Source organism: Pezoporus occidentalis, unplaced genomic scaffold (assembly GCF_034315485.1).
Source record: "Pezoporus occidentalis ecotype Australia unplaced genomic scaffold, CSIRO_AGI_Poc_V1 ctg27, whole genome shotgun sequence".
NCBI lineage: Eukaryota > Metazoa > Chordata > Aves > Psittaciformes > Psittacidae > Pezoporus > Pezoporus occidentalis.
Window position 1 is genome coordinate 11,839,175 of NW_026914611.1, and position 144,179 is coordinate 11,983,353.

Consider the following 144,179-nt stretch of genomic DNA (forward strand, 5'->3'; position numbering starts at 1 on the left):
AGGAAGACACATTAAAAACAGTGTTTATGTAATTGTCTTGCCTCTCTCAACATTTTCTATAAAGCTAGTGGAGTGACCAGTGTCAACAAGCAACACTTTACAATCTATTTCTTACCAATTCAGAATGGTTTCTGCCACCCCTGGAGACCCTATTTGTGTCTGGTAAGAACACTTCAGTCTGACAGCTCCTGATTTTCAAACACAGAGGGGAAAAAGGCAGAACTAATGGATGTGAATGAGCTTAAAAGCTAGTGAACTTATCAATCATAAAAAACAGCTATATTTTTGGAAGCAAATAGAGGTTCTTTGGCAAACAGAAAAAAAAGTCAATAAGCATTTTTTGCAGACACATAACTATGATCAGGTTTTGGTCAGGCTATTTTGGTTTCATAGTACTCTTGTCAGCATTGGTTATTAAAATTCTTCAGGCACTGCATGAAGAAATGCATCACGTACAGTACTACAGGCAGGTCAAATTCATAGGTGCCAGTTTAGTTTTTGACTATGATAAAATGTTTTTTTTCATTCAATAGGAGGTTGTTTCAATAACAAATGAACAAAATTGAATGAAACTTTAGGATATGAACCAAAGAATCCAATTATATTTACACAGTTTTTGCACAGTTGGTCTATTATTGTTCAGCTAGGTGAGGGTTCATGAATGTGTTTGAAGGCTTGAATATTTTACATCATGATGAATCAGATACCATATTGCTTTATGTAAGCAATACTTTGACTGCTCTTTCCATAGGATTTAAATGAATGAAGTAAAAAGGGAACTCCAATCTACTACTGTAACAAATATTACCTGAGTTGTCTATTTTATTGTCTGGGACCTGATCTTACTCAGCTGTTACACACAAATATTAAAATAGGTTAGAGTTATGATGGCTTGGAGAATGAGATGAATTATTTTTAACCTCCCTGACCATGCTTAAGATAGCGAGAACATTCTCAAACCAGACTCAGAATAAACATTTTAAGATTCAGGAAAATAAAAGCTTTAAAACAAAAAGCTTAAAAAGTAAGATTTAATAAATGTCAAACTTTTACAGCTACAATTAGCTTAATTTTCAAAGGAAACAGTTTTGAACTATAAAACTTGACATTTTCAGTAAAAATGTCAAAATAAAGCATTCTGATTCAAAGCTTATTTCCCTAATGTTTGGAATTGACCGAAATAATGAAAAATAGTTTTGGCAAATCAGCATTGTCAGTGATAAATATATGAGGAAAAAATCTCAGAGTCCCTAATATTCAGTGATTTATTATCTCCACATGTTATAAAACACAGTTGGTAAGATCCTTTGTCTGTTTTTGTAAGGCTTGATTGTCATCTACAGGAAGCACTGTCCAGAGACTTCTGAGGGAAAACTGACTGCTCAGAGGCTTGTAATTTCTTTCTGTTTTGAAGTAATTTAACATTGGCAAATTCAGTGCAAGGTTTTAAATGTATATGGTAAGGATTATATATGCAAATTAATTAATTGGCAAATACTTGCCAGCATATTATGTTTATTGTCATTTACAAAACTTTTCTTCACCTCAGCTAAAGAAGGTTAGCTTCATCCCATTTTCAGAAACTAATTCAGCGTTATTTCCCTTCAGGCTGGAGTGAGTTTTACCAAGCAGGGTCCTGATTTACAGCCCTCTCCCACTATTTTTTACCTTTGGCTGTTAAAAGTGCTTTGAAGTGGATTGTTTGCTACTAGCTGAATGCAGTTTTAATCTTAACGCATCTCTTCATTTTCTATGTACATATTCCTTATGACTACCTTCATTCAGCACTGTAGGTACAACACTAGTTCTCTCTTAACACGCTCTTTAATTACAATATACAACCAACTCCAGAAAAAAGCTTCCCAGGTGAGTTAATATTCACATGAATGCAGAAGAAGGGAGCTGAGCATACCTAGGTGATTACCGAAGAAAGCAAACCTTTTCATCACTAGAAATGAGTGATTTCCTGGATGCTGCAGCTGAAAGTGATCAGTCCCTGACAAGACTTAGAGGAGGTAAATGCAGACATCAGGGCTGATATCTCGTAACTGTGAAGAAAAAGACAATGTGCATCCGGCTTGCACAGAGCTTCCCTGAATGGATAGCTTTTGTCTTCTCATCCTGCTGTAAACTTCTAATCTCTCTTAAAATCTTCCTGGGGGGTGGTAAAGGAGGAGGTGGGAGGCCCCAAATTCACAGCATGACTGTAATGACCTTGCTCTTGAATGATTTATCTTTGAAGCTCAAGTTGACTACATCCAACTGCTTTTCTCACCAATGGTTCCCTACTTCTGAATTCTGCTCTATAAGTCCTAGATATGTTCAGAGCAGCCAGAAGTGCTCTGCATGCTATTACTGTACTCTGTTGGTTTCTGTTTTTTCCCTCAGGGCAACCTGAAATGCTGCCACCTTCTACTCAAAGCCAGCGCTTTGAGTAAACTGTGTTACAGATGAACAACAGTGAAAGTAAGTCAGAAAAAGAAAACAAATTGAGAAAAAATATGAGTTTGTTTTTACAGGAGTAAAAAAAAAAAAAAAGGTAGATTAATAGCAGAATTGTTTCTGTTCTTTTGGTGGAAATGTTTCCTAAAACATTATAATTATACAGCTTATACTCTTCCTACTTTTACTCTAAAAGAATCCCAAGTTTTTGTTTCTTCCACACCTATTTTTCTCTTCCTCAGAATACCACTGGATGTACAGTCAAGCTTCTTCCTCCGCTCCTTGTTTTAAGTCAAACCCTCAAAGGATGGAGGAAAGCTGCTTCAATTCTAATGAATGAATGCTTCAGAGCAACAATAGTCCCATTGATACTATCGAGATGGCCTGCTGGGGAGAAAAGAGGGGGAGGGAGACAGACACATACACACACATGCATAGACACACAGATCTCTTTATAAGTAAGAGCAGTCACATACATTTTCAAAATATGCCCAGAAATCACTGAGCACATCGTGCTGTCTGGAAGGGATGGAATGCCAATTTCCTTATCAAATCAACTGGATTTTGTGGTGAAAGACTTACTGTTCTTGTTATCTATGGGTTACTGGTCAGTAAGTGATGGCAGGCCATCTCCAGAAATCACACCTGGCAAACTTTACCGTCAGGATTTTCAGTATACCCTCAGGCTTAATACTGACCTTTATTGTTGGACCCACTAACCTAAATGCATCTGCCAGGCAGCACTGCAAACATTACAAACTGAGGTTCAGATTAAGGAAAATGTTAGTCACTTTCACTTATTTGTGAGATCTAATTGAAGGATACAGTAATTAATGGCCACTAAGACAACACAGACCAGCTTTTGCTTTTAGATCTGGGTCTTATCATCTTTCCCACCATTAGCTGGACTTTAAGTGCATTTACTTTTATGTGATAGTTTCCCTAAACTATCAAACAACAATTCCTGGTTGCAAGAAACAGTGTCAAAAGTTTGTGGTCTATTTTTACCTCTGTAATTTTAAGGCCACATTTAACCCTCTGCTATGCCCAAACAAAAATACGCACCCAAAAATACATATTGAGACCCATTCAAAATGTTAGATGAATCAAGAAAGTCCTAAACTAAGTCTGAAAGTGTGTGGCCTAAGGGTGCTTTCTGTAAAGGATATTTTCAAGTTATAGCTTTCTTCCTTTAACATTTTTCTTTCTGTTTTACTTATTTTTTCCACAGGTACAAGCCTAATGAGTTGGTTTTGCCTTCCTTGAAGAGATAAATATATGGGGAAGTATTTTAAATTTGAATGAAATCTCTTGTATGTCAGTGTTGTATAAGTTTTGAAACAAGGTAAATAAAAGTGTTAAGCTTTGCAATTTTAATGAGAGTTCTGCCATTAAAACAGTAGAAACAACAAAACTAGAGATGACAAATTTGTCACACTACACCAGATGATAGTCTGCATGACATCTAGCGCTAAAATACAGCAATACATATATGTGTGTGTGTGTGTTTCAAAAGGCAACATTTTTCACCTGTGTGACCTACCATGTAGGTCACTGTTCCAGTGATTCTAGTTTAGTCATTTTCAGCATCAGGAATTTAAATTCTCTGCTTTGGGGTATTAACAAAAAGTATTTTTCTCTCTTATTTAGTGTTAACATATAAGTAAAAAAAAAAAAAAAATCTGACAACCAGTTAATTTTTTCTGGATTTCTAGCAAATGCATTTCCTGTCATTAATAGACATTTTTTCCCTGATGCAGGGAACAGGATCTGGTGCTCCCCCCCCAAGTTTTAAAGAAGATCTGTATAGCTAAAAAAATAATAGCATATTCTGTCACCAGGGGGGAGCCTGCATTAGAGACAATTCAGCTGCTCACAGCTAGGTCAAAAGCAGCTGGAAATGCAATGTATAATATAATTTAGGGGTTAGGAAGTAGAGTGGTGATTGATTGCTGAATTCAGATAAAGCTGGAAACTTTGCCCCCCTTTTCTCATTTTTGTAACCAAAACCAAGGAAATTTAATGCAAAAGGGTTACCTATATTAACTTAGTGCTGAGTTGGTTAACATACAGTACTAAAGCTCTTCTACTGATGGCAAGAATTGATGCACATATATTTTCCATAAAATATGAACGTATGAATACATGTATGAATGCATATTTTGTGATGCTAATGTAATAGAAAATGTTTATTTCCTGTAAATTTTAACCCTTTATAACCTGCATCTTTACAGACCTCTTGTGGTAACAATTGTATAACAGCTAACCAGGAAAAAAAAGAAAACAAACAAAAAAAAAAAAAACAGGAAAAAATATCAGATTGATATTTTCTCAGTCATTGAAATTTTAAATGTGTTCTTAGACAGCATGGAATTAAATCTGTAAAATCAGGATGTACACAAAGTATGATTTCGGAAATTGTATCGAACCCAAGCCAAAATGACATTTAGTACTTCACCAACTACTGATTTAGCATGCTACAGAACTTGATGTTTCATGTTCTTTTATTTTAAATGAGGGATTGGAGCAAAAAGGAAAAGAGAAATAGGGGAAAATCTATCACACACAAAAAAAAAAATGGCCTTTTTTCTGTTTGTCACATCCATGTTCTTTACAGATAGCGGTGTGGTGATATGAAGACTGGAAAATAAGAATAAAAATGTCAGGAAGAAACACTCCAAGTTGCAAATAAGTTTTGGCACAGTTAAATGAGAAAATCATGATGCATGGAAATCACTACACAGAATATGAATACCATGTGCTAAGTTACAGCATTAAACGCTTACAAAAACATGTGCCATTGCAAGATGATTCATAAATTCTTGGCTATATGATAATTATGTTGCTACTGAAAAAGATGACAGACTAATGTCAACTTAAGAGAAAAGTTACGTCAAAGCTTCCCTTTACTTAGAGACACTGAATATTTAAAAAAAAAAAAAACAAACCCCAACAACAAAACCCAAAAAGAACCCCCCAAAAACAACCCATCCCTCACTATCATATAGGCATTTACAGCACTTTCATATCATAGTGTTCTTTATGTCTTGTACTCCATTGACTCAGAGGCAGCAATTGCTCCTATGACAGACTCAATGATCCTTTGCTCTCCCAGGGTTTTGAGTTCTTTATACTGGACCTTTACCTTAAGTGGCAAGTTTCCATCTCTCTCCAGGTGGTGTTGCCAGCCATTCTCCAAACTTTGAGGCTCCCACAGTGCTTCTGGTAGTGGTCTTTTAATGTGCATGCACTCTCTTAACTATCACACTGAGACTATGTCTAGAGAAACAACAAGTGTTGACCATTAGAAGTGAATCTGCAGAGAGAGAAGTTGCTGCCAAAGACCTGATGACCACAGCATAGGTAATATGGAGCGTTTTTACTTCAGAGTAGCCCTTATCTGGTCCCAAGGGTCCAAATGCCCATCTGCAGCTTGAGTGCGCTAGATGAGCTCTGCAACACGCATTCCTCTTCTGTTCAGCCACAGTGGATCCAATTTCAACACTCCAAGACCACTCCATGACACAACTCCATGTAAGCATAGGCAAGCAGAAGAGTTACTTAAAAAATGTATACTTAGCAGAAACTAAAGTGTAAATAACATCTGAACCTGCTAGGGAACATAGATGCGCCAGGTTTACTTTGAAAGCTGCTACTGTTTTTTCTTTTTCTGAAAAAAAAAATAGTGTAATTTGTGCAAGTATATGAATACCTTCCCATTGACACACTAGCTCCAAAGGGAGAGAGTACTGGCTTTTCAACAAGCCAGCAATAAGGTTTTGGGCTATTTGTTTAAAGCTGGTACAAAAAGTTATCAGCAGTTAACAAAAACCCTCTTATTACAGATACAAGCTTCAAAGCTTTTCCACAAAACCAGTTGCTATTAAAGTATTTCAGGAAAAGTACCTATTGATCATAATTATTCAGTAACTACAATACAAAATGGTTCAGGCCACTGCACTGAAAAAGTCTTGGCCTCAGTATTTCACACTCAGAATAAATTTATCATCTTGTTGTTCTTGCCAGAAAGACTAATTAATATGAAATCTTTTTAATTTCTCTGGATAAAACTGGCATCTGAGAACCTAGTATGGCATCAGTGTGAGTTAAAATAAGTCTATAATAGAGATTAGTACCTCTTGTGTAATACTGTATGCATTGCATTTTGTTACATTTATTATACAAATTGAAATGAATAACAATATGCAGTTTGACATCCCATGAATATTTTTTAGTATTCTTCAGCAGTAGTTAATATGCTAACCAACTTCACTGAAAGGCATACAGATGTGGAAAGAGTCTATCTAGGGACTCTAATTATCACCTTGTCAAATTCAAATTATTATCTTGTGAGTTCATTTCCATAAAGTATCCCCTTTGCTGTTGGATGATTTAACATGTGTCTGTTTTTTCTTATCTTATTTGTATCTATCTGAAGGCTCTAAACCTTTCAAAGTAGGATAGTTGTCAGATCATGATGTTTACCATAACTGATTTTGTCAAATACATTTTTGCAAACACTGAATTTTGCCAAAGATGGGTCTGTAAAATGTGAAGAGGAATTGGCACATACCACCAATAATGTTACATAAATCAGACTAAGACTTCAGCTATTTCTAAACGGGATCAGCTTACAGTGAAGAATCAAAGAGCCTGGGGAATGATTTATCTGACAAAATTCTGGAGACAGTCATTCTTGTTTGGTAAATCATTTCAGGTTTTAAGAAGCCTGAAGTGATTCCAGCTGTAAGAAATGGGTGGACACAGATTTTTATGCTTGTCTGGATCACATGATAGTGAAAAAATATCCTATGAATATTAATAAATGTATTTCTTTAACCTATTCAAAGACAACATAATGACCATGAAAATAAAGGGAGACAGAAGAAAAACACCTTATTGCAAGCTTACATCCTGCACTACTGAAAGTTTATCATGTTTTTTTTTTACATGTCATAAAAAAATCAAATGAAGAATAAATTTAAGTATAATGCCTTTGATGTGGTAATACAAACATAAAATGGATCAATACTCCAAAGCTCTATTACAAAAAAAAACCCCACAAAACAAACTGTAAAAATGCTGTATCTTGACATAAAATCCATAGCCTGCATATGAAGTCAACTCAATCTGAGACAATGTGAACAATGACTTGGAAACAAAATATGTTACATTTTTTTTAATTTTAAATTTCTGAATTTCAATTTATTTGTGTGAGAAAGCTCATGAGCATTGTGTAATCTCAGCTCATAGAGTTAAAATAAAATTGATTTAAAACTTTAATAATAGTAAACAGAAAAAGAATGTTATGTTTTTAAAAAGTAAGAGCAATAACAGAAACGAGAATCTTAAAAAATCCAACTAACTTATTGTAAATATGTTCATCAATAGTTGGAAAATTTCAAAAACATGTATAGACACTTCTTGTGTGTTGTCTTGTTCAAGGGCTGTGCTACTCAGTGTTTTCATTTTGTCTTTCATCATTCTTTCTTACATCTGTGCTACATTGCAAACATCCATGATTTTAGCAGAATAACCTATATTCCTAAATACAGGCATAATATTGGATAAACATTATGTGAATAAAATGCAATGCTGCTCTTTCAAACTCAAGGCAAAAATAGTATCCAAAAAGACACTGAAATCTGTAAGAATTCTGGAAAATACTCTATAATCCTTAAACTACTTAGATTGATGCCTTCTCAATTTGTTGAAGGTATTCAATTGATCTTCCAACATGGCTGCTTTCAACGTTCTCTGGAGCTGTATCCCTTCTGAGCTCCTTACAAGCTTTATTAAGGTCCTTAGGGCTGAGTCCTTTGTAACCTCAAAAGTAGAGAAAAATAAATTTAAGTAGACGCCTACCTGATTATTGGAAAACAAACCATCATTGTTGACTGGGCAAGCCAATAAAAATTCTTCTCAATACCTTTTAGCATGTGATTTGGTGAATAAAATACCCCACAGTAGAAACATTAAGACACTATTACCGGTATTTATGTTTAGCATAACATCTACTAGCATAAATATATCTTTGAAAATACAGTTACAGTTTGGGGTTTAAAATTACCATATATAAATACATGTATACTCACGCACGTTCTGGAAAATGGTAATTGTTTACAAAAGAGGTGTTCTAGCTAATAGTTATAATCCATCTTCAAATGACAGTCCAAGATGTTTGATTTTCTTTTCAGGAAACTTTTCAGGAAAAGGAGTGAAATAGACACTTAGCTTTGGTAACTAGCAGAGGATGTAAAAAAGTACTTTACCCAAGGCAAATTTTACTTCTGTTTGACATTTATTCATCATGTTTTCCTTTTTATTCTCATTGGTCTTAGTGGATTTCCTCAATTTAGATTCAGAATTAGTTTTATCTGGAATTTAGAGAGACTACTTAAGATATGTACAGGTATAGGTTGGCTAAAATATATAAAACTGCTTCCATTGCATCTGTGTAAACTAAAAATGCAACTTAAGCAGTTTAGTTCTTGCATTCATTTCAGTAGAACAGATCAAGAACATATATCAGGAGGATAATAATGATTTATTATGTTTTTTAAGTAACAGGCTATGCTCCATGTTCCCAAAATTCTTTTTAATTATAATTAGTGAAGACTACAGTGAAAAGAGTTTGCATAGTTTTCAAAGAACTTGGTCATGCCAAGCAAAAACCTTAGTAACAAAAGTGATTATAAGAAAGTGCATTAGGGCAAAAAACTAGAAAGAAAAATTGAAATGTGACTGTGGCAATTGCACAGCTAATACTTGCATGGATAAAACTGCAGATTAAACTATAAGAAACTAAATATTAAAAGCTTAAGGTTAAATTATGGCTTTAACATTAATAAATCATTGGAATCATTGATGTTTCAGAGGCATAAAAGTGAATATGACTTGCAGTTAGTTCCCTACACTTGCCATCCACATCTTCTACTTTAGCACTAAAACAGAACCAAGGGAATATATTATTTCTCCTGGTCACATTTTCTCACTGCTACTGCCAAACTATTATTTTCTCTTATGGAGTAAAAAACTTTGGAGCAACCGACTTCAGCAACAGAACATGTCCTCTTACGGCACTGTGAAAACCATAACCTCTTCCCCAAGCACAGATTTCAACTGGCTTTGCTGAATTTTTTTGTAAGATAGCCATCCTTGTCAAATGTACAAGTGTTCATTCCCTAAAAATAGTTGCCCTGACATTCAACATAGTGTAATGGATACGGAGTAGCATGTTTAAAACAGTAGTTGAACACAGATCATTATCTTCAAAATATATACCATACTGAGGAATGCCTGTGAGCCAACAACGTAATACAGATGATGTGATCATACTGCAGTGAATACACCATAGCGGGAAATGCAGCCAGCCACATCACAATACCTGACAGACATATAAGTGTCTAATCAAAATGGATTTTGTAGCTTTGATCTCAAGGTGAAAGCCTATTTAAAATCAGGATATTCATGAATATAAGAGGATGAATACCTAAAATAGCTAACAATGCAGTCACCTGCTTATTTCATGCAAAAGTCACAGGAAAGTACTGTAAAAAATACTACTTATGTCAAATACTAGTACCAAAATTAATATGCCTTTAAAAATAAATATCATTCTAGTAATTCAGTACCCCATTTGTATCTTTAGTTTGAGGTACAAAGTAGCATTTAAAAATTCTTTACTGAATTAGTATTGTCAATGAACACAGTGGGTTACTGCCAAATGCCACAAAGACTACACTTTATAGACTCTACTTTGGGATTTTTGGAACCCGCTGGATAGGCAGTATTTCTTCATGTCTGCTGTATCCTTACTGAGATCAAACGAAAGGCACTCTAGAGAAAGGAAGCCAGGTTGTCTCGGCTTTGAATATAGTCATCATGATGCTAGAAAAAAAAGAGCATTAAATAAAATTAAATATAAATTACTTTCTTTTAGCCCAAATAGGTATTTAGTATAAACTACAATAACTTTTACAACAAATATAGTAAGAGAAATGTTACATAAATTAATGAACTGTAAATGCATGTATAAGTACACATTTTTGCAAAGCTATGGCAAATGGTATTTTTAGAAGATACACTAGAAACACAGATGTACAATACTTAATCTATACTTCAACTACCCATAAGGAAAAGTTTTGACCCCCATTTCCTTCTCTACTCAATATGAAAAGAGAACCATTGATTTCTGCCAACTGACAAGCAGTCAAGCATACAAAAGAAGTAGCAGACCAACCTATACAGTAATTCCTGCTAATTCTCTCCCCAGGCTTTGTTCTGTAAGGAAAACATTGATTTGAACATGTTTAAGTGGATTTTTCCAAAATGATACCTTTTAATAACTTTTTCCTCCATGGAATATTGGGAGAAGATACCAGGAAAAAACAAAACAAAACAAAAAACCCACAAAAAAACAAACAAACAAAAAAAAAAGAAACAAAACAAAAAAAAAAACAACATGAAGCTTCCTAAAAAAAAAAAAAAAAATAAAATCAAACCTCTTGTGTTTCTCAGAAGCAGTTCTACTCACTGATATTCTGTGGGTGTTTTGTTTGCTTGCTTCATATCATTTATGCTAAATTTGTTCAGTAAAATTGCCTAGTCTGGGTTTGTTGATAAGAAGATTGATTAAGTGCAATTGAAAACCTAATTTATTTTTGTCATTTAACAGCAATAGGACTCTATTTTTTCCCTTCGCTTAAAAAAATATAAAGAAATAAACAACAAACAAATTTTAAAAAATTATTTGCTAAAGAGGATAAGAAAAAACACACAAGGGAAAAATGAGGACTCTGGAGCTCTCATCATTATGTTGGAAAGAAGTGCTTAAGTTGAAGGAGTTCTGCCCTCAAATCATCTTCTTTGTAGACTTCTTAGTATTAATCAGATTGTGGATTGCACATTTGTAACTTCTCCCCTCAGTGTGAACACGCTGTAGGTGAAGTGACCCGGCTATTTCAGCAGTCTCTCCCCGTCTGCTCTCCCTGCCACTTACCAGCTGCAATATTCTACTCAAGTAAGGATTGAGGATGTAGTCTCTGCTAACTGGCTATTGCTAATGATTTGTTCTTCCTCAGAAACTCTGTAAAGAGAATTACTAACATAAATAAATGAAATCATGCTAGTCCTCAGGTGTGTGTTGTGGAAGAATCTAGCTATCCATATTAATTAACTTTACATCTGTCTCTTATAGATAGCTTTTGGATGTACATTTTTTATTAATGAGATTTTCCTCATTGCTTTCTGAAGAATTGGGAACCCTTCCCTCAGTTATAATACAATAAATATCCTGTATCTTTTCTGCAGAATGTCCACTAAGATCTCTTTTCTGTTAGCTAAAATTTGGTCATTGTGATAGTGAGATCTGTTGAGTTGGGGTTTCTTTTACTTACTTGTTTAGGGTTTTGCACGGTAAGGGATTGATAGGAGGAAAGAAGAGAGTAATTAATCAAGCAGTGCTAATTTTATGAACAGATTGTACCTAAAAAAAAGAAGTTTTAAAATAATTTTGCTAATGTTACCCTCCTTTGCTGTACAGAAGGAAGAAAAAGATGACAAAAGAGACATTGAACTCTTTAAACATCAATCTTATTCATTGTTAGTGGTTTTTCTAATTCATATAGCTAAATCTTACCTTTTTCTGAAAATATATACTTGGAGGCTTTTTATCTCTAAATTAATAAAATAAAAGTATATAAAAATTTGTGTTCCAAATTTGCTCTAAACATGCAAGACCAATCACCTTTCACTACATATCAGTGTACAATACAGCTATTTTTTTAAATGTAGCAAATAAAGACCACCATCAAGAAAATAACATCTTAAAAGATATTTTTAAGGTTTTTAATCTTAAAAGTCCTGGTACTTTAAACTTCAAGTGTATAAGCTACTAGCCAAGCAATATGTTTAGGTAACCGTTAATCTGTGACCAATGTCAAATGTTTTTAATTATCTAATTAGACAAGCTTAAGATAGCCTGCTGAGCAAAGACATATGATGTCAAAGACTTCTTTTGCCACTTCTGTTAGGCAGAATCAGAATTAGTAAAATCAATGGCAAATCAAGAAGTAAACCAAACCTCTTCCTCTACAGCAGATATCGATTTTTTTATGGTGGAATTAGGTTTTAATGTTAGAATGAACGGACATTTAAAAAAAAATACTAACAATGAACACTCCAAGCGCTGATAAAAGGTGCTGTCAGCAAAGTTTATAAACTCAGGCTACAATCAAATATATTTTTTTCTTTCTAATCAATAGTTTAGTGAAATAAATCAGATAAAGCTAAGAAAAAAACAACTTGAACGTCATGGAAGTTCTGCATTCAATACATATGACCAAACTAAAACACATTAGCATCCCTGTTACAGAAATACTGTGGTCTCTCCAAAAGACTGTGCTTCCCTACACTAAAGATACCCAGTGTAAAGTTCAGAAAGGTTTTTACTTACTTTGGCATCTTGAAGATGCAGGAGAACCTTAGGCACTCCTGGCTACTTGCACCCATTTTTTTGCTTATCAGCAATGTAAATTAAAGAAGACATATATTAATGAACAAGAAACTATGAAACAGTATTAGGAACCCTGTACTACTCTACTTGCTTCTCATGTATTTCCTTTGTCATATAAGTTACATCTACTCAGACATCAAAAAGCCTGTATTGAAGTTGCTATAGCAAATTCTAAGTTCTACACTGGCCACCTTTTTGCTTCGCTGATATAAGATGCAAATTTCTAAGTCGATGAGGTGTTTCGGTCATTGTTGTACACTGAGTGAGTGCCCTGAAAAAAGGTTAAACATTCTAACCTGTCAGCTTCTGGGTTTCAGTTCTGACCCTTCAGGGTGGTGGGTCAGCATGGTGGTGGGGCGAGTACCCAAGGCACACCAATCCCACTCAACAGCGTTTGCTGCATCAGTCAAGAGCACACCACAGCACACTGACAGTCCAAGCTGAAACTATCCCTCTCCTCCTCTCTCGATACTGGGTCTAAAACAAAAGAAAAAACAAAGAAAATAAAGGAAAAAAAAAAAGAGAAGGGGGAGGGGGAAAGGGGGAGTGCAGGAAAACTCTGTTTTACTGCTCATTCATTCCTCTGCATTCAATCACTCCAATGCAGTAACTAAGCCCCACGCTCCCCTTACATGCACAAAAGAAAAGCAATCCCTTTCAGATTGAGATCATGAGTTATTGATCTCATGCTGAACATTATGTTCGGTTCAGCAGCACTGTCAGCTCCCTCACACGGAAAGCTTATGTTTCCCACCAATTCTGTTGAATGACACTCAGCTTTTTGAAAATGAAGTGGCGTCCCTCAGGGATCGGTGTTGGGACCGGCCTTGTTTAACATCTTTGTCGCTGACATGGACAGTGGGATTGAGTGCACCCTCAGCAAGTTTGCCAGTGACACCAAGCTGTGTGGTTCAGTTGATACGCTGGAGAGAAGGAATGCCATCCAGAGGGACCTTGACACGCCTGTGAGGTGGGCTGATGCCAACCTCATGAAGTTTAACCACGCCAAGTGCAAGGTCCTACACCTGGGTCGGAGCAATCCCAGGCACAGCTACAGGTTGGGCAGAGAAGAGATTCAGAGCAGCCCTGTGGAGAAAGACTTGGGAGTGTTGGTCACTGAGAAAATGAACATGAGCTGGCAGTGTGTGCTTGCAGCCCAGAAAGCCAACCGTATCCTGGGCTGCATCAAAAGGAGCATGACCAGCAGGTCGAAGGAGGTGATCCTGCCCCGCTTCTCTGCTCTTGTGAGACCTCACCTGGAGTATTGTGTGCAGTTCTGGTGTCCTCAATATAAAAAGGACATGGAACTGTTGGAACAAGTCCAGAGGAGGGCCACGAGGATGAACAGGGCACTGCAGCACCTCCCGTATGAAGACAGGCTGAGGAAGTTGGGACTGTTCAGCCTGGAGAAGAGAAGGCTGCGTGCAGACCTCATAGCAGCCTTCCAGTATCTGAAGGGGGCTTATAGGGATGCTGGGGCGGGACTCTTCATTAGAGACCATAGTGACAGGACAAGGGGTAACGGGTTTAAACTTAAGCAGGGGAAGTTTAGATTGGATATAAGAAGGAAATTCTTTCGTTAGGGTGGTGAGGGACTGGAATGGGTTGCCCAGGGAGGTTGTGAATGCTCCATCCCTGGCAGTGTTCAAGACCAGGCTGGATGAGGCCTTGGGTGATATGATTTAGCGTATGGTGTCCCTGTCCACGGCAGGGGGTTTGGAACTAGATGATCTTAAGGTCCTTTCCAACCCTAATTATTCTATGATTCTATAAGTGTTGGGGGCTAGAGGTCAAGGGCAGAGACATCTCAGCTTTCATCCTGGGGCTTCATGACACATTCTGTGTCATGATGAAGGGTAAGCCTGCCAGGCAATAATTGTACAAGTTCTATGGATCTTGCTCACCAGACCAGGCAGGCAATTCATGGTTGCTTCACTTTCTAATTCAGACATTAGAAAACGAGCCATAAAGCCATCATTTGTTAATGTACATTAGATTTATTTTAGTCTTTCAAATTAATGAACAATTTTTTCTAACACTTTATAGTTCATTTATTTAACTTAATACCCTCATTTGCAAAAAACATGCAGATATTTGTTTTTAATCACTGAACAGATTAAAGTCAAAATTTAAATTAAAAATTTATTTCTTATAACTTATTTCACTCCCAAAAGTATCTACACCCTCCTTGACAGGTGCTATTGATTATGCATACCACAACCCCATGTGTAGACATTCTGTAGTCTATATACCTGCTTGACAGAAAGCAACAGGGATTTTTTAGTTAGTTATTATTAGCATAACCCAAACTCAAAACACTCAGTCTATATCAAGTCCGTATTAAGTTCTTGCTTGAAAACTTAAGAAATGTAGTATTTGGTCATTGTGTCTTTATGAGAGTTCCACATGCCAAAAGTCTAATTTTGGCGTGGGGATAATTTCCCCTAAATTACTCAGAGTAATCTTTTTTTTTTTTTTTTTTCCCACACAAATATTCTTTTCAGAGATCTTTTACTTAGTTGGGCAGGAGTATTGATCTGCTTGAGGGTAGGAAGGCTCTACAGAGGTATTTGGACAGGCTAGATCAATGAGCCAAGGCCAATTGTAAGAGATTCAACAAGGCTGAATTCCAGGTACTACAGGCTTAGAGAAGAGTGGCTGGAAAGCTGCCAGGTGGAAAAGGACCCGGGGATATTGGTCTACAGCTGCTGAATATGAGCTGGGCAGTGTGCCTAGGTGGCCGAGAAGGCTGATAGCATCTTGGCTAGTATCAGAAATCATATGTCCAGCAGGACTGGGGAAGTGATTGTCCCCTGTACTCAGCACTGGTGAGACCAGGCCTGTTTTCAGTTCTGGGCCACTCACTACAAGAGAGATATTGAGGTACTGGAGTGTGTTGAGAGAAGCACAACAAAGCTGATGAAGGGTCTGGAGCACAAGTCTGATGAGGAATGGCTGAAGGAACTGGGGTTATTTAGCCTTGTGAAAAGTAGGCTCAGGAGAGACTTTATCACTCTCTACAATTACCCAAAAGGAGTATGGAGCAAGGTAGGTGTTGGTCTCTTCTCCCAAGTAACAAGTGATAGTGAGAGGAAATGGCCTCAAGTTGCAACAGGGGAGGTTAGACTAGATATTAGGAAAATATTCTTCCCAAAAGGGCTGTCAAGCACTGAAACAGGCTGCACAGGGAAGTGGTTAAGTCACTATCCCTGGAGGTATTTAAAAGAATTGTAGATATAGTACTTTCAGATGTGGTGGACATGGCAATGCTAGGTTTATGGTTGGACTCAATGATCTTAAAGTTCTTTTCTAACCTAAACAATTCTATGAGTTTGTGATTAACTGAAAGAGGCGTTGGAAAAGAAGGAAGAGTTAGATGAATATAGACACTTCAGATTGTCTAAAATTAGTTCACAGAGAAACAAAGAAAAAAAACCCCAAAACACAACTATGAAAGTAGGAGTGCATATTTAACAGGATGCCAGAACTGAGACGTTTATGGAAACTCCCTTACAACCCCACTCTCTTTACTTCAACTCAAATTAATTTTGCCTGACTAATGAGTACTGTGATACTGTCATTCCACAATCACATTCATCTAGTCAGTCACACTCTCCTGAAACAAAACATCAGAAATGAGACATATAACTCAGACTTAAAAATCAAAAGTAGATCAATATGCTGACTAATGTTTGCTATAAATTTACTCCTATATTCTTCTCAAAGCACCTGGAATCATAACATGACTTTATTCATTAAAAAATAAATAAAAATCAATATTATGCTAATCATTTAATATTTTTCTATTGATATTGAAGTATTCACTCTTTTCATAGAATATTACTGATTTGCTATTTTCTTGATTTGCTTGGTCCTCTGATTTATACAATACTACTTTAGTCTACGATTGGATAACTAAAACTTTTTAAATGAAAAAATGAATTTTGAAAAATTCACCCTGATTAAATGTTTCCAGTATGAGTAAGGATAAGCATTTGAAATACAAGCAATTTGAAATTTTATAGGGAGACAAATAGGAAAAAAACAACAAATCAAAAAAACAGAGCAAATCAAATACTCTGATTTCACTAATGAATATTATAATAAAGATTTCTAATAATTGGTTTGATTTTTCTTTTTTCCTCAGCTGGATTTCTGTACAATTTCCATCTGATGAATCAAAGATAAATATAGAGAAATAAACTGTTCATGGTTTGACATGAAAATGCTTTTTCTATATAACAAATGTGAGCCTTTCTCAATTTTTAACCATTGCTACATTACATGTATGGAATTACTTGAAAGTAACTGTTCTAAGTGAAAGCTAGGATTTTTTTCTATTGATACCTTTTTATTCTCACACCAGTTTGTTGTGTTTTATTCAACTTATTTTTTCTAGTCTTTGTTTAAAGATTATTTCTAGTTATTTAAGAAAACAATCCTCCTTTTTCTTCTTACTTGGACCTTCAAGCTCTGATGTGACCAGTTAGGCATTAAAGTAACAGAACAATTACATTTGCATTGACTGTAAATGGCTATCCAAGGATTTTTAACCATCTTATCACCACCTCATGCTAAATACGTCTCAAATACCACAGATGCCTGTTCTGTTTTCTTTTACTGATTTTCTGAGAGGAAGATAGTTCAGGCAGAAGGAAAAAGCCAAATGCTGTATTGCACTCTGATTCAGTACTTAATATCCTGTAATCATGCAGAACAAGACACACGAGCCAGACCAATGCGTGAATTTGTAGTCTGATATATGGATATGTTAACATGTCACATATTAGCTTTAAAACTAACTCTCCTTACATGGGAACTCCGCTAGCATATGTTAATATTAGTAGCACTGGTAAGACTCAAGTAATGTTATGTTAACACTAGTAGTATTGATAACATTATTCACTATGTGCTCTCAATATAGCAGAAGTTACAATAAGAATTTTCTTGCCATTTTTTTTCGGCCAGCGTGCCAAAAATCTTAAAAGATATCTTAAATATAAACTTATCTGATTTATCTCTCCTATTTCTATTCTCATATCACAGCTTTTTGTATAATAATGATTTAATTGCTGTATTACATTTCAGTTTACACTTTTTTGGTACTCATTTTCAGCTATGGTTTATGCTGATTCAACTGATCTAGTGTCTTGATCATACTGTTTCTAGTAAATTGTTAAAGAATGTTTGAGAAAAGTCATATGTCATTAATTTATGTGCAATGTGTAAAAACTTTTATAGGGAAACGGGTCAAATTCCATCTAAGTTCAGTATAGATGCTAGGCTTTATTTTTTTTGAAATAACAATCAGCAAATGCTGGAAAGTCAGAGAAGATTTCAGTTTGTCTAGAATGGCTCCTAAATTCCATATGAAATCAATGAAAAGAAGTTATATCTACCTTCACTTTGTGCAGAAATATGCTTCCATTGAAAGACAGGAAATCAACAGAAGATGCTAAAAGCTGACATCCCACCTACTACACCTAACATTTTCATGTAATTCAATGTTTCTCACCTTATGAGCATCAGTGTGTCCACAGACTTTCTGATGACATGTGAGATTTCCATCTAGAGCATGGAATCTGGCAAAAAACCTAAGAATCTATTGTAGAAACTGATTCTGTAGCGGGAAGACTGTTCCCAAACAGGCAGAATATTAAATTCAATCTGAAATGCTGTGTAGTCTAAAAATAAATCTAAACTGAGTGGAAGAATTTTTTTTCTTAAAATCCCAAATTAAAAAACAGTATTAAAATTAAAAGAAGGTCATGCAAGTCATCGAGATTACACACTAAAGAGTGGGGTAGAATAATTTTTTGGAAGAGATTTTGTTTTTTTTCTCTCCCTTATGAGTCTGAGCATTTAAATCTGATCCAAACAAAAAATCAGGAAGCTTGATTAGCCACTTAGAATCACAGAATCAACATGGCCTTGAGCACTGCCAGGGATGGAGCATTCACAACCTCCCTGGGCAACCCATTCCAGTCCCTCACCACCCAAACAGGAAAGAATGTCCTCCTTATATCCAATCTAAACTTCCCCTGTTTAAGTTTGAACCCATTACCCCTTGTCCTATCACTACAGTCCCTAATGAAGAGTCCCTCCCCAGCATCCCTATAAGCCCCCTTCAGATACTGGAAGGCTGCTATGAGGTCTCCACGCAGCCTTCTCTTCTCCAGGCTGAACAGCTCCAACTTTCTCAGCCTGTCTTCATACGGGAGGTGCTCCAGTGCCCTGATCATCCTCGTGGCCCTTCTCTGGACTTGTTCCAACAGTTCCATGTCCTTTTTATGTTGAAGGCACCAGAACTGCACACAATACTCCAGGTGAGGTCTCACAAGAGCAGAGTAGAGGGGCAGGATCACCTCCTTCGACCTGCTGGTCATGCTCCTTCTGATGCAGCCCAGGATACGGTTGGCTTTCTGGGCTGTGAGCGCACTCTGCCGGCTCATGTTCATTTTCTCATTGACCAACACCCCTAAATGCTTCTCCACAGGGCTGCTCTGAATCACTTCTTTGCCCAACCTATAGCTGTGCCTAGGATTGCTCCAACCCAGGTGTAAGACCTTGCTCTTGGCATGGTTAAACTTCATGAGGTTGGCATCAGCCCACCTCACAGGCGTGTCAAGGTCCCTCTGGATGGCATTCCTTCCCTCCAGCGTATCAACTGAACCACACAGCTTGGTGTCATCAGCAAACTTGCTGAGGGTGCAGTCAATCCCACTGTCCATGTCACCAACAAAGATGCTGAACAAGATCACTACCAACACCGATCCCTGAGGGACACTACCCGTTACTGGTCTCCAGCTGGGCATTGGGTCATTGCGTGTGGCCATCCAGCCAGTTCTTTATCCACTGAGTGGTCTACCTATCAATTTAGAGACAAGGATGTTGTGTGCGACAGTGTCAAACGCTTTGCACAAGTCCAAGTAGATGACATCAGCTGCTCTACCCCTGACCATCAGTTCTGTAGCCCCATGACAGAAGGTCACAAAATTGGTCAGGCAGGATTTCCCCTTAGTGAAGCCATGCTGGCTGTCACCAAGGACCTTGTTATTTTTCATGTGCCTTAGCATGCCTTCCAGGAGAATCTGCTCCAAGATTTTGCCAGGCACAGAGGTGAGACTGACTGGTCTGTAATTCCCTGGGTCACCTTTTTCCCCTTCTTGAAAATGGGGGCTATATTTCCCTTTTTCCAGTCATCGGGAACTTCACCTGACTGACATGGTTTTTCAAATATGATGGCCAGTGGCTTAGCAATTTCATTTGCCAGCTCCTTCAGGATCCGCAGGTGGATTTCATCAGGTCCCATGGACTTGTGCATGTTCAGGTTCTTAAGATGGTCTCAAACCAGATCCTCTCCTACAGTGGGCACAAGGTCTTCATTCTCACAGTCCCTGTGTCTACCTTCCAAGACTTAGGTGGTGTGGTCAGAGCCTTTGCCAGTGAAGACTGAAGCAAAGAAGTCATTCAGAACCTCAGCCTTCTCCAAATCCTGTGTAGCCAGTTCTCCCGAGAGCTTCCAGAGGAGGCCTATGTTGTCCCTAGTCTGCTTTTTATTCTCTATGTACCTGTAGAATCGCTTTCTGTTATCTTTAACATCCCTAGCCAAGTTGCTTTCCTCTTAACCCTAAGTACGATTCCACCTGTGAAACGCGTTTTTTTTTTTTTTTATTTCTCCCCAATTCATGGTTTCAATTGCTTGTTCACAGTCTCTCACTGCTTTAATCTATATTTTTTTTTTTTTTTTTGTTTAAAGACAGTCTGTTTGAGTTGTCTCTCAGACCATGACCTCTTGTTTTGCAGCTAGTTACTATCTCTGCTGCTTGCTAGTACCAATTTGCTTCTGTTTCATTTAGGATCAGTCATCTGGACTCCTGATCTCTTACTATGCCCTCAATGGCAAACATCTTTCAGTAGCCTGTTAAGAGAAAAAACTCCAGACTTAAATGAAATGAAACTATAGCAGGTAACAAAACCATAATGCAAATCCCTTCATCTCTTTAGAGATGATTTAGGAATAGACAATGTTTTTTCAGAGATTGTCAGCTAATATATGAATAACAGATCAGTGAAGTGTCAAAGACAGAGTTCTTAAACTTCAAGAGACGAATTTCAGCTGAAAGTGAGAAGTGTCAAATATAACCCACCACCATAGCAGAGCTGCTGGCTGTAGGAATATGACATAAGCAAGAAATGGAATTTTAAATCTAATCTGTCACTACACTGGAATTGTAGAAAGTTCTTTCCACCTTAAAAAGTGAATGCATGAAAAGTACAATGAAATTGTAGGGAAATGCTTTCAAAACAAAGGACAGAATGTATTGAAATGCCTACTTTGTATGACAAGGACTACAATAAACTGCAGTTAAAGACTAAAATGATCATGTGTAAATAAAGAAAATAATGAATTATTGTAGGACATGGATTTTAGTGGCATAATTTTAATTATATGAATAAAACTCTATTATCTCCTATAGGCATTTTTTATGATTTATTGGCATGCTATTTTTAAAGAGTTAATAGAAAAGTAAATAAGAAAAAAAAGTAAAGAAGTAAATAAAGTAAATATTTTTTTTAATATTCTTGTCATAAACTTGAAATACACTTATTCAATGAAATAACAAGACTGACACATTATCCTTTATTTAACTAATATTACTAAGCAACAACACTTGAACATTGAGTAATAAGCTAAATATTTTTTTAAGGGGAATAACATAAATTTGTGAAAGACAATAACTTTTTGTTGACATAATTATAAAAAAAAATTAATTTTTTACTATGAATATTTCCTCAGTTCCAATAACAGTCCTGCCTTGTCAGAATTTGGCAAGAGGAAATTATGTAGACTAATAGGATTTGACATACCTCATTGAACTCCCAATCCTCCTACTTCTTCCCCTGTCATCAGGGTTAGTCTAGACCTTTCTAATCATTAGAAAATACAAGCTCTCCAGCTGCTGGAATGCCACCTGATATATTCTTTTATTATTATTTTCTGCAGTATTTGAACTGTCACTAAAAAAAGAACTGACACACATAAAAATATTTGTATCTCTACCATGCTACACTCAACCGAATGCACTCGGACAGCTTAACGAGTACTACACATTGTCTGCAGAGGAAAAACATTACCAGTTCAATTACACAATATTTTGTTTTAAAATTATGTTAGGTCTTTTATAAGCTTTTCAGATCTTTTGGTTTGAATCAGATATTTCTAGAAATCTAATCACAGTAAGATTTCCATACCTATTTGTGAGTAATTCTGTACTAGTAATTGTAGTTTCCAAGAATGTAACAGATAATATCACTAACAGTCTTATAGAATGTTCTGATATAACGAACAGTAATCCCCATCCAGTTCTCCCTTCTTCCCTATCTCCCTTTCACATATATATCCTCATTTAATGGGCATCTATAATTTTTTTATTGTATTTTGAAATTCCATAGAAATTCTGGAATCTATTCTTGGGTGGCTTTATGGTGGCTATTATGACTAGGGAAAAGAGACAGTTTATGTGAATGGAGAGGAAATGTGCTGCACCACTTACAATCAAGGTAACAGAATGAACCCTTAACCTTTTCTAATTTATTAATATAGATGTATCAAAAGACTTCAATCAGGACACTTATTCAGAATCTCCTATTCAAAGGTAAAGTTTAATTAAAAACTTTTTTTTCATTTTTATGTCATCCAATTTAAAAAAGCTGAAAAAATATGACTGGAACTTTTAAATGAGCATGCAAGCTCAGAAGTATTTGGAGAGTCCCTTTTCATGCTACTTCAGGTGCCAAGTTCCTATGTTTCCATATAAAAAGGAGAGCTGATTAGTAACCCTTGCCCAGTTTTTAGCTATTGCTAAAATCCCTTTCCTGTTATTCTCATGCCAAAACAGTGAGAGTGCCAACATAGAAATGCATTTCTGTGTAACTGACATATAGAAATGTTTCTGAAATCTATGTTAATTATTTCCACAGCTACCTCTTAGTTCACAAATTTGGTAAATGTAGAATATTTAAAAAATCAAGAAAATTAGTTGTGTCCTTTATGAGTTATATGCCATTCCTTTAAATGGCTTTTAAACTTAACTCATGCTCCTTTCAAACAATTCTTCCAACATTGTATGCTTTTCAGGTCAGTAGTTTTGAATTTTTCATAATTCTCTCTCAAGCTTTTAGAAACACATTTAGCCATGTCTGTTACCTCATTAGCCGCAGTGAGTTACCAAAAATATATGCCACTGATTTTTCTTTTTCCCCAAACATGCCACAGAACAATTTATCTGAGCCTGGTGCTTTATCATCCTTTAATCATTCTAATTTTGCAAACACTTTATATGATCTGATTCTCATAAAACTCTTGTTGTATTTCACTTTCACAGAAAATTTATTCCAGACTTTAGGTTATGGCCTACAGCTGCACTCATAAACATCAAGGCAAAGAATTCATTCATGCTAAATTACCTTCCAGAGATGTGCAGAGTTATTCATACCACTCAGAAGAACACCGAAATCCATATTTCTGCCAGGTTCCAGAAAAATAGAATATGCAAGTTCAAACTCCTTTGCCAATGTTTTGAAAGCATGGAAAACAGTCGAACTCCACACAGGGCTGCTGCTGAGAACACAGCTAACAGTTTTATTACTAATTGTCAATATTTAAATCTCTACCCAGATATACAAATTTTAACTGAAATACAAATAAAAGTGCTATAAATAAACTCAAGGAATTGTGGGAAAGTTAAAGCAGAAAACATCATGTCCTCATTGTAAGCATTTACTCTTCACCTTCAGTTTCTACTTTTTTTTTAGAAAAGATGCCTTCCAGTATCAATTGGAAATTCCCATACCAGTTCTTGTGTGCCATTTTTGTTTCGTTGGTTGGTGGTTTGTTTTTTTTTTCCTTCATACTCTTCATAACATTTTAACTTGAAGAAACAACTTTGAATTCATTATGTCCAACTCAGATGTATGGAAAAATTACTTCTTCCTGTTTCCAACTAAATACTGCTTCTAGATAAATGTAGAACATCATGATTTGCATTAAGTTCAAAATTTATAAGTAAACTATAATTTTTAAAAAGCGAATCTAATAGCTTTCCACAGTGTAATTCAGACCATTTAAATACATGCTTAGAACATGCTTTCCTTTGTTTAAGTGTAATAAGAAGCCCAGAAAAGTGCCTGTATAAAAATGAAAAATAAGAATTGTCAACTTGATTTTTATGCAATCTCCAAGTTATGAACAAGCAGAAAACAGAAATAAGTCCCAGAATGCAAAGTATATAAGAGAAAAAGCTTGAAAAAAAGCCCTGGCTGTTAACAAAAAAGCAACCCCAGTAACCTACTGGGAAGCCTTCATCACAAGTGTTACTGTCAGCTAGAAAATTAACATTAACTGCATTAGTTGTAAATTTGCCTCTAGTAACCAACAAGAACTTAATTCTGCAGAATGAGCATATTTTTGGATAACATTCATATTTTTGGATAACGTTCATAATTACTTCTATTATGACAGGGGACAATTTCTGTATACTATTATACTTTCGAATTTTTTTAAAAATTATAAGAAGCAGAAGAGTCTGGGGATGAAGTCACATGGTGTCCAATTTTAAAATAAAGTATCAAACATCACAGCAAATGTTTGGAATATATTCCTTGTGTTTATAGACCAATTAATGCTTTGGAAATGATAAAGTTGTGCATAAAAAAACTTATTATTAAAGGATTATGTGGGGCAAATATTTTCAAATTCAGTACTGTAATTTTCCATGTCTGAAGGTGAGGTTAAACTTGCTCAGCAGTATAGCCTGCTTATCCCATGCTGGTTTGGTATATTGTTCATTATTTCATTCTCTTCACTCACAAAGCATGAGCAGCAGTAGCAATATAAATCTGAATGTATGCCAGTAGAAGGTTCTCATTGCCGTTTCTGATCTTGTTCCCTGTGAGCAAGAAAAAAGTGTGCGTGGGATGGGGGAAAATCTTGGTTCTTACAAGGGATCTCTGATTCTTAAGCAATTCAGTGGTTTCAGTGCTTTTAGGGAACTTTCTTTGTGTTTGCTTCCCTAACATGAACTCCCATCTTTTTTAAAAAGCAGGTCTATAGTAATATCCCAAATCCATCTTCTTTCATGATCCTTAGGCCATCAGAGAGTCCCAAGAATACCTGCCTCCTGTCAACCATACACAGCAGTTTCATCTGCTGAAGACCTTCCATAAGCTGCAGTTCTGATACCTGACCTTCCTCTAATTATCAAGTACCTGAAATCTCTTCAGGTAAGATGGAATGTCTTTTGCCAAAGTAATTTTCTTGCACGGTTTGTAGGTATAGAGCAAAGTGTTAATTAAAATAACTTCAGTTTGCAAGTTTTAGGTAAATTTCCTGTACAGGACATGAAATAAATTTATTTCAATATACAGGTTCAATGCTACAAGATTTCCACAGAGAGTTCACCAGTGAAAAGAAAGACTGAAGGCAAAGTGTGTCTTAAAACACTTAAAGGAGAGAAATCTTGTCAGATAAATAACATCCCTTTAGCAACTATACAAAAAATTTTTGCACTGAAGCTAAATATCTGCACTCTGTTCAAACAAACCAAACAAAGAACAGCAATAACAAATTAAGCTGATTTTTGGTATGTATTTGTTTTGATTTTAGGCTTGTTTGGTGTTGGGTTGTTTGTTTTTTTATATATATACTGTTATTACTTTTGTTTCCTGTTTATTCAGAAATAAATGTGCCTTTTCTACTCCCTGTAGTAAATTAGGAACTAAAATTATCTGTCTAGCAAGTGGCAGAATCACCTCTTACCCCTGCTAGACATATCTCACCTTTCCCAAGATATTGCTTGAGATATTAGATGATGAAGTACTAGATGGGGTAGATCTAAATCTTGGCTTAATTGGCACAAGTGTTGCTTATACAGTCACACTGACATAAAAGAAAAAAAAAAAAAAAAGAAGGAAAAAAGGTAAAATTACCCAAAAGTAAAATGGGATGTTTGGGGTAACCAGGGAAAATATTTTTTATTTCTTTTGTTTATTGAGTTCTAAGCTGAAGCTTATATCCTGACATCTGTTGGCAGATATTCAGATAAAGTTCCACGGTTCACCAGGTGAGTTCTAATAAGTTATTTAATACATTATGCATTTAGCAAAAGAAATTAGCATCTACGTCAATATTTGTTATTTTCAGAGAGACAGATTTTTCTGAACTTTTGTAAGAAAAAAAGAGTAGATGACTTTCATTATTCCAGATCACCCAAGGAGGCAATGGACTAACTGTGGAGGCTGCTGATCAAGTAGGATAATAATTAAGAGACATGTTTAATATGCTCTATCTTGAAGGCAAAACAATCATACTTGAAAAATATTGTAAGACTCCATTCATGTGAAACAGAAAGAATTTTTACTGTTGGACTTGTAGCCATTTAGAAAATAATTTAATAGTCTCTGAGTTCCAAGAAGTTGGTGAAAAGGGAAAGAATGAACATTATTTTGTCAAAGCCTTCACTTCATAAATAGATTAAAAAAAAAAATCAAATAAACAAGAAGCTTTCTTTTGGTCTTTACTCTAAAACTAATATACCTTCATATATACATGAACAGAGATATGGTTCCCCAGCATCGGTAGAACTGTTCAGATCAGAACAAATTCCCTTCATGTAACCTGGTAAACTTTCAGTAATATTTTCTCTGTTAAGGTACACAATCCTGGTGCACAAGAATTTCAATAGTTTGCTTTGTGCATCACAGTTCATAGAACATCCCAGTACAAATCGTCAGGGAATCGGAATGTATCTCCAATGAAAAGGACACAATTTTAGATCTCATTTCTATCAGCAGCTCTTCAAGGACAACCGGAATAGTCCAAGCATACATCATGAACATTGCAATAGTATAGAGGTTATCCACCTCAAAGTAACATCTTCAAAAGCATCTAGTCATGACAATTGCTGATGATCCAGACACACATTTAGATTCAGGGGTGGAGATGGATAAGACAGCACTCTACAGGTTGCTGGTAATACTGAAGGCTCATACCAGCACTGCTCATTTCCAATCATGAGATACAGGTTCACTGCACCAAAGCAGGCTAATGCATGCTTGTGAGAGGAAAGCTTTTACTCCCAGGCTAGTCCAGTGCTGGACTTCTTGTTGTGCAGTACTTTCCTAGGAACAATATAAATTTTACAGGATCCTGTAAAAAACTGGGAGGTGCATTTCTAGACATTGAGAAAAGTTAAGGTAAAATTGTCTGGTGGTTGCCCCTGGAGGCTAGACACAGTATAGCAAATTAATTTCTAGTAGCAGTCTGTAGGGAGAATATGCAGAAAGGTGATACGAATATAACCTTTTGATTAAAAAAAAAAAAAAGTTTTTGTTTTGTTTTGTTTTCTTGTGACAAGGAGAACAGAAGAGACCGAATTATGAAAAAAATAATTTAGTAATAATTAAGACACCTTTTTTTTTTTTTTTTTTTTTTTTTCCAGAGCCATGGATAAGAGCTCAAAATATTTGTCATATCTGTTCAGGCTGAAAGGGTTGTTTGAATAAGTAGCAGATGTTTGACATAACAGTAAAGTGTCATCTTATAACACTGCTTATACTAGAAGATGAAAATGTCTGACAATCCATGACTACCTAACCAATATAATAAGCAGCTTTTAGAATACAGTACTTACTACTAATGTAATAAAATACATTTTGCAAAGGATATGCAAAACCTAAACCATAAAATTTCCTATAAAGAGATGCAGAAGAGAAACTCTTTGAAAAACACCTACTGTACAAATACCAGAAAACATGTTACTGGTTATTGATGGTTTAAATGCAAAGGTGCAATTATTTCCTTGTAATCTGTTGACTACTGAATTTGGGGGTGGGTTGTATGAACAGCATGTGACAACATTTCAGCTGAGGATCAGTCTCTATATAGGGAGACAAATGAAGTGATAGAAACAGAAACTTTTGTGATAATTAAAGATTATGTAACAATTTTGTTAAGCTTTCTAAAAATGTCTATACAAAAGTGGAATTAAAAAAGGGGAGTGGGGTTAAACATACTTCTAGACTGACCCAGATCTGTGTTTCTAAGTTTGTGATTTCTACAGTTTCTTGAAATATGAGGAGTCCAAATTAATATTTTTCTTCTCCCAAAAAAGGCAAAAAAACGCAACAACCAAAACCCTAAAAATAGTTATGAAACACAAATTCTTAAATATTCAATGATAAATTAAATTAGCAATACAAGATGTTTCAAACTGTATATAATCCAAGTATAATCTAAAATCTTCTGAAAAGAAAAAAATTAGGCCAAACAATATAAGTTTTTATGTTTTAAAATCTGTCAAATATTTAACAAAAAGAAATATTTCTATCAAGTTCGAATATGAAAAAATATTCTGCAGATGATTTTTTTTTTCGAGTCTTAATTGGCCACAAAACCTTGGAAATTTTTATCCATCATATAAGATGTCTCAATAGATATGCTTAATAAGTGACCGGTGTTGTTACTGACAATGATTCACACTGCCCAGTAGCATATCAAGTGTAAATACAAAGAATATGTAAAGACATTTAAATTCTGTGACTTTAGGTATAATGCTGCTTCTGTGAACATATGATCAAGGTTGAAATCTCACTGGAACATTTCTTTACACTATTTTTTAATATAGATCCAGACCAAACAGCATATATTCACATGGCTAGTCCTGTGGAGGTTTACAGGACCACCTGCAATTGCATGTGATTGCAGAATCAGGACTTATTCTTACGCTGTAAAAAAGAAGCCCAACACACAAACCAAAATAAAATCTGTCGAAATTTAAGTACACATTCAATCTGTCCTAGGATATAATAGTAAGGAAATATCTTAGGATATTTCCCAGTATAATTGGTATCTACCACATAAGTATGATGCACCTTTCTATTCTCATGATTCTCTTGCAATTGCGTCGCTAGCGACTTGATTCAGCTACTAGTATATGTTCTTTTTACAATCTGTGTCATTAGAATCAGATTTTGCATTTCTGTAGCCTAATCTATCGTGTTGTAATTCCCTACAAAATAGTGAAAAAATATCTTCAAAAAGTGTCTCAGAATAAATCTATTTTCATGAAAAAAACACTTAAATGAGAAAAACTATGCAAATTAAACTATTCTCAAGGCAGTCTTCATACTTTAATGAAAACTGAAAATGGTACAAAATTTCTTTAGTCCTATGACAAAGAAAGATGAAAATGAGAATAAAAAAAAAAAGCAAAACAAACCAAAACACACATAAAAAAGACAAATTATAAGACTTCAAGCCCCTGTTGGTTAGATTTTAACCTTTTCATTTTAATAGGCTTGAGGGTAGACTGAAACTGTGGTTTAGTGGGGGTATGGGGGTTTTGCTGGGCTTTTTTGTTAGAGGAAAATGGTGGTTGTGATGGTGAGAGTTGTATTTTTTAGAAATATATTTTTCTCCTCTCAAATTAGAATTTATCTGCCACAAAAGGTTTAGGTATCTTATAAGCATTATATTAATAAATGACTGACTCCAAGGGGGTCTAATGCATTCAGGTATCTTTCAATAAACAATACTTCATATGGAATGCCACTCTGGCATTATAAAATCAAATAGTTTGGCCATATTTGAGCTGCTAGAAGTCAATGGAATGTACCACAAATCTAAAGAATATGACAATGCTTTAGCAAACATGGATAATAAAGCTCAGTCTTTGGTGAGTCAAAGGCCAGTTTTCTTAATCAAACAAATATAGTATAGATTAATGCATTTGTGTAAGCCTTGAATATGGCACTGACCATGTCAAACTGATGATGTTTAAGGGCTTTGATAAACATCATTAGCTTTCAAGCACAGGAAAAGTGGTATTTTTAAACCAGGATTGAAAGAACCTAACTTTTTTCACATAACCTAAGAAAACTAGGAAGTTAGAAGTTACCTCTGCAGTCATAAAAAAAGGATGCTATAAGTATCTACACAATCCTTCTGTGACTTCACATGCAGGCAAAGCTGGTTATAACACACAAACGGGGTTTGGCTTATGGTGAGTGGAGCTTGCATCTTCTACTGTTGAGGGAATAGGAAAGGTAAAGATGACAATGTCTGTGCAAAGAGATATCTCAAAAAGAGTAAGGGTCATGAGGCTGTATTTTCTGGCTTCCGCCATTGCAAATGTAAGCCATAGGATATTGGGGCCAGGGGTAAGACAGGATATAGGTATTAAAATAATACTATCATTCACAGATATGATATCCCATTCAATTTTTATACATTATGATTCTCACAATTATTACTGTTCTGTCAGCAAAAACCCCCAAACCATGTGTTTCGATCTGCCATTGCAAAAATTCCAAGCCCCGTTTTAAGGAGCTGTGACCTTCTAAGTAATGAAAACCACAAAATACTATGAACACTGGCTTTACTGAAGGTCATATGGGCCATGTCTTTCCTTGATGGATGCTCAAAAATTAATAAACAACAAGCAATAAGGTTCAAAATTCCCCACAGGCATAAAATCTGTGAAAATAGTTCTTTCCCCCTCACTCCTTAGGGTTGCCCTAAAACTGGAGTAGTTTTACTACAGTGGGTTTTGTGTGAATACTTTAAATTTCAATTCATAGGAGCTGCCATTCTAGAAGTTTACTTGAAGACTTAAGATGAAACAAACGACGAAACTCTAAGCCAAGTCACCAAGTTTTGCCTGATTAGAGATCAATCCCTGTGAAAACACAGGCTTTTCATCCAAAACCATTCATTAGCCTGGAACATTTAAAACTCAGCCCATGTTTATAGAAAGGTTTGTGAACCTTGGAAGAAAAGAAATACTCTTTTTGTGTGTGCTTAATCAAAAGATTTTTGTGACAAAATTCCAAATAAGTCTCACCTATGGACCAGTTTATCAAAAAAATCTCTTAAGCTCTGCAGGTGCTCTGAATTTACATTTATTCTTTCCATTACTGACTTCTAGGAAAGCTGTAAGAAAACACTGGCAAAGGGAGCCCATATAAGACAAGCTATTAATATAATAAATATTATGATGATCACATTAACAGACCTGACAGTGGTGATGCGAACACAAAATGGACCTGTGAGATGCAACCCCTTCCAGAGACAGCATAACAGCTCATGCAGGTTAAAGTAGCCATGGAAGAGTGTTACTCCAAATTAAAATAGACAAATTTGCAGCTCAGTTCAGATCTACATATCTCTCTTGGTATCTAAGTCCCCTTTGAGATAAGACAGCTGGAAAAAATATTTACTTGAGCAAATTGTGGGTGTCTTTTAGTACATGTTAGAACTCCAGTAAGAATTTAAAGCACTCTGAAGAAGAGTTTCACAATTTTGTAAACCTCTTAGTCATGTTAGAACTGAGCTAGAGAAGTCTGAAAGTGAATTCTTGCTCCCTTGGTTTGTCTGTGATGCTGAACATTGTTTGTGAGTGTTAGGAAATGCCATTACATACAGGCAAAGTTTAGATTGGATATAAGGAAGAAGTTCTTTACTGTAAGGGTGGTGAGGTACTGGAATGGGTTGCCCAAGGAAGTTGTGAATGCTCCATCCCTGGCGGTGTCAAGGCCAGGTTGGACAGAGCCTTGGGTGACATGGTTTAGTGTGAGGTGTCCCTGCCCATGGCAGGGGGGTTGGAACTAGATGAACTTAAGGTCCTTTCTAACCCTAACTATTCTCTGATTCTCTGATTCTATGATTACTTTGCTACAAAGTGTATATGGGTCATTGTTGTCGTGGTTTAAACCCAGTCAGGCAACTCGTTCACTAGTTCCCTCCCCTTCTTGTCCTCCCCCTACTCCCAGAGGGATGGAGAGGAGAATTGAAAAGAATGCAACTCCCACGGGTTGAGATAAGAACAGTTTAGTAACTAAGGTATAACACAAATCACTACTGGTACCACCAATAATAATAATGATAAGGGAAATAACAAGGGAAGAGAATACATCACCTCACCACCAGCCAACCAGTAACTCACCCCCCCAGCCCAACCAAGCACCGACCGATACCCAGCCCAACCCTGCAATCTCCCAGCCCTTCCGGCTAACTCCCAGTTACCTCCTGGGCATGACGTGCTGTGGTATGGAATACCTCTTTGGTCAGTTTGGGTCAGGTGTCCTGTCTCTGCTTCCTCCCGGTTTCCCCTCCTCCCTGGCAGAGCATGAGGCTCACGAAGTCCTTGGCCAAAGCAAAACATCATTGTTATCAGCTCTGTTCCCAGGCCGAAAGTCAAAACACAGCACTGCACCAGCTACCAAGAAGGAGGAAAATGACTGCTACTGCTGAACCCAGGACAATTGTAATAATCTATTAAAAGTCCCAGCTAAGTGAAAATACTAAATTTATTTATAACAGATGTTTTTACTTACTTGTTGTTTAATCTGTGCCTGATGGAAGAAGTTATTGCTAATTTTTTGGATCACCTGCTGGAGATGGAAAAAAGCACCAGAATACGGTTGTACTACACCTAGGAAACTTAACATTTAACCTACTCTGTCACTGTAATAAAAATAATGTCACTAAAATAATGCTTTATATATTGAAGCACAAGAATACTGCATTTCTGATTGTCTGGTTTCACAACTCATTTCCAGATTTAAAGCAGGAGATGGGTGATTCCTTCCATACTCTTAGGTCTAGGATTCCTAACGAAAATAAAACACCAAACAACCCACAAAATGAAACAACCAACCAACCAACCAACCTAAAAAAAAAACAAACAACAAAAAAAACCCTGCAATAGTTATAATCCAGTTTTTAAACTTACACATACAAAATGTTTCATGTTTTTATGATTTAAATAAAACACTTGATGTCTAGTACAGTGATGAAAAAAAAAAACTTTTTCTGAAGTTTTTCTGATTCTTATAAAAGGTTAAGTTATCTCAACCAGGCTCTGCATTTGGTATTTTGATACAAATTAAATGTTTGGTCCTTGTTCTGGATTTATGATTCAGATGTCAGTGCAAAATGTGAAATCCTGAAATTGCTGAATTGAGGAGATCGGGGGAAGGGTTGTATTTATATGCATCCTTTGGGGAGAAAACCTTGAAAAAAAAACTTTAAAAAGGCTTTGATGGTGTAGATATATTATTTGAATTTTCAAATACAGCTTTGCAGAAATAAGGCATGGAAACTTCTTTTATATGACAGAAACAGAGATTCTCATTTTCCCTTGCTGTATTTAGAGGTCTTTCAGTAAATGAAAATCATCTACTTTTGTATCTAACTTCTGCAATTCAAAATGATTTTTTTTCCTCAAACAGGTTATTGATTTGGTGAGAAATGCAAGTTTGAATCAAAGTATTAGTCACCTTTGGCTGAATGTAGAGTATTGGTCAAAGCAAGAAATGCTTACTTTATAATTCAACATGTGCTTAATAAAATGAACCCAATATTTTCTGCCATTCAAAAATAATGTTGTATAGGAGGAGAGCCAGCCTTGACCTGAAAAACAGTTAATCTGTCAATACTGATTGTAACATGTTGTTTAAACTACTATCACCAACAACAAAAATACAGGGTGAACTGTTCTCTGAAAGTACCTATTTCTCTTTATGCTCTGAAGAGAGGATCTATGTGACTTAGAGAAGACATTTAACTCTTAAATGGCTCAAAGTGACAGGATAAATACCTGCTTGTCTGTCTAGGTTGTTGTTGAGAATGTATTGAATCTGTTTCTTTAAATATGCATTAATTCTCAAAATGGGTTCCTGTGGGAGATATTATTTTACTTTTTTTTTTTTTGTGGACATAATTAATTTGGAAAAGTCTTTAGTGAAAGGTTTTTTCCACAGTGTACTCTGACCCAAACGAAAAAGTAAATTTCTTTATTTACGAACTTCTATATAAAAATGGAAGGAAAGCAGATCGCGTACAGGCCACTCAGGAGTCCAAACTGTCATCTGGCTCTCCAGCCTCTGCCTACATACCTCTTACGCAATAAGTCTCTCTGTTTAATTGCTGTTGCTCAGGTTTCCAAATAAAGTTGTCACTGGCCATGGACCTCACTTAGGGACCTTTAAGCTCAGTTGTAAATTTTGAAAAGGTAGATGAAGTCAAAGAATCAACCTTGCAACAAGTATATGCTTAGGTAACCTAAACTAGGTATGTCACTAGATCTTCAAATTATGTATATAAGTGGAGATGTTAGATGAACTTAGACAACAGATCTATTTCCTTATCTACCATGCAAATATAATAAATTGATAAGGTTTCTATCAAAAGTGCTAGAGGATGATGTCATCTAAGAGAGTTCATAAGGGCTTCACCATGAAAACTGGTGATTAGGAGCAGTTCTGGTGAAGTAATGAAGATTGGAAATAGGTTTCTGAGGAGTCTGAGATAGTTGTTGAGATGAGATGATTTTTCTGCTGTGAATTGCAAAAGAAAGTAGGTAAAATTCTGCTCACAGTCTGTTTCCATAATGGTATTGATAGAATGACTTCCTTTTTATGCACATAGTGACCTGCAACAAGTAGCCCTGTTTTCTACTCCCCAGTTACTATAGGTGTATAATGTAAACATCTGATCACAAGTAGTGTGTTATTTTATACTAATGCTTTATAAATTGTCTCACATGATTGGTACTCAGAAAGCTTGTTACCTGCTTGATATAATTTTCGATAGTGATTCTGATATAAAATCTGTAGTGAATTGTAAACAAACAAACAAAGTGTAACGTTAGTGATTTTGCTTTTTTTATCCAAATTGTGTATTTTTTTCCTTCCTGATGTTCTAAGATGGGAAGAGGATTGGACATTGCAACAACGTAGCAGTAATTTTATCCCGTAATTGACAGCTAATTTCTCAACCTGATAAAATGATGCCTTGCTGAAATGCTGTTCAAATGAACCTTTGCAGATTTGATTTTTCTAGGAGACACCCATATTTTCTACCTGTTCTACTATATACAGCTACTTGTTAAAATATAACAAGATTAACCCTGAAGTAACAGCCAGGTGGTACAGGCTTAAATAAAATTAATCTCAAAGCTGTTAGCTAGAGGAAGGGAAGTCCTGAGTTTTCTCCTTTGGGAGGCTCAAACCATCTATTCTTAACTGTACATCAGGACAGCTTCATGTGAAAATCAGTACAGCTTCAGGTGAAAGATGAGAAGAGAAGACACTTATTTAGAAGTCTTTTAGAAGCCTTTCATGTAAGTGTATATTTTAAAGTAACTGAGCAAAATACTAATGTATAATCCAGGTGGGACTTCCTCCGTGTTTTTCTTCAGTAGCTATGATGTGATCTATTCAGCTACCTGCAATTGATTTCAGGAACTGAAATTTCAGAAACGGAATTCATAAGTGAAAAAAATTAATCTTTTTTCTATCTTCGAGGGTCTGTTTCAGAGGTTTAAACTCCAGAGAGTTAAGAATTAATTCTAGATTTAATGACTTTGCCCCGATGGTACATATGAATGGTGAGGTATGTGTTTGTTTTTCTGGAGACACTTAGAATATATCTTATCCTTACAAAGAGATAATAGCTACCAGGCTGGCATGCTCTCCACTGTAGAAATAGCTGAAAGAGAGATCTCAGGTCATTTCTGAAAGCAGTATGATGCTTTATACTTGATTCATAAAGTCTTGGTTATTAAATGTGTCGGTAAAGTCCTTAATGTATCATACAACTCACACCTTATTGCACTATGTTCAAGTGAAGGTGGATCACATATCTTTCTGTGCCATAGCTGGCTGAAATGCTCCCTCCTGCCACAACTCTTTCCATTCTCTGAATAAAGATCTTGGGAATCTAACGCAAGCACCAGAGACTAGTCTCAGATTCAGCAGTACCTCAGTTACTCATTTTAGAACCTAAGTGATAGGCATTCCAGTCATAAACTGGCCTTTGGTTATTTTCAAATGAATGGCTATTTTTACAAAGAAAAGCAGAAACTCCATAATGAAAAGTGTTTGGTTGTTTAGTGTGTATGTATATTTTATTGCCTAAAGTAACTACAGTTACATGTAACTAACATTTGCAGAACCAAACAGGGAACCATACAGTCTTGCAGCTTCAGCAGCCTAACACAATACGGCAACTTGTAGAGTGACAATTAGTGCAAATGGAGGGCTAACATTCTCTTGACCTTTAGGATAAAAAAAAAAGAGATGTATGAAAGCACAACAAAAGTCCATAGAAAGTACTCTAGGAATTTTTTATTAAAAGGAAAACCCCTTTTCTCATCTGTCCTCCAATCTATTCCTAATATTTTCCTTCCCAAAGAAAATATTACCTTTTTGCACTGCAGTTATAGCTACAATACAGAAGAGAGGTGACTGAATTTTAAGAGTGGAAAAATTAACCTGTGATTCTTGATAACTATCTATGTTATGCCCTGTTTTAGGTTACGTTTGGGCATCTCTACATAGACACTAAGTGAATCTGTAAGTAGGATATAGAAAAAAAAAGTTATAAAATTGTTATTCACTGACTAGCACCCACAGAAGATGGAATTACCAGAGAATTACCAGAGAATTGCCACAGAAATCTAGGAATTACCAGACTTTATGCTAAGCACTTGTGTGCTCACCACCCCAATGGATGAGGCATCCAAAGAGCCATGAGCCCTATGGCTGCCTCTGAAGATCCACAGTGTCAGAGAGCCACTTCAGGCCTCCAACTACAGCTCTATTGATGGCATCAACATCTCCTGGCTGAGATCTCATCACCCTGACCTCCCTTGGCTATGCGTGTGAGGTCTCACACCTTTCTATGCTGACATTTTCCCTCCTGAATCATTGATGATCCCACCTAGAGCAACCTCATCTCTAATTTTGGCCTTTCTCATCTCTTTACAACTTTCTTCATAGCCTTTTCTCAGCAATGTGAACACAGTTTATAAAATTGGTCCAGACCAGAGCTGGTTGTGGTGCTTTGGTACATGGGTAACTAAATCCCTAGAAGAAAGGGGAAGCTTTCAGCACTAGTTATAGGTGATAGCTACGATGAGGTGGTTAGTAAAAGGGAAAAGTTTTCCTCATCCACTCTAACTTACTTATCATAGGAAAACAGAGTAATTGTGGATGTCTGTTCTTAGGAGATATCCCTGGTCTTAGATTTGGAATGGAAAGAAACTTGTGCTTGTAGTCCTGTTTCAGGTTCCTCAGCTTGGACAGAATGCTCCTCTCTGGATCTTGTGCTTGATATTTCTTCTTGGCAAGATCTGTGTCTGGAGAAGAGCTTTTTGATTGCTCTTCAGAGGTGCATGCCTTTCCCTTTGTATTACTGAGGAATTTTGGATGCTTAATTCTAGATTGTGTTTTCAGAGGATTAGGAGCTACATTGTGGTGTCATAGAACAGTGGTCATCTAAATCTAAATAGGACCTAGTACTGTTTCCTCCAGATACTATTGTAAGCTTCAGGCCTCCCTGGTGAGTTAACAGAAGAGTTAGTGCAAAAACTCGCACAAATTTCCTATGAACTGTATACATTCAGCCACAAAGTTGCATTAATACAGTCTGTTCTTCAATTTTTCCAGTGAGTACCTTCTGAACTGTGTGACAATAGAGCTGTATTTTCAATAGGAGAAGGTGAGGGGTGCTCATACCCTACCATAGTGAAAAATCTTCAAACTAAACAGGGATTTTATAGCTCCTATCCAATCTAGCAAACTGTATGAAGTGTGAGTGTAATGTCAACATTTCTAATAACTGAATGCAATTCCTTTATCTGTTGCTGCAACCCTTTTGACACTAATTCTTGTTAGCCTGTTCTTGGCAATATATTGTTGAATCAGGCTGCAATGCGAAATAGCCAGGGCTGAAAATGAGGTCCAAGCATGCACCTAACATACTGGCTGTGGTATGTAGACCAGGTGCATTTTATATTAAAGGTCACGGTTACAGTCTGTCAGAGTATGCAGCATAACAATTTGCTAGAACTTCTTCACCCTCTAACACTAAATGAGACAGTTTTAAATTTTTACAAGTATAAAAGAAATAACCCCCAAGATTTTTTGTTTGGTTTGGATTTTTCTGGGGTTTCTTTTGGGTTTTATTTTGATTCCTTTTTTTTTGTTCTGTTTTTTGGTGTGTGTTTGTTTTTTTTTTTAGAGGAAGATTGCTTGCTTCTTTTTATTATTATTTTTGATAGCTTCTACTTTTTGGAGAAACAAAATAAAAGAAAAAGATAACATGATCAGATGAATAAGATTAATATAGTAATGCACTTAAGTAACTTCACTTAAGTAACTTCACTTAAGTAACTTCTACTTTAATTTCTGTAGATAATTGTAAAATAAATTGCTTTACAATATTTTCCATCATATAAGTTGTTGCACATTTTCCTTGTGGCATTTTACTGAACAGTAAAGGTTTAATACTTTACATGATTTTTTTTGTTTTTCATAGCTCAGTATTAGTGAATTTCTGTTATGTACTACTTTTTTCTTTATGGTTAATCAGCTGCAATTATGAGTTATATCCTTTATTTATACCTTAGAATTAACAAGTAGTTAAGCAGTTATTATATTAATAGTGTCCATATAATTGATTAAATATGATAGTTAGCAGAACGATACTTTATATTTTTCAAGCTTTTGGCAAAACAAAATTATACTGCTTTTCAAGCATGCTCATCAGAAATAAACTTATGAGATGTTAGTTCAGGCCTATTGTTCTGTACTGTCTTTTTAAAAAGACTTCATATTTTATTCTCAGAAGTAGCCTTTTCAGTAATTAGTTACTTTTAATGTCTTCATTTTCATTTAAATGCTCAACAATCAGGATAATTAGATTCAATTTGACATTGTCATATTATGTTAATGACAATTCTGCCACTTATCACTAGCATCCTGTAGGCACAATGTTACCAGAGGAAAATGACTCGTCCACTTTATCACTTTAACCAAAGACTTTAAATGGATATAAAACAGTAGGAACTCGCATATTCACAATAGAAATTTATACAATTGTCTCTGGTGTACTGGTACCTTTGTGTTTCAATTCAGTTTTTGAGTTCCTTCAGAATATATATAAAAGCTGACTTTGGCCAATTCATTTTGTTCATATGAATTTTTAGGCCACATCTATGTTTTAATTCTATTTCTATAACTGCATTTAATTCGGTTTAATCATTATTTACCTTTAAGTGTAAGTTGACATTTTTTTTCCTGTATTTTTTCAGTGTTAATGGTAAAAGAAGTCAAAACATGTTTTTATGAGGGTAGTATCTTGATCAACCAAAGGAATGTCCAAAGTCTCTTTAGATCAGCACAACATGTTAGATTCAGCACAACTGTCTACCGTTACAGGTAACTCACTCTCGGGAACTAGTATGTACTCATTGCCTTAAGGAATATGGAACAGTTGCTCTTCAGAGATGTATATTGCTTCGCTGGAAGTCAAAAATCTCAGCAGAACAAAATCTCATTTGTCCATTTACACTGACTTCCCTTATGGTGATACCATAGACAATAAAGAACCTTCAGGTTTTGCTTACAGCCATTTCAAGAAATCACAGCGAGCTGCCTCTGATGCTTGTCCCTGCGGTTTACATTCATAGGGATTGTTGTGATCTTATCACTTCAACTTATGATTTCTTCCATCAGCTTTTACCAGAGCCATTCACATTTATGGTAAGATTTGCGTTTTCTAGGAAGCAGGAACAAAACCCACAAATGATTCAAAACAATTTCTGTCTTGGAAATCCCAGATAGAAACTCATGTGCTTGTCACAGGGTATGCCATAAATACAATGTGTGGAGCATGCCAGCTTTGCTCTGTGTGTGCAGACCAACTGTATCATATATGCACAGCATACTGATGTTTCCCAGAGGCAGCAGACTCACTAACTGCAAAGTTAATCTGTACATGCATAGTGAACATGTCTGGAAATCTTGGACATCCCAGCTGGGTGCACAAATATCTCCAGTTCCCAGACAGAGAAAATTTCTCGGCAGAAAAAGGAGGACATGTCTGAGGAAATCCAGATGTATTCTGGCTCTAGTTAAGATTGAAATGAAAACTAAAAGATCCCAAACCTACCAGGGTCAGTGTTTAGCTACTTTGTCCTTCTTTGGGAAGAAAAAGAAAACTCACTGTATTTAAAAAACATTACCATAAATTGTCTTCCTTTTTCCTGACAACATTTTTCTGAGTGGTCTTGCACTTTTCTGTCTCTGCTATTTCCCAGTCACGCTGCTCTCTTATTCTGTGCCTTTTCAGAGTCTTTACCAACCATCTTTATCATAGTCTTTTTGAAATTATTTCAAGCTGCTCTTTTTTACCTATTATTTAAATGACTTGTTAAAAGAATTATTTTTACATTCTTTTGCTTAAATATTTTGCTAATTTCTTGTTCTGTTTCTTTCAGGAAATGTAAAGAAGGACTTTAAGATTATTTGAGAATTATTATTTAATCTATCATCTTTAAAGATATTGAAACGATTTGTCAGACTGAACTTGCTAATAAATTTGAAAAAAACTCCATTAACTTTGGTAGCTTTAATTTGGAGTTTTAACTGCTGCTGTTACAACATATGTAATATTTGTCTATTCTGCTCTACCCTCTCCCCAACTATGTCTGGCATAGTTTAACAGCAAACCAACAAAAATCACAGATTCCATACCACTTTAAGAGAATTAAAGGAGAGTATCTGGAACTTAGTTGTTTTGTTGTTGTTGCTGTTGGTGGGGTTGCTTTTTGTTTGTTTGTTTGGGTGTTTTTGTAGTTTTTTTTTTTATTTTTTTTATTTTTTAAGTAGAGACTTAGTGCTGTTTGACAGCTATACAAACATTAATAACCTTGACATTCTTGAGAACTGCTTGGCAATTACAAGGTTGTGCTATTTCTCACCTTGACCATTAAGCCTGCCACTTCGTAGTTCGCTGAATCTATTCAAAAGCAGAAATATTTCCTGCTTCTGAAGTTTACTGTGGCTCTGATGATCTACTGCTTTTTATTAGAGTTGCATGAACTTACTCCCAGTTCATTTTTTCATAGTGGGGTTATTTGTAAAAAAGATGAGGTTGTATTGATTTTGCACTTGATTCAAAACTCAATAATTTTTTAAGTCTGCTGTCTTTTTACTCCAAAATTTTACAAGCTTCATGTGTTTCTTTCCATCCACAAATAGAAACAGCCATAAACAGATGGAAAACCTTAAGTCAGCCGACTAGGTGATATCTGTCAACAGGTAAATCTTTACAGAGATCACATTGTACTTAAATCAGCACATTTCCTCAAGGAAACTATTCACTCTTTTCTCTCTTCTCTTACAGAGTTCCTGAAAAGATAGCCTAAGAAAGAGACAAACTCTTTTGTTCTGGTGCTCATTCTCTTGGCTCCATTGCTACTCTTGTGTATTGGCATTTGGAGATCACTGTCTCATTCTGTTTAGGAAAAGAACCTAGCATTACTGCTTCTGATTTCTTCCCAGTTATCTGTCAGATTTGACAGAGTGCAGCATCAGCATGATAAGTTTGAGAAACTGGCAAACATCTACATATTAAGCTCCTCTAAAACCTACAAGGACATGAAGAAAAAAGCAGCTCTCTTTTTGCCTTTATCCAGAAAACAGGAGATGTTTCACCACACCTAATGAAGATGTTAAAAATTACCTTCTATCCTCTTCTTCTTTATCCTTATTCCACAGCAGGATAAATAATCTTTTCCATCCATTCTTTGTGAATGTTAAGTGACCAAATTATTAATGTATGTATGCAAATTTAGTATGTATGAAAGTGTGTTGTATTTTTGAATGCATCCAGAGTCAGAAAACAAACATATATATGTACTGTGAGTATTTTCTTAGCAAATTTATATTATTCCTATAGCTATGATGCTTCCTGCCATCACAAAATGTTTTCAGATTTCCAACTTTGGATATTTTGATTCTAAGAAGAAGAGTTTTTCATTATTTAAATAGACGTTTTATTTTGGTTTAATTTTGTTGGCTTTTTTTTTTTCTTTTACTTTGACATCTTTGCACCTGCAATACTCAAATTGCTTATACAGATTTGTCTGTATGGTGCTATAAACCCATTTGTGTTAAAAAATATTAGACATATCAACTGAAGTTTCTCTTGCAAAGATCTCTTGACTTAGTCTATATCTTTCTATTCACATATAATATCGTTAAAGTCTACAGGGACACCTTAGTACATATTATGCAGATGACTCTGTTATTTATGGAATGGGATCTCTTATTCCCCAGGTGGTTATAAAACTGCAATCTCACTTTGACAAGAGACAAATTGGTGTAGAGAAAACAAATTATTCTGAAGTCTTTGGAAACCAAAGTGTTGTTGGAGCACAGTAATACAGTAATATGGCAACTAAATATAGGAGATGATGATTTAATCATTCAAGACCAGAAAAATTGGTTTGAATAATGCTTGCTGAGTTCAGCTCACCAACTTCTTAATTTTGTCCCTCAAAAAATTTAACTGCTGGACAGGAAAGTCTATCAGCTAACAGAGAGAAAGTGATATATTTCATTTGGTCTTACTTAAGCTTTCTGTTAAGAATGGCAACACTCTGCTGCAGTTAATGAGCTACTGTAATGAAAAAAGCAGGACTAGCATAGATTATCTGGATGAAGCAAAGGAAAGAGCCCAAAATTAATTACAAAGAATAAACACAAGCCTTAAAATAATTATTTGATGGACTGATAAACATTTCTTTACTGATATAATATCTGTTAAGCAACACTAATGAATCTATATAGTAACACTGTTTTTTTTTCTTTTACTGCTTTAAAACTATGTAACAGCTGTCACTGCTCAGAACTCTGAAATTCTGATGAATATATTGCAAAATTTTAAAAGAAGTCTTGACTATTTCTCATGAGAGAGACAGTGAGTAAAGGACTTTGATGAAAGTATGTCATGAATTATGTACTTTCTTCTCTAAAAATAACATGCTGCGACAACTGCACAATTTGGGGTAGTGATGGGGGTGATCTACACCACACATTTCCTTGAATATATTTTTTTTTAAAACAGTATTTCTTATTATAATTTAATGTGTATTTAGGGTGTTTCTCACTTGTAATTGCTTTTAACATTCTCTTTATTGCATCAAGGAATTTTGAAGTTTGTTGTTTGCTTTTTCATTCCTTTCACAAACACATTTCATATTATCTGTTCCAAACTGTCTTCCACCCTCAAAAATTCTACTTTCCTTCCCTTATTTCTCCTTTATCTATCTGGTCTGTTCTGTATTACAGCTTATCAATATTTGAAAACTCAAAATGCAGGTCTTCCTTTGACAGATTCAAATCCTATGTGCAGTAGCTAGTATGATTATGGAATAATTCAGGTTGAATTAATCAGGTAGGAAGGGACTTGAGAAAGTCTGTAGTCCAACCTCCTGCCCAAATCAGGGCTAACTATGGGATGAGACCAGGTTTTGTAAGGTTTTGCTCAACTGGGTTTTAAGAAGTTGGTCACAATGTTAGAGCCTGACCAGCTTCTGTGGACAACCTGTTCCCATTTCTTTACCATCCTCATTTTTCCTTATATCCAAACTTCTGTTATTTCAGTGTAATTTTGTCTCCTCTCATCATGCATTTTTGTGAAGAGCCTAACCCCATCTCTTGATGACCTCCCCATAGGCACTAGAGTGGCTGTGAGATGCCCTCAAAGCTATCTCTGACACAGGCTAGACAAGGCCTGCTCCCCCAGCCTTTCCTCATGGGGCTAGCACTCACTTCTGCCCCAGACTTGTTCTTCTCTGCTGGACTCACTGAAGTTTGTCCTGTCCTTCTAAAACTGGAAGGACACAGTACTCTAAGTGTGAGCTATTACTGTCTTCATGACAGGTGGCTTATGTCCAGCATCTTTCCCTAGAGCTCCTCCACAGTTTCTCCACGCCAGTCTGTAAGATTGCAAGAGGTTATTCCTTTTCAGGTGCAGAGTTTGTGTTTGTCCTTAAGTAAGAAATATGTGAGAGTTATATAAGAAGTAACAGCAGCAATATACAATGGTGGTGGTGTGGTTTGAATCAAACAATCAATCATCCTTTTACCAATTTTGAAAACACCATGCAATGTTAGGAATACTATGGAAGCAGTATTGAAGAATCAGTTTCTTCTCCCCTTCACCCTCAGGTGATGTTAAGTGATGAAGAAATCATAAAATCCTTCCTTCATTCTTAATTAATTTTTTTAAGTATTAAATACAAGTAACAGAAGAGTAACAGAGTAACAAGCTCATAATTGAGCTTATTCTTTTATGTCCTGATTTCCTCCTCATCCTTTGGTTTTGCAGCTCAAAAATTCACACTTTTGTCCCTTTCAAAAAGTCCATAAATCTTTCAACCGTAGAGGCATAAGAGAAAAAGGTCTCCAATTAATTAAATGTTCTTTTAAAGGCAACATTTGTGTATATACTTTTAGCAGATTTTTTTTACATGTGAATTCTGTAGCTAGAGAAATTATTCATACATGAGGTCATAAAGAGCTAATCCAGCTAAATCAGAAAGTTAAGTATCAATCAAGGTATCTTTTTTCTTCTTTAAAAAAATATTGGTAACACTTAAATTCTACATTATAATCTTGTAAGTACAGAGATTGTATCCTGTGAGCTTTATATAGCGCTAGGACATAGAATCATAGAATCATAGAATCGTTAGGGTTGGAAAGGACCTTAAGATCATCTAGTTCCAACCCCCTGCCGTGGGTCACCCAAGAGTGCTTTATAATATCTAAATGTGGCTTAATATGATAAAAGTCAATTTTTAATACTTGATCAGAGTTGTCAGGCAATATTATGAAATTAAGAACATTGTAACATTAAGAACAAATATTTTCCATTTTTCTATAAAAGTCATTTAGGCATTGATGGATGCAAGTTGCTGTCTTTCCTATCACATTATGCAGATACATACAGTTGAAAATTTATGGCTAGAATTTAAGCAATTTGTTTTGAGTAGCCAAGTAACCACTGTCACTTTTTTGCTTCATTTCAATGACAACGATGTGTAAGTACAGGGTTGAAGCTTGTGTTTTGTTAACAAATTAATCAGGCTAGTTAGTTTTATAGGACCTATATTTTGTAAGCTTCCCAAACTATCATAATTAAAAAAAAAAGAGAAATTTAAAGAAAAAGAGGTTACAATCTTTTGAATTTTCTTTTGCTTCATGTCTATCTGTCCTACAAGGTGCTAGGAAAACAAGACTTTTTATATTATGTCAAGGAGAAGAAAGCTGGGGAAAAGAATATAGTCATTCTTGCGGTACGTTTTGTCTATTTGATAACAGATATACGACTATAGCCCCAGTCCAAGAAGAGGGTGCAATAGGAAGGAAATCTGATTTATCAAAACCATCTGTGCCTCATACACAGTAAGATTGGGAGAATTAGTTACTCAGAACACAACCATGTACTAATAGTCTGTTCAGCAGTTCCTTTGAAGCTGGGGGGTATCACTGTGGTCCAGCAGGGGTGAACATCTGTATACACGCAGACTGTGAGTTGAGCCAACTGAAACTCAAGGGCAGATAATATTATAAATATATGCTGAAATTATTGTTGCCTGTATGGAAGCATTGGATTCTGATAGGGATAAGAAATTATAATATCTATAGTACAGTGAGGATTCTTGCTCCAATTTCTTATCTGAGCATGAGCTAACGAAACAAGGCATCTGGAAACCAAAGTACTGAATGCAACTAGTGAGAAGAAGCCGCTGGGTTTCTGTTTGCTGATAAGAAACAAGCATTTGGATTTTTTGCTAAAAAGATAGGCATTTTTCTTTGCATGCTTTAAAGAAGTGCAGGAGAGATGTGATACATTTTAAGCCAGTTAAAGAAGTATGGAAAGATCAAAAGAGAAAGTGTGGTCTTCGATACATATACTGATCTAAAGAAGTACAGATACTATGCCAAACTATATTACTGTATAAATTATTGTCTGAAGTTTAATTTCACAAAGTTGGTTGGTAGTACCACTGCATTCCTGAATTCCTGGTTAGAGAGGAAGTAGACAAGGAGAAAATGAAGAAATAAAAGGTTTGACTTTAAAAGACTATAAAGTGTAGAATAATTTCATCATCCTATGGTTAGCTGCAGTCCCATGAGACTGTTAAAAAAAAAAAAAAAATCTGTTTATGGCGTAAAAATACATTCACAATAAAACTTGTTTCAGTACTAGAACCGGAATTTTTACTAATGTCAGTACTTGACCTTGGGTCTCCCTAGACTGGGGTCTGTTCTCAAGTCAGTGCAACATCTTTGTAAGAAAAAATATTGCCTAGACCACAAGTGGTGGAAAATTCTTCAGTTTTCCAGTTAACTATGTCTAGAAGAAATAATCCTGACAACTACTTAAGGTGTTTGGCACTGGTAGCCAAAATAATTTATATTTTATTAGTCTTCCATGTCTCTTAGTGAAGTTTACCAAGTGAATTTATTTAGTTGAAATATTCTTTAAAGATACAGACTTTCCCTCTTTTTCTGTCTCATGTAATGTCTGAGGAAGAAGCAAACAGTATACTGTGAGTGAAGCCTTTCAAGTTAGCTTTATACACAAAAAAAAACCCAAACAAAAAAAAAAAAAAAAAAAACCAAAACCCACCACCCCAAAACCACCAGAGAAAGGAACATGTAGACTCAAGAAGACAAATCAGAAGAAAGTCAATCAACTGGACAAAATAGTACCAAGGTTCACAGAAATTCAGATGTTCTTATATAAGGCTAAGACAAGCAACAAATCAGAAACAGGTCATTTTCTGCCTGAAGAAACAAGTTGGTGTATATAATTGTGTTGGATTGGTTTTAGTTAGGTGTTCAATATTTTCATCTTCTATGGTAGAATATTCTTTGTAGTGAGGGGTTACTTTAGATATTTTTAAAGTTTTCTTTATATTTAAGGGTATGAATGAAGGAAAAAAGAAAACCACATCTATTTAATTAAAAAAAAATAATTGTACAATAAAACTAAAGACAGACAGAGATGGAAAACAGAAATTCCTGTCTGCACTTAATAATGAAAGTGAGCAAGAAACATTTTAGATCTGAAATTTCTTGAAATTGATGCTACCTGAAATGCAGTGATTGGAGGCATATAAGGAATTCACATTGTGAAGACTCACATAAGGTTGGTATTTTCATGAAGGTGAATAAATATCTCTTAATTCTTTTAATACTATTTGGGAAAATATGCAGATTTCTTAGTCCACAAAAAATATTAAATTTATGCTCACAGCTTGAAGCTGCTAAAGTGTTTTACATTATTTATATTTGTAGTTATAAATCACCAAAAACAACTTCCAGGAAAAATCATACAAAAAGTCATTTTTAGTAAGCTATCAGTTGATCTATATTTTCTCATCTAGTGGATAGAGGCACTTAGCCTTTAGGAGAAGAAACTTAAAACTGCTATTTAACAAACAAAACATCTAAGGGTAGGCATCAATGCAATATTCACTACATGAATTGCTTATTCTGCAGAGGGAGTGGTCAAAAGTTTGCAGCTTACTAAACTCCATATTCTTTGATGTAAGAAAGCATGCAGTAGCCATTAAAATTGACATTGTTGAGATCAACTTGAAGTCTACTGTACATTAAAAAAAAAGGTTTGGAAAAATTGGTAGAAGATGACAGAGGAACAAGATAAGAGATAAGGAAGTCACTGCTCTACAGTTTGTGTAAGAAGGTAGTAGATTGTATGGGATTTTGTTTTGTCATAATGAACAGTAATAAGAAGACATTATCATGGGTGAAGAATTATGCTGTGCTGAAAATTTCCTCAATTTCCCTTTGGATTTTCAAATATTTATCTCTTTGTTTATAAATAAAATTAAATCTGATAAATCTGCCTTTGTTATTTCAGAACGAAGAATTTAAACAACATTCAAAGCCATTAGGTCAAGTTAGGAATTTTTATTCTTTAATTCCACTTTTCAGAATTTTATTGAGATATTTTGAGAATTACTAAGGCCTCTGAAGTAATTTTCATTAAAACACAAACATGGAGAGGAGTTGATCATATCATATTTATAAAAGATTTTTGCCGACTGTTGGTCTTTCAACAGTTACCTCAGCTGGAAAGCTGACATCACTACCCTCCCAAAGAAGACACATCCTGTCTTTCATAATCTTGGAAAAGCATCTGATCTGGAGTTAACTTAGCTGATTTTGAAAAATCAGGAGTCATGCAATGATGAATTTTTCTACCATGACCTAAGTCTGAAAGATTACCCACTGTGAGATAATTATATATGTTGACTATCCAGTACAGCTGGAATTGCTTAATTGGCTCCAAAGACATATATTTTCCTTCCTAAGTTACCTCTAGTCCCACTTTAAGTAGAAAGGGAAATCCAGCTTTTATTTATATTGTCAGAAATACATATTTACATTGGTTACCAATATTTGATGAGATAGTGTTTTGACCTGCCTAAGTAGAAAAATATAATATTAGAAGTTAAAAACTAAATTTTGGAGCCATATTCATAGAAGTCACACCTGAAAGGAAAAAGCAAGCCTTTTGCAGTCTTCAAAAAAAGGATTGAGTCCTTATTCTTTCAGTGATGGGTTTGTTCTAAATCTGTAATGGATATAATAAAATGTCCTGCAGGCCTCCATGCCTCAACTCTGTACAAATATTGCATTTCATATGCACCCTGAAGACAGTACTTCTTCCTGACTATCTCTTTGCAGGTTCTTGTCCATCGTAAGGTTTTTCTTGGTTTAGTTTGCACTGAATTTTTGAGAAATTTAAGTCTTTACTTATATTTTAGGAAGAATAATCCCCAACAGATTGGACAGTATGTGATAAGTTTTCCAACCAAAATAAGCACCATTTGTTTTATACGTTATAGATCTTTATGCTCATTTTGAATCTATAGGACTAAATGGTTCTTTGTGTTACTTAAAATTCAGTGATCATTATATTTCATGATAAAATAATCCAAAACAAGAGTAAAAGAAGAATGATCTGTATTTAAGAAGGATCTTATTCTTAGCAGTCAGTTTATTATCTTAAAAAGAAAATAATTGTCTTCCAGCTTGTTGGAGGTGTTAATTGCAAACGTATATTTAAATTATTACTGGCACACATTAATGTGGTACATCTGGTAGAAAAAAAAGATGATATCATTCTTAGCCATTTCTGTAGCACATTTTTTTTCCTAATTACTCTGTCATTAATCTGAATAGCTAAAGAGTTGGTGTTCATACCAATAGAAAGGAATCTTGGTTGCTACCCTGGAGAAATTTTTTCCTTTACATGTTCCTTTTTACTTAATATCAACACTAGCACCAAATTTAGTTGCACACCACTTAAATATGTGTAACCAGCTGTGAATGTATTTTTTTTTTGGTATAGTGCATGAAAAAGTTTTTCCTTTTCTTGAGGTATAGGCGTTAATTGGTATCTTTGTATCTTGCTAATTAAGTTCTAGTAACACCTTTTCCTTCTTCCTTGCTCTGAATTTAATGAGCTCCCTTGTTGTAATAATTTATTAGATAATTAGATAAAACACACCAAAAAAAAGCACCCGCTTTTTAGAGGAGCTTTGAACAGGAAGGTTCAATAGATTTTAGAGAGACAACATACAGTATACAATTGTTCAGTATCAGATGCTGTTCATTAAGAAAATTATTATATTAACATATAAATGTTTCTAATTGTGCAAGTGTATATTTCACTGTCAGACAACGTTGGACTGATGTATTAAGCTATACTTTAGTTCTGTGAAGTGGAGCAGAAGCATACAACTAAAATAATTGCCTTAAAAATAACAAGCAAATCTTTTAGACTCATAGGAATATAGGATTGTATGGACTTAAAATGTTGTGTAGTCCATTCCCTGACCTAAGCTAAGGTCAACTATACAGTTATCTTATACAGATTTTTCCAAGTTGTGCCTAAAGAGCTCTGATTTTGGAGGTATTACAGACTCCATAGGCAATTTACCTTTGTACTTCACTATCCCTAAAGTTAGTTTCTTGTTTTTTTTTTTTCTGGGCTCAAACCCAATCTGTTAATTTAATTTAATTACTACTTTCCCTGCCCAATGTGAAATAGAGGACTCACTATTTCCTTTTTTCTTTCAGCAGTGTTTACTTACCTGAATCCTGAATTGTGCTTCATACCCATCTCTAATTTTTCTTTTTTTTTTTTTTAATGTTAAACCATACATTTGCTTCAATCTTCTGATAGATTGTGGTTTAGAAACCTTTGATCTTTCTCCTCTAGTCTGTCCAAAATCAGTCTCTCTTGAGGTTTACATAAAATATTAGAGCAAATTTATTTATTCTTAGTAAATGGCTTCACATGTGTTCCTCCCACGTAATTTGCTCTTCTAACAATATTATTCCCTTTTTCCTGCTCATACAGTTGGCAATTTACTTATTTTTTACAAAACCACTTCCTAATGAGCTGTTCACCATAATGCATTCAAAAGTGTAATGTTCTCACAAAGTGTGCTTGTCTTTATTAAGCTTCACTTTTTTCTTTTTTTTTTTTTACTAATTTTTCCAGTCATTATCAAGCTCATTTTGAGAGCAAATCCAGCTTCAGAAAGATCATTCAGAGAACTCAGTTCCATTTTCTGATGAAATTCCACAGTACTTTTCTCTTTTTTCATTTTCCTTTACTTTACAGTAAATACAAATTTAAGTACTGCAGCTTTATGCTAGCCCATCTACCTTCTCCAGATGGTAAAACTGCAGCCTTTCTGACATCCTGGTTGGTCAAGATCATCACAAATAAGGTTTAATTCCCCACCATTCTACTGGTATCCATTCTAGACAGCTAATTACCTACTGTACAGGAAACTCCTAATAGTACATTATGATCATATTACCTGTTAGGAAGATGCTAGAGATGCCAAAGCCATCAGACCTGATGAACTGATACTGGGTTGCTTCATTCACCCATTTCACAATATCTTTGTCTGCATCTTCACCCATCCTGCTGACTGCGGAAGTTTGATACACATAATATGCTGAAATAAACAAGTTTGATTTACTGTTCTGTTTCAGCTGCTGCAGTCATGCACATCTATGATATAGCTATTTACCTCTAGATGGTTTTGATTACATTATTTTCTTTGGTTTACTTTTTCCTGTTTACTGGCCCTTCTTTTATTGCCCTTGAATCTCCCTTTCTCTGCCTCAATCCTGCCACTAATTACTTTTTTTTTTTTTAACCTCATGAAGTATAACAAGGTCAGGTGCAAGGTCCTGCACCTGAATTGGGACAATCCTTACTATCTGTACAGATTGAGGGATGGAAGGATTGAGTGCAGGCCTGCAGAGACAGATTTGGAGTTAATGGTGAGCGAAAAACTGGACGTAAGCTTTCAATGTGCATTTACAGCCCAGAAAGCCAAACATATCCTGAGCTGTTGTCCTGGGTTCAGCAGTAGCAGTCATTTTTCCTTCTTCTTAGTAGCTGGTGCAGTGCTGTGTTTTTTGACTTTCAGCCTGGGAGCAGTGCTGATAACACCAATGTTTTTACTTAGTGCTCATATGTTTAGTCTGACCAAGGACTTTCTGAGTCTCATGCTCTGCCAGGGAGGAGGGGAAGCTGGGAGGAAGCAGAGACAGGACACCTGACCCAAACTAACCAAAGAGGTATTCTATACCACAGCACATCATGCCCAGAATGTAAACTGAGAGTTACCAGGAAGGACTAGTGCACTGCTTGGTTGGGCTGGGTATTATCGGTCAGCTGGTGGTGAGCAGTTGTATTCTCTTCCCTTGTTATTTCCCTTATCATTATTTTTATTGGTGGTAGCAATAGTGGGTTTGTGTTATACCTTAGTTACTGGACTGCTCTCATCCCATGGGAGTTACATTCTTTTGATTCTCCTCCCCACCTGGGGGGGGGGGGGGGGGGAATGGGGGGAGTGGACTGTGTGGCTGACTTGCCAACAGGGTTTAAACCAGGGCAGCTGTATAAACAGTGTAGCCAGCAGATCGAGGAAGGTAATTCTGTCCCTCCGGTCTACTCTGGTGAGTCTCCACCTGGAGTACTGCATCCAGCCCTGGGGTCTCCAGTGCAAGAAAGACCTGCTAATAAAATTAACAAGAAGAAATGTAGCTTTTTTAAGTCTTCTTTAATATAAAAGAAAAAAAAAAAGAAACCTTTCAGGTGTCGTTTATAACTCTACCCTTAAGATTTCAGTCCTGAAGTAAATACTATTATTGAGGTATAGTTTTCATACCAGTACTAAAATCCCTGGTTCTAACATTCTGTCCTGGCTTCAGCTCTGGTATTTTTCTTCCTACCAGCTGATATAGTACTGTGGTTGGGATTTAAGATGAGAATAAAGTTGACAATATGGTGATGTTTTAGTGGTTGCTGAGCAGTACTTACACTAGGTCAAGGACTTTTCAGCTTCTCATATTGCCCTGCCACTGAGCAGGCTGGGAGTGCACAAGAGGTGGGGATGAGACACAGCTGAGACAGATGACCTCAACTAGCCAAAGTGATATTCCATAACATATGGCATCCTGCTCAGCAATAAAAAGTAGGGGAAAGCAGCCAGAGGGCTGCTGCTCAGAAACAGAGTAGGCATTGGTTGGTAGTGAGCAATTCTTTTTCATTAGCGTCACTTGTTTTACTTGGAGTTTATTTTTCTCTCTTTTTGTTATTTTCTTTTTAATTTTTTTTTCCTTAATTATGAAACCATTCTCATCTCAACCCATGAATCATGAATTTACTTATGCTTACCCTTATGATTTTCTCTGTCACCCCACTGGGGAAGGGGAGTTGGCTACCAGCTGTGTGTTGCTTGGTTGCTGGCTAGGATTAAACCATGATACATCCCTAACAAAGCTCTTAGTATCCCTAGTCCTGGCCATCACAGTGCAGTCTTTTCCACTAAGATGAATTTGCAAGTCAGGACAGTTTTACTGGCCAGAAGCTATCGAATAACAACTTGAGATTATTATTAGATTGAACGGTTCTGAATATGTTTGCCCTGCAAAACAAACTCTTGTCTGTTGATCACTTCCTGTCCCTACCAGAGGGAGTGGAAGGGGAATTCAAAATCCCTGCATCCAGATCACACCTACCATTAGCACAGCTTGTGAAAGCAAGTTTTATAGTTCCTTCTAACAGCACTGGAGGAGAGGAGGGGCAGAGTGTTGATCCTTCCTCTTCTCCCTGATAGGAGACCTGAGTATTGGTAATACTGTAAACCTAAATACATTTGCAAAATTTTGTATCCCTATTATTTAACTAACTCAGAATTATAAAGCATGCCTGAGCTCCGCAGATATATATAAAAATATCACCGGAGGCAGGAATCACTTCTGCAGTATCACCATATCACTGCTTCACTGCACATAAACCTTATTTCCAATTAGTCTGAGCTCCCTGAGACTCAATCGGAGACTGTATAAACATTCTAAACACATACTGTGCATGCCACTTCAAATTTAACACTAACACTTTACTATATTTCTATCAATTATTCCCAGGAAATAGGCCATATTGCAACAAAGTCATGGTTTAACGGTATTTCATTTTTCTCTCCAACCATCAAATATTTTAAAAATCACACGCACAGATCTGCAGATAAACTATTTGTTGTATTTTCTTCTTTTTATCCAACAAACTAGAACATAAAAATGTAATATTATTAATCTGATTATTAAGGAAGAAGAAAAATTTAACATTTTGGTGCCTCTTCATGAGCAATGACATGTAAATGACATTTTTCAAGCCTCATTTGCACAGACTGAAATGGCAGGCCAATACTAAGCTTAACTGGTTGCTTTCATTCCACCAAAGTACCACAGGCAGCACTGGCTCCTCTAGCAGGACTAAGGGCTTTTTTCCATAGAACAAATAAATCCAGGTTGGGTCTTTTCCACATAATCTTTAAAGCACAAACTATACCTTACTTTTTCCCTTAGAAAGATTTCCTGAGAGAAAATTGAAAGGGGCAAAAATCAGTCTGCTAAGGCTTACAGTCCTATTTATCCCTAATGGCAGAGAACAGCACCTGTAATTTCCCAGGCGTTTTAATCATATTCAGTTCTGGGAGCTGACACCTTGCAGCTTTTAAATCACAGCTCAGTAGATACTGATATGTATTATTTTCTCAGTCAGAATTCTTGTGTTCATCTACTTCTAATTAAAACTGGATCCCATGCAATGATTAACCTGAGAATGCTAGGTATCTCACTCAAAAAGTGAGGAGGAAGGAATATCATGTAAGCAAACAATATTTAGTTAGATGTAAAACAAAAAAGAAAGTCAGACCATTATAGAAAGGCATCCAAGGATGCTACAGGTTAATGATATAAATATAAAAGTTATAAGGATCAAAAGGTTTTTTTCTCATCTTCTTGGCTGGACTAAAGGTAACTGAAGGAGTTATTTACTTTGAAGGGTTTTTTTTATGTTATAGATATTTAATATATACTCTTCATATATAGGGTTTATTCACAAGATCTTTCTCTTGCCTCAGAGCCCATGGAGCTGGCTTTTACACTGCTTACTGAATGAATTTCTGAGGAAATTTTTGCAAACGTAGCAAAGGTAACATTTCATATCAAAACTTTCACAGAACAATATCGCTTTAAAGGTATAGACTGAAATATAAATGGAAATTCAGCTAAAACTGCTCTGAGATGTCATTTTTCTGATTTTTTTTTTCCCCTTATTTTAATCACTGGAAAAATGGTGTTGGAGCAGGTCTATCTTTGTGATACCATGATGACTTCAGATACAGGATAGTTCAAATAGTAAAAAGGAGTTTTTTAATCCATTCTACTGACTTTTAAAAATATAATTTTAGAAATATCAGGAATCAACTTACTATTCAGCTTTTTTTTGTTTCATTTACATTCATCATATCTCACCTTACTTCTGTATTATTTTGAATTGCTTTCTTCTCTTTTCCTAAATATATGCTAAAGTACTATTCCAACTCCACAGTACAATTAATTGTGCAGAAAGATATTAATGTCATGCAGGGTCAGAATTTGCCTATATTTTGGCTCAGCTTCAAACTACAGAAGGATAAAATACCCCAGGGAATTCAGTGATGAATGTTGACAATAACATTCTGCTCAGTCTTCTTCAGAAAATATTGTACATCTGGTTCTGGGGTACCCTTTCATGCCAACCACTGGAAACAGAACCTGTGGTTAGCTTTCACAACAGTAATTGCTCAACATTCTTGGGGATCTGGGAGTTGTTATATTTTTTCTGTTTTCTGTTTTTTTCCTACTCCATATACAGTTTCTGGAGGCACAGATCCAAGGTTTTGAACTCATCTGAGTTCAGTAAACTGTTTCTTTCTCAAAACAAATGAGCAAAATGCATGTATTTAAATTATTAATTCTCAAAAAGCTGATGACAATATTTTTCAATGTTAATTGGTTTTTGAGTATAAGAACAGATACAATGAAAAAGGAAAATGAAGATTTAGTACTGTTCATTGTTTTACATTAGTCCTCATCCCATAAAACACTGAAGATGTTTATGAAGTGGAACCTGAATTCGTACATAGTTAGACAACTAAAACGTTACCCTTCAAGGCATGAACAGGTTTTATTTTCATTGAGGTCAAGGCAACTGAAGATGATTACATTACAGTAAACATAGGCTCAGGGACAAAAGTACCATAGTTGAATTTCTTTTTATTTTCAGCAATTAGAACAATAATTTTCCCCCTTATTATTAAGTGCCTTAATATTTCTGCCTACTTTCCTTTTACCCCTTTATATATTTGACACTAGCAAACAACTTTTTTTTACACGGATAGAGTATCATGTATCTCATGAGGAGATGTGACTGAGACCTTGTCTTCAGGATGTGGGAGTTGTTGCATTATATTCTTTTGGGCCAGGCAAGCAAGTCACATTTCTCACTTCCTCAGTAGATAGCCTGTCTCAGAGCCTCCTAACTTGGGCACTAGCACCTCAGGACCCCAGTTTAGTTATGCATGGATTTTGATATGAATTTCAAAAGACTAATGTAAGATGTTATAGCCCAAATGAGTGCTTGATCTGTAGAGAAGCTCAGAACTTTACCTTGTATCTGGAATTCCCTACATGGAATTCTAGACCGCTATCTTGATAATGTAGAGAATTTATAAGCCTCTTTCATTAACTGTATAAGAAACCCTTTTACTTAATATAGTGTGTTTGAACTGGTGGTTACAGAACCTCAATACTTAGATATTGTTTTTCCTAACTTAAGTGGTCTTAATTTTTCTTTGGATATTCAAAAATGAAAAAGAAGACTAAATGCTTAAAATCCATTTGAAGCCTGATGGAATGACTTCACCAGCCAATGTCATAAGACGTTTTCTCATCAGATATGAGACTACATATGTCTCAATACAAACTGTAGGAAAAGTATGAAAATATATTAAGATAAAAATACATTCACTGTAAGCAATATTACATTAAAAGCACTGGTTTGGCTTAAAAGTTTACTTCAAGTCAGATATTTTTAATTTGAAACCATTGCTTCTTTAATTGTGTATGACCACACCATCCAAGTCTTGGAAGGCAGACACAGGGACTGTGAGAATGAAGACCTTAGGCTCACAACCAGCTTTAGACCATCTAAAGAACCTGAATGTGCACAAGTCCATGGGAAATGATGAAATCCACAAACAGGTCCTGAAGGATTGGCAAATGTTAAGCCACTGTCCATCATATTTGAAAAGTCACGGCAGTCAGGTGACGTTCCTGATGACAGGAAAAAGGGAAATATAACCCCCATTTTCAAGAAGGAAAATATGGAAGACCCAAGAAACTACAGGCCAGTCAGTCTCACCTCTGTGCCTCACCACCCTCACAGTAAAGAACTTCCTCCTTATATCTAAGCTGAACTTCCCCTGTTTAAGTTTTAACTGTTAACCCTTGTTCTATCACTACAGTCTCTGATGAAGAGTCCCTCTCCAGCATCCCGGTAGGCCCCCTTCAGATACTGGGAGGCTGCCATGAGGTCTCCATGCAGCCTTCTCTTCTCCAGGCTGAACAGCCCCAACTTTCTCAAGCCTTCCTTCATATAGGAGGTGCTCAAACCCCCTTATCATTCTCATGGCCCTCCTCTGGTCTTGTTCCAACAGCTCCATGTCCCTTTTATGTTGAGGACACCAGAACTGTGCACAGTACTCCAAGTGGGGTCTCATGAGAGCAGAGGGGCTCTGCTGGCTCATGTTCAGTTTCTCACCAACCAACACCCCCAAGTCATTCTCTGCAGGGCTGCTCTGAATCACTTCTCTGTCCAGCCTATAGCTGTGCCTGGGATAGTCATTACCCAGTCATTACCCAGGTGCAGGGCTTTGCACTTGTTGAACTTCATGAGGTTGGCATTGACCCACCTCTTAAGCATGTCAAAGTCCCTCTGGATGGCATCCCTTCCCTTCAGTGCATCAACTGAACCATATATCTTATTGTCACATAGTTTGCTGAAGGCTTATTCAATCCCACTGTCAATGTTGCCAACATAGACATTGAACAGGATCAAAAGCTGTCAAAGTTGACCATTTCATATAGTAATTAAAAGAACAATATTCTGGTTTCAGCTGTAACAGCTACTTTTTTCTCTTTCCTAGTAGCACTTCCCATACAAGGATGGGCTGAGAAGGTTGGGACTGTTCAGCCTGGAGGAAACTCCAGTGAGACCTTATTGCGGCCTTTCGGTTCTTAAAAGGGGCCTATAGAAGAGATGGGGAGAGACGTTTTAGCAGAGCCTGCTGTGATAGGAAGAGGAGTGATGGTTTTCAGCTAAAAGGGGAGATTCGGGCTGGATGTGAGGAAGAAGTTCTTTACAGTGAGGGTGGTAAAACATTGGCACAGGTTGACCAGAGAGGTGGTGGATGTGACATCTGTTGTGACATTCAAGGCCAGGCTCAATGTGGCTCTGGGCAAAGTGGTCTAGATGATGTCCCTGCTCATTGCAGGGTAGGTTGGACTAGATGACCCTTCCAACCCAAACTATTCTATGAGTCTATGAGTATGAGAACAGTGCTGATAACAAACCAATGTTTTAGTTATTGCTAAGTAGCACTTACCCTGATCAAGGATTTTTCAGTGTCTCATGCTCTGCCAGTGAGGAGGGGCACAAGAAGCCAGGAAGAAGCAAAGAAAGGGCACCTGAGCCAAAGTAGCCAAAGAGGTATTCCATACCGCAGCAAGTCATGCCCAGTACATAAACTATGGGGAGTTACCTGGAAGGGCAGATTGCTACTTGGGTCAGGCGGGGTATCAGGCAGCGGGTGGTGAGCAATTGTAGTGTGCATCTCTTGTGTTTATCGGTATTTTTCCTTTCCCTTTTTAGGTTTTATATTCTCTCCCTTTGTTATTTCCCTTATCAGTATTATTAGTAGTAGTAGCAGTAGGGTAGTAGTAGTAGTTGTAGTAGTAGTAGCAGTAGTAGTAGTAGTAGCAGCAGTAGTAGTTTTGTATTATACTTTAGTTATTGCACTGTTCTTGTCTCTCATTCTTCTCTTATCTCATTCTTTTGACTCTCCTCCCCATCCTGCTTGGAGGTGGGGTGAACGAGTGGCTGTGTGGTTCTGAGCTACTGGCTGGGCTTCAACCTCAGCAAGCAATTCACCTACAGTGTAGTCCAAAACTTTTGCATTGTGAACAGTGTGTAGTTGATTATTTTTTTAAGGGAAGGCAACGTACAATGTATGCAATTAGCCTGTAAAATAAGAACACTACTGAGAAGATTCTATCGTATTGCAGTTTTGCCCCAGTGACAAGGATAGCAACTGTAGCAATGACTATCACTTTGTCTAGTGTAGCTCAACACCTCGATGACGCTTCCTTTAATCCTGCTGGAAACTTTTGATTTTTTAATTGCTTTGGTATGAAACTTTCAGATTTGTGGGAGTTGCACAGCAATCTGATTCAAGTTAAATTACTGCACATCATACATCTTTGAGATGTACAGACAGCTGTATTATTAAATGAGACTTTAAGACAATTCATTACAAAGAGCATAAAGTTTCCATAGTATATATTACAATTCTCAGCAGAAAATCAGATCAAAGAGCCACACCATCAGAAAATGCTCTATTAAATGATTGTTTATAAGGAGCCTTTTAACTGTCTCTGCAATAGGAAATCATACAAGGTTGAATGTAGAGATATATTGCAGACTAAGTGCAGACAATTTATTTGCTGCAATCTTGCATTTCTGTAATGTTTCTCTGTGTGCCCTTTAGTGTAAAGTGGAAACACGAACGGGAAAGTGACTTGCTTTGTGATAAATGAATGTGTCTGAAAACATGAGACAGTGAAAACAGCCAAAATAAGCGATCCAGGCCTGTTTGGCATATGAAAGAAAATGGACAAGAATTTCTTTATAATGCCAATTTAATCAGAGCTTCAGTCCTTATAGTCACGGAAGCCCATGGTTGAAATGAAGATGTCACGTTGTTATTCGTGCTTGAGATAAGTTATTTGAAGGAAGGAGAGCTGCGTTTATTCATCATAATGTAGCTTTAGGTTTAGCAGACTTTAAATAAAAATGTATTATGCATTACTGTGTATCTGATCCACTAGCACTCCTGAATGTCTCTTCCTGCTATATTGATGCTAATCTTTACTATCATAAAGGTCTTCCTGTTCCTTCATGTTAGCTTTGCTGAAGAGTCAGATTTAGTAAAAGGGGGTTAACAGAAGCAGTATGGATTATCACTGTAGTGGAGAATCTTGTAAAGCACAATGGGAAGTCTGATCTGCCTTACTGTCTTTATTCATTAGGTTTTATATTATATTATGTCTTCATTCTTTTCTTTCTCCAAATATTTATCCGTATAGGTAATTGTTTACTCTTGGATATAAGAATGAATGCATATTCACTTCTCAGCAACTGACATACAATTACTTTTAAAAGTAAAATATTAATTCACATTTCTTCTGCCTTTTTGTGTCAAAAATATTGACAGGTAGACTGTGGCCTTACCTATGTGCTTTGATGACCAGGACACCCTGAGAAAAAAAGGAAGCACAATGTAGTAGACAGGTGACAAGAGACTGAGCACTCAAAGTAGCTTACATTTCACTATGTTGTACTGAGATGTTAAAGTGACTGTGATGTCCATAATGACAGTTCACAGCTTGTGACACAGAACATAGCACAGACCCTTGCTCTGTGACTGATCTTTCCCAGTTATTTTATTGAAACATACCTAAATGAACCACAGTTTGTTTATGGCAGGTACTGTACAAACCATTTCAATAGAAACTTCTTTAATTAACAAATTGGAGGCATTCTGAAACTTCTGTATTGTCTTTCTCAAAGGGCAGAAGTCACTGTCATCCTCAGTGCTTGCAGCCTTGAATGACAGAAGGATTCAGTGGTAAGACTACTTGAATTGAATGGACTGGGGCCAGAATCTCCTCAGGACTGCAGTCCAAAAGATTATGCCATGGGACAGATACATAAAGAGACACTACAAGGGTTTGGGGGGAATTTCTAAATTTGAAGGGCATCAGTGGCCGTAAACCACCATACAAACCAGATCTGAAAGTGCATATAGCAGCGCTTGACAATATTCTTTGTTCAAGGTAACAGTGCCAGCCTGATCTCCTGTGTATAGTGGCAGTCTTAGAGGAGATCTGACATCCAATACTGAAATTAGTTTTTCTGAAAATATAGACTGATCAATCATAGCTTTCAAAGTTCTGCAAAATGATGAGGATCAGTGTCATTAGCTTCCTGAAACATTTGATAACTAACACAATAGAAGGCACTCATCTTAATTCCTTGAAAAATTTGTTTGGAGGTAGCAATAGTTTGTCAGCTCTTGGCTGCTCCTGTTGTCAGATATTAGAGAATCCCTCCACTCGGGAGTCACTGAAATTACAGACACACCTGAAATCAGACCTGATTTTCAAATGGAACTTTTGGACTATACTGGAAACTCTGTCTATAGTTTATATTACAGAAAATGTACACAATAAATTAGCTAAAAATAGCAGTAGATTTTTATTTGGTAAAGGAAAGATGCAGAAAGGTGTACATGAGGAAAACTGGGAAGATGTATAATGTCAGTGCTTTGGTGTTTGGCTAGGATAGGATCTCTTTTCCTTTTGATGTTGTAGCCAGGACATTTCTAACTGTCGTAAGCATTGATTTATGATGCCAGATATGGATAAGACAGAAGCATATGGAATATGCCTTCCAGTATTAACAGGGACAGAATAGTGTAGAGAGAAATTTATCTGACTGGATGCCTATGTGTGTGTGTCTAAAGGCAAAATTCCCAGGAATTCTAATATATTTGTATATATGCTTACACACATCCAATATCATAATTCATGTTCAAATTACATTTTGTTATTTGAAAAAAAAAAATTAAAATCATTCACTGAAGGAACATAGTTGTCCCAGAGATGCTTAAAGCAGAAGTAATGCGCCTAATAAACAAACATCTGACAACATTTTTTTTGTGCAAAACATAAAGGTTTAAATTTCTTGTCGAACTAATTTTATGAACTGACTGTATGAAGTAATCCTGTGGCAGTTCACATTTCTGAAATTTATGGGTTGGGTATATGAAGACAAAACCCACAGTTTTTTCTGTTAAAAAATCTATTGATTTAAATATACCTTCCTGTATTTGCTGTTTGGGAATATTGTAGTTTCAGTTTAGTGGTCTGTATAAACTGTTTCATCTGTTAGTGAAGTTCATTGAAATCTTTCTGGAAAGACTGCTTCTTCTGTTGTAAGAACACTGAAGCTTGAAGTGGTGCATCTGCAGTCTATAACTGAACTGTCATCTAAAACAAGATAAGGTCTTGTTCAGGTGATTTCACTGATTTACTTCATCAGTAGAGTGAAAAATAAGCACAGTAAGAGTTTACAAGAATCATCTTTCTCCAACATGTCTCTATGTGTTCCTCCTACCACCCATAATCTGCCTGTTACAGCAACAGTGCTTGGAAGTTGACTTTGCTGCAGCATTGTTAGCAGGTTGTCCCCATTTCAGCATTAACAGATTCAGAGTAAGAGAAGAGGCACTGATCATTCGGACTTGCCTCTCATAATCTTAAAATATTTTGTCCCTAAAGATCCAGCCAGAAGTGATTTCGCTCCTGCCAAGATGAATCAGCATGGGCTGCTCACACCTTCAAGGAGTCAAGAGTTAAAGTGCCTTACTGTCCTTTTAAATGCTTACCTAGAGTTATATGACTCATGTATGTACTGACACACATGAATGTATATATAAAAATAACTTTGGAATGATGCAAGGTACTGGAGTTCCTGAGATAGTCCTACTCTTTGCTGCTTAAAGACACTTTTTTTAACCATATGCTTCTTGGTTTTGTTTATTTTTCTATCTGCTTCAGTGCCATATTTACAAGCAATGATGGGGAATAATCACTTTGCATTATCACATCATCTCTACATAATTCCCACATTAAGTTACCACTGATCAAATCCAAGGAAAGCAAAATCCTCCTTTACTTCACTCCCCACTGACTGTCATAGATATCCTGTGAGAATTTGGACATGGTTATCTATTCTTTCGAAGCAGACATTGCTTTGACTGTGAGACCTAATTTTACATGTATTGCAACTAACTGATAATTTGCTCGAACATGTGAAATTACTTTAAATAAGCAACTGATTTCTGAAATTATTATGTTGTTCATGAAAAGGCAAAACCTTTAACAGTGCATTATAGAATGGAAATTAAAATTGTACTTAGTTGCAAAAAATAATTTCTATTTGAAATGCCTAGAAGGGAAGAATACTTTTGTTATTGTTGTTCTATGTTAAAAAAAAAACAAACACAAAAAAACCACAAAAAAAACCCAAACAAAACCAAACAAAAACCCAACATCATCTTGACACATTTATGCAGGGCTTTTTTCCAGTATTTTATGCATTCTGGCAAAACACAACTTAGTAGATACCAAGATAGTGAACAAATCTTTTGAAAACAAAGTATATATTCTGTTGAAACACTGATGTTTTGAGAGGTATGTTACTCAGAGTGTATGAACATCTAATATGTGATAAGTAGATTTAACACATGAAAATTAAAAATAGATTTATGAATGGATTCTAAGATGTGACATATCAAATAATAGTATATACTGTGCACATAATTTTTAATAATATGCCTTTGTTCCTGAAAATTTGTGCAACAGTTCTGTGACCAGATAGGATAAATTGCTGTGATTAGGACATGAAATCCTAATATTATAATTTCTGAATGAACAGTTACAAAGTAGATTTATCTCAAAAATTAATCTATATTCTAAGAAAATGCTTCTACACACCATAGCAAAATAATTGATGACTGTTGAGAAAATACTAGCATTTTATATATTTGTAGTAAAAATATTGCTCTTTTACTGAAAATTGAATGCAGCCAATAAAAGCTATATAAAATTTAGAAAGCAAAAATCTTATTTATTTTTCTTGTATAAGTGCTATGATGGAAATATAAATTATAAAGTATATGTAAAATACTTAATTTCAGCTTTTTTAATTTATTTTGTATTTCAATCTAAAAATGATGTGACATTTTGAAATTTGGCTATTTTGATAGATAAAAAATGTGTTTCATTTTATATTTAAATGAGGATGGTTTAACATATTTTCAGATTTAATTTTTAGCTAGAAGAAAGTATATGTTGTACCCATTTCAGTGTTAATATGGGTTTTCATATTTTTCTCTGCTTCGGAACACAATTAATAGGTATGGCTTCTCATGGCTAAATGCACCCTAGGAACTTCCATATTACATCTGCTAAAAAGCTTATTTCATGAAGTGGAATATTACTATATTTTCAAGCATTTAAAAAAGATAAGTCTTCATATAAACCTATTCTCTGATTATAAGAAATTCTCACTTTTCCTTTCTTCCTTGGCTCGTGTTTGTCCTTCTACAACATCTTATGTTAGAGATTCACCATATTTTTTCTCTCACAAAAGGAACCAGAACTCAGTGATGGATGAATCCTGCTCTGTATGGGATGTGCTGGTTCTCTCTACATTCATCTCTTGTGAATGATGCAGAACTGTTACCTCTTCTCTTTGCCCTTCCTGTTTTCCTAATCAGACCATGGAAGATAAAGTTCTAAGCAGTTTCTCAGCATTGGCTATAACATGTCAGAGGAATTGGTACATTTTCTGAATGATGTTTCTCTTTGCTGTACATCAAACCTGGAATTTATGCATTTTCAGGACCACTTTTCTTCCTCCTTGGATGCTTTTCTAATCTATTATGCCCTGCGGAGAAGAACTTGGGGATGTTGTTTGATAAGAAATTGAGCATGAGCCAGCAGTGTTTGCTTGCAGACCATAAAGCCAACCATATACTGTGCTGCATCAAAAGGAGGGTAACTAGCAGGTAGAAGAAGGTGATCCTGCCCCTCTACTCCACTCTTCATGAGACCCCATTTGGAGTACTGTGTACAGTTCTAAGTGTCCTCAACATAAGAAGGACATGGAGCTGTTGGAAGAAGACCAGAGGAGGGCCATGAGGATAAGGGAGTTCAAGCACCTTCACTGTATGAAGGCAGGCTTGAGAAAGTTGGGAGCTGGTCAGCCTGGAGAAGAGAAGGCTGTGTAGAGATGTCATAACAGCCTTCCGGTATCTGAAGGGGGCCTACAAGGATGCTGGAGAGGGACTCTTCATCAAAGACTGTAGTGGTAGAACAAGGGGTAATGGGTTCAATCTTAAACAGGGGAAGTTCAGCTTAGATATAAGTAAGAAATTCTTTACTGTGAGGGTGGTGAGGCACTGGAACAGGTTGCCCAACGTAGTTGTTGAATGCTCCATCCCTGGCAGTGTTCAAGGCCAGGCTGGATGGAGTCTTGTGTGACATGGTATAGGGTGAGACATCCCTGCCCATGGCAAAGGCTTGGACCTAGATGATCTTAAGGTCCTTTGCAACCCTTTCTATTGTATCATTCTATGATTCTATTATTATATGTAAGTGAAAAGCACAGATGCAGCACAATAAAAATTAAAACTATCAAACACAGGAGAGGAACAAAATGTTAAAATTTATTCTCGGATTCAGCCACAGCATAAGTGCTATTTGACCAAAGTCTCTTTTATGGAACGTCAGCTCTTTTCCAATCAATACATGCTTTGTAATAAGTATGTTTGGTAGTATGTACAATATTTTGGCTAATTGAGAATGTTCTTAATAACATCTACTATGGGGATTTCTCTTATTAAAAAATTATTTACTTATCGTTGCTTCCCTCATACTAAGTGTTTTCCTTACACTTTCTTCAAAAGGAGAGCAAAAAAAAATCCCAGCAAGAAACAAAATACAAGAGAATTTCTAAGTAGATCTTAACTTTTTACTTCTTTCACCCTTTGGAGGAGCAAAACCAATACCATTCGTACAAATTATCTGATGCAGTTTATAAAAGAGTATAATATTGTATCAGAATAATAAAAACTGCTTTCTTCACAGTACACCTGTCCTGGATTTCACTTGTTTGGGTTTTTTGTGTGTGTGTGCAATAGTAATTGTAGCAGACAATAGTAAGGAGCATTAGCTCCACCTTACCCATTCCCCCTTTCACCACTCCACAACCCTCACATGTTCAGGCCTTGCATAACCAAGCATAAAAAGACATAAACAGACATAAACATCAGTAGCCCACAGATTTAAAAAGACAAGTAATTAAAAAAAATAGTCACAGATTAATTTTGAACACTTTATTAATGCTGAAGTCTCAATGTATTTAATATATGAGAAAAAGTGAGAACTGCAAACCTACATTTTTTAAAAACTTTACCTACTTGATAATGTAGCTATAATTGAAATCATATCTATGTGGTGTGCTACGACTATGTAATATTAAATTAAAAGTATATATTTAGAAAATATTTGTCATGTGGGCTCAAATTGTCACATACTGAGAATGACACTGTAGTGATATAATTCCTTGACAACACAAGGGTTATTCAAGTGAAGAAAATGAAGTCTGATTACATGCCATGTATTTTATCTCTGAAAAACTACACTAATGTCATTAAGATAATGTTGTTAGAAGGAAAAGCTTTTATTCAATGAAGAATGATGCATAATTTCCCCTGAGTAACAGATAGGAAGGATAGAGGACATTTTTCTAATGTGTGTGAAATTCACTGAACAAAAATAGGTTTTATAGTCACTAAAAACATTTAACTTTATAAATGCCTGTTTCTTTAAAACTTCAATTCCCTTGTACCAATGTTTTTCAAAAAGGAAAGCACAGTACAACTGGGTTCACAGTGCTGCAAGTTGCTGGAAATAGATTTTCCTAAATGGGTTTATATAGACATTTCTATAGATTTGCATAAATTTTATATTTATTTATTTAGTGGTGATAATTACAACTTTAATGGTAATTCTGGCTTTAAGCCAAACATTAAAAACTTTTTATTCATTTTCTGCTTTGTTGTTTTGAGCTTATCCAACTGATTTATAAGAGCTCCAAAAGTACTTCAAACTACTTTAGAGATGTGAAGACCTTTTAATACATCTTTGCTTACAGAACAAAGCCTCAGAGCAGAATTACCTAGCAAATAACTAATCATACCATTTAGGGGTAGATAACTGTCTCAGATATGTGAAAAGCATTCAGGTGGATAGCTTTTAATAAAGAAATTTTCTGTAACAAAATCAGTTTCTCATAGCTAATAACTTTTTCTCCAAGAGATTTAGGCCTATGTGATTTCTTTCCCTGTACAGTTGTGAAACAATACTATAGAGGTGAGTATGAGAAATAAGCAACTATAATAATGCCTTGATATTCCAAGTAAATGAGGCATGTAATATGATCATAGAAATCATCATGTACATGTCTGGATTAAAAAAAAAAATAAAGCAACAACAATAAGATATCTAAACACAATTACCTTTGTGCCATCTGCCCCATATTATTAAAACATGAGGGCATTTAGAAATTATCAGACAAAACTCTGTTCTGTGAAGGAAAAATTGACATCATTGAATCTGAGAGCTTATGGTACTTTCAGGATAAAATACAACATTGTGAGGACAAAAACTGATTGTTATTTATTTTGGATGCATGGGGTAAGGTTTTCTTTTTTGTGTTTGTATCATTCCAAGCACTGGGTGCTTTAGATTGCAGTGTAAATGCAGATAATGCTGACAATAACCATCTCCAGTGAATATTCTGTTCTCATACCATTATCTACAGATTTTTTTTCTCATGTTGCTTTTTATGTTAAAGAATAGAATAAGCAATGATCAACCTCCCCCTCTGCCCTTTTTTTGCCATCCCTATATTTATCATACTTTATTTATAGAGACAATAAACAAGTGCAGAGAGAGCAATGGCTTAGACTCATACTATCTCACTTGTGGCTTTAAGCTGACACACTGAATGAAGAAGCCTTATAATCCTAGAAAAGTCTCTAAAACCAATTGACAGCAGTCATCTAAGTCTCTCTCATGGGAGATTTTGAGTAACCTCAGAGTGTTTTTAGCAGCTAGATCATCAGTTGGTAACTTCAGCTAAATGCCTAAAGGTGACCATAAACTGGCCATAAATCAGCTTGTCAGGTTTAGAATCCAGAAAAATAAGACCATTCTGAAGTCTGTAAACAAAAGAATTATTAAATATTACCTCCTCTTTCCGTCAGCAACAAAAAAAATCCTGAAAATTTTTTGAAGGATTGTTACGAGTGATACAATAACTCGTAGCGGAAAAGTGTCTCAGGAGTCACATTCTTTACTAATCTTAAAGTCTGTGGAATAACAGAATAAAGTCTGTGCATTACAGAATGACATTTGTCTAGTGGTGAAGGGTATAGATGTCCTTCTATAGGATGGGGCAATGAAGTACTTAAGCAAGTAAAATAACTCATCCTTGCAAAGAAGACACATTTGTGATTGATTTTCTATTTTGTGCTGAGTTTACTAATGTAAATAATTTTTTATTTTAGAATTACAATAGATCCCCTATTAATTGAAGAGATTAATATTTTTTACTTTAGAATTGCAATAGATCACCTATTAATTGAAGAGACCATATAATCTCATAGAGACATTACACTACCTACATCTCCAGACTATGCTTCAGGCATTGCATGTGTCCTGAAAACCATCTTTATGTCAGCTTCTGTACTTCAAACTTAAACTACACAGAGAAAAATACACTCCCATATTTCAGTAGATTGCTGTAGTAACAATATGTGATCAGATAAAGGAACAAATTGCAGCCAGTATTTTACTGTTCCCACCTATAATGTCCAACAGGAAAAAAAAAAACATTTTCTGTGGTGATATCTAGTAACAACATTGAAGCATAGAAGTCACTTTTAAATGCGTAACTTCCTAACAAGAGGCACAGGGCACTACAACATGCTACCAGTACCCCACCTGTAAAAATGTTGACCTGTAAATATTTGCATTTGTCATTCTGAAGTGTCTTAAAGAAACATGACAGTCCATATAGCCTGGGCTATTCCTTAACAAAGGCCTCCTAATTAGGAGCTCAGATTACTTAGTTTTCCTCTCCAGCCACTGGAAAGTGATAGGTGAATTGTAAATTGAAGTACTTGGTGTCAGAGAGGCCTCTGCTTTAAGAACAGTGACTAAACACCTAAAATTAGATTTAAAGAATGACTTAAAGGAAGGGGGTTTGTACCTTTCATCGATGCTATTGCAGCATGTTCTGGCTTGTGACCACATGCAAGGAGGTAATAACATTTTAAATACACGGGTCATATCCAAGTTGGAAACTTCAATGGGATTCCTTTCCTGTCCTATTCTAGGAAAACTACCTTGGTTTTGAAATGTTTAAAATATACTTTGATGTTACTCAGTCACAGTCAGGGAGTGCTGGTAAAGCAGAGATTAGGTTATGAAATGTGTATCTTGATCTATTTTCTCTAACTGTATATAGACCACCTGTCTTTCAGTAAGCTCTTCAGAAAGGTTTTAGTTCTGGATCTGGACAAGGGGCCACTTTTATTGTAATTTTTTTTTTATTAATCTCTCTAATTCTTTTCTTCTCAATCAGTTTTGTTTGACAAAATATAGTTTATTTACGCTTCAAAAATGTTCAGAGCGGAAGTTTAAACTCTTGCTTTTGATACTTTGAATATTAAGGACTTATGAATCTGCAGCTGGTTCTTTGATCTACTTAGATACTAGTATAACTGCTCCTTGTCTCCTTTTATTTTTGGGAGTCATCTTCTGCAAATTCTGATGAAGCGTCTGCAGATACTTAAGTACGATTTAAGTAGGATATATCCCTGTTAATTGTTTCAAGAAGGAACGTAACTCGGCAACTTTCTTATCTTATTCACAATTCTCCATAATACAAAGGATTGAATTTGCAATTGTATAATTTATAATTATAAATATGAGATACATACAGACTGCTGATTTGGAAATTGAAATCTAAAGAAAAATCTGTGGGGATTTATCAGTATATTTTTCTTTTCATTTACATTGATTTTTGAGAATAAAAGAGAGAACAAGGGGAGAGAAACGAAATAAGCACGTTCAGCCCAAAAATATAGCAACGCAGTCTCTTTTCTCTATGGGAAAGAATGGAAAAAAGCTACTCATGATCATTTGCCAGACCTAACTCTGTAATATTCAATTATATTTCCACCTAAGTGAAGAAATTATGAAAGAATAATCATGAGTATATATGTTTTGAGGTTCTGCAAGACCTTATAGAAGGACATCATGGGGTTCTAACTGTTGATTACTTGCTTAATAAATGCCCTAGAAATAAGTAGGGGCTGATTTGAAATTTTTATTATTGCTATTTTGAATAGTTCTTGAAATTTACTAAAAGATCTGTCACTTCTTGTTATCGGTTGGAACCTTAAAACAGCTTACTTCAGCTGAATAGGATTTATAATCTGACATTCACATGAATTTTGTGAACTTCACAGGGAGAAGTAGGAAACTGGAAATCCAAGACTGAATTAGCTAAATACCACTCTGATGTGCTACCACTTCATACTTATTTTACATATATGAAAATTATGTCATAGAATGAAGAACAATGACAAATCTGACCTCAATTCCTGTCTAAATTATATAGTTATTTTCTTGCAAGGTTTTGTAAAACATTAAAAAAAAAAAGAAGAAAAGAATATATAACTTCTCTATTAAATAGTTTAAAGCTTTTTATATTATAGATACACAAACTTGTGGAGATACTGCTGTAAATTATTAAAACAGTGATAGCAGAAACTGTATTTCAGGGGGAATTTACTCCATCAAAGGTATCTGAGAAATGTTGATTATTACCAGTGCCTTGTTGTCCACATTGATATATTATTTTTCTCCTCCTTCATGCACAGATAGGGAAAGAAAGAGATTCTGGAAAAAAAATGCTGTATTGTAAATGAACATAGTTTTATGCGTTTTCTTTCATAGCATGAAATTGTTGGGTATCAAATGACCTGCTAAACAAAGAATATAAACAAGCCACTTAGGTATATTTAATAGACTGCCAACTAAAGGTGCAGTCATTTTGTTACAGTCCACCAGCTTAGTAACACCATGTAGGCAACAATACTCCATGACCCTTAATCAACATTATAAAATAGCTTCACATGGTTTAGAGGTTATAATTGCAAGACTTTGCGAAGACTAAAGTGAATATAACATACTGTGCATTGCTGTGTATTGCATATATAAGTTAATAAGCTTTAGCAGGAAAAACATTACGAGTTCTAATTATGGAACAAAAGCTACTTTTTGTGTTCAAGATGAGTGTTCTCTATAGGCCTTTAAATTTTACCTAAAGGCTAATTTCAACTCAACAGTTTTTCTTAGTTTTTATAGCAGGCTTATATTCATGCATTATATGACATTTTGAGATTTATGTGCATTATTTAAAATAAAATTAGTTTTTCTCCTGATTATATTTTTCTGTTAGGGTAAGTGGGATATATTCAAATTGTTATTAGGCTAAAATATGATTTTTTGAAAATAATTTGAAATTATAGTATATGATATCCTTACTGTGAATATTTATGTGAGTATATATGAAGAGAGGAAGAAGAAACATTAGATTGTTTCTCACTTTCCTCAAAAGTCTATGCTGCTATTAGAGATCAAGTACTGTAAGAGGTGATGTCCCAATCCAAAAGATAATTGATCAAAAGTAAAATAATGTTATGCTATGCAAAAGAAAAGAAGTCAGGAAAAGGCTAAAGTGAAAGTATTTTTTCTTCCAAGTGCCTTCTCAAATGACCATAGTAATTGTTGGCAGAGCCTTCTTATAACTCCACTTTGGTGTGTTACTCATACAGTGGCCAATAGAGATATAGGCAGAATGAAGTTAGAAAATTCAGATCCATGTTCCATCCAGATGAAAAGAAAACAAGCTCTAACTTTTCTCCCTAAGACATTTAACATTTATCTTACTTTTTACAAAATGAATGTACTACCTCAGTACAAATATTCTGACTCTTATGAAGAGCTGCTGAAGGAACTGAGGTTTTTTTAGTCCAGAGAAAATGGATCTCAGGGGATACTTTATCACTCTCTACAACTACCTGAAAGGAGGCTGGAGCAAAGTGGTTGTTTGTCTCTTCTGTAACAAGTGATACAAGAAGAGCAAAAGGCCTCATGTTGCATGAGCGGAGGGTTAGATTGGAAATTGAAAGGGTTGTCAAGCATTGGAACAGGCTGTAGAGGGAAGTGCTTGAGTCACCATCCCTGTAGGTATTTAAAAGATGTAGATGTGGCACTTAGGGACATGATTTAGTGGTGGATTTGGCAAAGCTAGGTTATCGGTTAGACTCAATGATCTTCAAGATATTTTCCAACCTAAACAACTCTATGATTCTATGATTCTAGTACCAAGCATTAGTCTGCTCAGAAGTATCCCCTTTCTAGTTTCTTGTACTTCTAATACCTGAAGGGGGCCTACAAGAAAGCTGAAGAGGGACTTTTTACAAAAGGGTAGACTTAGATTAGGAAGAAGTTCTTCACTGTAAGGGTTGTAAGACCCTGGAACAGGTTGAACAGAGAAGCTGCGGATGCCTCATCCCTGGAAGGGTTCTAGGCCACGTTGGATGAACTTTGATCAGCCTGATCTAGTGGCAGGTGTCTGTACCCATGACAGGGGGGTTGGAACTAGATGATCTTTAAGGACCTTTCTAACCCAATATGATCTATGATTCTAAAGAAAGCCTGGAGTGAATAGTTTAGATTTACAGACATAGCTTTTAGATATCACAGTTTAGGCTAAATGAAGATCAATAAGACAATAAAAATAATAGTTTTATGAAGTGGTTATTGCAGAAAAATGAATAATATCTGATTCATTGTTTTCTGTTGGATCCATACCAATCTTTCATGTAGCAGCTGGAGATCTGTATGCTTCAGCACTGTTTTTTTCTGCAGTCATTTTATTTGGGTAACAAATAGATACTTTACATGTTATATTACTAGTTAATACATTTCAAATAATAGCAGGCCTTTTTCTAGCAAGCAGTGCTTTTAATCATAAATTTAGCAGTTATACATGTTGTTAAGAGTGCCCACAAAGTTATGTTAACAACACTTTATATATGCCTTATGAAACTTGCTAGTCTCATGTGTTGTACCTTAAACCCTCCAGTATTTTGCCTCACCATTTCAGTGTTTTAAATTGTATCAACTTGGGGATTATTTCTAGAAGTACCTGTGCAGTCATTACAAACATAAGAATTAGCAGTGTTGTAAGATTTAAACTAAAATATATAAGAGTGAAGCTCATGAACAGGAGACTCCCTGGTCTCTTTTCTAAGGGGCTGTAAAACATCTGTGGGAGACTGCTGGATCTCTCAGACAGGCGCAAGAGTCTAACATCATGAGAGCAACGCCATGCCAAGCCAGATACCTGGTTGCTATACAAAACTTGTTCAGCTGATTCTATACTTGCCTGTGAAAACAGTCTGGAGCTTGTGCAGATAATTGATTTCTTTTTCTGGTAACTTAATAAGCACTGAATGAGGTCCTATATTTGTTAAATCAGTGCCATCTGTGTTGTATTTCCTCCCATCCTCCTCAGTATAGGCATATTTTTGATATTCTAGTCTGGTGCGCACACATTTTTCTTTTTAGTTTTAATTTCTTTATTCTGTTTGCCATAAGAGGAAAAGAATCAACACATTTTCAGAGAGATGATGCTTAGCACATATTAAAGTTTAAGTATACTGATTTTTCGTAGATCTTCAGTCTGGAAACTTTATATCAGTACAAAAGTGCTGCTAATAAATTTTAACATTGTTTTTAATAATCCTTTAATCAACTGCCTGGAAAATTCTAAATCATAAATGTATTATAAATGTTGGAAGGTTATCTAGATTAAATAATGTCTTCATTAATCTAACCAGTCTTACATTATGGATGTAAAAGTGTTCTATTTTAAAAGCAAAATATGGTTATGGACTGGTATACTGTAAGAGATATATGATATTTCTGTCTGTTTTGTAGATGCTCATATTTGTTAATTACCAATTTTCTTCAGCTCATTCTGCAGCCACTATATTAATCCCAGCCTCAGAGCTACCCTTATCCAAAAGAAATCAGTTCATTAATGATGTCTAGAATCAATAGGAGACTGAGCTAAGTGATGGTTTCCCTACATGTGCTCTTTACAGAACACATTTATAATGTGTTTATAGACATTTTTTTATTTGCCTTGCTTGGGACAAAAGTAAGTGATAGCATGTGATTGTGCAGAAACAGTATATCAGAGAGAAAAAAATTGACTAATTTCTTAAAGGAAAGTTATTATTTGAATTATTATTGAAGAAACATGAAAAGACAGGAACACTTTTAACCAGGGTCTTTCTGTTTAGTTGCAGAGAATGAGCCGAAATAGCTTGTGTCAATCTATGGAAAAGAGAAGGGATTTTAGCATTATGCCTTGCAAATTTCCAGAAGCATAGGAACGTAAAGTACCTCTTCTCAGCCCAAGCATATAATTCCATGAGGCTGACTTCTTCCAGATTTTTCTCTAAAATTATAAATCTGAATAAACTAGAAATAACTGTGTAATACATGAAATTTCTGCTAGAAGGGTTCAGGCATTCCAAAAAAGGAAACAGCTGCAATTCTTCTATCCTGCTCTTTCTCTCCACTCCTCAAACCTAACTTCTACAATGATAAACAATACAACGTTGAATAAACATGACAGAGAGAAAATAGAGACCATGGAATAAAGCGATTTAAAATGTTCAGCTATGACACAGTTCTTGAAGAGGCAGGTTTGAAAACATCCTTCTTCATATCTGGAATTCACAATAGGTCTGACACTGGTTTTACCATGTTAAAGGTCTTTACATATTAAAATAAGTAAATAGTTCATCTGGATAAACCTTTATCCTAAACCATTATCCTAAAACATTACTAGAGTATATATTTTTTATATTAGTTCTAGCCCATAATTTATTTTAAAAGAACAATTCTATCCACTAGTAAGAATTTTAATTCTATTTAATGATCATTTTTAATCAAAAGTTATACATTATTATAGCAGCAGGATCGATATTTTTAGCCAAGAAGGCCAGATTGCTTAGAGGAGGATCACTGGAAAGTTTTTATATTTTTAAAATGTAAATATTATGTACTCCAATATATGCAACAACTGGCCCACTCCCTTCCTTCCTCCCTTCCATTCTCCTTTCCCTCTTTCCCTTTTCCTCATTTTCCTTCATTCTGCCTTTTTGTCTTCCTCCCTTTTTAAGCAATGTAGGTAATTTTCCCATTTTACAGTATCACAAAGATACATAATACTTAAAAATAAAAGAATTGGAAAATACAACACTTGTAAAATCTTTGTAGGATAATTTTATTTTCAAACTGTAAATCAAGTGCAATAATTTGCATCCTGGTTGTAAAGACGTACAAAAATATGAGAAGGGCAGTTTCCTCCTCTTTCCTTCCCTTCTCCCAGAGCATGAAATTATCTGAAATGTTGCATAAACTGAAGGGAAAATTTCCATCGAGTATGGCTAAATATAGAGGCAACTCCAGTTTGTGCTGCACCAGAAACACACAGTTACGTTCATCATAATCTGGCCAAATATTTAAAAAATTAAACAACGCATATGGTGCCAAGATGTATCTTAGTATGCGCTCTTAACTCACTTTTTCCTTTCTTGTAGTTCTGCAGTCACTATCTAAACATATGAAGACACTGGCTTTTCCAGATAGAAAACTGTTCCTCTCTTCATTTTGAGAGTTCACACCTAAGAGTCTCATAAGCATAATAGCTTAATAAACAGACAGGAAAGGTTCAAGGAGATGTTCACTTTTCTTTCCTACTGTTTGATCTAGTTATCTATAGAAAAATAAAAAGCTATATGATAATCATGGTGGGCAAAATCTTTCCTATTTTCAGATCTTCTTAATAGCCAAAAAAGAAGGTAAAGAGTTATGTGTTGTTAATGTGCCCCTTAGTAGACTGGATACCTCTTGGTCTAACTAAGGAAAACCGATAGACCACAGTTTAGTAGTTCCTGAAAACTTAGTTCACCTCTATTACATACAAAAATGGATATATGTAATTCTCTACCTTGTGTACTGGATCCTAATCTGCACTGAAATTTTTAGTCTTGATCTTGATCTCTTCTTGTTCATCATCCTTTTACTGTTATTACTTCCACAGCTTGGCTACATTTCCTATGAGGCCTAGGAATGGGGTAACTGTGATTCTGAGATTTGTTGATGAATCTATTTATGTCCTAATCTTTGTGAAGCAATCAACTAATATAATTAGGAACCTTTCTTCATTCAGTTATCTGAATGCACTGTCCTTAGAATTTTTTTGTCATGCCTAAATGAACTCATGCCTCTGACAGCAGGATTGTGTATATTTTTTCTTTTTTTTTCAGTCTGTGATATACAGTGTTTCTTAAACATGTTTTTTCTGTAATTCTATTGTATCTAAACCAAGAATTCAACAGTACAAGAAAATTCATTAATAATTATTGTAAATATTCTAACAATTTTTTACAAGTATCTTGTTACCTGTATTGGCCCGAGGTGTGAAATTCCTCATATTCACTATTTGTATTTCTGTATTCTTGTGTGTAGGCATAGAAGAAAACTTTACTGTAGATAAATACAGTGAATATCTACAGTGTGTTCAAATGGGAATTTCTGTCCATGTAACATAAGAGGACTTTAATGTGGAAGTGTAAATATGCTTTTCAAAGAAACATAGCTGAAGCATACTGAGATTTTTTTTTTTAAATTTCATACAGTTAACAATAAATTTCTATTTTGAACACTACACTTAATATTAAGCAGTACTTGTAATCTGTTTCTTGAAAGTATGATATTTTATAATGACATCTCATTGAAAAACACAGTGGTGAGAGAGAAAATAATTGAATAAGAGCATTCAATTAGGGGTAAAATTAAAATCAATATATTACATGTATTTTTTAGCTATCAAAGGGATCCTAGAAAATTCATGAGAACAACTAACTGAAAGTGCCAGGAATCTTTTCTTTGTGAGGTTTGTGCACTAAAAATAGCCAATTATTGGCGAGGTTACCAGAGAAACAGCTTCATAGCAAGGTAAGGAATCAGACTGTATGGTGTCATTTCATTAATGGATTATATAAAATGAAAATAGAAGATGAATTTACATCAAATTTAATGGGTCCCAAGAAAAAACTAGTGCCATCATTTTTTTTTTCCTTTGGCCTTTTAGATGACCTGTTTATCAGCAACAACAGCAAAAAAGCGTTTATATGTTATTTTTATGTTATTTGTTACTAAAATAACACAGGCCATTTATTTATCATGCAGCTGGTGCTCTTAAAGACTGGTAATTTTCATCCAACCATAGACCATTCAAAAGTGTGCTTTCCCTACTGTAACCTCAGGATGATATTGTACACACCTTGCGTAGAAGGAGTAAATTCACATTTTCCATCATTCCTTTCTGACAAATTACAAAACTACCTTTACTGTAATTATAAAATAAAGCAGATTTCATATAGCAGTTATTTCAAAAATAGGATTAAATGTCAAAAGCAAAGAGATAAATGAAAATCTGATCTATAAAAAATTTCCCAGTAGGTAGTCCCTCTGACTTTGTTCATCAAGATTGTTTAGCATTTGTTTATGATTGCCTTCCAATTAAGACATCAGAAAGGCAATTTTTTTTACAGGGATTTAGCAGACAACAAAACCAGCATGACTATTAGCAGGTTATCATCAGGCCAAAGATGTGGAGGTACATGATGGTCAATGAATTATAGTCTGTGAATGAGTCTGAAATTTCTACCTTGTACTGTTTTCTCTACTCTGCTTTCATTAGGCTACTACATCCAGTGCAAGAAAGAAAGGTACCTGTCAGAGCGGGTCCAGAAGAGAACCAGAAAAATTATCAGAGGGCAGGAGCACCTCTCCTGTTAACAAAGGCTGAGAGAGTTAGGGTTGTTCAGCCTGAAGAACAGAAGGCTTCAGGGAGACCTTATTGAGGTGTCTTAATATTTAAAGAGAATATATTTAAAGAGCTTATGAGAAAGCTGGAGAGAGACATTTTACCAACAGGAGAAAGGGAAACAGTTTTAAACTGAAAGAGGGTAGATTTAGATTGTATAAAAGGAAGAAATTTTTTATAATGAGGGTGGTGAGACACTGGAACAGATTGTCCAGAAAGAAACTTAAGTAAAACTGACTGAAGTTTTTATTTATAGTTGGTGAAACTGGTATAAAGAATCTCACACATCTATTAAAGTTTTTCCCAATGTATTATTAATATGAACTCTGTGGCTTAAGTTTATATTTAAATGGTTCAATATAGATACTCAGTGAAAAATTCTGATGAACTTCTGCAAGATGACTTGCTCTTTTCAGTCAGACTGTTCATGTAAGTTCAGATTTATGCATATACACACACAGCAAAAAAAATAAAAAAATAAAAGCCATGTAATAAAGAGCATACCTCATCTGTTATCAACATTTTCTTGAAAAAGAGAAAAATTATATGGAACAGCTGCTCATTTTGACTCTTTTATACCCGTAGAAACTATATCAAATGTTTTAATTCCACATTTCAGATTTTCTTGTGTCAATGAAAATGCATTTTGCAATATTTTTATGACCGCTTATGATAACTTAATGTCCAGAATTAATTTGCATTTTTATAGTGACATACTGCGTCATGACATTAAATTATTAATAAAATAGAAGAAAACTTTTGTAACAATTTTCCCAGCACCCACTGAGAAGACTGATGTTTATTTCTACAAGAATAAAACTACTCCTGTTTTTTTTTGTTTGGTTGTTGCCTTTTTTTTATACTTCTAATTTTTAACCCTATTTCCAAACGCAAGAATGATGATTAGTGGAAAGTTAAATTGTTAAATTTTGCCTTTATATTTTGGAAAACATGTCTCCACATATATAAATGATAAAACCAGCCATATCACACTTTATGACTGAGTTTGGTTTTTCATAGCAAATGAAGAACCTGTCAGTGTGTGCATCTGTGCACTCTCATGTGTGTGTGCACACAGTCATCTGTATGGAAAATAGTAAATGCATACTTAGAGTGAAATTTTCCAGAAAGGTTTATGCTTTGTCCTATTGTATTCCAATAATTTTGTGGGAATCTTGTTCTCTGAGGGAGAATTCTCTCTCCCTCATCTGTTACACAATGGAAGAAACTGTTTAATTCGTTTGCCTTGTGCTTACCTTGTCCCAGAATCTAGAATGAATCAGCAAATAAATGCTTTTCCCTGTCACATTCTTACTGATTGTACTCCTGGTTCTCAGGATGCCTTCCAACAATTTCTTCCATGAATTTTAAGAAAAATCTGAAGTGCAGTTGCCAAATCTCATTTAGGTTCAATTAACAATGAAGAGTGGAAGGACACAATCAATTTTATACTCGCATTTTTGCTGGCCGTTTCTATAGACAAATGAGAGCCAAAAGTCCTAAGGTAAACTGTATATTGACACTTTGGAAGTTCCTCTGCATGTTAATAAAGCTTTCAGAAACTTCTATTCTTAAATAAATAGTACTCAATGTTAGACCTATCCAGTGGACTACAGACATTTGTTTGGTTGGGTGGGTGGAGGCTGGTGGTGGTTTTGACGTTTTTTTTCCATATATGTGCCAAACTCAAGCATTTCCAAAGATATCTGAGAGGTTCATCTAAAAATTACTGAGAAACCTACAAATACTAATATACTTTCATGAAAAGTGAGATAGAGACACTTAAATTTCAGCTTTGAATCTATTAGTTTGGGATCTGCTATTATCCCTATGGATACTTTTCCCTGTTACACTTTCTATTTGCCTCCAAGATGGAGTTTAGTTTTGTTAAATCAACACCTTTCTGAGTATATTATGGAAAATGAAAAAAAAGTGGACTTCAAATATTGAAGATGGGTTGGAATAAATGCCTATTTGAAATAAATTCTGAGTATCCATTGTCTACAGTATAGCTAGATGATTTTTATTTTTCCAATCTCTTTTTCTTGTGGAACATACATTAGATATGATTTGCACTAAGCTTACACTATTTGTTAGTTTTAAACCCTTGCAACATTAAAAATTAGCTTCAGGAAACAGTCCTCCTTCATGTCTTTGATCTCCGCTTAAATTACAGAAACAGACAGCCAAACACCTAATCATGAGTATCTTGAGTAAAACACTTCCTTTTCTTCTAAGGAAGAACACAGCCATAATATTGAACTGTTAGTCTATATATATAGCTGATTCAGGTAGCTATGTATATCATTATCTTTATTTTGTTATTATTTTATCTTTCCAACCATTAAGTATATTTGCTTAGTTTATAGTCTCTTTTATTAAATTGCAGTGTGAATTTTCAAAAACCTGATTAGTAGCATCTAATTATCATCAAAAACAAGGGTGAGTGCTTGTGTGGTTGCTACCTGTCACTGATATCTTTGAATTTTAATTCGCCTTTTGTGTGTGTTCTTATGTGTCTTTTTTTTTTTTCTGGGTCATTTCAGATAATTTTGCCTTTTTATTAAAATAAACAACCTTCTCCCTTTTTTATTATTCCCTTAGAAAAAGAGAATTTTTTCTGGGGGCATCGATTATTAACTTTATTTTAATAACAAGATCTTTGATACAGTTTTACTGGTTTGTTTTTTTTTTTTTTAAGTGCTGTTTATTCTTTTCTTTGAATGCTTTGCTCTTTGCATTTTTTATTTTTTTTCCTGAACATTTTAGTGCAAAGTTTCACTAAAAAAGAGAAAGAATTGTGGTCATGGTTTTCTTGGAAACGGGCTAGTTCCCTCAAACTACCGTAAAACTGTACCAGATTTGCATGTTGCTCACTGAAAAACAGCCAGTAGTGATTATCCCCTTACACAGTTTGTCCCACAGTGATTGTCAAGCATTTGTCAAGAAACAGTCAAACAAATCAGGTCTGCACAAGGACAGAGCAGGAACCTGGATAATTAAGCAAAACCTGAATAATTATGCTTCATTCATATGGAGTTTCTGAATGCTCTACAGCTCACACATTAATAAACTTCCTTTGTAAAGCAAAAGAGGGCAAAGATGTACTTTTTCAACATTTCAGTACTACGGTGAATCAGTGCACATTTGTAATGATATCGTTTGAAATTCTGGCGAGGTTCAGCTGGCTGGCAGAAGGTCAACTTCTTACCTGCCCCAATGATACCAGTGTAATGCATCTATAACATCTGTATTTATAAAAGAAACATTGTAATTTGTGACATTTTTATTCTCGAACCTTAGTTATCACCATCATTGCTATAGTTCCAGTCTGTTATCTTTCTCTTGGAGTGGCATTCCTTGCCTAAATTCATTGTCTCTGATAGATGCTTCTTACCAGTATTTCATGCAGAATCCTCTTGGTTACTTTTAGTCACACAGAGCTGTTAATCATAAAACCATTTTCACTTTTGACATCTGTTCTTAGGAACTGTAAATGACAGTCACAAGAATGCACGCTTGGCCCACTCGTTTTTCCCACAATGACCCTAGAATTTCCTTTTTTTTCATTGCTGCAGGCCATAAATACTGAAAATTCTAATTAAAACACAAAGTTTGACTCTGTTCTCTTCAGGGATTACAGGAACTGAGTGAAAGGAATGTGAACCAAAAAATTACACTGGTCCCAACAAAGACACCCTCAGAGTTTTAAATTGTTAACTTTCCTTTGCTCTGGGATCATGTACCTTGTAAGGGAAATGGTTACTGTGGAAAAACTAATGAATGTAGACATCATTCAAACCAGTTTCACACATAAATGAAGTGTCAATGTGAATAGAATTTCAAACAAAAACATCTAAGCAATTATGCAAGAAGGAGAGAATTATATTTGTTAGATACAAAGACAGCTTTGTTGCCCCTGACTTCATAGAAATAAGCGCACTTATGTTTGTGTGTGTATGTAAAGTATGCCTTTACAGTAGTAGTAAGGCTTCACCACTTGAGCGAACCAGGGAAGAAAATTGACACATTTTCCAGAGCTGATGTCAAGAGTTGTAGGTCAAGGTCGTGCTGAACATAATACCTTCTGCCTATACAAGGCAACTTTGTTTGATTATTGACTCTCCTGTTATTTATTTATTTTTTTCTCTAGAGAGAGGTAACAAGCTGAAATGGGGAAAAAGTAGAAAAGTAGCTCTCACTGTCAGAATCTTGGAGAGGGAGGGGAGGGGAGGGGAGGGGAGAAATCAGTTAGACCAGACCAGATCAGACCGAACCAGAACAGAAGAGAATAGACCAGAACAGAACAGGATGGGCTAGGCTAGGATCAGATAGAATGTAGTAGAATGGAGTTAGAAAAAAAAAAAGAGGTAAAAAGAAAAAAAAAAGGAAGTGTTAAAGCATGTTTTTAAGGGCATTGTCCAAATGCCTCTTAAAAAAAAGCTGACAGTCTTGGCACATTGATTACCTCTTCCAGTGCTCTTCTAGTGTTTCACCACCTTTTCAGTGAAAAAAAGTGTTTTTGAACATCCAGTGTAAACCTTCCCTGGTTCAGCTTTGAACCATTAATTGGCTACCATAAATAATTGTTGCTACTTCCTCCAGGGTAGGTATTCTTGATTTACAAATAATATAGATGTTAATAGACTCCAATAACTTTCAAACCCAGTAATGCTTTATATCACAACCGCATTTAAAATACCAATGGGAAATAGTATCCAAATGTAGGGGTTTTGACTTTTTTTTGAAACAGTGAAAGATTTTACAAGTAATAAATTTATTTATTATTGCATTTCACCTTTATTTCTTTGGCTAAAACTGGGGAACATTAGTGAGCGTTGTTGCAGTCTACTATAATACCCAAAACAAACCTGTTATCTTGCTTTCTCTATTATTTGGTGTGTGTTTTAAGTTAACCACAGTCATAATAAACAGTAAAAAATGCAAGACTACTGGTTTGACTATCAGTTCAGGCATTAACTGCACATCTAATTCTTTTAGAATAAAATTATGTTTATTTAGTAAACATAATTAAGAAGGTTATTCAGATCTGACTTTTTCTTGCAGGAACAATTACTAATTTATTAAAACAGATTTTTTTTTTTTTTTCTCTTTTGGGTTGCCCCTGCAATACTGTAGAAAAAAATTGTGTTTCTTTTAAAAAAATCTAATATACTAGAAACATAAAGAATTACTATATGTATCCAGCTATCAGTTGCATGCATGTGCAAACTGTTCATTGTGTTCAACAGTATGCTCCATTAATGTAACATCTGAATACAAAACCACTGCAAAAAGAAAAACAGTTTTCACTGTATCTGTCAAGAGGCCCTTCAATTGGCAACCTGCGTTCTCTAGACAGTTGTTAGGGAGATAAAAGTATTCCAAAAGGGAGAGTCAGCTCTTGAAAGGCCTGAACTATGATTTCCTTTCTACTGAAAATGTTGCTTTGTGACAGCAAGCTGGCCTGGGCACTCTCAGCAATGTCACAGGGCTAATCACAGTTTATACACTTAGGTGTTCAACTTATCTCATAAAATGTACTGGGAATCTAAGCCTGTGCTCTATTATTCATTGGTTTAATCTTATTTAATTTTGAGAATAGGATAGGATAGGATAGGATAGGATAGGATAGGATAGGATAGGATAGGATAGGATAGGATGGTATGGTATTGGATGGGATGGGATGGGATGGGATGGGATGGGATGGGATGGGACGGGACGGGACGGGACAGGACAGGACAGGACAGGACAGGACAGGATAGGATAGGATAGGGTAGGATAGGATACCATGCAATACGGTACCATGCAATATGGTAGGATAATTAAGTTGGAAGAGAACTACAACAATCATTTAGTCCAACTGCCTCACCATTTCAGAGTTGACCTCAAGTTAAAGAATGTTATTAAGGGCATTGTCCAAATGTCTTTTAAACACCAACAAGCATGAGCATCGACCATCTCTCTAGGAGGCCTATTCCAGTTTCCCACTCTCCTCTCAGTAAAGAAATGGAGCTGTGCACTTCAAAGGCTGTAACATTCATATATTTATAACTTTCCATTTTACAGAGAAGGAATGTACAAACATAAAATCAGGGTTCAAATCTACAAAAGGATTTAGCTGTGACATGATTATGCTATGTGTTTCTTTTTCTCTGTGTTTCTTTTCCTCTGTTTTAGCCATCTTAGTCCCAAAGCAGAATTTAGAGTCAATAAATACCTTGAGTGAGATGAAAAAAAGTTAGGCAATAACTTTTGACTTTTAACTATTATATTAGCCTACTCATGTTAGACTTTTACAAGAGTTGTTATCCATTCAAGAATCTAATTACACAAATAAATGAGACCATGATTCACCACCCATCACTTCTGAATTAAAGTATGTAAATCAAATAATATAATGAACTTTAAAGTGCTGAAAGCAGAAGTGATCAACAAAATAATTGCAGTGCTTGCAATAAAAGCCTTTAAGCTACTGACCTATGGATGATAAGAGGAAAAAGCAAAACTTGTGAATGATAAGTCCAGTCACTGAGACAATTCATTTGACAAAAAAAACAGTAGGAAATAAAAGAAAAATATTTAATGACTAATGTAGATTTAGGTTACAGGCAGACCTACAGAATTTCCAGCTTATTTTTGGTAGTAAGGTTGATAACAAGATCATGAATATTTTAAAGCACAAATCCAGAGCATGAGGTAAGTTAAATAGTTGGATGACAGCACTGTTTTTAGTCTTCAGAAGGTTATAAGTAGCTTCAGAAGTCGAGATAATACATAGTATCTGGGCAATGAAAGCTAATTAAAATCACTATAGAAAAATGCAAGCTCATGTAAATAGAAAGAATAATGTGAACTTGCACAGGCTGATGGATTCTAAATTAAGTGTATCCATCTTAGAAAAAGTAAAATAGGAAACACGTATAATTTTTTAAAGCTTAGGGGAAACATATGTTCAATGCCCACTGATTGTCAACAAAAGAAAACAAGTAGTAAAGTATTAAAAAAATAATAAATTAAAATTTTGAAAATATTATATCAGAAGGATACATTGTCCTTGATATGAATGAAACAAGTATAGAATTCAGAGAACAACAGCAAAAAAACTCCAGGGTTCTTTTACTGTATTACTGTAAGGAGATATTAAACATAAGGGAACTCTCAAAACAGGTGAACAGTTGATTAAAATTCATGTAGTGCCTTGATTTTATTAGAATTGTCCGATTTACAGCAACTGAAAACCACCAACTTTAAAAAAGAGATGAATACCAGATGACACAACCGAGATGTAAGAAATAAAAAATACTTTAAAAGGAACTATGTGTTCTCGTTTTTCCCTTTCTTTAAAAGAATAAAAGACCAAACTCTTCAATAAAAAAGGTAAAAAACCCACCCCCAAACCCTTAGTAGCATTGAAATAAAAACATACAGGTTAGGAGTGGGGCTAAAAGCATTTTATTAGAAATTGATACAGCAAATTGCTGAGGCATACATTTTATTCTCTGAGACTGTATACAGGTTTTGATTTCAGCTTCTGTTAAGCTCTTTCCTCTTAATTCAGAGTTTTTGTTCATTCTGATGTCTTTTCCTCATAACTTTTTTAACACGGCCTACACTAAAACATATGTTTTTGCAATCAACATTAAAGTAGATTACTACTGAAATAAGTATGTTGGAAGAATAAAAATCCTTGCTAGTGCTAAAATAAACAAACAGGCAGAAGCCCAAAATAAATTTCAGAGAACATTAATGCACACAGAACCACCTGATTAAACTCATGGAAAATGTCATCTTTACTATATCCCTGGAAACAATTCAGAACTATTTGATTTTTATGTGTATATAAATTGCTTTCTCTATTCATCTTAAAAAAGAAAATATAGCACTCTCTAATCTCAAAAAGAAAAAAAAAGTTATTTGCATTTAAAATGTGAGGCCATGTTATCTTTTGTTTGCTTTAAAGAGACAAAATTATCTCCAGGTAAGATTATTTAAGATGAACTTAGTGTTTCATTGTTTAGTGAACAAGTCCTAACAATGTAAGTTGTCAGTCAGTCAGTCAGACAGGGGAATTAGGAACTCAGTTCTATGTTAGATACCTAAATTCTGTCAGATATCATCTTCCTCTGGACATCTGCAACATTACCTGCTTCTGTCTGTTTACTAACAAAGGCAAGCACTTGTAGGATGTAACATCAGTAAACATCCAAACAACACATGAAAACACATTATACAAGTGAATAGGGTATAAATCTGCAGGCAATAAATTATCTCTTATATCTAAGACAAGTCTTTCTTTCATACATTATTTGTACCTTTCTGTACCTATCATTGTCTCAAATTTACTGGCCTTTTGAGAGAACTATTTCATTTGTCTAAAGATATTTTGCTATGCTTTTAAACAAAATTACTGTTATTTTTGCTATTGCTATTGTTATTTATAAAAAAGTATTTATAGACAAAATATGACGTTATATAGAGTCAAAATTCTCTCCTCCAGTTCACATTAGTCAAGGAAAAAAATGCATGAAATTATACTTCTGCATTTTGAATTGCAAATCTACTGTAATAATTATGCAGAATAAATATTTCCAGTGTTACAGTATTTGGAAATGAAACAAGATCCAGGTAAGTGTTACAAGAGAATTAATATCAGCTGCTTTTAATTTTACATATTAAAAAAAAACATAAAGGAAAACACACAAAACAAAGCAAACAAACAAAAAAAAAAACTAACCAACCAACCAACAAACAAAAAAAAAAAAATAAGCAACCACAAAAAAAACACTTTTCACACTTCATTATAACAGATGTAGAAAACTGTTCAGATAATTCATTTGAGATAGATTAAAATGAGGTCTGAAAATGTATCACTCTTGGAATTTTTTATGGCTTCCATAATTGTAACAAACTCTCAGTAATTCTGTCTCCATCCCTAGGAAACCTTCTTTATTTCTCTCACCTGAGAGGCCTTGCTGTCTACGTGCTCTCTACTGTTTTCAAGAATCAGGTCTCTAGTCTAACTACTTTGTCTTCTTGCTGTGAGTCCCAAGGCTTGCTGCCCCAGCCCATGCCCTGATGCTTCCCCAAAGGATCATATCCAGGTACTCTGATAGAAAACATGCCATCTATCCCTCTGTTCAGAAACTTTCAGCAAACCTGCATGTGACATCCAGAGGAAGACAAATATTCAAGCTTCCTCTCTCCTGCGAAGCCATTCCACCTAAATAAAGTGTAACATTCAGTAACATTTATTGTTAACATAACATAACTATTATTGAACAGTAAATAAACACAAAGAAACAGTTGATATGTTACTTAATGTTGAGGACTTAACATTTTATTTTGTAGAATTTACTTGTGATATTCTTACCCTTAATCTTTCTGTTGGTCAGACTACTCCTTAGACATCACTACACCTCAACACCATGATGTATAGACACCTCTGAGGGCACTACAGAAAAATCTTTTGCTCACTGCTTCGTTAGCAGCCAAAATCAAGTGCACTTCTACAAGCATCAGACTGTAGAGACATGGGATGGGAATGGGAATGGGAATGGGAATGGGAATGGGAATGGGAAACATGCTGTAAACCTAACAATTAGTTATTACCATAACAAAAAGCATAAATAGAATGTATGTCAACTCTTTTGGAACAGGAGAAAACAGTAAAAGTCATGACTTTAGAACTAGTCATTGTGCATTTCCTTTTATGTATGTATATTAGATTCATTTGTGCAAACTCTATGACTCTGCTGCTTTTAAACAAATAAGGAATAAATCATAGTCTTAGTAACACGATGCAATAGCTGGCACATTTGCCAAGATTACATTCAAATCTCCCAATAGACAACAAATGCAATGAACTTGGTTTTAAGAGATTTCAAAGTAGAAATTTAAAATAATTTTCTGTATCTTAAACCTTTTTCTTCTCACTGTACTAAGATTTAATTTGCAGTCATGTTAGTTTACTGTTTAAAATTACACTGATGTGGGAATTCTGTATGTGTATATGTAATATAGAACTGTTACCTTCTGAAAAACAACTTATAAAAGGAAAAACACACCCATACCTCTTGAGAATAATATATGTAGCTATTCAGCCATGAATTAAATCAAGGATTTTCCTGGACTTCTTTATTAATACAAAATTAGGGCCTAGTCTACCTCATCTAGACATCTTTTTTTTGTCTAATTTTTACAGTCAGTGGAAGATGACTTTTAAAAGCTGCCAGAAGAAAATACTTTTAATCAAACAAAGATACCTTTTCTATTGAGTATGAAGTCTTTGTCAAAGGGTAGCACTGCATGGAGATGGTGAAGCCCTTTGTCAAAAGTAGAACTTGCCACTCTTCCCACCCAATCTGTGCACTAGGACAAAGAATGCACTCTTGATGTTATGAATTCTTCATTCAAAGGTAACCCCAACGAATATGGACACTATAAGCATGGGGTTTGGGGAACAAATGGGTGAATGGCCCACATGATCACTAGCCTTGGACTGTCTTTATGTCTAAATAATAACAATTAGACACAGAATGATTGGCTAAATCATGCAATGCAGTATTTCAGTTGTGTTTTATGGCATAGGATAACAGCTACAATATGTCTTCTGTAGCCTGCTTCCTAAATAAACAATACTAGAAGTGAAAATACATATCGCTCTACTTCTGCTAAGTGATGTGCAAACACACCAGATGTATGTCTCAAGTACTAAACTCTAGATTAGAGAGAAAAGAAACAATAGCATGTACAAAGCAAGAATGGTGGGATTACCATCCATGCGTCTATTTTAAATAAGGAGCTGTCACACATATAGAGAAGTTTAAAATAAGTAATACGAATTAAACTAAAAAGCATATATTAATACAAATCATTAACACTCATCAAAATGTTCACCATATTTGTATGAAAAAACAGATTGAAGTCTAAGGAACTAAAAAAACACCAATGGAAACTTATGGAGCAGTTGCTTTTTGAAATTAGTTTATTTAATCCTTTGTCTACAGATAATAAAGTCATTTGCAAACATAAAATCCACCAATTACATTTATGTGTTTATCCATCTTTGTTCCATCTTGCAAATGCATCTATAAGGATTCACACTAAGTTCAAACATGCTGTCACTACTCTTAGGAAGGGCATTTCTCAGAAAGTTATCCCATATACTAGTTCCTGAATAATGCAGAGTACCAATGTCTCTAAATTATGGTATTTTCTTAAGTGAGCTTCTAACTTTGCACATGCCTTTAAACTGAGTATTAAATTTTACAGTTTTCTTACTGTTCTTTAAAACCTATGCCCATATATTATTAATCTCACAATGGAAGGTGAAAATCATATGTGAAAAGTCTATAACGCAATCTTAATCTTCTCTCACTAGTATATAATTTTAACCATAGACATGGGTGGAAAGATGGAAGAAAATCCTATGTTTCTTGTTGGGGTTTTTTTGTTTCCTCATAATGAGACACTGACATGTGCTGTCAATGATATTCAATGGAGAAAATGGTAAATATTAAATAGCACTAAGTTCATAGAATCACAGAATAGTTAAGAGTTGGAAAGGACCTTAAGATCATCTAGTTCCAATGCCCCTGCCACGGGCAGGGACACCTCACATTAAACCATGTCACCCAAGGCTTTATCTAACCTGGCCTTGAACACTGCCAGGGATGGAGCATTCACAACCTCCCTGGGCAACACATTCCAGTGCCTCACCACTGTAACAGGAAAGAATTTCTTATTTACGTCCAATCTAAACTTCCCCTATTTAAGTTTTAGCCCGTTACCCTTCGTCCTGTCACTACAGTCCCTAATGAAGAGTCCCTGTCCAGCATCCTTGTAAGCCCCCCTTCAGATACTGGAAGGCTGCTATGAGGTCTCCACGCAGCCTTCTCTTCTCCAGGCTGAACAGCCCCAACTTTCTCAGCCTATCTTCATACAGGAGGTGCTCCAGTCCCCTGATCATCCTCGTGGCCCTTCTCTGGACTTGTTCCAACAGTTCCATGTCCTTTTTGCGTTGAGGACACCAGAACTGCACACAATACTCCAGGTGAGGTCTCACAAGAGCAGAGTAGATGGGCAGGATCACCTCCTTCATCCTGCTGATCATGCTCCTTTTGATGCAGCCCAGGATACAGTTGGTTTTCTGGGCTGTGAGTGCACACTGTGCGCTCACGGTCAGTTTCTCATCGACCAGCATCCGCAAGTCGTTCTCTGCAGGGCTGCTCTGAATCTCTTCTTTGCCCAACCTGTAGCTGTGCCTGGGATTGCTCCGACCCAGGTGTAGGACCTTGCACTTGTCATGATTAAACTTCATGAGGTTGGCATCAGCCCACCTCACAAGCGTGTCAAGGTCCCTCTGGATGGCATTCCTTCCCTCCAGCGTATCAACCAAACCACACAGCTTGGTGTCATCGGCAAACTTGCTGAGGGTGTAAAGTAAAGCTTCTAGTTTTTCTGTATTTTGGAAAGCAATTTTCCTGAGGAATGGGTAGTGATGAAGATATGTATCAAAGACACATAGCAGTGGAAAAAAACTTGTTGCAACCCTAGGAAAATGGAAATTTTATAACTATGATTTTCATATGAGGTATTGAAAGAGGACATCTACTGCCATTAGACTATGGGGTTTTGAGGTGATAACTGTAAAGATACAAATTTATTCGAGGAGCTGAAGGCAAGAAAAGATGAATCTTCTCATCTGCCATATTAATTTGGAGCAATGGACAAGACTGGTACTGTGAAAAAAAAATGACGCTGTGGAAAGTCCTTTTTTCACCAACAAAAATAACCTAGGGGCTCTGTTTTCCTGAGCCTTCTGCTGGTTTTCTGCAGAGAATTTGTTACTACAGGTGTTCATCAGAATAGTTCCAGCAAAGATTTTGGTTAGCAAACAAATTTCCCCTTTCTGCTGCTTGTGCTCAGCTCAGTTTTGCTACAGATTTTGACAGAGTTGTGCCTGTCCTTGCTGAAAGAGAGAGAGAGACTGTCAAAGGATATATCTTTTCTTTCGAACTGTTCTCCCTTTGGTAACACACAAGGAAAAGAGGTTAATGTTTAATCATTCTTACTAGCACACAGGCACACACATCTGGTTGTTTGGTGTGCTTAATGGCTTCCACTTAAGAATGTAATTTAGGGAATTACTACAAAACATGCAAAAGAAGATGTGACAATTTAGTCTGGTGATATTGTGCTGACTGAATATAACCGTATGTTTTTAGACAGTTCTGTTAAATGCATACTCCTACAGAATGGTTGATCAAGAGTATCTGATAGTTTTAACAGTAGGTAAAGAATACTTACTGATTAATTTCAGACAGCAGTGCCTGTTGTGACATTTTAGCTTCATTTTGCACTTTATTAATGAGCTAGCAGTTCTTTTTAATCTCCATTATAGACCTAGTTACAGTGTGATAAAATGAGTGCCTGAGGCCGTCCACATTTATGATTCTAATGTAATCAATAGGACAAATTGATGTACATGTATTGATTATGATTGTGCACTAAGTAACTGTATTCAATACCACATTTAACCTGTTTAGCACAAACAGAAATGCCACCTACTTGTTTTACTCTTGAATTCCTCATGCTCTGGTGAAAGTGAAGCAAATGGTAACTTACCATAATTTTAGTTATAGGTCAATTACTCTACAAAAGAGTTTTCTCATTATTCACTTGTTTTTAAATATGCCTAACAAATAAATGTTTCCATGTGTTTAAAAATACTGACAACTGTTATCACTGCTAACAGTTGCCCTGGGTAGCAGAGTTAGAGATTTTAGATTTTAGTGTGTGCTATCAGATTGTAGGATATGCTTTTTTTCTGCTGGTCCTAGCATCACTTTCTACCTGGTCATTCCTCTTTTCATGACCTGTGAAGTTAGTTTAAGCAAGTCTTTGATGAAAATTAATTGCATGGATCCCTAATAAAAAACTCTTTCATGTCTCTATGCTTCTTACAGGGTTGGAGGGTTTTTTTCTCTCTATTCCCAGAAGCTGTTGAAGAAAAGTCTTGCATAGTAAGAAGATTAAAGACAGGCCAGCACTATAATTTTAACAAAATGCCAACACATTTTAAAGATAGCACATATATCAACAATTTATAATTAAAACATAGAGAAATAGTGATTATAAATTGGAAAGTAAAAACATTCAAATGCTCATAACTGTTCTTTAAAAAAAAAAATTAAATATTACCATTAAAAACTCTAATGTATTTTTTTCCTATTTTCTGAAGTTATTATTGTTATTAAAAGTTATCAGTTCAAGTAAAAAAAGAAATAGAGAAGACCACATTTTTATTTTCTAATCCTATGAAAAATAAAGGTATCCACAGAGACAGAGTCTTTTCGGTATTCTGGCTGTAGCATACACAGTCTAATAGTCAACACAAGTTGCAACTCTAATTTTTATTTTCAATGGGACAACCTGCTCCCCCCAGTAATTCAGAGTCTAAGATAATGGAAAATTCCACATGAAAAGAATGTATTTTTATGTTTAATATCTGGGTTTATATTCCATAAGTAATTAATTGACAAGGACATTTTGTTTGCTATTTTAGTAGACACAAACCAAGATAATTATAAGAGCCTAGCAGACCAATAGAGATACAAAAAAAAAAAAAAAAAGTAAGAAAAAAGCAAGCAGACATCTAGAGTAGATGATAAAATAGCTACCTCCTTAATGAACCAAATACCAATCAAAAAGATATAAGATCTTAATGGAATTTATAAGGAGATAAAGATAATCACATCTACTTCGGACAGTAGATGTGTACATGTGGAATATCAATTAATATACATTTTAAGAAATAAGACATTCACCAATAACATTCTAGTTGCCCAGAATAATTATATGGTGTTAATGTTAAAATATTTTAAGATATATACAGATTAACTTTTGTTCATATTTCTGAACACCTAGGTGTGTTTTCCTACTGAACAATTTGAAAGGTCCTGTGTTATTGACTGTTTTCGCCTAAGAAATTATATGAGCAAGAATATTTCTGCCATGTATATTCTTGCTGGTGGAATGAAACTCCACATTTTATTCAAATGAACAGTCTGTTTTGTTGCACACTTTGGCTTCTTCTGTACTAACATGGAAGGAAGTACAAGAATTCCATAATAAATGGATATACCTCCCAATATCCTTCTTCACTTCCAAACCTTCCCCTCAGTCCAAACAGATTTTATACAAATAAAATGACAACTAGCCATGAAAGGTTATATCAAGTTTCTCTTTTGGAAGCTTTTAACAGTAGAACACTTATACCCTTAACTGTTCTTGTTCTTAAAAACGTCCAGTTGCCTTTTAGTCTAGTTAACTACCTGGCTTCAAAACCATGACGTGACATGTTCTACAAATATATTAAGAGTTACCATCATTTTGACATGTTTGATTTCACACTCTTTTGTTAACTCTGCATTAAACTTCCAATTTATTCTCAGACAGGAAAATGTAATATACTGCTCTGCAGTACATATATATATATATATTTGTTATTATGAGTAAAGTTTCGGGAAACCCAATGACAGGTGTACAGATTATGATCCCACTGTAATCAGTTAGAATTATTTTATCTGATTTAAGTTTTCTCCAACTCCAAAAACACCCTCATACATTTCTGTCTTTCTTGATATGTGATTTTTTCCTCCATTGCCTCATCATTCTTGTCAGTTTTCTCTGAACACCCTGAAATTCTGTAATACAATTATTGAAAAGAGGTGATGAAAGCTAAGTAACTGGTATTATAGAAAGAGGCACATCACTGGCTTGTACAATCACATAACTGTATCCCATTCTGAATTAACATTTACAGTTTTGGTCCCTTCTTGAAGCCATATTGGCTGTGCTCCAAAAAATTACTTGTCAAATGGAAGGTATATGCAATGAATTGTCTCAGTCTTTGGGTGCTACACTGGCACCACTTTTCTAGTCAATGAACTCAATTTTTTAGGGCTATATGGCTGAATGTAGATTGCTGGCAAACTCAATGTGGTAAACTCTATGGGGCAAAGATGCAGCTGGATTAAGCCCTTCATACCTAGTACCCATGTAATATTAGCAGATATCACCATGTAAGGTGTGCTAAAGGAAGCCCATAAAGGACAGAAAACAAAAGCATGCACTAATGCCTGTCAAAAGCCAATCAAAAGTGTGGTTCATTTCAGCAGAGTTGGAAAGAGAAAGAATGGTTTATCTTTTTGTGACTTTTCCATAAACAGACTTTTTTTGCATTATTAAATATAAAGATATTTTCTGAAAGTTCCATACAGCAAGTGTTGCTTATGTATCTCAGGCATAGCCATGACTATAAATATATTTCTGATTCTTATAATCTCATGATATTTATAGCATGTATAAAACCTCACTGCTCATACACATTTAAAAAAACCCACAAATTACTATCTCTTCCTACATGTAAATATTTTAAAATGTATCTTGTTCTCTTTCCCTAGAGCATCCTTCTGAACCAAGAAAAAAAAAAGAAAAAAAAAAGTAGAAATATTTAGTCAGATTGGTTTTGTTGATGTTTCCCTGTTTTAGTTTTGTATGGGTTTATTGTTTTAGTTTTAATAAGAATGCATCAGCCATAGTCCTGCTATTTGAAGTCCATACGAGACAATTTTTGTTTTAAAAGCAAGTTGCTGAAGTCTTTACTGCATAAAATTCACTTCCATTATCACCCTACTACTTTTTGCAATATTGTGTCTTCTACTGAAATGCCAGTAACCACCGGTATACCTGATACCACGACAGCTACAAATACAGTACTTATCTCACATAAAATCTCTGACTAACCCATTTTCATTTTGAAGTATGGTCCCTTTGTGCAGTAGGGGTAATTACCTTCCATCCATCACATTTCTCTCTGAGCTAGTTAAGTGGTTTCACCCTGTTTGTGTTTGAAGTTCCTTTTCTTTAGTCCTGGGATGATCCAGGATGAGCAAACAGAACAATGCCACCATATGAAGCCAAAGACCTTGTGGCTAGGGGAGCTGAGAAATGTTACTCCTACAGGATGTCAGTAATTTATAATTACCTTTCCAGCAGCAAGTTCAAAAAGCTACTTTGAATGAAAGCTTAAGCAAATGTTTTACTCAGAAAGAATCAACACATAAATTATTTCATAGAAGATTATGAGTAATTGTTCATATATTATTTCTTAACGTTGCATGTTAATTGAATCTATGATCACAGGCAATGGAGACTAATGCATTCTGATGTTTAACATGTTCTGATATTATAAAATCCAAAGTATGACCAGATTACATCATTTTTGGTATATGATAATTATCTGTGGTGTATTGACCCTGGCTGGATGCAAAGTTGGAACCTAATCCTATAAATCCGCATATTTTCCTAAAACTTTCTAGAGATTATGAGAAAGGGCTAATACTTGGCAGTAGATTTCCCATGACCATCAATGATGTGTAACAGACAGAATTTTGCTTTTCAACTGATTCCCTTATTTCCTTGCATACCCTAGGAAATCTGTAAAGAAAACCTATTCAGAAGCTTAGTGTCAAGTTTTGAGCAGATGCTCTTTCTGCCTATACACCTCTCAGCAGATATCTCTGGCTTTTTCTCTCCAGTCATCAGCTAAGAGAAAGATATGGAATATCTATACTCCTTTTCCTGCCAGCTATTAAGCTTAAGCCCCATTCTACTCCTTTTCTCCATGGGGAGATGAGCAATGACTTAGAAAAGCAGCCAAAGGCAATGAATTCCTGGAAGAGGACTGAAGTGTCAATACCAAATCAGGAGACAAAAAAAAAAAAATGGGAAAAGAAGAACCTAAGGATAAACATATAAAGAAAGAGTGAAGATGGACAGCAATGAAGAGGTAATAAAGAAAGATTATTTTCAATGCTGGAGAGTATAGGAGGCAGAGTTTAAGTAAAAAGCAATCAGAAGATAGGGAAATAAATACATAGAGTATAATTATGACCTCGAGAAACTTGCATTTTGGACAATTATACTGACAATTGCATAAAGCTACCACTGTGGTGGTTGAATGCTATTACATTTTAATTACATTAAGTGCTTGTGTGTTTTGCAAATCCTTTCAGCCATAAATCCCTGTTTTGCAAAAGGAAATTTGCTCTCAAATACAGATGCAACACCCAATTGTTAGAAGTAAGCCTCTGACAGAGAAATTTACTTTAATAAGACAGTTTCTTACTCATTGGAAAGTGTGAAAATCATGGTTCTGACTCTGGAATCAGAACAGCTTTTGTGAGGGGATACTTAGCTGCAAAGGGAATGCTTGCACAAGTTTGGGAACCCATCTCATGAGCTCAGGTAAGCCCCACCTAAAAAGTGGAATGTAGAGATATTCAGACTAACTCCATTCAGAAATATGGTGTACTGAGAGAAGATGCTGACAAAAGATGGGGCAAAGAATACAACACAGGGGGAGGCTGGTTTGAAAATGCTAGTAACAAGGTATTCTAAAGCATGCTTCCTCCAAAGATTTGGGGATCTGTTTAGGCACTTCTACAGTCTCTTGAGCTGGAGAACTCTAAAGCTAGACATCTGTGAGGAACACAGTAGATTGGAAGAGGAGGGAAGCATAGGGAGGGATGTAGGTGGTGTGGGAAGTGTACTTTTATAATGACATGATAATTACCAAAAAAGTGGGAGGCCAATGTTCAGTTCTTTCTTGAGCCTGAGGAGATTCAGACTTACATCTGCAGCAGCTTTAGATAATTCTTTAATCACTAGGCTGAAGAATAATTATATGACGTGCATTTTACATTAAGCAATGAAAGACTGAGGCAGCTTACCACCCTCCATCTCAGTGCTCAGCCCCCCAAAATAACAGTCGGGATTTTTCTTGCTTATGCTCTCTCTGACCACAAAACCGTTCTCCTTTGTGTGAAGAAAATGAGTATCTGATAGCAATGGATTTAAAGTTATTGTTCTCTTACTGATGTGTAAGTTACTTAAGTGTAGAAAAGCATCTTGACACTTCCATGATTTTTAACTAAATCACAGTGAAGTCAGGGGGATTAATCATGCACTAGGCTGAGTTTTAACATATAATACTTATCTATACAGTTTCCAACCAATGGTAGGGAGTTGCAAATGGATTAATATTAAATGCTTTCAGAAATTTGATACTGATTCCTTTTGTGGCAGGCTAATGAGCTCAGCCCTCACAAAGTGGTCTCAGGACACTATTTTTAAGTTAAGAACTCATCTGTCTTGAGCACTATATGGACAGCTGTTGTTAAGGGGTCACAAAGCCCTGTAAAAACAGCACTTTTCATCCTCTCTTTTACAAACCATAAATTAAACAGAGTTCACTCCTAAAAAGTCCACAGGCAAGGCTCTCACAGATTGTCATTTAAATATCAGTATATCTGGGGATAGAGTCACACAATCATTTTCCTGTTTGTCTTCACCTTTGAAAGTGCTCCACTCTATTACTGGCAAAGTGGCTCGCTTTGTGATGAGCTATACTTTTGCTTCTATTTTTCCCTAAAAATTACTACTCAGATTACAGGATTTGATTCAATAGGAAGTCATGAGAAAATTTCTTCCATCACTAGCTTTGCCTTTCTTCTAAGGTGTTGATGTGGTAAATGTATCCCATTAGAAGGCTGACAAAATATGATATATTCAAGAGGAAATTAAAACGCCATAGTTAGCATTAGAAAATATTAACCAATTAAATATGAGAAAAAAAAATAGTTACTCCGAACCACAAATGAAATAGCATGGATATGATTTTCCAAAATACTTGAGAAGATCTGAGCAAGCAGCCCCCATTAAACAACTCTGTCGGTACTGGGCTTAATTCCCAGACAACTTTTTTTAAATTCATATTTACCCTCTCAGGGTCTTCTTCTGGCATACCAAGTTTTTACTTTTAAGCAGTTACTTTCTTGTTGCTTAACACTTAGTTGATACTAGAAAGCAATACAGTGTGCTAGGATGAGCCGTGCTGTTCCTTAGAGTAACTCAGAGACATGGAGGTAATTAAGAAATTTCAGTCCTAGACAGAGGTTATTCCACTGTTTTTGATGGCATAAGTGAGGGGTCAAAAAAGTTCTTAATTTTGAACTGTAGGTAAGTTAGTAACTTCTGCCATCTGCCATCTTTATTTAGGATTTTCTTATATCTTTCCAGCTGAATAATATAATAAACAACTTTATTATAAGTATTTTCAACTTAACAGAACAAGGTATTTTAAGGAGAGATAGCTTTAAAACTGACACCACACAGGAGCTTTAAAACTGACACCGCACAGGAACTCACGTCAAGCGTGCTCAGTATCCAGCTCTTAAGAATTAAGTCTTTTCTGGTTATTTCATATATGCACCCAAAATTGCTAATAGCTTAAAAAAAAAAAATCTTTGACTTTTAAGACAGAGAATGCTATCATTCTTAATTTTGTCATGTGTGCTTACGGCTCTTAGTCACCAAATTATCCACATTTTCCATTTGACATATATGCAGGGACACAAAACGTAGAAGTATTCCAGTGATACAAGTCTGAAAAACGCAGGACCGAACAAATAAAGTAACTCTGTGGATTAAGTATTCTTTTTGGTAGTATTATAAATAAATTAAATCAGCAAGTTGGCATTAAAATTCTCAGAGAGTGCCTGCAATCTGTCAACCAAGTTGAAATTCACAAAGATCTTACAATGCCCACTAATAAAATAAATAGAAAAATGCTAGGAATAGTGTTATACACCATTCTCTCAATCATATAAAGGCTGTGAACAAGACCAGATGCAGTAACTTGAGGACTTAAGCATGCATTTTGTCTTGGGAAGTTACAAAAGCTATCACAATATCACAAGCAGGAAGGCATTTAGTTGAATAATTTCCTTGCTCTGTTACTGCACATCTAGGAAATGGTGATTGCATTTATGACCAAAATTCCTTTAAAGATTATATTTCCACAAAATATATTTCAAGACTGCACTGAAATACAGTAGAGCCCATTTATGCCAGCAAACAAGAAAGAGCATCAGACTTTTCCAAACTGGGAATACGGTTCCTAGAGCATGCAGCTGCAGGCACATCTGTTTTCTTAATCGGTTGCACAAAAATTCTCTCCTACCTATACTATCATTCATAAGCAGCTTCTAAATATTATTTTTGCTTAATTATGTGGCCTTTGTATGGCAGGTGGGTGAATGTCCTTCCCTGGAGACATTTAAAACTCGCCTGGACACATTCCTGTTCACATTATCTAGGTGTTCCTGCTCCGGCAGGGGGATTGGACTAGATGATCTTTTGAGGTCCCTTCCAATCTCTAGCATACTGTGATACTGTGAATTTTTGTTTTGTGAATCTGTGCCCAAACAGGTAAGATCTTTCTTTTTGTCAGTCATCCTAATTTCCTTGTGGGAAAAAACCTGCATGTCTCAAGTTTGTTTGTTGTTGTATTTTGTTTGTTAGTGAATTTTATGGAAATACTCTAAAACTCATCCAGTCAAGGAGGATTTTAACTCCTGTGCCCTCAAACCAAAAAAAAAAAAAAAGCCCTCGAAGAAAATTCAGCAAAATGTACCAAAAACCACTGGGACTCATAGACTGCCTGTGGCAGAAGATTGTTCCTGGACACAGAAGGCAGCTTATTTTTTTCCAGAGAGAATCTTGAGTCCAGCCGTTTTAAGGGCTTGAAGAACTCATTGAATAGTGCAAAATTGAAACTGAGCTCCCACAAAAGACAACTTCTATTATTAATACAACTACTAAAACCATTGAAAGTTGAAAAATGATAGATGGAGTACTAGGCACTATCTTCATGCAAGGCAGACTTGGCAGGCAGTCTATGTTTACTTGAAGGGTGATATATAATTTCATTGTGAAGTTGTTTCCTTCTAAGAATGAAAATAAAATAAAGCATGAATAACTGCCTGTTAATTGAGCTGTCATATAGCTAATGGAAGATGTTTGTTTGCTTACTTTTAAGTGCACGTATCTCTGCAAGCACAAACTTGGGCACATGCCTGCTATAGAAGCCATGGGAAAATACAAAAAATTCTTACATTTGAAATACAGTCTGCTTTCTACGAGGTCTGCAATACAGGGAGGGCACCACATAGAACCTGAACCTGAATTAACATGTCGAAAACTAAAAAGAAGATAACAAAAATGCAGAGAGAGGAAAAGAAAATTTTGAAGAAAAGGAAGGAGAAGTCCAAATTGAAAGTAGAGAACAGTGACATGAAAAAAAGAGAATATATTTATTCTATTCATAAAAGTACAAAGACTATAGAAAAAATATGATTAGCTTGAAAAGGTTGGAAGCCAAAGAAAAGCTTTTTTTTTTAATTAGGTAAAAAGAATAGAAAAAAAAATCACACCTGGCTGCAAAGATATATTTTATACACAGATATGTAGAAAAAATGGTCAAAGATGGTTCATCTGAATGGCAACTTGACATTACAATCTTTTCATTAGTTTAAATAGCATCTTAATTTCATCCTTCTTGAAACATACATGTGGAATGGGCACATGGAGTTTTCATGGAAGTCCATGTTTTCCTCTATTTTCTGTTTACACATGTGGAAGCATATATTTTTGTTGTGACCTGCACTACTAATCCAAATACTTAATGACTTCTTGTCATTATACAGGTCTGCCTAAAATGCATATTACTTGACAGTATTTCATTGTAGCCGCTGTGACCACACTCTTGATCATCCTCCTAACCTGCCATTCTGTCATAGCTGGAATAAGTCCTGTTTTACTATACATGATCAGCTGTGCATAGCCTTCCAGATGAGGTATCTTACCTAACAGCAGAAATACTTTCAAACTGTATTGTGAATGTAGCTTTGAACGCTGCTTGCTTTCCATAATACATTCTATCATAGCTGAATATCATGAAATGCATGAAGATCTTTGTTCTTCTCAGGGGAAAGTTTCCAGTGGATGTCCTATGGCTTACCAGTGACATTTCTATCAGTGTACAACTGGAAAGTCTTGTAGATTTTAATGTAAATTTAATTTCCTCTGCATTTCTTACAAGTTCATCACATTCTTCTGTTATTTTCTATATTAAAAAAAAAAATTCCCAGTCTCAAGTTATAAGATAATGTTATTGGTCCCCTCCCTTTCTGTTTGCAACCAGCTTTCTTTTAAGTTCACTCGCTAGTTTCTGCCTAAATCCATTTATTACTCACTTAAAAACTTGTCTATTAATCTGCCAGATTGTATCATTCTTAAGATACCTGTAAGGCATTATGTCTTCCTAGAACAGGTCATCAAGAAACCAATTTCCTGTTTCTGACCATATATGCCTCAACCTGGGAGGAAAAGGAAACAGGAATAAATTATCAAACTTTGTTCTTTGCTGTTTTTTTTTGTTTGGTTGGTTGGTTGGTTTTTGTTTGTTTTTTTAATCAATATTATTGTTAGGTTGCTAACTCTGATTGGAATCCGGGGTTCAGCATATCCTGGTGTGTTTGGATACAAATGTGACTGGAACTATGCTTGTTAAATGAAAATTTGGAGTTTACACCTATTGAAACATAATCAGTGGAAGTGTTACAAATAAACTTCTGTCTACTTTATGTCAAGAAAATTTGGTTTCCAAGATCATGACTTCAGCATAAGCATGTATATGAATATAAATGCACAAAACTAATAAAGAAACCATCCAAATTTCTGGGGTTTATTATTTTCAGATGCATTCTCTCTAGACAAACTATGAATAAGTATATATATAAATACAGGGAATATTCACAAAGAAAGAGAAACCACTTCAGACAAGAAGGATAGTTATATCTTTTATTTCACAGACATTTACAATTTTTAGAATATTTCTATCAGCATAGGTTTGCAGAGGGCTGTATAGAGGGCTTTGGGCGGATTTCATTTGTAGCTGTTCTTACATGCTTTAAAGGAAATGTGACAAACATGAAATGAAAACAATGAATGTCTACATGGAAAAATATCTTAAAATCTGTTTGAAACCTAGTCCTTCCAAAACTACTGTGATAAAACAGAAGTTGGTTACAGACAATGTAGCTGTAGTGTATAGAATGGGAAAAGAACCAGTGTTGATCATGAGGTTCTTACTTTAGAATTTTCAGCTAGGAAGACAGACTATAGTGTTAGGCAGAGAGGAATTAAGTACATAACATTTTTATGGCATGTCTGGTGCCTCTATGAATATTGAATTACTTCTTTTTTTTTTTTTATGTTTTAATCCTCTCATTTAAGTGGCTATAGGTCTGGCACCAAAGTTTTTTTTTTTTTTTTTAAGGTTGCTGTTCGCCTGTTCATTTTCTAGTGTAAACATATATCATCCTCACACCATGGGTATCATTGAGGGTAAAGAATATGAACTATAAGCTATCTTGATATTCTTCTCTTATTCAATATGTGTTGCTATAGATAATATATATTTTCCTGTTTTGGAATATATCTTTGAGGACTAGTGGCATACATGTTTTTACAGCGAAGTTCAATGTGTAGTTTATATGGAAAGCAGTGTTGTTTCATGAGGGAAAATAATAATAATAATACAATCATGTAGTGAAAACTTTTAACCTATATGCATGAAGACCTCCATAGTGCCATTTTTTGCTGTGTTCAAATTTAGTGTTTTAAATATGAACTTACCGGTAGGCTATAAAAAGTGGAAGAAGTTCAAATGCAAGATACATTTAAATGCAAAGGTGTATTTATTTTTCTAAAATAAATTGAAAATCAAACTTCAAATTTGAAGTTAAAATTGAAATTGAAGTTTAATTTTTAATTTGGATAAGAGCTATCAGCTAATATAGGATTCAACAGTACTTAATTCTATGCATGTCTGATATATTTATTTTAGGAAAATAAATTCACCTTTGTGTTTAAATGCATGGTAAATGGTGAGGATACACATCTTCTTTATAGTAGAACACTTTAGACTTGTTTAGTTTACCTTTAAGAAGAGGAAATTATCAGTCACTGAGTTTTAATGGAGGGAGATACTGCAACACAAACTCAAAACACAGTTTGATATTACAAATTACCAGGCACAAAATAAGCAGCTCTGTCATTTTGATTTGGTTTATTTTTAAATTGCTTGCTTCATCATTTTCTTCACATAGTGAGCTTTTGTGACTTAGCCTTTGCCGAGTTTTAAATGAAATAAAGCTGAAAGAAAAAAAAAAAGTTCTTTTTTTTTTTTTTTTTTTTAAGGGGTTTGCTTGCGCTCCTCCCCAGGAGGCAACACTCTAGGGTTGAGAAATACTTCTCCAAAGAACTGGGAATTGAATATTCTTAAGCCACTAGAGCATACAATGACCAACTCTCCAAGGAGCTGTCTTGTTTCCATAATAACCTTCTTTTTATTGTGTGAAATATTTGATTTTGTGTGAGTGCATGCACACCTAAAGAACAAAGCAAAGACAATATAAGTTCAAAGTCTGGCACAGGAGGAGTTTAGCTATGTGTGTGGTTCATGTAGATAAATCATTCCCTTTCAGATTATTCATTAAACTAGCTAGAATTATTTTCTTTGGACTGTTGTATTAATGCAAATGGCAGAATGCAAGAAAAAATAATTGAAAGCTTTTTCTTCATTATAAAGATTAATTATTATGCAATTTAATTAGAAAGTTAAAATCAAAAGTATCTAAAGTTAAAGCTGCAAATAATGACAATCCTTATTTTGTGTCTTTTTAAAAATCATTCTTTAATATAGTACATAAAGGAAACTATAAAAAAAATAACATGGTGTTTAACTTCAGTTGTTTTGAATTGGTTAGGTCTAGCACTTTCATATCTTTTTCAGAACGTGGTACTCTTGGTAAGTTCTGCCACTCAAAAGTTACGGATCAAGCAGGTTTTCAGAATTAATTTTAGATTTGTGACAGCAGATGACAAATTCATTTATATCTATGTCAGAACACACACAAGATGTAAGACTGAATTTCAGAGTGCAGTGTCCTTGCAAAGGAGCAGGGAGGATCTCTGTTTTGCAACCTAATCGTATAGTCTCCCAGACTTGATAGTACCAGAGCATTCTCACCTCCCACTGAGGTGAACAGACATGGAAGGTATATATCATTATTCAACATCCACCATCCCATCTTTCAAAGATATTTCACTTTACTGAGAGAAATCCAGGATTCATGGGCCGACAGAATTAGTGAGCATGAAGAGCCTGAATCCATATCACATGATTATGGAGCTTAGGTGAGTGATGGAAGTTCTATTTTACAGTTCTTGGTTGTAACAAAGTTTGTGGTTTATATCGTAGCAGTTTGACACAGGCTCTAGGGGTCTGGGAATCCATAACTCTCATTTATGCAAACATACCTGAATGTTTCCTCTCCTTGATACACGATCATTCCTTCCTCCACATTGGTACAACTGGTGCTTCTCAATCACTGCAGCTTTGCCTAATTCATTCCTCTCTGATAGCTGTGTGACAACACTTTGATCCCACTGAGGCCAAAGTCTTTTGTTAAATATAGATGGAAACGCTCATTTTGAAAAGAATGAACAAGTTAAATAGTTACATCCAAAGTAATTATTTGATTTAGAGCTGTGATACAAATCTCAGGGCCACCTTACTCAGGATTTGAATCTGCAGTTAATCACAGTAGAATAAATAGGATTTAAAACATGCCTTTGCACTTTTTGCTTTTGCTAAACTCATGCATCTCCCATGTACGTTGTTCTTGCCCTTCTGACCAATATTTGTATGTGCCAAACTCTCCCCAAGAATTGCATACAGAAATTACACTTTGAATTCCTAATTAAGCACAAAAATGTCTTTGTTTCTTTGGCCTAAGTGAATTAGACAAATTGTCAGAATACTTTTTTTTTTCAGGACAGAAATAATTTGAATTAAGGCCTGAACCATTGAATTATCTCTTTTCTAGTTATTTGCAGCATGGAATAAATGTAAACACTATAAATGCTGAATTTCAAATATCAATAATTTTTATCATGCATTATATACATAACAGTCTTCACTAAAAGAAATAACAACTGTTTTATAAACAAACAAAAAAGAAAGAAAAAACAAAGAAACTCGTAGAGTTTCATTAAGAATCTGAACATGAAAAACACTTTATTTTGAAGATCTAAGTTCCACAAGAAAGGAATGGAAAAAAAAAAACACCTTATTTCCTTTTTGCTATACAGTTGTTATAAAATATTAAAAACACAATACTAAAAACTTTTCATTATCAATAAAATCATGGCACTTTACTGAAAAGAGAATGAAGTCAGAGTCATGGTCAAGTTACTATAGTTTAACAAGTAACTGCAGGTGTTTTGAGTCAGTGATAACTGTGTGCTTGCATCACTATCTTAAGCTTGATGAATTTACCTTCACTGGGGTCTAGGCTGTGTTGAATACTTTCAAAATTGCTGCAGTTTATGATTCCCCAACTGCAGACCAGCATTTAAATAGCTGCTGTCTATATTCTGCCCCTTCAGCCTCACAGGGTTTCTTTTCACCTAACCTGACTGTGCTAATAAATTATTTTTGTATAAAAGGAAGAATGGACTAATGTGAAAACACATACCATAGCAGCAGAAAGAGGAGCAGGGTTAAGTGAACATTCATAAATCTTCAGATAGTATCCTTTACCACACTGAGCAAGTTTATGTTGCTGATTGTTTCAAATTAAACAGCTGTTATAGGTTGAATCGCACTTGTAGAAACCAAGCATGTTTTTTCAGAAGACATGAGAGAGGAATTTTAGGAGAGAAAGAAGTAGGGCTTGCCCAAGATATGCTTTGGTTTGCCTTAAAGATATGAAGTGTAGAGAAAATAATCTTGGGAGTTTAAAGTATATGTTATAAATTTCCATCTAATTTTTGACACCTAGCAGTTAATGGTAAATTGAATATTTCTCTTAGGACAACCATCCCTTTGAGACAAGGTCTGCTGGATAAGAAGTTGGGTCAAATGTGAGTCACAGCAAAGGAAAATATGGCAGTAGGATAGGTTAATTTCTATTTGTGTTCTAAACCGATAAAAAAAAAAAAGCTATTACTCTTGAGCAACATCTTTGTTCTATGAGAAGTGAAATGTATAAACAAAACTAGCAGAGTTATATTTCTTCTGAGAGCTCCTACTAAATTTCTTGTTACAAGATCAGTCTTCGTAACATGAAAGCCGTTAAATGGTTGACTTCTGACTTTGGCTGATACTGGATCACCTCTTCTATGAAGACAGGCTGAGAGAGTTGGGGTAGTTGGTAGTTCAGCCTGGAGAAGAGGAAGTTCTGGGGAGACCTAATAGCAGCCTTCCTGTACCTAAAAGGGGCCTACAGGAAAGCCGGAGAGGTGCAGGCTGTGCACCACACTCTACCAAGAGAGTTTTAGCAATTCATATTAATGTAAGCTAAGACAAACCCTTGAAGTTTACAAAACTTCCGACTGTGGGTTTCAGAAATACATAAAGTAAAACTATTGCAAGCCTTCAAGATGCCTCATGAATACAATATCACTTTTAAAATATCAAATTTTGAATAAAATATGCATTCTCAACTGCCCCTCTTCAATACAAAACATGAACTTATTTTCATGCAATATCTTGGTTAAAAATTTTCTCTAGATGGATTTTTTTTGTAAGGAACTTTTTTATCAGGATAAGCTTATAACAGTCTCTATCAACAGATATTATGAGATCCTGGAAATTATTAGCATTTCAAATATTAATAAAATCCAGACACATAGTCAAAGCTTTAAAATTAATATCTGTGATTATGATAGAAAATGCAAAAAGATATTGTAGCTAGCAACTATAAAATTATATACTCTGTGTAATTTTTCCTTGTTTATATTTGTTTACATGCCTTATCAACATTTTAAAGGGTAATAGCTTGTTTCAGCAGGAATATAAATACTTATTAGATCAAATAGAAACATAAATAGTACTATCCAAAGAATGCATCACCAGGGTTCCTATTCTTTGATCTTGGTTTCTTAGCTTAAAGCTGCATGCATTCCCACAGCTGCTGGAAAATTTGAACCCAAAAATCAATAATAAAATATAAATTTTATCCTTCCAACATTTCAGTTTTTTGTTGAACACTACCAAAAAAAAAAGTGTCTGGTTTGTCACATTTTTGCATTGATCCTGCTGTTATGAAAGAGAAAGCTCATTCAGCAAAATGCAATTCTCTCTAAATAAACTGGATTCTTTTTACAGTCTGTGAAAGAAACAGGCATTTTCAAGGAGCACTTCACATGAGGTTTTTGGACTGCTTTAGCTTTAGATGAAGTGTGCCTTGTAAATGTATATTTCTTTCAACTGTCTGAAAAGGAAGCCTAAGTATGGCAGATGTCTAAAGTGAGGTAAAATGAATCCCACCCAGGCTTTCTACTGCTTAAAATTGTTCTATCAGACTTCTTTTTTTTAGCACTTTAAAAGGAACAGTGTATTTTCAACACTCGATTCAGTTCTGGCTTCTTTGCTTCTACTCTATTTCATGTATTATTTCATAACAGCAACTCCTTAGTATTACACTTCATTTTTTTTTCCCTTGTTATTAATTAAGCAGAAAATCATTCTAATGAAGACTCAAAATGCTTGCATTCATTTATCATATTTGATATACTATAACCTTGAAATTATATAATAGACAGCTGTAGACGTGCTAGAAAACTTCTGGCTTGTCCTGCAGACATTAGCCTAGTAGATATCCAGTTTAGTATATATCCAGTTATTTATGGAGTATAAGAAACAGCTGAACAACACTAAGAAGACTGAAGTAAAATATGGTTTAAGTAAGTGTGTTTATTTCTTCCTAAATTTAAGCATTTCCTTTACTGTATATAGTCTTAAAAAAGAGCCATTATATTGCTTTTGGCTGGGATAGAGTTAATTTTCTTCACAGTACATGGTGTGGGGCTATCCTTTGGACTTGTGCTCAAAACAGTGTTGATAACCCAGGGATGTTTTAGCTGTTGCTGAGCACTGCTTACACAGAGTCAAGGTGTTTTCTGCCTCTCACCCCACCGGTGACAGCTGACCCCAACTGACCCCAGGTATATCGCATACCATATGGCATCATGCTCAGCATATAAAGCTGGGAGAAAGAAGGAAAGAGGGGGGACATTTGGAATTATGGTGTTTACCTTCCCAAGTAGCTGCTGTGTGTAATGGAGACCTAATGTCTTGGAGATGACTGAAACATGCGAAGCAGTGAATGAATTCTTTGGTTTGTTTTGCTTGTGTGCATATCTTTCGCTTTCTCTACTAAACTGTCTTTATCTCAACCTACGACTGTTCTCACTTTTACCCTTCAATTTTCTCTCCCATCCCATTGGTGCGGATCTAGGGAGTGGCTGTTCTGTGCTTACCTGCCCACTGAGGTTAGTTCACAACAACTACAAACTGCAATGAGCTCTGTACTTATTCTTGTACTTCATAACACAGACAGAAACTTGAGCTGGGATCCTTAGTAGCACTTTATAAAAACACCAGTGCCTGAGGTCATATGATCCCCTGACAGAGTTCAGGTCTTTTTTTTTTTTTTTTTTCTTTTTACTGTTTTCTTGTGTCTGTCTAAACATAAACCCCTGGAACAAAATGGATAGTGGCCTATAAAAAAAAAATGCATCTCTCTTATTCACCTGCAAATTTAAATGATAATACCATCAGGAAATAAGCTACATCACACTGCATTTTCTTTGCAGTGGTTGACCAAATCTGTGAGGATGAATCAAAATATCCGTGACAGAATTGACCATCACAGTTATGAGCTTGCTGCAAATTTTGATCTATCTCCAATTTTTCCTCTATAACTCTGCTTAGCATTTTTGCTTTAATTCAAGGTCTGTGGTGGAAACCCTCACAAGCTCTATAGGTGTCAGGAATTTGGCGTGTAAGAGGTCAGAGTTCCAAGAAAAACTGTTGTACCTTCGAGTGCTCCTTTTCTTTCCAGTACTGCCCATCTTGCATGAAACTGACTTAATTTTCTATTTGCAGGCATTTTTTACATTTTTTTTAACTCTGGTTGTCAGGAAGCATTGATCTCCTTTACACTGCATAAACCTACTTTTGCTCATTGATGGTACTGCTCTTCTAAATGCTGCTTGATGTGTTACATTTTCCTTTCAAAGACCTGTCTTCTGCAATAAGAACCTTCCTGGATGATAATTTTCACAAAAAGAAGACAGGTTGAATTCCATACTCATCCCCCTGTTTTGTGGTTTTTTTTTTAATTATTATTTTTGAGTTTGGAAGCTAACTTCTGCAAAAAGTGCCCTTTTACTTATACTTCAGTTTTAGCATTTTATGGAGGCTTTGCTACTTGTTTCTTTCCCGCTGATTCACCAGAACTCTCTGAAGTGGTGGAAGCATTTATTCTCTCCAAGGAACAGCACAACGTTCATTAGGGAATATGATTCATTCACTGTTATTACTAGTCTTAAAGACCAGCATTCTTTAAAAGCTGAAGAAACACTGGTGGTCTCACTTGTAAAAACAACCACCTGAGCAAGAAAAAGCTGTTGAAAAGATATCTTCAGGAAAGCTATACCAAAGGTACACAATTCATATCCTTGATGAATGTATTATTTCACTAAACTGCTTTAGCTTTCTTTTGTGCTTGTTTTGGTTTGGTTTTGAGGTAGGGGGTGTTTTGTGTGTTTTTTTTTGTTGTATTTTTTTTAGTAGAAATACTTTCTGCTGTCGAAATAAATCTCAAAAAGTAAATCGAATATAACCCAACCTCATGTGATAAGTGCTGAAGTTGGGTATTATTTCTACACCTTAACAACAACAAATTAGATTTAATTCAGTAAGAACAGATTCCTTTGTGGCAACAATTATATGTTAAGATGTGGGCAACATTTTTCTGAAATAACATACCTTTTTTTTCATTTTTTTGAACTAATTATTTATTCTTTCATTCTACTTAGCCATTAACAAAAATATCTCTTTGTGGTAGTTCTAACAACTGCTGTATTCTCTGAGATGTGTCAGCTCTAGCAATACATCAGTTCTTCCCGTGTCCACGAGTTCAGCTCATTTTCAAACATTATTTTAAATACGATATAGTCAGTGTATCTAGACTCTATGCTAAGACATAGGGTCCATACTGATTATTTAGCTATTAGCTGCAATTTGTGTCCTTGACCACTCTATGAAGTAGTATCTGAGAACAGCAGATGGAGTTTATTGTTGTAAGTCTCCAGGTGTCTGTGGACAACTTGGGTGATGCTATTAGCTGGTTGCTCATACTACCAGCACCTTAATTCTTGTATGACATATGAATTAGTTGATATATATTAGTACAATTGCTCTGAATTCTGGACTAGAAACTCTTTGGAGGGAAGGAGCAAGGTAAAGGCAGAGAGTGAAAAGGATGAGGACATTCAAAGCTAAAAGGCGATGCTTTAGACTTCTTAACTTTTAATATAACTGAAATTTTTCTTCATGTCTCTTTTTTCCTTTATCAGTTTCCTATCATCCACTGTTGAAATAGATTAATATTTAATTATTAACCTGTGTGCTCAAGGCAACCATAGATAAAGAACCCTTCTAAATAGTAAATCACTCTGTTTCCATGACACCAAAATATTGCTTCCAGCAGTATCTTTGTCCAGGTAAGTTTTGAGTGACCCAGACACTTTGGCCTCCACACTTTTCTTAGCAATCATTTTGATAAAATAACCACACTTCATTGTCAGAAAGTTTACATAGACATTCAAACAAAATATCACTCCTGAACTTTCATTCTTACTGTCTTATATCACTGATTCCACTTGAAGTAATTCTTGCCCTATTGTTAGTGCACGTGGCCTCCACAAGCTTTATATGGCAATATCCCCTACAGGCTGAAAAGCTAATTATGTGCATAATGCTCAAGTGAATGAATCACTGTTTAATCCCTAAACTTATTCTTTCCTGGAACTCTGGCAAAGAGTCAGTATTTCTGCAGCAGTGTCTGCATTAGCTGGTAAGTGCCACAACAGGAATTAACCTGTACAGCAAACCCATTGATGTTGAAGACCTGATGGTCACAAGGGATTTGTTCTAAAAGATAGCTTCAGAATTATTCTGTTTATGCAGACTCAGAACACTTGAGTTTGGATCCATCTTCCTGTCTAGAGTTATGTGAAAGGAACCCAGCTGTGTGCTCTGATACTGCTCCATTATGCAAAGCAGAGAATTAAATGGGGATGAAAGATATACTACTTACATGCCCAATATAAAGCAGCAATGTAGATGTAGCTGGTTCCAAAGTACCTAAATTTGCATTCAAACAGTGACTGCAGCAAAACTATACATCACAATGAGATCATTTGGTCTATGACTTACTACGTCTGCAGCTCAAAGTGCCCTTATCACAATTCACCACGGTCACTGGAAAGACCACATTCCAATTGAAGTTGCTACTCGGTATTCCAAGGGCTTTTATCATTTTAGGTTTTTTTGCAAGGTTCCAACTTTATTTAATACTCTTGTTATAGGTTATATATTCTCAAATGTATTCAGTTGCAACTTCTCCATTTTGAATCTCATATAAGATGCAATTATTTTTAGTAATGGTAAAGATAATTAGCCATTGAAACAATGCACCCAAGGTCATGATAAATTCTCTGAAATGGGAAGTTTTAAAATTGAGAATACATTTATTTCTTAAATAGAGGGCCTTGCTTATCCTGAAGTTTTATAGGAATCACTAGTTAAAATTCTATGGTCTGTGTTATGCAGGAGGTCAGATGATCATTATAGTTCCTGCTGGACTTAAAATTTATGGAACTGTGAAACATTTTGATATGTTATGTGCATATTACTAATTCTCTTTGCTTAGAGGTTTTCATAACACCTCCCAAATGAATTTAGTATTATCTCAGAATTTCATTTACATGCTGTAAATTCAGCTGAATATATTGCCATTTATCAGTGCAATGTTTGCAGCTCTTCAGCAAGTTTTCATTGTATGTGACAGTGTTCTTATCCATGCCAATTGAAATTAATTTTGTGAGTAGAATTTCATTTGACACTATATAAAACATTTTAATAGAAGCCAGATATATCACATCTACTTCATACCCCTCATCAACTGCTTTTGTCAGTTTACCGAAACAAATATTTATTTTTTTCTGGAGTGATTTGTACTTTGCAAAGCTATTTCTAATTTTGATCATAGAGAACCAAGTGAGAGGTGCTAAATAGTGTTATAGATGTTTTCTTTACAAACTGAAGCTTTTAGAGATGTAAGAGGAGATTAATCTCACATTAATTTGTAAATTTTGAATATATTCATAGTTTCTGCCTACTCATGTCCCACAGCTGACAAAAATACCTATTCCTCCGAGTTTCTAAGATACTCAGTAAGTCATTGTCAATAAAAGTGGTCAGAGCTGAATTTGTTTGTCTAATAAAGTAGTATAAGTGATATATAAATTTACTTTTAGCTTGTGCACAAATAATTATGGGGCTAATGTCTAATATGGCTGCCTTATGAGAATATTTTTAGGCATAAATTCCATCTTTCACTTCCCTGAATTCACAATAAATCGGAGGATTCTGTGATTCTCTGAAAATCTCTCAAGCTCTGAGACTTACTGTATAAAAACTTTCTAAGAATGTATATATACAAAAATACAAACTCTCACACATGTGCATTCAGGAGAAGAGAAAAAAAAGAAAATTAAGGGATCCATCTGCTGGAAGTTAGACAGCTAAATCTGGGCTTTCATCCTTCCACAGTCATAGAGGACCAGGTCTGAGATGCATGTTAGCTCAGAAGGACATTGCTCAAGACTTCATTATGCCTCATTCAAAGTGAAATAAAGACAGTTTAAGATAAGGCTTTTAGATCATTCATATCCCATTCCAGTATATAGCCACATGAAAGTTCTTTCTTTGAAAAGTAGATTTTTAAACTGAAAAGGAGCATGATGGCAAAAATCTAGGTTTAACAATTTGTTAAAATATCATTTTGGTTTGTTCTGCTCTGGAATTTAAGCATTTTAAAAAAAATAAAAATTATGCTCCAAAGCTGAACTGTCATCAGTTGGAAAGATTTATAGAATAGACAACTCATTAATAATTTTCTTTTAATCATGCCTGTGCATATTTGTAAAACCGTTGTCTGTTTGCAGCTATGAAATATTGCAGCTTATTTGCCTATACAGTTTTTATTACAGAGAGCATTAGCAACCTGTTGGGGTGCCAATTATCTGAAATAGTCTGTTGCAAAAAGGCACTTCCAAAAGCTCATTGAGTAGAGTCTGCTAATGGAAATTAATTAACAGAAAAAAAATAAATGTCATGATAAAACTAAGTATCAGGGTAACTGCTACTGCTGAACCCAGGACAGATCCGCAGTCCTTATATTTTTTTGAAATGACTGGCTTCTTCAGCCTTAGAACAAATACAAGATATTTATTATTTCCTACACTCCCATACAAAGATATATGCTTCTCATAATATCAAGCTGTTCTTTGCATGATATTTTGAGAGGAAGCTCAATGAAATATGACAGAATACAAATCAAGTGTTATAGTGTTTCAGTTTTACACAAAAACATTGCGTTTCTTTAATTCTGCCAGAAACAAAGTTGATACAAAAGCAAGAATAGGTGAAAAAAAATGTTTCATAACATCTTATGAGAGCCTCCTTCCTGTCCTTTCCCTTTGCCTCCTCCCTGATAATTTGCAATGTTTAAATATACTGTATTTACTTCCTTATTTAGTTCACTAGCATCTAATAAAGAATGCTGTCTTGTGCTGAAATATGGTATTGTATAAATTATCTCATAAATCATGAGTTATCATAGATCATAAGTCACACAAGTAAGCTTTTTCTGTAATTCGAAAATAAGTGAGCCTATATTTCATGTTTTGGCTTAGGCTGTTGTGGACTACTTTTTTTTTAAGTAAAATAATTGAACTTCTTAGTTTCTTAAGTAAAATAATTGAATGGATTAAAAAATTATCATGCTTTTTTTTTTTACCTTATATTTCTGTAAGATCATTTTTGCAGTCTCATAAAATGATTCAGTTACTTTGCTTTTATTTGAGATGTTCTCACTATGTTACTTTGACATCCCAACATAATCGTTTAGCTTCTTGGCCTTATTCATCTTGTCCTTTTATTGCCTAGTTCCCTTGGCTGCTTCTGCTAGATTTGTTGGTCATGTATCTAAACTCCTGCAGGTCCTGTCCACTCATCAGGCTGTTCAACATCATACATAAAAATATGTTAACTAGAGAATTCAATTTTCATTTTCTGTTTCTATTTACAGAATAGCAGTCAAAATGAGAATCTGCTTGGTGTTAGATTCTCAAACCTTTAATAATCTGGGCAGAATACAGGAAGTTGTCTTTCAGAAGTAATATTTTCTTTCCAGTTTGTAACTCTTTCTGCGAGGCTATCATTATGCATAAGCACAGTTCCAGAAAAAAGGTTAAGGAGATATTTTGTGCATCACAGGTTTCTACCAGATTCAAATCTGTAAATATTCGTGTGAATATTCTCTTTGGCTGAAATATGAAAAAATCTACTGATTTCATGGATGCAAGAGCAGACCTCATTTTTGTATAGTTCAATGAAGCAGGAAAACATTCTAATTTGAAAAATTATAGGGTACACTCCTCACTACAAAAGAAACTATAAGGTGTAAAACCTTACTGATGATGTCCCCTGGTATGTTTTGGACCAACATATATCTCTTCTGTGTTTTCATCCTGTGCTTTTCTTGGACCAAAGGGAGGTGAGGGATCAATAAGGTTTCAGTTACTGCAATAGGTCCATGCTTCCTTGGAATTCACAGTTTTAGCATTTAAAATTAGAAATATTTTGTTAGTAATCATGAGTGCCTGGTGTGTGTCTATACAAAAATAATTTTGTCACTCCTTTGACAAAATAGCCATCTGTTTTAGTATTTATTTGTGACATGAGACTAAACTTTACATCTCAAAATAGACAAAAGTGATTCTTCTCCCATTCTCTTCTACTTCCTTACCAGAAATGTTGAGGGTAAATGTGTTCAAAGCAAAAGAAAGACATTAGCATAGCTGCTTTTGCAAATCCTGGTCTACCTATCTGCAGCCATATGCAAACTATATAGAGAAAGGATAGTCTCAAAATTAGTTGCATGATGTGAATGTGTGCCATGATTTGTAGATCTCTGCTCATGCTGATATTCCTATTCGCATATTTGGCATTAGAACTTGCAAGATATTTCTGAGTAACAGCAGAGTAAGTAATTTCTGTTAAGTCACTTTCTCCTTGAAGAAAAAAAAAAAAGTCCAAAAGAATACTACTCTGTCAGAGATAATAATATATGCAGTCCTGCTAACTATCATGGATTCAGTGTAGGAAGAAGGGGAAAGCAAACAATAGTAGGTGCTGAAGTGGTTTATCATTTGCAACCAACTGTACAATTTCTTAAAACTTTATTAACAGGTTGTGAAATGCCTGTATTATTTTAAAGATATTGGTAATCATGTAATTCCGTAAAACTGTCATGGTTTAAGCCTAGTCGGCTACTCAGAACCAGGCAGCCCTCTCTCACGCCCCCCCCGGCCCTTCCTCCCCTTGCTCCCAGAGGGATGGGGAGGAGAATCGAAAGAATGTTAACTCCCAGGGGTTGAGATAAGAACAGCCCAGTAGCTAAGGTATAATGCAAATCAATGCTGCTACCACCAATGATAATAATGATAAGGGAAATAACAAGGGAAGAGAATACAACTGCTCACCACCCGCAGACCGATACCCAGCCCAACCTGAGCAGTGATCTAACCCTTCTGGATAACTGCCCCTAGCTTATATAGTGGGCATGACGTGCTGTGGTATGGAATACCTCTTTGGCTAGTTTGAGTCAGGTGTTCTGTCCCTGCTTCCTCCTGGCTTCCCCTCCTCCCTGGCAGAGCGTGAGATTCAGAAAGTCCTTGGTCAGACTAAACATTACTAAGCAGCAACTAAAAACATCAGTATTATTGACGCTGTTCCCAGGCTGAAAGTGAAAAAACACAGCACTGCACAAGCTACTAAGAAGGAGAAAAATGACTGCTACTGCTGAACCCAAGATAAAACTATTCCATTAAATATAGATTTTTATGGAAGAAAATTCAGTGACATCTGTAAGTTTCACAAGGTGGTAGTTAGCTATAATCTAACTATAAAATGCTGGTTGCGAACATTTGTAGACCTCTGAAGCATATGAGAATGGCCACCTCTACATTGCACAGTATTATTAAACTTGAGGATCAGTGTGTCCATACAGAAGGACTATGCCCAATGAGCTGTTTTATATAAAACCAGCCAAACTTAACCGGCATATCTTCAAGGGAGAAACACAAAAATATAAAGAATGCCATATGTACCCACAAATGAGCATGCAGGTTACAGTTTATGAGTAAGAATGCAGTTTGTTGTTTTCTTGACTGCATTTAGCTCTGGGACTTACTTTTTCAGTTAATTGGGGTTCTTCAGTTAGTTGGGGTTTTTTGTTTGTTTAGTTTGGTTCATTTGGTGTTTTTTTTAAAGTTTGATAATCAGGTTGAGATAAAAACTGAGCAGAGATGAAGTCTAGTAATTTTTATACTCTTACAAATCCCTTTTCTGAATTGGCTCAGTACATGTTTTTTGGTGTTTTTTCTTTTTTCTTTTTGGTTGTGTTTTTTTTTGTTTGATTGGTTTTGGATTTTTTTTTTTTATGAGATTTACTTTGCAAACAGCATTTCATTTTAAACAGAAACCATTTGTCAGCTAGTTCAGCAGGGTCTTTTCCAATTAACTCCTTAAAGAAGGCTTCAGACCTTCCAAAGCAATTCTGGAAAAGCTTTCTCAGTAGAATATTCCTTAGGGTACAGTTTGTTGACTTCCACCTTAAAATCCTTCCTTTAAAAAGTATTTTCTTTCCCTATGCCAGCTCCATTAGTAGATGACCAGTATCTGCGAGTTGCTGCACTCTCAGACTTTCAAGCTCTGCACTATGGAGATGCCTAAGAATTGATCATGTAATATTACCAATGGCTTACAACAGTTCAATCCAGTTTTGGTATCAGAGCACATAGGTGCCTACAGATCACTTTTGGCATCCCAGTTAAACCTGCATTATTAGAACTATCTCTGTATAACAAGAATCCCAAAATGGATAACTAAGTGTAAATAGCTGGAACCCTTTGTACTTTCTGTGCCCAAGTTAACCCATTTGTGGAAAGATTTCTACTAATACATGAATGTGAATGAAGGGATAAGCTGTAGCCTAGTCTAGAAAGGTATCATCTCATGAACTTGAGCTGAAGCGGTGCCTCAGTGTGAGAAATAGGCTTGTCAGCAGACAATAAGGTAATATGAACAGTGAGGCATGCAGACAACCTGAGGTACTATCCTACCTGCTGGACACCTAAACTTCATTTCCAAAGTGGATTTATTCAGAGCTGTTTCAGAAACACAGGGCTTAGTCCTGTTAGGAAGCACTTTTCTCCCAAACCCTGGGATTTCCCTGTTCATATTCTGATTGCAGTCAGGAGTGGAAATGCTACTAATCCTCTGACACAGATGCCAGCAGACATAATATGAAGTCAAGGTTATCCACATATTAGCTGGAGGAGCAAGGCAAACAGCACAACAAGCAGAGTCAGGAGGAGTGAAATTATTTACTTGCAAAGGCAAGGAGAAAAGGTCAAAAAAACAGCTGTGAAAGAGTGACCACAATCTTCATTCTGCTGCTGAAATGGCTGCTCTGTGCTGCCTCTCCTCCCCAACCCCTCAGTTTTGGCTGGCCCCAGGATTAGGAGCAAGCAGCTTGCAATAAGAACTTCTATTGGAAACAGAAGTTCCATGTGCTGAGAGTTTATAGGACTGGACCTGTAATTTGCTCAATTACTAGTGTAAAGAAAACTATAGGGAACCTTGAGTAATAGCAGCTCCTAAGGAAGCACATTTGCACTTCATCTGAAACCGGGTGTGATTTATCAGGATCACACCCCCTCCATCTCCAGGTTCTAAAGCAATTTGTGTAGCTTAAATCAACTATTAAATGTATAACTAGAAGATAAAATCACAAACCCAGATCTAATTGGTATAGCTTAAATTAAGTTTTACATTTATTCTTGGGAGATAAAATTTGGATAGTATAACTATTACAACAGAATTAAGGAAAAGAAAATAGATATGGTGCGGGACCTATGGTAACTTTTATTGAAAACACATGTCTGATGGAGGCAGGAGTCTGCAGAAACCATCTGATACTGCTGCATTGTAATCCCCATTTGCCAGAGCAACACTATTCTGGGTACTGAGGGGAAAATATTAAATCTTATATGTGATTTTGGAAAATATGTAAAGATGTAGAAACATCATTCAACAATGCCTGCAGCTTATGCGTAGAAAGTACTGCCAGAATTAGTGTCCCAAGGAAGATTTTTTTTTTAACAAGTTTTTTATAAAGGCTTAAAAGTTAAAGTCTGATAGAAGGAAAACAGCTAGGACAGATAAATTGGTGAAGCTAAATACAGAATACTGATGTCTGAGGAGACTGAAAGTAAAAAGAAAATAAATGATGAAATTACAACTTAAAACAGTACAGTCTGGTTTTATTTCCAGTATAATAGATATTGCCTTAGGTTTTCATGTTCTGATCCTCAGTATTTCCTTTTTATCTCCTTCAACAATTTTATAATAGGAAATACTGAATCATGTTTGTGTATCAAGTATTCTTGTTGGAAAGTTCAACAATTCTCTTCAATACGTGTGATTTGTTAGTTTTAGAATTAAAGAATAATTTATGTTGGTAGGGACTTCTGGACATCATCAGTTATAGTGCTGACTGAAAGGAAGACATACTTCAGAATAAATTGTGTTGCTCAGTCTAATCAAATATTTAATTTCTTCAAAGAAACAGCCTCTCTGAACAAGCTGATTACAACTCATTCGACTGCTTGACACTGTGGATTTTTTTCCCACATATCTGAAACGAAATTCCTTTACTGCATCTTGTGTCCATTGTTTTCCATCTTTTCAGTGTGCAATTCTGAGAAAAGTTCAGCTTTGGCTTCTTTATGACCACTGATTCCATAGTTGACGACCTTGATAAGGTACCTTCTCTTAGCCTTCTCTTTCACATTTTAGTGCAAATTCTATTACATCTTAAACGGAAAAACATTTTGTTGTTCAGAATTTGTGGAAAACCTGAAGGAGAGTAGAGTTATAACAAACACGGAGACAATACAATTTGATGCAATAATTTTCACTAAGTTACTTTTCCTTGGTTTTTAATAATAATAGTAATAATAATAAATTTTCTAGTACTTCAGGTATTCTCCATTCTGCCATCTCCAGCATAATTGAGGTCAGCTCAGAGGGATTTCCAAAAGGCAATTTTAATGGTACCTTTCTCTCTCCACAGAGAGTTTTAGATAACCAGAATATCCTCTGTATGAAATGGAGGTATACTACAGGCAGGTAAAGTCAGCTGAGATTAAACCTAGTTTTAGGATTAGCCTTTGCCACCCTTATTTCCATTAGGAGGTTTCCAAAGCAGGCTTGTAGTAGAGGAAGATGTAATCTCCTGAACTGAGGCAAATAACTACAGCAATTCTTGTGAATGACATCCACTCCCATACCCTTGCTACATGGCATCTGGAACAGTTTACCACCAGGACAAAGAAATAAACCTTGGGTGTTATGAATTATGCTTTGAATTTCTGTCACTGGAGACATAGTTAGTATCACTTGTGTACATGGATTTCTGTGTCACTGGAGGCATAGTTAGTATCACTTGTGTACACCTGCTCCAATACAGCTTTACTTGCAATTCAGTTTCAATGCAAAAACATAATGCCTTAAGATCATCTAGTTCCAACCCCCTTGCCATGGGTAGGGACACCTTACGCTAAATCATATCACCCAAGGCCTCGTCCAACCCGGTCTTGAACACTGCCAGGGATGGAGCATTCACAACCTCCCTGGGCAACCTATTCCAGTGCCTCACCACCCTAACAGGAAAGAATTTCCTTCTTATATCCAATCTAAACTTCCCCTGTTTAAGTTTGAACCCATTACCCCTTGTCTTATCACTACAGTCTCTAATGAAGAGTCCCTCTCCAGCATCCCTATAGGCCCCCTTCAGATACTGGAAGGCCGCTATGAGGTCTCCATGCAGCCTTCTCTTCTCCAGGCTGAACAGTCCCAACTTTCTCAGCCTGTATTCATACAGGAGGTGCTCCAGTGCCCTGATCATCCTTGTGGCCCTCCTCTGGACTTGTTCCAACAGTTCCATGTCCTTTTTATGTTGAGGACACCAGAACTGCACACAATACTCCAGGTGAGGTCCCACAAGAGCAGAGTAGAGGGGCAGGATCCCCTCCTTCGACCTGATGGTCATGCTCCTTTTGATGCAGCCCAGGATACAGTTGGCTTTCTGGGCTGCAAGCGCACACTGCCGGCCCATGTTCATTTTCTCATTGACCAACACTCCCAAGTCCTTCTCCGTAGGGCTGCTCTGAATCTCTTCTCTGCCCAACCTGCAGCTGTGCCTTAAAAGCCACAGTTCTAGGCAAAACCCTAACTTTTAACATCTTTTTCATCTCCCTTTAATGTCTTTGATTGACAAACCATCACTCCTCCCTAACAGATATTGTATACTCATGCAGCCATTACTTGTCTTCAAGTCCTTTTACTTGTACATAGGTACATTAAAATCACTTGTCCGATTTGGTTTAACCCCTACACCTTTTTTTCTTAAAATGCTGTGACAATAGCCAGTCAAAGGGATGCGCTGAAAAACTTCTTTAAAACAAAACATTATGTATGCACTGCAAATTGCCTCCTGTAAAAGAGAGGATTATAAAGAAGCCTACACCTACATATACAGTGGTTTATATAAATCCCATTGAACTGAGATTGTTTTCTCTCAGGACCAGAAATAGTGGATGCACTTTTTAAAACAAAACAACAAAAAGAATTCAACAAACCAAAAACAAGCAAGCAAAAAAACCAACACACACACACCCCACACCCCCCTCTTTTTCACACACGCCCCACCAAAACCCCCTCTTTTTCATCCATTTCATTCCTGGCCACTCTTTTCTTTCTTGTCCTGGAGTCTTCATCTGCCTGATAGCAAAGAGACAAGCTGAAAGAAGTAATGCCCCCAATTCAGTTACTCTCTACAAATTCAGTTTCACAGCTAAATACTTTAGCTATAGCAAAAGCAATTCACAGATTGAGCTGGTGTACTCTAAAGTACATAAGATATCGCAAAATTATGTACTGATTAGCTGATGCAAGTTAGTTCTGTGAATTCAGCAGAGAGGTATGCATTAGCAACGCTAATATTGCTAAAACTATGTATTTTTGTTTTTTCCTGTGTTATCCACAAAGATAAAATACATTTTACTTAAGTCAAGGTTCTTCATATGATCTCTTTTTAATTTTCCTCATTTCCTTGACTCTTGTTTGTAAAACTTTTATTTCAATATCTGTAATTCTTCTAAAGTACTAGGATAAATTGGGATAACAAAATATACAGAAGGTAATATTCCCACTTTCCCCTCACTTGACCAAGGAATGATTCAAACTGAGCTTAAATACACATCTAAGAAATATTATTTCAGATGCATCTGTTCAAAAGACTTTTAAAAAAGAATAAATAAATACTAATCCTCCACAAAAATACGGCTGAGTGGCTATATTGTTTTTAGTAATTAGCATTAGGAGATGTAGCCAGGTACTGTATCATCACCTTTGCCATCAATATGATCTATCCTTTGTTTTGATGATTTAATAGGTTCTATGGAATATTGTACTGATTTTTTTCTAATTACTTCTTTATAATAAGCATCAGTTACTTAGTCTTCCAATTATGTTTTCATATCAGGAGGACTTATAAACGAGATATTATTGTAGAATTTTTCACATAATTTTAATTTGCTTGAAGAAATTTCTAATCTCTTTTCCCTTCATTTTCCTGTTAAATAACAAACCAATTTCGTTACCTTTCTTAACTGTAAAACTAAATAAACAGCAAGAGGTCTGTGTAATATCTTGACTGATTTTCAAGATAGATAGAAAAGAATTTCTCTTGAATTCTGATTGCATCAACACTGCTGTAGAAAAACTATACTTCAGGACAGCAATTTCACTGGAATTAAAATTCGTAATGAGTTAAAGTGAAATAGGGAAAAAGTTGAGTATGGGATTTTTCAGTCATGGGGAGAAAAAAATGTACTAGTGTTATCAATACTGTAGCCAATTTTGGTTTAAGGTATAAATTTTATTAAACTGAGTAAGCGATAGCAGATACAACAGCGCTGGGTGCACCGGGGAGTCCTCCGCTCTGCCCAAGACTCGCACACGCAGTCCCTGGGAGGTGGTCCTTTATTTTTTTCGGTTCAAGGCCCCAGCCAGTCCTGTCGCCCCTCCTCACTCGGATGTTGACATGGCTCTTCCCCATTGGTTCCCTTTGTTGCAGGGGGTCTCATTACCGAGAAGTTTCGGGAAGTTTCGAGAAGCTCCCAGAGGCTTCGAGAAGCGTCCCCTGGCAGCCTCCTCACCGTCGCAGCCCCCTCCCCTCAAGTGTTGCAACAAAACACCACTTCGAGCCACCCAGCCCCCCTTTTCTCTCTCACAATCCTGTGCAACAATACAACTGACCTCCCCCCCATTACTTACAGAGTACAACAGAGTCAAAAAGGAGTACTGTTTCACATAACAACAGCCACAGAGAGCCTCCCTCCCCCCAGACTTCTTGATGAACAAACCCCACACATTACACTAGGAATGTAACACAAAGAAAAGCTATTAGAAAACAGAAAATTAAAACAATCAAAACACCTGTGCTTCATCTTACCTGACCCCTAATAGTACTGGAAAATGAAATTAAGAGACTAAAAGCTATCTAAATAGCAGTCTGCTGTTATATCGAAAAGAAATTTAGAGAATTCAGAATTCATCTGTGTCTCCATTTCTCATTGCTTATATTTTGTAGCATTTATTCCTCTTCCTCCTTTAGCACTCCTAAATATTATCACATTTTATTTCTTACTGAGAATTTACAGCTATAAGCTTCGTTAACAGAAAACAAGACAAGGCATTGTAAAACGTAACTGTCAGCAAAATCAAACCAGTATGTTATTGATTTTTTTTTTAAAGGTAAAGAAATTTCTTTATTAATGTTCTCTTTATATAGTAATCAAAAAATTGGAAGATCTTCTAAAAAGCAGACATTTCTCTTATTTTTTTTAATACCAAAGAAAAGAAATGAAGGTATTTATTATAATAAAATAGCAGGACTAATATTAAAAGAAGAAAAAACAATTACTATGGAAAAATCATATATTAGGTTATAATAAACAATGAAGTCTTATGCAGAACTATTGGAAATTGACATATTGATAGAAGAAGGAGATGAGCATTGTGGAATAAGAGGCATTTGGATTCTATTACAGAATTAGATACATTTTATAATGGCTTATTTACAAAGGGTATTTTGCTGAAATACTCCCTAAAATGATTTGCAATCCTGATGTCTTTCAAATGATTAAATTAATTCTATTCTACCCACACCATCCACAGAATACGGAAACAATTTGTCCTTGTAGAATGATTAATTGATTTGTATCAAGTATTCTTAATTTATCCTTCATAATTCATCCACCATTAATTCAAACTTGCTTGGAACGGAAACTGAAATACTGTAAACAGGAGCACAATATACTGTAAATCTTAAGTTTGGGAGAAAGCCTTCAGTTAGGCATTTCTAAGATCTGCTCTGTCTCATTCCAGTAGAGTTCCGGTCAGTGACTGTTTCCACTCTGGTCCTCTGAAGAGGAAATCCAGGCTGGTCTCAGATCTGGCACAGGTAGTGTGGTGACAAACTTACTTACTCTCGTAGTTTTTAATCATACCAAGTGAATATAAACATTTCCTTAGTGGTTAGTTTTGCCTTGTACTGAAAAGACTAATATGACTTCTTCAACATCTGAATGCAAGACCAGCTATTCAGCTGTCAAGCCCATTATTCCTTTTGATGTGGCTCAGCTGTGACAATTTATGTTAATCATCTGTCCCTTATCAGAGGCAAAGCTGAAAGTAAAAATCCATCCCATGAGTAAGAATGTATAAGTATATACATGTATACACACATTCCCATATATATGTTTATATATACTTAGAGCTACAAAAATGCATGAATAAACGTGTATTTACATATGTATACCTTTAGATGCATTTGAAAGCACCATTTAAAGCAAGTGGAACATTTAAAGATATATTCAGTAATCTGAGTACTAGAAAATAAAAAAAAAGCTCCAAAAGACTTTACTGTTTGTACATTATAGATTATAGACTCATAGAATAGTTAGTGTTGAAAAGACCTTCAGATCATTATGCTTAACCTCCAATGCACAGGACTCTGTGGAATCCTCTGCCTAGCAGGTGAAGCAGATTGATCAGCTGTGATGCTGTGACTTCAGAGTTGAGCCACAACCTTGGCTAGCAAAAGGGCCAAAAGGATAAACATAGAACAAGTGTCCTTGGGCATTTTAGAAATAGCCTGCATTGTGTATAACTCTGCTGTTGGCAAAAATGCAGCCCGAGTCCAGCCTTGTAGGCAAACATATCAGGCCATGATCTGGTATCCGGAATTTTCTGTGGAGGGCTGGTTTCAGCAAGAACTGAAGAGACCTTTCTGCTTACTTTGATATTAATGTATCGCTGAAGCAGGAGAGGTGAAGAGATCTTTGAATAACTTCCATATGATTCAGAAAGCAGAGATTTCTGCTTTCAGTGTTTCTCAAGACTGAAAGTGTTCAAATCTTCATAATATCTCTCTCAAATGTCCATGTGAACCTGATGAAGTCTCCTGTTAGTCTTCTCTAACTTTGAAGTGTTTTTATTTTGAAGTTTTATTTGAAGTTACATAAAAAATTGTCTATAAACTACAGTTTTTCCACAAATACCTTCTATTTCTTTTCCTTCACAATCTATTTTGTCTGCATATGTGTTTGCCATGGTTTTGAACCTATGTCCAAGATTGTTTTTATTTCTCATTTTAGACATTCATTGGCCTTTAATAATGTCTTTGAAGAATGAACTCTAGTCCAAATCTTTATATTAAATGTATAGCTACTGTGTGGAAGACAATATGACAAATACTCATCAGTCTGGAGTAGATAGCAGTGGGCTGAGATTTATGTCCTAATGGAAACCTACAACTACCTAGGACTAGCGTGTTAAGGCTTTTGAAGGTCTGGCATTCTGATTTTCTCTAAGTCCTGACTAGGAAAAAGGAGCTTGTAACACATGCTTTTGTGTTTCTACAGGAGTGCCTAGAAGCTAGACACTGCACTGTGTAGTATCTGTGTCTAAACACTTTATTTAATCCAGCATTTACAGTTCTCCTCTCCCTCTCCCAGTTGTGACTTTGAATTAATCTCCCATTTGACAAGAAAAGATCTGTAAGGGGCAATTTTTTACAAATAATCTTTTTTTTTTCTTCTTTTTAGCACCACAGCTCTTCCAGGGTTACTGGGTACATAAAGGGACATTTTATTTCATTTATCCTTTTATTTATTCTTTCTTGTTTTAGGAAGAATTTTAAGAAAGCTCTTCTATCTCTCTTCTCAGAATAAAAATCAATGGCAGAAATAAGAAAAATCCCTGTCTACTATATACCAATTCTTTTGCAGCTTTCAGTATTTTCATGTGTAAGGTATTACTTATCACTAGCTCAACTGGCTAGTGTATGTGCTGTCTAACACCCAATAGATAAACAATACTTTCAGGCACCTCTGCAGGATTTCTGGATGTGTTTTCAGATTATTAACAGCAAGCTGCAGTATGTCCAAGTATCATGGACTCATAGCTACTGTGAATGTACTGCAATGTATGCTGAGCAGATAGTCTGGTATTTTCTGGCAATGAATTTACTATGCTCACATTGCGTGGAAATACAGTTCTGCTCAGAAACCTTAGGAATAAATCTGGAACAACTACCTTAATTTCAAATGTTAGAAAGTATTTCTCAGGCTGCATATTCTTCCTGGGCTGAACCCCGGGGCTGGGCTAAGTGCTGGGTCTTAACAGCAGTAACCAAAGGCTGAGGACACAATGGATAACATTGCAGAGATACCCTGCTTCACAAATACATGCAGCACGTTAATCACAGAATTAATATGGTTACATTGCTTCTGGTATCTAAGCTAACTTGACTAACTCTGTGCTAGTGTCTGTGGTGTGACACAGATGTATCCTCATATGGTAAGCTGCAGAAACACAATTTAAAGACTTCTGTTACATTATGAAACCACTGAGAAACAAAAAATGGAGAAACAGATTACTGTTGTATTCTTTTCCCCTGAAGTTCTGTCTAGACATGTATGAGTACATACATTGCAAGATTTAGAATTACATAGGAAAATATTTAAGAACATAAGTCCAAAATTGAGGTTACAGCTATTAGAAACCAAAGTAAGTGTCACAAGATTCCTCATTTCAAAACTAATTTTGGATTCAATTCCCTACATCCTTGTCCCTTCCTGAAAGTATTTGCCAGAACAAACTATAATTTTTCTTAAGGAATTATCAAAATTTCAACATACTGTCCAATAAACTGTCCAGATATGTCTATTGAAATTCAGTGGGATTTATATGGGAGCTTCAAAAGCACCCCTCAACCAAACCTGCTGGAGTTAAATAAAACCAAATTCTGATGTTCTTAAACATACATTTTGGTCAGCTTTCTACCTTGAGATCTAAATATTTGTATACAGTAAGTGTTTCAGATAGTATTTGTGGACAATAATTTTCAGTTAGAAAATAAAGGCAGCTGATGTATTCTCTATTAATTTCTCATATAAAATGCTGATTCTAGACTACTGTATTATGCTGTCTCTTAATTTTTTGTACTATTTCATACTGTGAGCTTTAATGGTTTTTCAGGACGTTCCTTTTTCTTTCCCTGCTAAGCAGAATTTGTATTTACTGAAAGGTTTGTTTATGGGTTTTTCCTTCAGTGTTTCCAGCTGTGTCATAGTTTAGTAAATTATACCAAAGGTCATTAATATTTTTTGTTTGTTTGTTACCTGCTGTAAGTCTACAGACATTTAGTTTTAATATTTGTTTTTGAAAGCCTGTTTTCCCTTCTTTATTTCCTGCTGTGCATGTGAGCAACTGAATAATACTCAAATGAAAGCTGTTGAAATAATGGAAGAGGGTTGTTCTACTTTTAAACTGTAAGTCTGAAAGTCTCATTTATAACTCTGGCAATGTTCAGTGAACCTGAATAATCCCTAATAAACAGATACCTTCTACTATAACATCATCAGTATTCTAGATGTCAGTAAACATTGTCTTTTTTATTAATCATCTGCCAGAAATGCTTTTAAAATTTAGCAATGAAATTTAATCCTGGTTTTTAGTAAAGTCTAAGATGATCCCTGGGTATGATCAACACAAAACCAGAGACAATCCAGAATAAAAATTATCAACACTGTAAGTGTGCCAGAGAAAATCATTGTAAGGATAATTAGGGAGGCCATTAGATAGAAAAAGGAGGAGAAAAAAAGTCAGGCTTGTTAATGTGATCTTTTTGTATTGTTTATCACTGTTATTAATTTTTTTTTTTTTTTTAACTGAAAACAAATGTAAGAGGGAAAAGCTGTTCTCTTTCTACTCTGTTTGCAGTCTGTATCTCTGAAGTGAGCAAATTCCCAAGTGGTGTTTACAACAGCCCACCTACAGAGCAGCAGATGATCTAAATTTAAGAATGTATGCCACTCAAGGTTCTCGTTATACCATCATATATTCTGATAAATAAGTCAATCTTTAAACTAAGTCAGAATACAGGAACAAATTTACCCATGGCTTTCAGAGCCCAGGCTAAGTGCTCTACTACCTTCATATTTAGGTGGGGCACTACTTATTACCGATTTAAGTTACACTAGCTTTATCTGGTTTCTCTGAATACCTCAACTTCTTAGATGTGCTCCCAGAATAAACGCTACTTTTTAGCAGAAATTTAATTTTCGGGGTCTCTCTGAGATCATGCAGTAACCATTAGAAAGCTCAGCTATTTTACAACTGTGGATGCTCTGAACTGTCTCAGAGAAACATGGGCAGTTGTAGAGTGGGATATAAAACATCAGTAATGTCAGAATTTTCAACATTTCCAGGTTTAGGTGGATGCTAGGAAAAGATTTCCATGGTGGAATATTAAAAATGTATTTCAGTGATGTCCTACACTGATAAAGCAATTAAAAAAAATTAGTGATGTGTTAAATCTGTTCTTTATTGATATCTCTATGAGATTGAGACATTTATAAATCATTCTAAACTGACTTTTCAGATTTTATCTTTGTGGAATCGAGTAAGCCTACTTACAAATTACAAAAATTCTAATTTAAACCAAACATAAATTCTAGGGTTGTTTCTTTTTTTCCTTTCATAAAACCTTCTGTAAAGACTCATATTATATGCCAATCCAATATAATTTCAATCAATTGCAACAAGAAATTAATTTTTTCATTCATCACCTAAACTTTTCTTTGTTTTCTTCGCATGCAAAAGCCAAATGAGAGTATTTTAACTATTATTAAATTAAATCAATTTGTCATAATTTCAAATAGTGTCCAATAACCTGTCCAGATATGTCAAATATCTATTGAAATTCAGTGGAATTTATATGGGAGCTTCAAAAGCATCCTTCAACCAAACCTGCAGTTAAAAACCCAAACAAATTCTGATGCTCTTAGTAGGACAGTAGAGGGAACTAACAGTAAAACGAACAACTGTTTGAGCACAAGAAAGGTGTTTGAGGTACCACCAAGATACATTTATTTCAAAGAATTTATTTAAGATACAGATTGTCAACTATCTCCTGCCTAAGGAATATCAGAATAAATAAAGTATTTCAGTATTTGAAGTCATATTTGTTTTATGTGTTTCTCAATTCCACTTCCACCGGTGTAAATCTAAACTAAAATCACTGCAACAGCAACTCAAAAAAGAAAACAGTATAGCCAGTATTTTGTCACACCACAGCCAAATTACAATACCAACACCATGTACAATGTGTATGTACAAATACAAGCATATTAGGCTGAGATGAAAGTCTATGAAAGGAGGGAACTTCTGCAAAATATGATGGTCAGAGTTCCATCCTAGGAATTCAGGAGTAGGCTTATTTATTTATTTATTTATTTATAAAATACTTTTTAAATCATTATGTTTCTCCCCCTCTTTAACATATCAAATAGAAAAACAAAACACTTCTTACAAATGAGAAAAAGTACTAGATGAACATCTAGTTCCCATGACTGTTTGTAACCCATGTCGCTGGGTCCTGTTGGCTTGGCATGACCCATGGACACTTTTGTAGAAAGTTCCAAGCTAGACATCTTTCCTTTTTAAGAACATATTTTGGTTTGTACAGATATAAAGGATATAATGGCATTTTGCTCCAAGTGAAGCAGGCAATACATACGATTTAACACAGCGATGTAAAATCAAGTTATACCTTAAGTTAAAAAAAAAAAAAGCAAATTAATTTCAGCTTACTAAAAAAATATATTTCTTTGCTTGATGTATAACTGTGTCATAATTATAAAATAGAACTAAAGAAGATTACTAATAAATAAAATAATATTATGTTAGGAGTCCTTAAGTTCCATTTAAAGCCTCACAGTTAGAGTTGCGCTTGTCTCCCTGTTTAAAAACAAGAATGTATTGCACATTTATGAATTATGTAAAAAGATTCTCATAACTCTTTAGTAGCAACATCACTCTGAAATTCATCTCATTTACTGTGCAAATATATCATACAAATGCATATTACACTCCTATTTTTATACTACTATTATTATTGTGATAATTTTTGTGCATCAGAATATAATTAAGCTCTTATTGAGATGCATGTTTTAAATCTATGGCTGTTACAAAGGTTTAAATCCTTGCCTTAATTTGAATTGCATAGCCTCTAGTTCATTTATATTTTTCAAAGAATTTGGTTTATAAAGTCTATAGTAAGCTAATATGATATGCATACAAAATGAATTTGTTCATTCAAGTAGAATTTTCTGCTGAGTTGAGCCCTTTATTTTTCACTGAGTTAACCTTCTGCTAGAATAAAACATCTGAAAACCAGCCAGCAATTCTGTAAGGCCCACATCAAATCTATTCAGAGAGCTCAATGCCAGAAAACCCCAAACAAAACAAAACTAAAGCCATGGTCCTGTATTGTTTCTTGTAAGATGTCTAATATTTTAACAGTGCAACTGATACTGAATCTACTTAGGGAGAACCCTGAGCATTTCATCACATAGTTTAGAGATGACTGATACACCGTAGCAAGTGCTACAAGAAAGGAGCATACACAAAAGGGAAACAGTTGCAAATTTGCTTTTTAATGTATTTAACAGTATTTGCATTTTTTTATTGAAAGAAAAACAAAGGTAGGAAAAGAAGATTAACTTACAAATTCATAAACAAAATGTAGGTAAGCTAGATTTTTATACTTTGTTTCTGCTTTTAAATAGATTGCTTCCAAAGGTCCAGATTCCTCTTACCTAATTTACGTACGTAAATTTAGCCTGTTTCTTCTGAGTTTAGTCACCCTAGGAATGTGCATTGCACATGGGGAAAAATAGGTGTCTTCGATAAACAGAGATATATATGATCCTCTGGAAGTACTTGCTTATAGTCAGGTACTAGATTCATTTTTAAATTAAAAGATGATAGAATCTTTAGGCATACCATGTAACTGCCTAAGATTAGGAGAATAAATGTGTCCCTAGTAAAGTTTCTGGTGTAATTGTTATATGTCTACCAGCATGCATTAAATGCAAATGGTACCTGTGAAGGAGTGTTTGCCAGCACCAGTTTATTGCTCATAACAATTAAAACATTATAAAAACTGTAAAGATAAATCAGTATCCAATGAAACGGTTTTTCAGGAAATTTTCTCTTGACTCAGCAACAAGTACCTAGGACAACAAATATGTTTTCAGAACTTTGCTGAACTCTTACTGAACTCTTCAATGATTATAGATAAGGAAGAGGGAATGGGTTTCAGTCCCAGCTGTACGTGGGCTGGAAGGCATTTTCAGAACTGCATATGGGAACCAAGGACCTTGATTCTGAGAGAAATTACGTTTCAGACACTTGTACAGCTTTTTTTGTGTTTATTTACTGTGGTTTCATAGCTAGTATTTATTGCATTCCAATGTCTCCCAAACCTCAAATAACTAAAAGAAGCAAGGGAGAGGGGAAAGGAGGCTGTTGTTTTGCTTGGGGGAAAGGGATGCTATAGGTGGGTACTGGGGTGTGGGTGTGTATGTGTGTGTTTCTTGCTCTAGCAGGATCTGAAATGGCTTGAACATGCCTCTGAAAGCTCCTAATGAGCTGTCCTGGTTCTGCAATTTGACCTTTGCAGAGGAGAGGCCTACTGTTCTGCAGAGTGACACTTTGTTAATGGAAACCCCAAAAAGGCCTGTACATAAACTTTCAGAATTCAGGATTAATATATGCACCCCCTAAAAAGTTCAGAAAGATCAGATGGCATTCTGTATTGTTATTGCATGTCTGAATGACACTATTTTTATGGCTCATCCATCACTCTGTTTTCAAAATAAGTTTTCTTTTTTTCCTCATAACTCAGTTGCAGCCTGTGGGATTAGTTAAGGCTTGAGTTACAAAATCTTCCACCTGTCTTAACCTGTTTCCAGGCACTGTATTAATACAAATAATAACTAATAATAAGAAAAAGCAGCAAAGCTGAGTTAGGCTTAAGACTTTTAAAATTAATCTGTCTGGCAAACAGACAAACAGGAAAGCGCAGGAAAGTGAAAAGACTGTGTTCAATCACATTTTATTAATGAAGTTGCAATGCAAAATAATACCACATCTAGCATGAAGTTAAAAACAAAACAAGACAAAACTATATTAAATCACTTTTATTGATTTAAAACAGAATTATGATCACAGTTAATTCAAATAGCAACTCTATGCATCAGAGGAGGGGACTAGTCTTCCAGTTGCTTCTGGAACAGAGGGCTGGAACAAGATGTAGACATCTTGTCAGTTTATCTTTAGATAATCTAAAGTTTGTTTCTTTTTCTTCTGATTCAGAGCCCTTCAAGGAAATGTAGTTAACATAACATGTTTCATTGTTTCTGTTATGGGCTTTGGAATTTTTGCATGGAGGCTTAAGAAAACTTAAGATTTTTCAGTTGAAGAATACACAAGAATTTGAGTAATTTTAGAGAAAATTTTAAAATTTAAGTATATTTTCTGGTACTATGAATTTTGTCTAAATTCTAATTTAGACTTTTTAATTCTCTTATGATTCTAGTTCATATATTTACAGCTGTTTTCCTACTTTTGATGGGCCTTCTGCAGAAAAAAAAGAGAAAAATTAATAATAAAGAGGAATTAAATATTTTATTCAGAAGTTACCTAGCATAAGAAGATTCACACCCATGAAGTTAACTTCTAAGCTTCTGCTCCTAATCTAAACTTCTGTTTATGTCTCTTGAAACATGCGTTTTGAAATACATGCATCCTGCCTTCCTTCTCAACTACTTTCATTAACAGTGTGGTACTTAGTTCATAGAATCTTAGAATCATAGAGTAGTTTGAGTTGGAAGGGACCTTCAAAAGTCATCTAGTCCAACTCCCCTGCAATGAGCAGAGACATGTTCAACTAGGTCAGCTGTGGGCTGGAATTAAACCACGATAGTCATAATAAGGGATTTGAAATGAGTGCAAGTATTGCCAAACACAAGCTTGCAGGTGTGGTCATCCTGAAGACATTTAAATAATCACTGACCTATAATTGACAAAAGAAAAAAAAAAAGCCAAAACAAGCAAACACACACACACGAAAAAAAAAAAAAAGCAACAAAAAAAAACACAACAAAGAAATAAACAGAAAGCAAATAATCAAAGAACATCAATTAAAAAACAAGAAAAAAATATAAAAATATGTTTACCCAGAGCAAAAAGGCACAGATGAACATGGGCATATAACATTATTGGCCTGTATATGTCTTTGAAGAAACATGCAGGACCAGGGGCACACAATGCTACTATTGATCCCAGGTCTGTGGGAAAGGAAAATGTTTGTGGAAGTGGATAAACCAAAAGTCTTGACTTTTCCAGTCTTTCATATAATCACAGAATGGTTGAGGTTGGATGGGACCTCTGGACCCCCTATTATCCAATCTTCCTGCTCAAGGACTACGTAAAGCCATTGCCTAGAACAGCATCTAAACAGATCTTAGTATCTCTAAGAATGAAGACTACAGAAATTCCCTGGGCAACCTTTTCCAGAGTTCAGTCACCCTCACAGTAAAAAAGTGTTTCCTGATGTTCAGAGGGAGCCCCCTGTCTTTCAATTTGTTCTCATTGTCTCTTGGGCACCACTCAAAAGACCCTGGCTCCATCATTTTTGAACACTTCCTTCTGTTTTTTATATACATTAATAATATCTCCCCCCTTACCCCCACCAATTCTTTTCTCCAGCTGAACAGTTGCAGCTTTCCATGACTTTCTTTATATGTTAAGTGCTCCAGTCTCTTTCTGCAATGAGTCCATAGGTTAGGAACGTTTTTTTTTGTTAAGGAATGAATTATGTATATGCTTCATGTAGTAAAGTACTTTTGACCACTTAGATGATTTAGGTCATCAATATAAAGAAAATTCACTCCAGCAAGGATCTTACACTTAAAAAGAAGCAAACAAACAAAAAAAAATTAATCATCCTTTATATTGCAGGTCTCTCATTTATAAGTGCCAAATCTGTCACCATTTAAGATAAATTTCTTGTTTTTATAAAAGAAATAATATTTTAAATCTGACTTCATGAGTCTCATACTTTTAAAACACAATAGCGCTCAACAGACAAGTAATTCTGTCTTACAAGAATGGAACAATGGACAAATGCTGGAATTAATCTGTGCTTCAATTCATTCAGAGCTGGGCTTCTTTGGTGTCCTGCCTGAACAACTATCAGACTTTACACTGACAGTGTGAAATCTCACTTGGAGTTCAGGTAAAATCCCTGCTAGCCTCAGTATCACACAGTATCACAGTATGCTAGAGATTGGAAGGGACCTCGAAAGATCATCTAGTCCAATCCCCCTGCCGGAGCAGGAACACCTAGATAGTGTTACACAGGAATGTGTCCAGGCGGGTTTTGAATGTCTCCAGGGAAGGAGACTCCACAACCTCCCTGGGCAGCCTGTTCCAGTGTTCCCTCACCCTCACTGAGAAGAAGTTTCTTCTCAAGTTTAAGTGGAACCTCTTGTGTTCCAGTTTGTACCCGTTACCCCTTGTCCTATCATTGTTTGCCACTGAGTAGAGCCTGGCTCCATCCTCGTGACACTCCCCCTTTATATATTTATAGACACTTATAAGGTCACCCCTCAGTCTCCTCTTCTCCAAACTATAGAGACCCAGCTCCCTCAGTCTTTCCTCATAAGGGAGATGCTCCACTCCCCTAATCATCTTTGTTGCCCTTCGCTGGACTCTCTCCAGCAGGTCCCTGTCCTTCTTGAACTGAGGGGCCCAGAACTGGACACAATATTCCAGATGGGGTCTCACCAGGGCAGAGTAGAGGGGAAGGAGGACCTCTCTCGACCTAGTAACCACCCTCCTTCTAATACACCCCAGGATGCCATTGGCCTTCTTAGCCACAAGGGTAGGGTCATCATTTCATCCATTAGTTGTTGTTGTTTCATTTGTTTTTTTGTTTTGTTTTGTTTTCATTTTGATTGGAGCTTTTTTTTTCACAGAAGTTGAATTCCATGTTTCTCCTTTGTTTTACCTGTAGGTATTACTTACAGCTGAAATCAGGCATTTTTTATTAACATCTTCAAAACTGGGAATTCTAAATTAGAAGTTAAAGTTTTTGAACACAAGGCTGTAAACACTCTCTTCCTCAGTATATTAAAAAAAAACAAACAACCCTCAGATATAATATTGCACTCTACTTTGGAAAAGTTACTGTAGAAGGAAAATGTAGTATAATGACTTTTTTATACACTTGGTACAATGGAATTTTTGCATAGTCATCTGGGCTATGTCATGAAAAATAATCTGAACATTTTCTTCTCTTCTGCTTTAAAAATATCTTTTGGACTTTCATCTTCTTTAGAAATCCTACAATAACAAATTAAAGAAATCAGTGGAATATGTTAGTGAAGATTTCTCCTTGAGAAATAAGATAAACAATTGTGTATGTGATGATCAGGATATTGGGGGAAAAAGGTGGTAAATTCAATTCCAACAAATCTCAACCTGCTTTCTAAATGTGTAAGTATACAAACTGGCTAATTTCACAGCTTTTTGGTACAATATGCCCTTCCAATACTGTTTATACATTGATCACAAAGGGTACTTACACATTTTTTTTCAGATAAATTAATGTGCCTGGCTTATAGAGACTCCAAGGTGAATCAAAGAAAACATGCATTGAGACTAAGCTGCTCAAATGGCCCATCAACAGTTAATTAAGTGGCAAACACAGAAGCAACTCTGATGCTGCCAACAAAACTGCCTGTAGAGTCTGCCATGGACTCAAATTTAGACTGCTGGAGGGAACTCTGCAGATTGGCATCAGTCTCTTGTGATGCTCATCTGAAAAGCAGAGTAAATTTCACAAGCTACACATGAAAATGAGAACAAGAGTAAAGGAAGTGCTGTCTGAACATATTGCTATTAATGGGATGAGCTTGTCATGCCTGTGCTCTCAAGACTAGAGTGGTAGTGACCAAAGGGGACCTGCAGCTGTTACTGGCTCTCCATGTAAAACAATATGGTAATCTTAAAGTTTCCATCCATTTCTTGTCCTCATAGTAAAAGAAGCTGATATTCCCATCAGACTTGCAGTCACAGAGCTGAATGAACGTATGAACTCTGCTACCTACCCATTCCTTGGGACAGTCTTTCTAGTGAAAAAGTAGTAGAGTTACATGTGAAGATTTTACCTTTGCAGCCAACACTGAGAGGCAGTTCCAATCCCTAGAGATGTCAAACAAACACCAGGTTGTGTCTTCTCTATTTCTCTGCTCTTGCAGTTATTGATTTTTGTTGAATTCTTCTGCATTCTTTACCCACCCCTACTTTACCTATTGTCATTTAAATTCTTACCCTTCTTGATACAATCTGTATCCACAGAGGGAAATTATCTGCATTTCTTGAGGGTCCTTAGCTGCTAAAACCTTTAGAATGGTGTTCTAATATTTGTTACTAAAGGTGATCAAAACATGTTTTTGGAAGGTAGAAGGAAGTTTTGAATACATGTTTCAGGTAATTTTTTTTTTTTTCAGTATTTTTCCCTGAAAATATGCCTGCTTTTGCCAAGTTATGTAATTTCGTTACAAATAAGAAATCTGAAAAAATAGAATGTGAATAGATTGCCACACTTTCAAATGTAAATCTACTCAACCTTTGTTAATTTAGTACAATTATCAGATTTGCACTTTGGCTCAGATTCATGGATAAAACCACTATAATTGTTTAAGCGAGTGAGAAGACATAGGACTCGGTCAATAAGTGAATTAGGGATTCCTCCTTTGAAATTTGTTTCACATAAAAGAGCAGTAATCATGAATATTTTAAAAGCAAGAACTCTTTAAGCTTCTTTAAATATTAATGTAGCAAAGAGACAACATTAAATATCAGTTAGGAGCACATAGTATTTCAAGAATTAAGATGTGAAAGCACATGAAAACCAAGCCAAAACCACTGATAATGTATAGCTTTTAATTTCTTGTATTTTGCCATTTAATTTCTTGCATATTCAATCAGATATTATTTATCTTTCTCTTAATGTCTTCCCTAGAAACTGCTTGTTTCTCAAGGATCTTTTTTCTGTTATGTAATCTTACAGAAATTAGTTGGAAAGACCAAAAAAAGACAGAAGTCTTAGACCAAATCAGCTTTTCAATGAAGTTATTATGGAGTCGCTGGAAAAATGTACAAAACATGCCATAGCCCTTTCAAAATCAAAAAAAGTAAAACAGATTAAACCACTTAATTTTTGTTATGAATTTGAATGAGAGAATTGGTTCAAGATTCTTATCTGGTAAAATGGAAAACCATGAATGATCACTATTCCCAGAAGCACCTCAAGGTGTGCAAAAATAGCTGGTTTCCCACTGCTGTGGAGGTATGCTTAGCTGCTCAGCAAGGGTTCAAATAGGTACTGTTCTTCTTGAATTAGAAAAATATGCTTCCACTCTTTCTACTGCTGCTGCGTCTGGGGGAACTCACGTAGCCAATGCACATGCTCTCAAGAAAACCACAGTATTGGCTAGTTACTAAAATAAACAAATATGCCCCAGAACAACATCAAAAAATAAACTTCAATTTAAAGTGTAGTTGTATATTGAGTTTCAACTGTTCCCAAAAGGCAACTTTTCATATATGACACTTTTTCAACTTCAGCTTGGAGGAACCAGGGAAAGCTATTTGCTCAAATTACAATAAAAGATTGTGAATACTCACAAACCTGGATCCTATAGTGGCACATCTGTACTTAGTTTCCATCTGCAAGTTCTGCAGACAATTTATTCTACTGGTTGCAGCCAAAATAAAATAATTTAAAAAAAAACTTTAACAGGGAGGCCGCTGATACTATTAGATACCATACATCATTCTTCATTACTGTTTTTTCTTCCTCATTTTAGTTCCTTGTGAAAGAAGCAGTTAGAGTAACAAACAACTGCAGAACTTACATACAGATCTACACTCTGTATTTATTTTCTCCAAAACCAAACACCACAGTTATTACAGATTGGATTAAAAAAACAAAAAACAAAAAACAAAAAAAAATCCTACTTATTTTAGATAAAATATGCTTTTTTTCTGATAAATCCTAATTCAAGTAGAATATGAATTACTAGAGGGAGGGTTGCTGGCACAGAGATTGACACAGATGATAATCAGGCTCAGCTAATACAGATCAAAACTTGAACTGTGCAGAAAACTTTTTCAGTCCATACCACATGTTTCTGACCATACCACATATCCAAGTACAAACAGCAAATTGGCTTTTAAAAATTAAACTAATACTAAATTTAATTTGATATATAATAATTTATTTTATTTTTCACTTTTTTGGTAGGGGAGGTTGTTTGGAGGGTTTGTTTTGGGGGTTTGTTTTGCTTGGTTTGTTTATTTTAATTTTTAGAAAAGCTTCCAAACCAGAGAGAATAACTAATCCATTAGTAAAATCATTAATTTGGAAATTAAATGTTAAAAAGAGCGGAAATGTTTGCAATTACTAGATACATGGCTTTATTTAATACTCAGTAAACACCTCTGATTTTTTTATTTTCTTTTTCTTTGAAAGTTGATTGCTGGTTTAGATGGATGAAATATTAGTGAGAATTTTTGTTTGTTTGTTTACATTTATATTTTTGCACCTTTAATTTAAATCAAACTTTTTTTTCTATCCATTTTTCAGTGGTGTTAAAAATGTTTGTTCCTTGTAGATTGTTGATAGTGCTCTTGCATATCATTCAATTCTTAGGAGATTATGCAACTCTGCAATTAATTTTAGAAACTTCTTTAAATCCCCCAGTTGCAGTTAAACCCCCTGAAGTATATGAATGCATACCATATTGATTGCTTTCATACACTTTGTCTTACCATTTTTCTGTCGTGCTTAATTTTGTATCTCAATATTATCAAGGCAGTAATAATCAGCACAGAGCATAATAGGAACCAAGAAATAGCTCTTCACTCAGCAGTGAGAATTTTAAACAGAAAGGGAATAGAGATGTTCGTAATATTACCCTTGTTTATGTAGTAATTCATCATTTCAACACTGCTTTGTTTGCTAACTCATGTAAGATACGGACACACCAATAACCGATGTATCATGAATTCAGTATGTTTCCTTGAATGTCAGAAAATATTGTCACTGACCTGCGAAGAAATAACTTTTGTAGTTCCTCTCAAAAGAAACCCCAATACAATTCTGATAAGATGTGAGTAATGTATGGTGACTGGTGCAGCAATGTACAAAGGCAAATAAACCCTTCACTTCTGGTCTGCACAATATATGGTGAATGAAGTTATTTCTTTGACTTGCTGCACTGTAGGGTATTCAGAGAGCAATTTGCTTGTCCTGGGATTGTGGTGGATGAGAGGGGCAGTGGTGACTTGGCTGTTTCTTCCTTTCCATATGCTTGGCAAAAAGCTTCAAAAGGACACATCTGACAAAACTATATATAAAATGAAATCAGAATACAAAGGAGATGTAAGAGGGAAATGGATGATAGATGGAAGAGGAGTGAAATTATTACAGTAGGAAAGGAGAAGAAAGGTGGAAGTCTTGGGTACCTGCTACTAAAAGAAGAATAAAATAAAATAAAAACAGTTTTAGAAGTTCAGACACTTGTTTGAACTGCTCCCCCATGTGTCAGCTAATGGGAGGCTGCCAATATGCTGTAATGCTACACAGCTCCCACTCCTTCCTCTGCAACCTCATGCTGTCAGTAGGCCAGAAGCATGCTTGGAAGCTGTATGAGAGGGCATGGCCCACTCTCAGATCCTTTACTCACCTATCACAAGCTGACTGTTGCTTACCTCACTTTATGATCCAAACACCTTTGCGGAAACAAATGCTCTCTGCCTCTTATGTTGTTTCAGGTATCAGTAACACTATGGAGCTCAAACAAGGGTTTTCTAATGAGATTTTTTTTTTTTTCCTCCTCATCAAGTTAAATTTATGGTTCAAGAGAAAATGGTCTTTGTGTCAAACTGAGGACATGGGGATGTGAGGGATAGGAATCATTGGCATTCTTATCCTAGTCTAACTTTCATTCCCAAATTGGATTCTGAGACGTATTCTCCTTTGCTTTTGTAGAGCTAATGTGTTTGGGTTGCTTATTTTTCTGAGGTTATTTCTTTTTATTTGTGTGCTACCTAATGGAAACACATCAAATTCTTAGCAGAGGCTGTCTGTGAATAAAACAAAGGTCTAAATGCTAATATGAATAATGAAATTTCCATGGTGGCACACAGAGGAAAGAGTAGAAATTGCTAAGGCATAAGGAAATTAATTATATTTCATTGAAAATTTCCCTACAGAACAGATATTACTAAAGGTATTTTCTAAAATGGACTAATGTATATTTTAATTTATAAAATTAAATCTTAAAATGCCAGTGTTATATTCAGTTGTATATAGAAAAGTGTATATCTGGAAGTGCTCTTTGTTATACAAAGTCATCTAGCTGCAAAGAAAGATAAGAATATTATTTAGAAAATGAACAAGCACATAAAGAATTTGTTTACTATCAGCTGCAGAACAATCCTGGCTTTATCTTAATGTCAAATGTATCTACACTGCTTTCTCTAATTCCTGACATACAAGTGCAGGTGTGTAAGTCTCCTTTTCAATGAAAAAAAAAATCTATAAAATAAATATAAAATAGAAAACATAAAAATAAAAAGAATAAAAAGAAAAACACAACAAAACAAAAGGAAGGGAAGGGAAGGGAAGGGAAGGGAAGGGAAGGGAAGGGAAGGGAAGGGAAGGGAAGGGAAGGGAAGGGAAGGGAAGGGAAGGGAAGGGAAGGGAAGGGAAGGGAAGGGAAGGGAAGGGAAGGGAAGGGAAGGGAAGGGAAGGGAAGGGAAGGGAAGGCAAGGGAAGGCAAGGCAAGGCAAGGGAAGGCAAGGCAAGGCAAGGGAAGGCAAGGCAAGGCAAGGGAAGGCAAGGCAAGGCAAGGAAAGGAAAGGGAAAAGAGAAGAGAAGAGAAGAGAAGAGAAGAGAAGAGAAGAGAAGAGAAGAGAAGAGAAGAAGAGAAAAGAAAAAGAAAAGAAAAGAAAAGAGAAAAGAGAAAAGAGAAAAGAAAAGAAAAGAAAAGAAAAGAAAAGAAAAGAAAAGAAAAGAAAAGAAAAGAAAAGAAAAGAAAAGAAAAGAAAAGAAAAGAAAAGAAAAGAAAAGAAAAGAAAAGAAAAGAAAAGAAAAGAAAAGAAAAGAAAAGAAAAGAAAAGAAAAGAAAAGAAAAGAAAGGAAAAAAAGAAAAGAAAAGAAAAGAAAAGAAAAGAAAAGAAAAGAAAAGAAAAGAAAAGAAAAGAAAAGAAAAGAAAACAAAAGAAAAGAAAAGAAAAGAAAAGAAAAGAAAAGAAAAGAAAAGAAAAGAAAAGAAAAGAAAAGAAAAGAAAAAGAAAAGAAAAGAAAAGAAAAGAAAAGAAAAGAAAAGAAAAGAAAAGAAAAGAAAAGAAAAGAAAAGAAAAGAAAAGAAAAGAAAAGAAAAGAAAAGAAAAGAAAAGAAAAGGAAAAAAGAAAAAAAGAAAAGAAAAGAAAAGAAAAGAAAAGAAAAGAAAAGAAAAGAAAACAAAAGAAAAGAAAAGAAAAGAAAAGAAAAGAAAAGAAAAGAAAAGAAAAGAAAAGAAAAGAAAAGAAAAAAAGAAAAAGGAAAATAAAGCACTTTGCAATGTGAACATCCAAATTTGTAGTTTACTGATTTACCTTGGGAGTACTTTTATGGGATTTAGTCTACTGCTCTGTGGATTCAACTGAAAGATATTTACATGAAAAAACTGGCAGTTAGATTGCACTTTTATGTTTGAGGTTGTTTTTTTTTTAATATTAAAATACTTATTTATACATTATCCACTTAGACATTCTCTATCTTGCAATTTCAGGTACTCTTTTGAGTGGGAATGAAATTGAACACTGGAACTGAGAGAAGAAAATTAAAACATTTTGTGCACTTTTATGAGCAAAACCTTCTCTTCTTTGCTCTTTTCCAGGGTATGAGGAAGAGAAAGATGTCTGACTTGAGTACAGTGGGATGAGAGCCAGTCTGGAATGGGAAAAGAAATGGAGATAAGGATAAGGAATCAGGGTGGAAGAACAGATGGTGCCTGGGAATGAGGGAGGCGAAGCCTGGGAATTTCAATCTAAGAGGGAAATCATGAAGGAAACGGTGAGGTAGCTGGAGAGGGAGGAGAGCCTGCCTTGGATAAAGATTTGCTTGCTGTAAAGATTAGAATGGTACAACTGGGAGTTATGTGCAAAAAATCTTGAAATAAGTGAATCTGACATTGTGATAGTATGCACAATGATAAATGAGACAATATTAACAAAGATGAGGAGGCAGGCATACTACTCTAGCTTAAGCTCAACAAGTTACAAGCCATCAGCCAAGATGAAGCAATTATCTGTATTATTTGTCAAGTAGAAAAAAAGCTCATTTTAATAACACTTTTCAGTTTTACCTTGATACTTTTATATAAATACATTTAATTTAATTATAAAGAAAGTCTACAAAGTATTTAGCTATAATTGATCAGAATTTTATCAGGAAAAAATGTTTTGTTCTATTTTTTGAACAGTTTTACCTCTATGTCTGTGTTTCAAGAGGGGAAAAGTACACATCAAAATTGTGAATATATAAACTGTGCTTGCTTCCAATTCACTTCCACAAATTTGTAAATTTTGTCCATTTCTCTGTAAAATATTAAAAAACATGAATAAAACTTACTGTAATGAGTATGTCTTTTCAACAAAACTGAAAAGTGTTTTCATCTTTTGGGGCCCTTGTTGTTTTAGTGCTCTTCAAGTTTAGCTTTGCTAAATATTAGGAAGAGCTTTGTAAAGTTACTCCTTCATTTTACAAGAAATTGGTCACAGAAATGTGTTGTTTAAAATTAGTCTTAAATAAGCTGATTGATCATGAGCTCATTCAAGACAAAAAATCAGGAAGAGTCCTACTGACTTCAATATAATTCTGAGCTTGAAGTTAAAGCTCATACTTAAGTTCTTGGTGGACCAGTTTCCTAATCTTCAGAATATTGCTAACTAAAAGTCAAAATTACTTTAGCACTGACTAATTTTATTGAGGTCAGTTAGATGAAAAAAAAAAGGAAGTACCTCATGAAAGGGAGGTGTTTGGATACTAATTCTTTTCCACTAGCTTCTGGATTTTGTTTCAGGATCAAAAGGCATTGCTAGCTTTTCATTCAGTTATGTGTGTATATAACATGACTCAGATATTTCTATATTCTGCCTAAGCTGCTAACAATAGGAAATTCGGTCTGAGACCTCTTCAGTTAATTTTCACTGAACAGTCTTTTAAAGGTCTAACTGATATGAGCCTTGGTTTTATCAACAGCTTATTCTCCTTAGCACATTCTCCTAGTTTTAAAGAATAATGATATTTTTTACCTATTTTTATTGCTGGTATTTCTTGGGGTTTTGTTGTTTTGGTAATTACGAAAACAACAACAACAACAAATTATTATCAGGCCAGTACAGATCAGTCATTGGTTAGTCTCATCCCTGAGGCTTTTTTTAATACTTCAGAGTGTATGCAGACAGATGTTGTCCAGAAGACAGGGCGGAAGCTATGTCGGATCTGTAAGCTTGAGAATTAGTTCTAGACTAATTCTAGAGTTCTAGACTGATCTAAAACAATCTTCAGATACTATAGAAAATTAACCTTCATCAACAAGTTAAATCATTAAAATAAGATGAAAATTAAAAACTACTTTTCATTTACAACCTGATGAAGCGCATCTCAAATCCAGGTTTTAAAAAAGTTTTCACTGTTAGGAAGCTGAGGTTCTCAAGTTCTCAATTACAATTTTAATTATAATAGAAAAAAAAAATCTTTATATCATGAATCCTGTGATAATGCATTTATTTTTTTTCAGTCTGGAATAATAGAAAAGGTGGCCAGTATCACAACTTGTACATTTTACAGTTTGTTTTATTGAGAGTGAAATACATTTGGTCTTTTATATTTCCCCCCTGTCTTTTGTATTCAGAATACATTTAGAAAATTACACATCTGAACAGTGGAGCCTGTTCCAGGAAGGACTCGCTTCTTTGCATTGCACCTCTGCCAGGTAAATAACCTTTAACAGCACTAAAAATGAGAACTGGTTTGACAAGTTGTGAACATGTAAACTTACAAGTCTATTAAGAATCTAATTTACTTACTACTTCTTAAGGAAATAGGCACTGTTTTCTACTACTTCAAATGGCATATTCTTCACAATATATTCTTTAAAGGAAATATACTGCAATCTCATAAGATACCTTTTGGTCAAACATGGACCAGGGCCTGGAAAAGAGTAATTATTCACAGGCAGGCATATTTCAAGTTGTAAGGTATCTATGTACCTCAAGGTAGGATACCAAAATAGGAGCATAGGCCTGAAGTCAGAACACAGTGTTTTGAAATGGGTAGTTTCTACTGAATGCTGATTTTCAGAAGGCTAGGTTTCAGAAACACTTTTAATGTTCCCTTGGAAGTATTTGTGCTTCTTTTACAAAACTCATTTTCGTAGTGATTGTAATCACTTTGCTCTGAAAATATTAATATACTAATATTCCCACTCCAGACATCTATATATCTGTCCAAGAAGAACTCAGTAGATTAGCCATTTTGCCACTATGCCTCACTGGCAATAAATAATAAAGTTTATAAACTGAAAAACTCAGATTCATTGTCATAGCATTTTTCAGTTTATTCTTCACGCTAGGTGAATACCAACAGTATTTATTCTAAAAAAGGATTTGAGTCAATGAGCTTTAAGAAAAGGATATATCATTTAGCTTCAAGATTTGGTTTTGCACTGCATAATTCAAGATATCACCAAATATAAATACTGTAAAAATAACACCTCTCCAGAAAAATAAAATATAGACTGATTTCTTCCCTGAGAATCTTTTCATGTATGTCAGGATTTGGGGTCCTTGGATAAGGTTCAGCCCATGCCCAAGTTTATGGTAAGGCTTAGTGTAAGAGCTGGGAGAGAGATAAAGCCTGCACCTTTAGTTGGTGTGGAGCTGCCAAGGGGAGGATTATACTGCAGAAAGATTTATCCCCTAAGAACATTTTCATGTGGGCCATGGGTGGGTGCCCACAGTCAAGTGAGGAACTAGCTCACTGGGCCTGCAGGCAAATGCTGCAGGGTGATGCAGACAAAAGACACCTCAAAATCTG